At 42.0% G+C, this 144,179-nt stretch overlaps 2 protein-coding genes and 2 long non-coding RNA genes across 10 annotated transcripts; 2 read left to right on the top strand and 2 right to left on the bottom strand.

Moving 5' to 3' along the window:
• The first annotated feature begins 15,979 nt into the window (after positions 1-15,979).
• On the top strand, positions 15,980-19,103 carry LOC109884372 (dickkopf-related protein 1-like). Its single transcript, XM_020476338.2, has 4 exons — positions 15,980-16,188; positions 16,326-16,445; positions 18,547-18,628; positions 18,701-19,103. The coding sequence occupies exons 1-4, from the start codon at positions 16,078-16,080 to the stop codon at positions 18,985-18,987; spliced, it is 600 nt and encodes a 199-aa protein (XP_020331927.1). The 5' UTR covers positions 15,980-16,077; the 3' UTR covers positions 18,988-19,103.
• Positions 19,104-30,288: 11,185 nt separating this feature from the next.
• LOC109884341 (zinc finger MIZ domain-containing protein 2) lies at positions 30,289-102,049 on the bottom strand. Of its 2 annotated transcripts, none has more exons than XM_020476310.2 (19): positions 101,482-102,049; positions 63,471-63,557; positions 58,614-58,728; positions 58,150-58,343; positions 57,306-57,486; positions 56,547-56,771; positions 55,875-56,084; positions 55,589-55,687; positions 55,161-55,335; positions 53,106-53,247; positions 52,441-52,651; positions 52,120-52,225; positions 49,770-49,927; positions 49,383-49,450; positions 49,198-49,266; positions 48,659-48,903; positions 38,237-38,403; positions 36,074-36,280; positions 30,289-31,147 (listed from the first exon to the last, which is right to left on the bottom strand). In XM_020476310.2, exons 2-19 carry the CDS (start codon positions 63,518-63,520, stop codon positions 31,040-31,042), a joined length of 2,730 nt encoding a protein of 909 aa, XP_020331899.1. In that variant the 5' UTR covers positions 63,521-63,557; positions 101,482-102,049; the 3' UTR covers positions 30,289-31,039. The 2 variants fall into 2 exon arrangements, with proteins under 2 accessions (XP_020331899.1, XP_020331905.1); XM_020476316.2 differs by lacking the exon at positions 101,482-102,049 and adding an exon at positions 100,008-100,212.
• A 10,068-nt stretch (positions 102,050-112,117) lies between these two features.
• LOC109884330 (uncharacterized) lies at positions 112,118-117,196 on the top strand. Of its 2 annotated transcripts, none has more exons than XR_002254343.2 (3): positions 112,118-112,206; positions 113,119-113,238; positions 116,968-117,196. It is a non-coding gene; the product is annotated as an uncharacterized LOC109884330 (long non-coding RNA). The 2 variants fall into 2 exon arrangements; XR_002254344.2 differs by lacking the exon at positions 116,968-117,196 and adding an exon at positions 113,468-114,773.
• On the bottom strand, positions 115,359-119,611 carry LOC109884307 (uncharacterized). 5 transcript variants are annotated; one of them, XR_004205946.1, is made up of 6 exons: positions 118,712-119,611; positions 118,360-118,546; positions 117,343-117,460; positions 116,309-117,134; positions 115,678-116,125; positions 115,359-115,475 (listed from the first exon to the last, which is right to left on the bottom strand). It is a non-coding gene; the product is annotated as an uncharacterized LOC109884307 (long non-coding RNA). The 5 variants fall into 5 exon arrangements; XR_004205945.1 differs by having other exon boundaries at positions 115,678-116,457; positions 116,607-117,134; XR_004205943.1 differs by having other exon boundaries at positions 115,678-116,732; positions 116,979-117,134.
• Between the last annotated feature and the right edge of the window lie 24,568 nt (positions 119,612-144,179).

Genomic DNA, 144,179 nt, shown 5'->3' with positions numbered 1-144,179 from the left:
TTCTTCCGGCCACTCTACCATAAAGGCCTGATTGGTGTGTTGCAGAGATAATTGTCATTCGGGAAGGTTATCCCATCTCCACAGAGAAACCTTTGAGCTTTATCAGAGTGACCATAGGGTTCTTGTTCGCCTCCCTGATCATGGTCCTTCTCGCTCGATTGCTCAGTTTGGTCGGGCAGCCAGCTCTTGGTGGTTCCAAACTTCATCCAATTAAGAATGGAGGTCACTGTGTCCTTGGGGACCTTCAATGCTGCAGACATTTTTTAGTACCCTTCCCCAGGTCATTGCCTCGACACAATCCTTTCTCTGAGCTCTATGGAAAATTCTTGGTTTTTGCTCTGACATGCACTGTCTACTGTGGGACCTTATATAGACAGGTGTGGGCCTTTCTAAATCATGTCCAATCAATTGAATGTACCACAGGTGGACTCCAATCCAGTTGTAGAAACATCGCAAGGATGATCAATGGAAACAGGATGCACTTGAGCTCAATTTTGAATCTCATAGCAAACACTCATAGCAAATACTTATGTAAATACGTTAAAACATTTTTTTTTTTAACTACATCTGCAAACATTCTAACAACCTGTTTTCGCTTTGTCATTATGGGTTATTGTGTCTAGATTGAAGAAAAATATAATTTCATCCATTTTAAAATAAGGTTGTAACGTCACGAAATGTGGAAAAGGTCAAGGGGACTGAACACTTCCCGAATGCACTGCATAGTGTATATATAGTCTTGTGAGTGTGCATAAAGTCAGTGCAAAATAGGGTCAATGCAGATAGTCCAGGTAACCATTTTAATTAACTATTTTGCATGTCACGTTCTTTCAAAATCGAACCCAGAAGCAGACCAGGACAAGGAGAGTAGGAAGAAGGTGAGTATTTATTTACAAGTGAATGAGAATGGGTAGATATATCTAGGTGGCATAGCGGGCAGCGGTGGTGAGTTGATGGGAGTAAATAGGTGGATCCAATGGGGTAGCGGAATCCTCCTCCGACCAGGCGGGAATGGGGTAAATGATCCGGGTGAGTAACTGAAGACAGAACAAACGGAGGTAAGATTAAGGCAAGCAATACGTAAAAAAACGGCAGGGAATGGATGTCAGGTCCGGGCTTATGAAGAGGAGAGATGATGATCAGGACCAGGTGTGCAGATAGCTGATGGGATACAGGTGCGGGTAATCAGAACTCCCAACTGGCTACATTGCCCGGCAACCAGACAGGACGCGGGAAAAAAAACACTCCAGGACAGAACACAGGCAAAAAAACTGACTCAGGAAACGGGATTCGTGACATTGCAGTCTTATTGCTTGGAGGTAGAAGCTGTCTAGAGCCGATGCTCCAGTACTGCTTGCCGGACAGTAGCAGAGTGAACAGTCTGTCTTGGGTGGCTGAAGTTGTTGATCATTTTTCAGGCCTTCCTCCGACATGGCCTGATATAGAGGTCCATGATGGCATGGAACTCGGCCCAAGTGATGTACTGGGCTGTCTGCATCACCCTCTGTAGTGCTTTGAGGTGAAGGGCGGTGCATTTGCCATACCAAGCGGTGATGCAGTGAAGATGCTCTTGATGGTGCAGCTGTATACATTTTTGAGGATCCAAGGGCCCATGCCAAATCTTTTCAGACTCCTGAGGTGGAAGAGGCGCTATTGTGCCCTCTTTACAACTGTTCGGGTACGTGTGGACCATGTTAAGTCCTTAGTGATGTGGACACCAAGGAACTTCAATCTCTCGACCCACTCCACTCCAGCTCTGTTGATGTGGAAGGGGGCGTGCTCTTCTTTCTTTTTCCTACAGTTCAAAATTAGCTCTTTGGTCTTACTGATTGTTACGAATCCCTTTTGGCCCAACAGTCTAGGGGGGATGGTAATGAGACCCGTAACATAACTCATGCAAATTATTATTGTGACAAAGTAAAAGTGTGAACGAAATAACCACGACAAAAGAAATCTACCGTCAAACTCCAGGTTTATTTATAAACACACGGTAATGGGAGGAGCAGGAAAAGGGGCTGAGCTGGACCCAAGGAAAGAAACAATAAATATACAAAAACACCCCTAAGCTAGACTAGCCTACTTTAACAACAGCTAACTAACTAACCAAAAATACAGTGGGTGGTCCGCCCAGTTCTAACTAGTGTATTTAACAAAGTTCACCTACGGGTAGTGTATGCCCATGGGCGACTTGCCTTGGTTTCCCCCTTTTCCCACCAGCAACAAACAAACACCATAACCAAAACAATACTCACAGGTCATGACAAAGTGATTTGGAGGTGCTCAAACAAAAGAGAGGTTAAGACACAAAGCGAGAGTGAAACACAGAGAGACCTACAGACATGGCATTTACAGAGAGATATTGAGCTAGCTCTAGAGCAAACAAATGATGGGGTTTTTAAACCATGGGGAAGGAACTGTGATAGGGTAGGAAATAGAAGGAGGTGTGTCTTCTGATTGATGATTGATTGTTGACTGATTGGGGAGTGATGATTCTCACCTGTGAGGGGAGAAGGAGAGAAAAGAAACACACACAAGATACACACACACACACAGGATAACTGTATCCGTAACACTGATATTGAGCGAGAGGCTGTTGTCCTGGCACCACACTGACAAGTTGAATCGATTCATCAGAAAAGTATGTGGTTGAACGCAGAGGAGTACGAACATCATTCTTAAACAGTTATATCCCCTCTTTTCCAGGTGGGAGAAAGCAGGGTGAAGTGCAATTGAGATTGCATCATCTGTGGATCTCTTGGTGCGGTATGCGAATTGGAGTGGGTCCAGGGTTTCTGGCATGATGGTGTTGATGTGTTTTATGACCAGTCTTTCAAAGCACTTCATAATTACAGATGTGATTGCTATGGGACGATAGTCATTTAGGCAGGTTACCTTGGAGTTCCTGTGAACCGGGACAATGGTGATCAGCATGAAACATGTTGGGATTATAGACTGGGAGAGATTGAAAATGTCCATGAAGTCGCTTGCCAGCTGGTCTGCGCATGTTCTGAGAACGGGCCCTGGTATTCCATCTGCAGCCTTGCAAGTGTTAAAAGTTTTACTCACATCAGCCACGGAGAGCGAAAGCACACAATCGTCCAGAACAAAAGAGGCTTTCATGCAAGACTCAGTGTTGTTTTTCCTCAAATCGAGAATGAAAGGCATTTAGCTTGTTTGTGAGTTCTGCATCATTGGGCATCTCACAGCTGGGTCTTGCACATCCAACTAGCATTGGAGCCTACGTAATTGTATTCCACCTTCCATCTATATTGAGAGAGAGCATGTTTGGAATGGTACAATCAGGGTAATGGTCTTATGATATGGAAAGCCAGCACAGAAGAAAAATCAATCCTTGCAGAGAAGCACAGGAACTTGAACTTAACTTAAAGTTTTCCCAATTAGCTACCTGGCCCGCCACAGGGGTCGCTATCAACGTTTTCCTTTACAGTGGGAATTGTCATCGAATTAGCTCAATATTAGCCACATTCAATGAAACATACCAAAACTAACTTTGCAAGGCTTGGTATGCAAAACTAACTATGCAAGAGATTTTGTTGCAGGCAGAGCGCATACCCATACTCTACACAGACAAGTGCGCCATAACCAATCAGAGCTGCAGTAGGCCTATATGCAAATTGGCCATTGCCATATATGGATTTGTCACACTGGACTGTTTTACAGCATGAGCAGTTGTGAATATTATGCGCTTGATTTGAGATCAAAGGGAGAGCTGCATGTAGCCATGTGTGCACATTTGTTCATATTCCTAGTTAATGAGTTATTAGCCCAGTGGTAGATAATTTATAGTCAGCAATGGGGGAGTGGTTGCTTCCTATGCACAAAAGTGTACATTTCTAGCCATCTTTGACAAGCAAGTTAGGAAAATAGCTTTTTTTAAGTCTTAAAAGGGCAATGTTGTATCTTTATACAAGCTTGAATAAGCTAAGCAGCCAATAGGCAGACGGTCGCATACTTTGTCTGATTCGCTGTAATAATAGCAGGGAATACTAATTCCTTTCATTTTGTAAAGTGGTTTCTTGCATCAAACAACATAACAAAATGTCCAGTCACCTCCTTGTCTGAAGGACAAGTGGATAAATAAGGTTCATGTGAAGGTCTGCATGTTTTTTTCAAAAGTCTCATGGAATTTCGGCCTACATTGAGCTCTAAATTGGCTGTTACTGTAGGCTGAATGATAGAACCGCTATTTCCATGTTAACATGTTATGAAATTATTTTGTCCCGTAGTTTTTTAACTGTAAACCACTCTGGTAGGCCTACATTATGATCAAATAGCAACAGTAGCCTACCTAGTCACTGTTAAAACAATAAATGAAAGTGGGTGCAGCCTCAGTGTTCTCAGTAAACTCATGCTAGAAGGTGCACAGAAATTTAACAAGGTTTAAGTTTGCTCTCAGCAGATCTGACATTTTCTCAGTGCCAAAAGATATTAGAGGGAACATGGCTCCCGTATCCCATTATATTAGGCTACATGTATTCCTGGGCTATATCAGCCGATAGGCTAGACGAAGTTGGAGATACTTGCACTTTAGCTACGCTTAATAGCATACCCTTTAGGAGTGGGACGATAACTGCTTTTCCGGCCATGCATAGGTTATCGCCTACTCTATTTAGCTGAGACCACATGAGCACCTGATCTCTCACTTATGGCTACTGAACATAAATCAGCAAGAATGATAAGAGCGGACACTTGCACTTTCTCTTGAGCTATGTTTTGTATATAGGATCAGGGGCGGAGCCAGAGGGGTGCCCGGGGTGGCACTGGACCCCCCTGACATCTGATTGGCCACACCGGGTGTCACCTCAAAATTAAATTTGCTACTGGAAGTTTGATGCTGATTTACATCTAGTTTCACCTCTTGTTGAAAGAAGCATTTATTTTGATGTTTTCAAATCGAGGACAAGGAAGAGAGAATATTAACATTGTTTGCAAGATACAGAAGAATAAGAATAAAAAGAACATAAATAAGAAGATAGAATATTTACACAAGCTCTTTTCGCGATTGGCGAAAGCATCATATTTGAAAGTACGTTTTAAGGTTTAGCATCGGATTTAGGTTTCCTTAACAACTTTTACGAGTCTTTGTGTAAGTTAACGTTATACCTTTGATAAGAGAGATCGGCTCCCAATTTAGCCTAACATTATGTTTACATCTGTGCTAGCAATACACGCATATACAGTGCAGTGTCGTAAATTACAATATATGAATGTTTAGCTAATGTGGGGTAACTAGTAGGCTACAGCTGTCAGTGTTCAGCAAGTTAACATTCAGCTATTTAAATGCCATGAACTCAGTTAGATTTTGGTGCTTGAACTCAAAATGAACAATTGTTATTATCAATCTGTTAATGTTACTCAAAAGATTACCACAATTTGCAGATAGCCTGTTTGCTATCGTAAAGGTGTAAGAAATTATAGCTAGCTAAGTTACTTACTGCAGAGTAGGGCTAGCCATGATCTAACTAGTAACTTAGGCTGGTAGCTGATTTTAAGGTACAGTTGTGATAATGGGGATTTGTAATTAAGATTGAGATTGGACTAAAATGTGGGTAATTGGATGCTTAGATGTAACCATAGACTGTCTTGTTTTTGCATAGGGTCAATTAAACATGAAAAGGAAGGGATAGATATCAGACTTCTTTTTAAAGAAGCACAAACAGGCAGATCAGGTGCAAAAGGACCCCAGCCCATGCATCACCACCGGACCCCAGAGCAGCTCTCTAACTGAGGCTAGTCAGAGTCAGTGTGGTCAGACTTCACAAGGACCCAGTCTACCACCACTAATGGTTGGATTCATGTGTGCTCTTGCTTTGATGGCTGTGGCATTTTTATTTTGATTATACACTAATGGTTCTTGTGTTATTTTAATGTAATATACATATCAAGGGATGACACAGAGACCTCTGGCTCTGAGCAAGATAGTGAGCCAGAGCTGCCAGGAGATGTCATCGAGCCCATCCCTCTAAATTACACATTTTATAGTATCTAATCTTGTGGATCCCTTAATTAGACATTTCCATGGACGTAAGACACATTATTTAACGTGTATTTCAGACATTTCAAGATCCAGAGAAGAGGGTCCTGTACAGCCGTGTTTGAAAACATTTCCCAGAACTCAGCATGGTACTAGGTAAAGGGCTTTCAACAGCTCCTGTTATAAGGACAATTCAGGGCTTGAATATTCTGTAAATCAAGATTCGACTTATTGTTTCGCCTGTAGGCATTTTTCTCTACACAATACACCTAAATCTGCCTTCACATCACAGTTTTGTAACTGGAAAAAGGCGCTGTTTAACGATTCTGGGTTTAAGCTCCATTCGAAGGCAGAGCATCATATCAGTGCTATGTATGCTTGGAATCAGCATAAAAGGGCTATTGACAGCAACTCATCAATGTAAGATGTCATAAATGACGACCGGAAAAAGAAAGTGGAAGAAAACTCTACTTACAATAAAACAATTGCAGATGTGCTCCTATTAACTGCCACTCAAAATATAGGACAGAGAGTTCATCGAGAGTCTGATGACTCTCACAACAAGGGTAATTTTTTGACAATATAGAAGAAATAGCAAAGCATGACCCCCTCAGAAGAGAAAAGGATGAATGCATGTGGCAATTCTAAGTACACAAGCCACCAAATCCAGAACGAAGTTCTTGAGGGCTTAGCTGAGGTGGTACAAAGTCAAAAGAAAGTGATGTTTTTAATGCAATTGCAGATGAAACCAAATATTTAAAGAAAAAATAACAAATGTCTTTAGTTGTGAGGTACTATTACAACAAGGGCCATCCACAAAAGCTTTTTACACTTTCAGTCAGCTGAAAGCTTAGATGCAGCAGGTCTCACAAAAATGATAATTGATTGCCTTGAAAAACATGGTCTGGACTACAGAAATAATCTTGTGGGGCTAGGCTATGAGCGGAAAGCATTATGGTGTGTCTGCACAGATTAAAAACAGTGCAAGATTTACATTGGTGGGCATGCAGATACATGGCATGCCGTAATCTGAGGGACAGGCTTCCAGCAATTCTGAGAGTGCTACAGGATATTACACTTGAAAATAGTGGTGATAGATCAGTGGGGCCTTCTTTCTCATATAGATTTACATTTCATAGGGCTTTTGGTTACCTTTTGTAAAGTGCTTTGTGATGCCAAATGTCTTTCTGACATGATCCAATCAAGCTCTCTTGACCTAGCAAGGGCTGTGGATCTAGTAGGTGTCCTACAGACACATTACAGGACTACAGAAGTGAGGGTTACTTTGGAGAACTATGGAAAGAGATTGAAGAGATTGCAGAGCACTGTAAAATTAGTGTACAAACAGTGTGTAAAAGACAGCCTAAAACAAGGACAACTCATGGATGATGAGCACTGTAGGACGGAAAAATAGCAACCAAAGGGATGGTGAGAGCTTCCAAAGAGCTTTCTGCTTGACAGTCTCACAGCTGAGCTGCCGAGGCATTTTTCAAAGAAGAATTGCGAGATAATGCAAGGGGTCCAGTCTCTCAACCCAAAGAGTAGAACATTCTTGAATGAGGAGCCTCTGTTTGCCTTTGCTCAGACCTAAGAGACAGATTTAGAGGACCTCAAACATGAGGTTCATCAAACCAAGGGGCTTTTTGATAGGAGAGAGAAAAGTGGAAGGGACAGACCGTCTACTCTCCTTAACTTTGTTGTGTTTCTAGAACCTTATAAAGATGTCTTCCATGAGCTATTTTGACTTTGTAAGATTTCTGTTGTTACACCAGTCAGCAGTGCTTCTTGCAAGAGAAGCTTCTCAGCTTTAAAACGGATTAAAACCTGTTTTAGGACAACAATGGTTGATGACAGGTTAAGTCACCTCGGAATTCTCAGTGTTGAGTCAAGGAGGGCACTCAACATGGATGAGTTTGTGAAACATTTGCCAGTTCTCACCAGAACCGCAGAATTATGCTGTTTTAAATCTACCTAGAATAATTTGGCACTTAGGCGGTCCCTCTGGTCATGATTAAAACCTGCACTGTGTACTAACTAGTACACTGACATTCTAAAACGATAAATCCAAAGGGTATCATGTCACACAGATTTAATTTCGTCTTGATTAGTCCAATTCCAAAATGTTTCTTTGCTATTAGTTAACACAATATATATGAGCATAAATATGATACTGTACGTTTGAAAGTTTGATGGGAACCAAAATTATTTGTATTTTTCAGGTCTGTTTCTGCTTGATACCTGGTATGTCAAGTGTGTTTTTTGTAAATACATTTTTTTCTAAATAACTATGCAATTTATGTAACACACAAATGCTATCTTGTCTCCTTGGTGCTAGAGCTTTATTTTGAGAATTAATTTTGGATGTTCAATACTTATAGACCCAGATTATATATTCATGAAAACAGAGGGACCCAAGTCTCGTGTGTGTGTGTGTGTGTGTGTGTGTGTGTGTGTGTGTGTGTGTGTGTGTGTGTGTGTGTGTGTGTGTGTGTGTGTGTGTGTGTGTGTGTGTGTGTGTGTGTGTGTGTGTGTGTGTGTGTGTGTGTGTGTGTGAGAAGAAATTGAGCTGCAGTTCCGAGGTAGAGACGCTGACTATTTATAGTATGTAAAAAAATTCTAGTGAAGTAATCCTTTTGGGCCACACTATCTGTCACATTGAAGAACTCCGGTTATGTGAATTATCACTTCTACCTCTAATCAGCAATCATAGGATTCATTCCTGCTCCTTAGATGCCAGGTTAGGGTTACACACACATTTTCTGTCATGGCCCTGAAGTACAATACAATAGGTAGGATAAGGCATACAAAGCAGAAAGATATCCGTTTCCAAATACTCTGCGGGACAACAAGACTATTTTGATTTCTCAATTCTCTGTCTGACCGCCCACTCCCAACAGCAGCATGAAAAATGACGGCCGCGCCGCAATTACTTCTGTCGGGCCCTGCAGGTCCCAATGCAGCCCTCCAGCTCGAGCCATTGAAATATGCTATTTTGGGTGGTGAGAAGATTCCCAATGGGTGCAGTCACAATGACTGTTCATAGGTGATTCAATATATTCATTCAACATCACAAAAAGTAGACTCATAATATCAAAATGGACAGAATCAACCCCTCATATCAGTCCTCTGATCTAGTTGTTATTATTACAGGAGTGATGGATAATGAGCTCTGACCATCAAACAGTTGACAATTCTTAAATTTACTACATTTCCCCCTATTGCCCACACTAGTCTAGTTCTAAAGAGAGCCGCGTACCATATGTTCCGATTGGCCAGAATGTAGCTCTAATCCATGTCAATTGATGCGTTTTGTTCATATGTTTCAAAGGGCCTCTGTGTGTTGGGAGGAGGAATTTGTGTGGATTTTGGTGTGCAATGAAAGAAGTAGAAGCTTTATGCTGTGCGGGTGGGCCGGTGTTTTCTTATTTCTTGTGTTTTTTTGTTCTACCTTAAGTTATTTTCATTGTTTTTGATTCTTGTATTGTTGGGTTTTGAGTTTGCAATAAAGGCATTTCCCTGTACTTGTGCATGTGACATAAAAAAATGTAAGCTTGAAACTTGAAACTTGAAACTTGTAGGGTTATAAGTACCAGGATACACCTGCACTGTCTCTGTGGGGACCAGAGCTATCGCTCAATGCAAGCCATTTCGGTCCCCAGATCTAATTATAAGAAAAAATGTTGGTCTGAACCGGTACCGGAACCATGCAGTTCTCTTAAACAGGGGACTTTACATCTAAGAGGTTTTTAAGGTTAAAATGTTGAAGGGTAAATGCAAGGTAGGCTTCTGCAAATGTATATTTCATGCCATTTAATCTTTTGTTTTTAAGTCTACCTTGTTATTTTCTATTATTGCATTGTTATTGATTAATGCATTTTGGGGGTTTTGAGATAGCAAGAAAGGCATTTCACTGTGCTTGTGCATGTGACATTTAAACTTGAAACTTGTAGTGTCATAACTGCTCTGCTCACAAAAAAGTGGGTTCGTCTTCTGTATTGGAGATTTTGCAACTTATAACTGGTGGATATTATGTGTAATTTTCTTTGGTCAATAATGTGGACACCTACAATCGCTTTGCTGTTCATGTGTTCTCATTGCTGTGTGCACAGCCTCGACTTGAATATAATCCTATCCTCTAAAGAAGAGATGGATATGTTGGAACAAGTGAGAGCACCTGCAGTGGAGTGACCAGTGATGACTAGGCTACGTGTTACAGCTGTGTGGATTCAAGTGTTCAAGTGTCATTCAAGTATCTCTTTTTTTTCAGATTGAAATATGCAAGTTATGTTGTTTTTAATGCAGGTGCACCTGTACAGTGGAACAGTGAGGGTACATAATAATGTGAATTATTAAAAACTGAAAGGTTAAACTGCAGTTGAAGGGTTGGGGAGGGAGAAATGTAACCACTCTCAAATTCATAGACAAAGCTATATGCAACTACTGACATGAGATCAAAATTATAATTTGAACCATGTTTTGAGGCTACACAGTGTTTGTTTACAATTACATTGTTTACAAACAATTTAGTAAAACAAGCTTAGCCCCTACATGTTGGGTTCTGATGGGAATAACAGTTGCTCAGGAGGCATTTATTTTATATTTTCAAGAATAAATGGTTATATCACGAATTCAAAAGTCCAAAATGTACCAATCACAGATTGCCCTTTTAAACAGAACTGCTAACATTACATAATTTAATTCTGCTGCTCTATCATGTGTAAGTGGTAATGTCATTCCTATATCTACACAGAGAAATACCTGCAATGGATCTCAGAAAAATAACCAGAATAAGGAAATACTTGCTCCTGTTGATGACAAAAACATAGAGAAAAGTAAGAAAGCTTGGAAAAGGATAGCCTGGTCCCAAACTGTGTGTGCTGCCTGCAACTCTTGCAGTTCTACATATCTGAGTGTGGTACTAACTGTCCTGTTCCCTCTTCAGTGGCAGAGATGGCCACATGCGTGCGCTCTGGAGACTGTGAGGCAAGGCTGTGCTGCGTCCGCTATTTAACAGGGAAACGACGCATCCCAAAGGAGGGAGAGGCCTGCGTACTGCGAGGAGGACGCTCTAAACTGCGTAGAAATCTTGAGTACTGTGACTGTGCACATGGGCTAACCTGTTGTGCCCAGGCTGAACACCCCAAGAACCAAGGAGTTTGAGGGGTATTCCCTTTTGAGGACACAAGCTCAAGTAAACAGTATATGATAAAATATGATAAAGATGATATGACATATTTTCTATTCAACAAAAAGGCTGGAAAGGATTTATATGCTTTCTACATATAGTATAATCAAATTATAAAACCACATACTATAAGATTTCACCTTCTTTATAACTGTAAATTACATATTTGTATGTTTAGTGTTAAAGAAAATGTGCATATTTTCTAAAGGTCTCACTTGATCAAAATATCTTCCCCCACCACTTTAAACATCACAAAAAGCTGTGGCTTGGTTTCCTGAACTCGTTAGGAACTCACCTTTCATCTCATATTAATAATGAAGTTTTTTTTGTAAAATTCTGAAATCCACAGCACTCTCCCCTCTAAAAGTAACATGTGAATCTAAGAGAGATAATTCCTCTATTGCTTGAATTATTAGTTTTGCATAAATGATAGTCATGTACTGTTACTATATTTCTGTCAGCTTTAAATGTACCTACTACTAGTAGAATTAGTGTTGTGCAAGGTTTTTTAGTGGGGTATGGAGTAGGCTTTTCCACTGTGTTTTGATAACTGAAATTCACCTGGAACTGAGCAGGTGCCATCGCCTACTAGCTCGAGGGTAGGTTTTTAAAAAGGCAGACCTGAATAAAACAGCCCTAGGTGAGCTGCCTGGACCAATGCATGTTCACTCTCCCTGTGTACACATATATGATGTACACATCATATATGTGTTTATGAAAGAGAGAGAGAGAAACATTTGATCAAAATCCCATTTTATTTGTCAGATGCACCAAATACAGCGTGTGTAGACTTGACCATGACCAAAGTGACCAAAGTGACTAAGGCATCAGGATAGATAATAATAAAAAGTTATTTTAGGTAGATATGTACATGAAGGCAGGGTAAAGTGACTAGGCATCAGGATAGATAATAATAAGGTATTTGAGGTGGATATGTACATGAAGACAAGGTAAAATAACTAGGCATCAAGATAGATAACAATAAGGGTAAAATAAAGAACAGACTAGCAGTAGCATATGATGATTGTGAAAGTATGTGTGTGTGTGTGTGTGTGTGTGTGTGTGTGTGTGTGTGTGTGTGTGTGTGTGTGTGTGTGTGTGTGTGTGTGTGTGTGTGTGTGTGTGTGTGTGTGTGTGTGTGTGTGTGTGTGTGTGTGTGTGTGTGTGTGTGTGTGAGTGTGTGTGTGTGGCATGTGTGTGCTATCTGCGTGTGCTTATGTAGTGTAAGTGAATGTGTGGGTTTGTGTGAGAGTGTCAGTGTAATGTTTAAGAGTGAGTGTATATATAGTGCATATATAGTCTTGTGAGTGTGCATAAAGCCAGTGCAAGATAGGGTCAATGCAGGTCGTCCGGGAAACCATTTAATTAACTATTTAGCAGTCTTATGGCTATTTTCGCAGTCTCATGGCTTGCGGAAATAAACTGTCTCGGAGCCTATTAGTCAGAGAGAGTCGATGCTCCAGTACTGCTTGCCGGACAGTAGCAGATTGAACAGTCTATGTCTTGGGTGGCTAAAGTTTTTGGCAATTTTTCAGACATTCCTCCGACACCGCCTATTATAGAGGTCCTTGATGGCAGGGAGCTTGGACCCAGTGATGTACCACCCGCTGTCCGCACCACCCTCTGTAGTGCTTTGAGGTTGAGGGCAGTGAATTTGCCATACCAAGCGGTGATGCAGCCAGTCAAGATGCTCTTGATGAAATGCAATTGAGATTGTGTTATCTGTGGATCTGTTGGTGCGGTATGCTAATTGGAGTGGGTCCAGGGTGTCTGGGATGACGGTGTTGATGTGTGTCATGGCAGGTTACCTTGGAGTTCTTGGGAACAGGGACAATGGTGGTCAGCATGAAACATGTTGGGATTACAGACTGGAAGAGATTGAAAATGTCAGTGAAATTTGTCTGAGAAATAGCCCTGGTATTCCATCTGCAGCCTTGCGAGTGTTAACGTGTTTAAAAGTTTTGCTCACATTAGCCACAGAGAGTGAGATCGCACAGTCATCCGGAACAACAGGGGCTTTCATGCAAGACTCAGTGTTGTTTTTCCTGAAAGCGAGAATTATAGGCATTTAGCTTGTTTGGTAGTTCTGCATCACTGGGCATCTCACAGCTGGGGAGCGCTTTGTAGTCTGTTATCGACTGCAAGCCCTGCCACATCCTACAAGCGTCAAAGGCCTGTGTAATTGGATTCCACCTTCCTCCTATATTGAGAGAGAGCATGTTTGGAATGGTAGAATCAGGGTAATGGTAAGCATATAGTTGGGTAATCTCATATTTTCCATTGATGCACAACATATCTTAGGGTATGGAAAGCCAACCCTGTCATATAGAATGCAGGGGCTCTAGCTAGAGGTCTACGCGGGAACTGCAGCTTTTCATACCGCACCCGCCGACACCCTGGCTTTCTGTCCAACTACCACTAGCTACCTGAAAAGCTTTATCCGAACCCAACCACAGTCCCACAATGTTATTTTAGGCATATGTGATGCAGCTCACTTGCGAGCCATCTTCGCAGCAATTTTGCGTCCTATAGGCAATATCAAAATGCCCAAAATAACCTAAGGCATCGGTTAAATTACCAGAGATTCTCACGTGAAATTTTCCCTCTAAATTGCGCGTGCACGGGTGCGCAGCTCTCCAGGGACTGCTGCGCAAAAGAAAAATCTGCCCTTGCAGAGAATCATGAGAACTTGAACTTCCCACAACTTTCTAGTTTTCCCCATTAGTTAACACAATTAACGTTTCCCTTTACTGTGGGAATTGTGATCGAATCAACGTAATATTAGCCATAACCAATCAGAGCTGTAGTAAGCCTATATGCAAATATACCATTGCCCTATATGAAGTTGTGCCATTCATTTTGAACTGGGCTGTTTTACAACATGAGTGGTTGAGATTATTATGTGCTTGTTTTGAGATCAAAGTTAGAGCTGCATGTAGCCACGTGTGCACATTTGTTCATATTATTTTCTAGTTAGTGAGTTATTAGCTCAGTTATAGCTATTTTGTAGTCAGCAATGGGGGAGTGGTTGCTTCCTACAAGAGCACAAAAGTATACATTTCTAGCCATCTTTGAAAAGCAGTCAGGTCTTAAAGGGGCAGTGCCGAATAATATTAGAGGGAACATTGCTCACGTGGCCCATTATTAGGCTATAACTATTACTGAGTTTTATCAGCCAATAGGCTAGAGGTATTTGTAGATACTTGCACTTTAGCTACTTTGTATACTTTTTAGGAATGGGGTGGTTTTAAGAAGGAAACACATATGGGTGATCAATATTTACTTCTAGGCAATGTAGTAAACTATAGCCTAATCATATTCATGAAGAACATTTCCTTGGAAGGATAACTGCCGTGATTTTCGGCCCATGCATAAGCTATCGCCTACTCTATTCAGCTGAGACCACATGAGCACCTGATCTCTCGCTTGTGGCTACTGAATATAAAGCAGCAAGAATGATGAGAGCGGACACTTGCACTTGCTCTATGTTATGTTTTGCATATAGAATAGAATATAGGCTACCTTTTAGGAGGACAATTTGCAGACGGAGACAAATGAATAGGTAATCAATATTTATTGAAAATGAAAAGGCGCTCACTCACTATGTGCGCATTGCGCCTTTTCCATTTCAATGATGATTGTAAAAAATAATTACAACTCGATGCAAGTTGGTTGGGCGCCCTCCACTTCTTTCCATTATCAATACTTATTTACAAACATTGTAGTAAACTATAGTCTAATCATATTTAATGTAATTTCCTAGGCAAGATAACTGCCAAGTGAATATCCGCCCATGCATGGGCAGCCTACTTTATTTCATTAGGACCAAACATACAAGGCGCGCTGGTTCTTGCAAGCCCATCTAGGACAGAAGAGGTTAGCTACTTCACTTGAAGCAGCGAATTCTGAGAGTTTGTGAATAATAATGTGCTTTGAATACAGTAAAAGGCTAACATGCAAATGAGAAAGATGTCAGTTTCCAAATAACAAAAATATTCCAATTCCTAAATTCGATGTCTGACCACCCGCTCCCAAACGCACATTGATAAAATGACGACAGTGCCACAATGATCTCTGTCGGTACCTGCAGGTCTCAATGCAACTCCATGCAGCCTGAAATAAGCCAATTTGGGTGGGGAGAAGATTGCCAATGGGTGCACAGTGACTGTTCATATATGATTCAATATATCGCCTGATGATATGGATGATTCAATATATTAATTTTACATCATAAAAAGTAGACTCATAATATCATGTATTTACTGTAAGCATTTATAGACAAAATGGACAGAATCAACCCCTCATATCAGTCCTCTGATCTAGTTATTATTATTACATAAGTGATATACAGTATAATGATTTCTCACCATCAAACAGTTGACAATTTACTACATTTCCCCCTATAGCCTACACTAGTCTAGTTCTAAAGAGAGACGCTTACCATATGTTCCGGTTGGCCAGAATGTAGCTCTAATCCATGTCAATTGATGCGTTTTGTTCAAAGAATATTTCTCATTCATTAAACATATTTTTCAAAGGGCCTCTGTGTGTTGGGAGAAGGAATTTGTGTGGATTTTGGTGTGCAATGAAAGAAGTAGAAGCTTTATGCTGTGCGGGTGGGCCGGTGTTTTCTTATTTCTTTTGTGGTTTTGTTCTATCTTAAGTTATTTTCTAGTATTACATTTTGATTGATTATTGCATTGTAGGGTTTTGATTTGGCAAGAAAGGCATTTCACTGTACTTGTGCATGTGACATAAATAATTTACATGTGAAACTTGTAGGGTTATAAATACTAGGATACACCTGCTCTGCTGAAAGGAAAGCGGGTTCGTCTTCTGTATTAGAGATTTTGCTATTTACAACAGCTGGATATTGTGTCGTTTTGTTTGGTCTACAATGTGGATACCTACGATCGCTTTGCTTTTCATGTGTTCTCACTGTTTTGTGCACAGCCTCGAATCAGATGTAATCCGAACCTCTAAAGAAGTGATGGATCTATTGGAACAGGTGAGAGCACCTGCAGTGGAGTGACCAGTGATGCTTAGGCTACGTTTTGCAGCTGTGTGGATTCAAGTGTTTCAAGTGTCATTCAAGTGTCTCTTTTTTCAGATTGAATTAGGCCAATGCTTTTCTTCGTAATACAGGTCCCGCACAGTGGAACGGTGGGTGTACAGAATAATATGAACACACGTCGCATCAGGCGATCTTCTCCTCGCCATCACATCAGGCCATCTTGTGCTGATCAAGAACGCAGTCCGTCAACGGTGAGTGTTGTAGTGTGTGTGTGAGAGAGAGATAAGAAAGAAGGCATCTGAGAATGTTATCACTGGGTAGTCCAATTAATTCCAAAATAAATAATAGAATATGTTTCTAAATACTTCTACATAAATGTGGATACTACCATGATTACGGGTAGTCCTGAATTAATTGTGACAATGATAAGTGAGAAAGTTAGAGGCATAAATGTCATACCACCCCAAAATAGGATAACTCACAAGCTTGATGTAATAGTTGCAAGCTAGTAATATGGGACCAAATAATAACTTTTGACTACTGCAATACACAATATACTTCTGTTCCTCTAAAATGGGTGGACTATATACAAAAAGTGCTGTAATTTCTAAATGGTTCACCCGATATGGATGAAAATACCCTCAAATGAAATCTGACAGTCTGCACTGTGACCTCATAACTATTGTATCATTTCAAATCCAAAGTGCTGGAGTACAGAGCCACAAAATACATGTAATTAACCATTTTTCCATCCAACCTTTTTGTGCGAGAAAGTAGCTACATGTTCCGATACAAAATGTGATGACAGGCCTGATGGAAACAGAACATTTTTCGGTAAACTTTCCAAATGTGGACAAAACAAAATACGCTAGACAATGGGTCCTTTTTGTGTCAGCAAAATTTATGATTCCAGAAATGTTGGTGGAAATGATTTTATGCGCAAATATCGATATAATAACCATCATATCGAAGTAAACTTGGACTCACGTGATGACGTGTGGTTCTCCATCTGCGTACACAGTTTATTAGGCTACAGATGAAAAGTTAAGATGAACTTCACAGGGTGGTGAAAGTGCAAGGTGATGAGCTTGATGCTCCTTTCCAAGAAATAACGAGGGTCTTATTCTGGTGACATGATCATCGATGCTTGGCTGCCATTTGACAAATACAAATAACCAGGCTCTTTTTTATATAACAATCTCATCAAGTGGGCTATAAGTGTATCTGCGTGCTGTTGGCAAGAGCACACGTGCCAATACCAGAGTTAGCACACTCGCTATGTAATGGGAAAAAATTGTGAGAAAACCAACCGTTTTCATTTGGTACATTTTTAACCGCAAATGTATTATTATGTCACCACGTCATCACTCACATACTTTTATCTGGAATAAGTCAATTTTATGGAAGTGAAGTGAAAATACAGATATTGTTTTTCTGAGGGATTAAAGGAAAGTACATACATCTCTCATGTCCATTTTTGTATGTTCATTTTGAGATCGTTTCCTTTGAAGAGTATCACTCTTCCTCGCTCTTGTTTCCCGGTTCCATGTCGGGATCACCGTTAGCTTTGGATTCCGACCTCAAGCTCAGGTTGGCAGAACTGATAGGTGGTGTTACACTTAATTTGGTCTTTCCTAGGGGTTTTAAGGTGGTGTTTCTGTAAAGCTGCATTGTAAGCAGCCTTTTACAGTTAAGAAATGAGTGAGTATTGTTAAAATATTGATGTTAGAATATTCACATTAAAATGTGTCACCAATTGAATGGAAACCTAGCGACTGTCCCAATACCTTTGGAGCTTACTGTTTATGGTGTGACCTTATGTGCCACATGACCTCTTAATTAAAACTGAAAGCAGCAATCTGCAGATGAAGGGATGGGGCTGGAGAAATGTAACCACTCTCAAATTCATGGACAAAGTAGTGACTTCCATGAGATCAAAATGACAGTTTTAACAATGTTGAGGCTACACAGTGTCTGTTTAGAGTTACACCGTTACAAACAATAGAGTAAATAAAACAAGCTTACATGTTGGGTTCTGGTGGGGTATGACAGTTTAACTAAATTCAGGACGCATTTATATCATATTCTTCAAGCACAGGAGGTTGGTGGCACCTTGATTAGGGAGGACAGGCTTGTGGTAATGGCTGGAGCGGATGAGTAGAATGGTATCAAACACATTTCTATGTGTTTGATGCCATTCCATTAGCTCCATTCCAGCTATTATTATGAGCTGCCCTCTCCTCAGCAGCCTCCACTGTTTCAAGAATAAATGACTATATCATGAATTCAATCCTTTAATTGTGCTGCTGAGTGGTAATGTGTTAAGTGGTAATGTCGTTCCTATATCTACAGAGAAATACCTGCAATGGATACCAGAAAAAGAACCAGAGTAAAGAAATACTTGCTCATGATGATGACGGCAACATAAGGAAAGGTGTGTGCTGCCTCCAACTCTTGCAGCTCTGCATATCTGAGTGTGGTATTAACTGTCCTGTTCCCTCTCCAGTTGCAGAGATGGCCACATGCATGCGCTCTGGAGACTGTGAGGCAGGACTGTGCTGCGTCCGCTATTTAAAAGTGAAAAGATGTCAACCAATCCCAAAGGAGGGAGAAACCTGCCTCCTGCGAGGAGGACGCTCTAAACAGCGGAGGAATCTTGACCGCTGCAACTGTGCACCCGGGCTAATCTGTCATGCCCAGGCTGAAAGACCCAAAAACCAAGGAGTTTGTCAACCTAAACTGAGAGAGAACGGGAGGAGTGCTAGAGACACTCAGGCAAGAGAGAAGATGTAGATGACTCAAGCCTTTCTTTTACTCAAAACATTTCACTCAATAAACTACTGTTGTAACATTCTTTGTTTAAAATGTTAAAAGCAATGTAGGCTTTTGTAAATGTATATTTCATTCCATACAAGCTCCGGTGGTCTACTCTTTGTTTTGATGAGCCCCTCACCTAATCTTATTCATCTTTATAAGACAAATCTGCACATTTCATACCTTCCTTGAATTTAATGGCATCTGGTGCCACCTCTCAAATGGTCCAGACCTCATCATCACAATGTCCACTAGTGCCATCTATTGGGTGAAGATTATAAGCAACAAATTGACAATATCTGAAAAGGGCCCGAGGCTAGGGTTTTGTAGCCTGGAATCCACAATGATCATCACCGCTTCAATATTGTTTCATGTTATTGATTCAGTCTGGACCTGCACCAAGAGGGATACTCTGCCCTAAATATAAAATAGCCAGTCCAGTCAGTGACCGATCAGAATCTAAAAGTGGGTTTAACACAATACCACGTGGCAAAATGCTGCACTTTAAAGGCCAGTGTCGTGTCTTTGGTATCATTTAAAGTGAAGACTGTTATTTTATCAAATCAATTCTCTGTAATTATTATTACATGACTAAACTAATCACGTAAATGTAATAACTAGGAAGCAGGGGCACCACATAAAATCTTTATATCACAAAATTATAATTTTCCAAATATAACTAAGATATATTCATATCTGAAAAATTAGTCTTCTATTAATGAATTATTCTTTACCTCACGTCAGTCTCATTCCAAACAGCGTAAATTGTTGGGTACCTGCCCATACACCAATTGGCTTAATCATTTATTTACTAACTAACTAATTAAATAATCACAGAAATGCACAAACAAACAGTAGATATGTTACTAACAAATGGTAGGGATGATTCCCTAGTGGGCTAAGTCGATATGACGGCTTGGTGGACAAAGGGAAGTGGGTGTGGACTGAGAAAGAGCAGGAAAGACAAAAAGGATCACTGCACACAGTTGACAACTATATTAATTGAAATGCTAATCCTTTGCACACAAACGCTCACTCATTCGGGAATAATTGCAATCAATAACTGTTTACGCCCATGTGTCATGATCTTTTCGGTTGGAATCCGGTCCGTCTGCTGGAGAGTTCATCCAAGTCTCTCTCTCTTTCTGTTTCCCTGAATATCAGTATTTTGAAGTATTTTGTGGTTAGAATGGATACTTCAGAGTACCATTCAGAAATGTTCTCATAGAATCGATGTTTCGGCGGTAGTCTGTATTCGCATCCCAGGTTTACATAATTTCTAGCTGCAGACTAGTAATTAGTATCTAAGATATGCTCTTACTCTGTAGGGATCGATAGTCTCAGAGTTGAACCATTTCTAGCCGTGTAGCCAATGCTCCATGTGGTATGGTTAGGAATTCAATAACCATTCGCAATCACAGCTCACGCTGTGGGTTTGCTCAGTCTTGGTACTCAAACCTGTGCCACCTCAGCTTGCCCAAAGTATGCATGGTCTGAAGAGGATTTCCTCAGGGGGGGGGGGGGGGGGGGGGTTATTCATAACAATAGAAAAGGTGGTTCTATGACACCTGATCATGTCTGTGCTGGCGGGGGCGGGCCAATGACTTAAACTTTAAACGGAATACAATTCTCTCACATTAAAGGTTTATCATCACATGATTTCACAAATTGTTTCATCTTTACTCATTCATTTTATACAATACTTTGATGCAAACCTCATAATGGAGGCACCTGTAGAAACAGAGTTATGTTAATGTGGCTGTATTGTCTTTCATGAGGTCCCAAACATGAAACAAAACAGACGTTGGCTTCTCCACCGACCGTTTACACATTCTCCAAAACATGGATATTGTTCAGTTCTCAAATTCTGTGATGTACTAGAAGTTCCTTTGTTCTACTGTGAAACTCTCTCGCTCAATACTGCATGCCCAGGGGGAGAGTCTCCGGCAGGAATTTATGACCTGAGATAACAGAACCTAGGTGTAGGAGAGAGCAAGAGAGAGGGAGAAGCCACGATCTATACCCAGAAAGGGCCACGTCATGACAGTCCCCCCTGGGGGTTTGGATCTTGTGATTATCCTGCAAGTTACAAATCAACATAAAAATAATGACCATGTGATGTCTTGTTTGTAGATCGTTGCAGTCCCCCTCTGGTGGTTGAACTTGGTAGGCTCTCTGAAAGCGGAGCAGTCCACCACAAGGATGGTCAGTGGATGTCCGGTTTGGGATCGCCGTTCTAGACCCGTCGTCTGGTCGTCCAGACTGGAAGATCTGGGCAGTAACGTAGGCAGATGTTAACAACGCATAAACACTCACGAAATATATAATTCCATGAATTCCCCAATGAGCGGTGTTGTGGCACGAAGTGATGGTTGTATGGGGACATTGTTTATGGCTCTATCACTTCCTAAGTGTCTCAGGAACTGAACTGAAAAGGAATGAAAGCATAAACAAACAAAAGATATACAAAAGATAGTTCTCACACCAAAATCATCTAAATGGACTGAATTCTATCTACGTCCAATGTCCTGACAAAATGATCCTATCATGGCATTGTCTCTAATGTCATGTCTAGGGTTTTCCTACGTGGTGTGTTGCTTAGGCACTATCCTAAGTTGATAACAGTTGAAATTGGAAGTTTACATACACTTAGGTTGGAGTCATTAAAACTTGTTTTTCAACCACTCCACAAATGTCTTGTTAAGAAACTATAGGTTTTGGCAAGTTGGTTAGGGCATCTACTTTGTGCATGACACAAGTCATTTTTCCAACAATTGTTAACAGACAGATTATTTCACTTATAATTCACTGTATCAAAGATCCAGTGGGTCAGAAGTTTACAAATCAAATCAAATTTTATTTGTCACATACATATGGTTAGCAGATGTTAATGCGAGTGTAGCGAAATGCTTGTGCTTCTAGTTCCGACAATGCAGTAATAACCAACAAGTAATCTAACTAACAATTCCAAAACTACTGTCTTATACACAGTGTAAGGGGATAAAGAATATGTACATAAGGATATATGAATGAGTGATGGTACAGAGCAGCATAGGCAAGATACAGTAGATGATATCGAGTACAGTATATACATATGAGATGAGTATGTAAACAAAGTGGCATAGTTAGTGGCTAGTGATACATGTATTACATAAGGATGCAGTCGATGATATAGAGTACAGTATATACGTATGCATATGAGATGAATAATGTAGGGTAAGTAACATTATGTAAGGTAGCATTGTTTAAAGTGGCTAGTGATATATTTACATCATTTCCCATCAATTCCCATTATTAAAGTGGCTGGAGTTGAGTCAGTGTCATTGTCAGTGTGTTGGCAGCAGCCACTCAATGTTAGTGGTGGCTGTTTAACAGTCTGATGGCCTTGAGATAGAAGCTGTTTTTCAGTCTCTCGGTCCCAGCTTTGCTGCACCTGTACTGACCTCGCCTTCTGGATGATAGCGGGGTGAACAGGCAGTGGCTCGGGTGGTTGATGTCCTTGATGATCTTTATGGCCTTCCTGTAACATCGGGTGGTGTAGGTGTCCTGGAGGGCAGGTAGTTTGCCCCCGGTGATGCGTTGTGCAGACCTCACTACCCTCTGGAGAGCCTTACGGTTGAGGGCGGAGCAGTTGCCGTACCAGGCGGTGATACAGCCCGCCAGGATGCTCTCGATTGTGCATCTGTAGAAGTTTGTGAGTGCTTTTGGTGACAAGCCAAATTTCTTCAGCCTCCTGAGGTTGAAGAGGCGCTGCTGCGCCTTCTTCACGATGCTGTCTGTGTGAGTGGACCAATTCAGTTTGTCTGTGATGTGTATGCCGAGGAACTTAAAACTTGCTACCCTCTCCACTACTGTTCCATCGATGTGGATAGGGGGGTGTTCCCTCTGCTGTTTCCTGAAGTCCACAATCATCTCCTTAGTTTTGTTGACGTTGAGTGTGAGGTTATTTTCCTGACACCACACTCCGAGGGCCCTCACCTCCTCCCTGTAGGCCGTCTCGTCGTTGTTGGTAATCAAGCCTACCACTGTTGTGTCGTCCGCAAACTTGATGATTGAGTTGGAGGCGTGCGTGGCCACGCAGTCGTGGGTGAACAGGGAGTACAGGAGAGGGCTCAGAACGCACCCTTGTGGGGCCCCAGTGTTGAGGATCAGCGGGGAGGAGATGTTGTTGCCTACCCTTACCACCTGGGGGCGGCCCGTCAGGAAGTCCAGTACCCAGTTGCACAGGGTGGGGTCGAGACCCAGGGTCTCGAGCTTGATGACGAGCTTGGAGGGTACTATGGTGTTGAATGCCGAGCTGTAGTCGCTGAACAGCATTCTCACACAGGTATTCCTCTTGTCCAGATGGGTTAGGGCAGTGTGCAGTGTGGTTGAGATTGCATCGTCTGTGGACCTATTTGGGCGGTAAGCAAATTGGAGTGGGTCTAGGGTGTCAGGTAGGGAGGAGGTGATATGGTCCTTGACTAGTCTCTCAAAGCACTTCATGATGACGGATGTGAGTGCTACGGGGCGGTAGTCGTTTAGCTCAGTTACCTTAGCTTTCTTGGGAACAGGAACAATGGTGGCCCTCTTGAAGCATGTGGGAACAGCAGACTGGTATAGGGATTGATTGAATATGTCCGTAAACACACCGGCCAGCTGGTCTGCGCATGCTCTGAGGGCGCGGCTGGGGATGCCGTCTGGGCCTGCAGCCTTGCGAGGGTTATCACGTTTAAATGTCTTACTCACCTCGGCTGCAGTGAAGGAGAGACCGCATGTTTTCGTTGCAGGCCGTGTCAGTGGCACTGTATTGTCCTCAAAGCGGGCAAAAAAGTTATTTAGTCTGCCTGGGAGCAAGACATCCTGGTCCGTGACTGGGCTGGATTTCTTCCTGTAGTCCGTGATTGACTGTAGACCCTGCCACATGCCTCTTGTGTCTGAGCCGTTGAATTGAGATTCTACTTTGTCTCTGTACTGACGCTTAGCTTGTTTGATAGCCTTGCGGAGGGAATAGCTGCACTGTTTGTATTCGGTCATGTTACCAGACACCTTGCCCTGATTAAAAGCAGTGGTTCGCGCTTTCAGTTCCACACGAATGCTGCCATCAATCCACGGTTTCTGGTTAGGGAATGTTTTAATCGTTGCTATGGGAACGATTATCTTCAACGCACGTTCTAATGAACTCGCACACCGAATCAGCGTATTCGTCAATATTGTTATCTGACGCAATACGAAACATGTCCCAGTCCACGTGATGGAAGCAGTCTTGGAGTGTGGAGTCAGCTTGGTCGGACCAGCGTTGGACAGACCTCAGCGTGGGAGCCTCTTGTTTTAGTTTCTGTCTGTAGGCAGGGATCAACAAAATGGAGTCGTGGTCAGCTTTTCCGAAAGGGGGGTGGGGCAGGGCCTTATATGCGTCGCGGAAGTTAGAGTAACAATGATCCAAGGTCTACATACACCAAGTTGACTGTGCCTTTAAACAGCTTGGAAAATTGCAGAAGATTTTGTCATTGTAGACCTCCACAAGTCTGGTTCATCCTTAGGAGCAATTTCCAAATGCCTGAAGGTACCACGTTCATCTGTACAAACAATAGCACGCAGGTATAAATACCATGAGACTACGCAGCCGTCATACCGCTCAGGAAGGAGACGCGTTCTGTCCCCTAGAGATTAACATACTTTGGTGCGAAAAGTGCAAATCAATCACAGAACAACAGCAAAGGACCTTGTGAAGATGCTTGAGGAAACAGGTACAGAAGTATATATATCCACAGTAAAATGAGTTTGATATCGACATAACCTGAAAGGCCGCTCAGCAAGGAAGAAGCCACTGCTCCAAAGCAGCCATAAAAAAACAGACTATGGTTTGCAACTGCATATGGGGACAAAGATCAAACTTTTTGGAGAAATGTCCTCTTGTCTGATGAAACAAAAATAGAACTGTTTGGCCATAATGACCATTATGTTTGGAAGAAAAAGGGGAGGTTTGCAAGCCAAAGAACACCATCAAGCACAGGGGTGGCAGCATCATGTTGTGGGGGTGCACTTCACAAAATAGATGGCATCACGAGGAAAGAAAATTATGTGGATATACTGAAGCAACATCTCAAGACATCAGAAATGAAGATAATGCTTGGGTCTTCCAACTGAACAATGACCCCAAGCATACTGTGGCAAAATGGCTTAAGGACAACAAAGTCAAGGTACTGGAGTGGCCATCAAAGCCCTGACCTCAATCCCATAGAAAATTTGTGGGCAGAACTGAACAAGCGTGTGCGAATAAGGAGGCCTACAAACCTGACTCAGTTACACCAGCTCTGTCAGGAGGAATGGCCCAAATTCACCCAACTTATTGTGGGAAGCTTGTGGAAGGCTACCCAAAACATTTGACCCAAGTTAAACAATTTAAAGGCAATGGTACCAAATTCTACTTGAGTGCATGTAAACTTCTGACCCACTGGGAATGTGATGAAATAAATAAATAAAAGCTAAAATATATAATTCTCTCTACTATTATTCTGATGTTTCACATTCTCATAAAGTGGTGATCCTAACTGACCTAAGACAGGGAATTTTTACTAGGATTACATGTCAGGAATTGTGAAAATCTGAGTTTAAATGGATTTGGCTAAGGTGTATGTAAACTTCTGACTACAACTGCACATCCACATAACCTTCCATCTGTGGTGTGACTGTTAGCTAGCAAGCTACTTACCAGCATGCCAGCAAAAGCACACTGTGTTGTTACTGGATGCTATAAGGTAAACCCCCCCACATTCTGAAATTGCATATTTGTCTCCCCCAGTTTTATATCATTGCACTGTGATACAAAACGCGGTGCCGGTGTGCGTTAGGACCATGCGGATGTCTCAGAGCAGTTGGGTAGGCTGTTTTCCGGTTTCAGCTGGCTGGATTTAGGACTGCATGGACATCACAGAGCGTGCCGACAGGCTGTGTGAAGGCAAAGTTTCTGACAAGCTGGCATATAGGACCAGCATGGGAGAGATGGACAAAAGACAGCTGCTGTCTGTGTTGCGCTTTTTCTCCAAGTTGTAAAAGCAAGCATAGCAGAAACTGGCTACTCATTAGTTGACTGATCTAACTGGCAAGGTAACTGCTGTTTGACAGAAAAAATGGTGTATTCCCAGTGCTGAGCTAGTAGTAACTGACATATTACGTGAGCCAATGTTTCATCACCTCTCGACTGAAGTGAATGAACTACTAGCAGATCTTTAGCTATCTAGTAGCTACCACAGCCAGTTCAGCTCTAGCTAGCCTCTCACCATCTCACCATCTCAGGTAGCAGTATCTAACAGGTGTTGTGTGTATGGAAATGTTTTGTAGCCATTGTTTTTTCCCATTTCAACAGAAGTCATTTGATAATGTATCATTAGCTAGAGCTTGCCAAAAGTTGGCTAACATTAGCTAGCTAGCACAATAACTTTAGCTATTATTTTTGTTCAATCACACTATACCGGAATCAAACGATGAAACCAGTTACCAAACGATTAAAGACCAATCTTCTGTTTTTTCAGCGCAATGTTAGTTTTTATTAGTCAGTATAGCAATGTAATGTTATTGATCTGACAGCTACCATAGATAATTTCCTACTTTTCTCACTGACATGGTATAAACAGCTCCACAGGCTTCACTGTCATGATGCACATTCAGTACGCTATGCTCATTATGTTTTAGCAGGATAAGATGGTGACAGGTGTCCATGTAGGGTCAGAGAGCCAGGGAAGACCAGTCTGCGGATGTCAGGTGAAATTTGCAGAATACAATACAAATTAGTGAATGGATACAAAGTTCCACCTTGAGTTGATGGGTAGGCTACATTCTGGGATCTGGAAATAATGGTAATTTCAATTATTGAACCATTGATTCTATTCATGGATAATATCATGTATAAATGTACAGCAAAGGAAATTATTTGCCATACCTCATCTGATCAGGATCAGATGGTGACAGGGGTCTCATCAGAGTCAGGCAGCCAGGGATGGCCAGTCTGTAACAGCACAGAGGTGAACTTTTGCCGATACAACACTATTCTCCCTGTGCGTCAAACACTGGACAAGCAAGAAGCTTGAAAGATTGAAACTATTTTAAGGCAGTCGATTTCATTTCCAAACTGTATCAAGGGTTGATGGAGGCGAGTCCCGATGACATAAAACATGTAAAACAAAAATGTGAGGAAGACCTGGGAGACGTTATTGATGATGATGAATGGATACAGATATGTTAGAATGCTCAGTTATGTTCATATACTCTCAGACATAAATTAATGCAGTTTAAAACTTGTTTGGGATAGGGGGCAGTATTTTGACATCCGGATGAAAGCGTTCCCAAAGTAAACTGCCTGTTACTCAGGCCCAGAAGCTAGCATGTGCATATATTGGTAGATTTGCATAGAAAACACTCTAAAGTTTCTAAAACTGTTCAAATTATGTCTGCGAGTATAACAGAGCTGATATGGCATGCGAAACCCCGAGGACAAACCACCCCCACCCCCAAAATAATTCAGCCTACTACTATTTTCAATGGCTATCACTTTTATTATAAGGCAAAGTCCTCCCAGATTGCAGTTCCTAGGGCTTCCACTAGATGTCAGTCTTTAGAAAGAGTTTCAGGCTGGCTTTTGGAAAAATGAGCCAGAAATTTACATTTTTCTAGGTGGCTCCCATTTTGGCTGTAGTGTTTCCAAGCGCGTGAATGAGAGCGCGCTCTTTGGTATTTTTCTCAGGTAAAGACAATAACGATTCTCAGTCTTAAATTGTATAGGTTATTTACGTATTAGGGTACCTAAGGTTTGATTATGAACGTTGTTTGACTTGTTTGGAAAAGTTTATTAGTAACGTTTGCGATTCATTTTGTATGCATTTTGATGGAGGGAAACTGGGTGGATTATTGACTGAAGCGCGCCAGCTAAACTGAGTTATGGATATAAAGAAGGACATTATCGTACATAAAGGACCATTTGTGATGTTACTGTGACCTTTTGGAGTGCCAACAGAAGGTCAAAAGGTAAGGTATTTATTAAATATTGAAATATGTTTTTCATGTGTTTGTATGTGGGGCGCTGTCCTCAGATAATCGCATGGTTTGCTTTCACCGTAAAGCCTTTTTGAAATCTGACACAGCGGCTGGAAGGCTATGGCAGAATACTGCCCCCGTTGGAGGAATGCGTGCCCATAGTAAACTGACAACAAATCTGTCAAAAATTGCTAATATATGCATATAATAAATATTATTGAATAGAAAACACTCTAAAGCTTCTAAAACCGTTCAAATTATGTCTCTATGTAAAGCAGAACTCACAGGGCAGCCATTCTTCCAAACTCTTTCTGTCAGCAGAAAAGTTGGCCCAACTTTGACGTCATCGCCCCCACCCTTCCCAACCAGCTACAGATCTGGGAACAGTTCCGATCTCTTCAGTGCGATGTCCTCTTTCAATGGGGTGCTTCATTGTGAAGATCGCGCGCTCCCTCACCCTTTGGCGGGAAGAAACCCTCGGGTCACGCAATAATACGTGCGCGCCTCTGTGTTTTTCTCTCTCCGTTCCAAGATCCACCAAACGATATAGGCTTGTCCTTTCGGGCTAAGGATTTTTATGTATGTTTATAACATGTTTTAGCTCGAATCTGAACTTAGTTTGACCAGTTTAGTCGACATATAATATGTAATTTTGAAGTTTTGCTGCGCAACCCATAGAATTTTGGGTGCATTTCAGCCGAAATTAGTCACGTTTGATAACCCAAAGACAAACACATTTGAAAGGCAAACGCTGGTTTTGGTAAGTATGACTTCTTCCACGACTTCTGATCGAACAACGGCAAAGGTAAGGGAATATTTATGTGGTTATTATGTGTTTCTGTGGACTCCGAAATAGCGGAGCCATATTGCTAATCTATGAGCGCCGTCTCATATTATTGACAAGTGAACGAATTCTGTAACGTTAAAAATAAATGTAACACAGCTGTTTTATTAAGAAGAAGTGTATCTTTCTAACTATATGTAGAACATGTATATTTAGTCAACGTTTATGATGTGTATTTCTGTTATCTGGCAGAGTTAAAATAATTTCTCCGGACATTGTAGTAGCATTTTTTGAACATGACGTTCAATGTAAACAGTGATTTATGGATATAAATTGCATATTATTGAAAAAAACATAAATGTACTGTATAACATGTCCTATTCCTGTCATCTGATGAAGATTTTCAAAAGGTTAGTGAATTATTTTTCTTTTAATCCTGCTTTTGTGATTGCATCTATTGTTCCACAAATATGGCTATGTAAATTAGCCTATCTTTTGGTGGTGGTTTGACATAAATATGTGCTATGTTTTCGTCGTAAAACATTTTAGAAATCTGACTTGCTGGCTAGATGAACAAGGTGTTTATCTTTCATTTGAGCTATTGGACTTGTTAATGTGTGGAGGTTAAATATTTCTAAGAATATTTTTGCGTTCTGTGCGCCACTGTGTCAGTTGAGCAGGGGGGGATGGTACCCCTAGAGGTACGTGTGGCGTGATGTCGTTAACAAGTTAAGCTTTAATTTGATGTATTACACTTGTGATTTTATGAAAGTTAAATATTTATAATACTGTAGTTTGAATTACGCTTTCTGCAATTTCACCGGATTTTGTTGAGGTGTCCCGCTAACGGCACACCTTTCTCAAAGAGGTAACTTCATACAATTCTACTCATTTTGCGATGGGGTGAAGAGAAATGTTTGCAGTTTTTAAAACGTTATCGGAGTGAGAGTGGCAAACAAAATTAATGGAGGCTCTCTGATCTGTAATTGGACCATGATTACTACAAGTTTTGATATCTAAACAATTTTAGCTGACATGGACTTATTGAGTGTCTGTCAGTGACTTACAAAACAAGAGAAAATCTGCTGATGCACAACCAAATGACGAAATTGCACCTAGTATATTCTACTATTCTAACTCTCAACGGTAATGGGACCCCAAATTTGTTATTTAATAATAAATGATCCGGGGGCCTACGAAAGGGAAGCTAGTTGCCCATACCTGTGTATTTCATTTTTCTGTCATTCTGCAAAGAGCAGGCGTTACAAAGTGTTAGTGTAGGAAGAATATAATATCTGGATATATATCTGGATCAGTAAGAACCAGACATTTGCAAATGAATTCACATTTTAAAAAAATAACAGGGGACTACATCTGGTTGGTGTGGTCATCTTTGATTTAGATGGAGCCATATATTTACATGTAGCCATAAAGGTATGGCTTTGGCTCCATAGCTGCTCCAAAGAATTGAGTCTCACAAAGCCTTACAGATTGCCATTTATTCAATTTGCCTACAAGGTTGTTAACCATTGTAATGAATATAATGTCAAACATTTCTGCATAAAAATCTGTTAATTTAGAATATAAAAAGACTGAGTAATTGTTTGTGTGCCGGGGTGCTAAATGATTATAGCTTGGAATGGTTATGTAAATGTGGAAATTACATTGCTGTTTTGTCACTGTTGTGCATTGATAAATCACAGTAAAAGGCAGTGAAAATACATATTTATCTTTGAAACACATAGGGCATCCCCTCAATGTATTCATCTTCCATTTATTATTGTAAATTAAAAAAGGTTATTTAATCATACTTTTATGGACATTTCAAACTCACCAAATTCAGTTGGACATAAACTTGCATCACAACTGCATTGAATAAGAAAATGTACATACATTGATAATCCCTTCTAAATGTGAATCTAGTAAGGAAGCATTTAAATACAATTGGATCCTTGGACAAGAAAGGTAGTAACAAGGGAATGGATGCGGGAATAGTTTACAGATATAAAACAAAATATTACCATAGTTTATAGTCAGACAAGGGACATCAAAGATTTTCCTCATATTCAAGTGTCTCCTCGACACGCCTACTACCACTGACGGCCATTTTCGGCTCAAGGGGAGCTCTTATATTACAGGAAGTATTTTTTATACCCACATTGTAGGTGGGATACTTCTTGTATGTAGTTTATGTGTTGCAGGGAACCATGGGAGACTGGAGAGGAGAACCGGGACTCAGTTGTTCTCAAAGAGGGAGAGTAGGTCATCATTGCTGTTGTTCGGTAAATCGGGGGGACCAAGGTAAGACAGTAGCTCATCTGGATTTGTCAATTCAGGAAGTAACTGTAGAGGAGAGAGAGAAAACAGAATCCCTAAAGATGTATGTACAACAACAACAACAACAACAACAGGTACTGCGCTCATTAACACATTGTGCCTCGCTCATCAATCAATCATTCACAGTTCAAAATAGTCATCAACATTAGCATATGAGCACTGTCTTGCACATTTTCTTTGTAGCTCAGATTTTTTTTCTTTGGCATAAATGTACATCTGTATATAAATGTATGCACTCACTACTGTAAGTCGCTCTGGATATTGTAAATGTAAAACGGTCCGAGACCACTTGTATGCAAATTTCCTTGCAGACAGGGCTCTAAATTAACTTTTTTCATTGGTAGCACATATATTTGTTTTAATTGATTGAGATATAGCATACTGGGCGAATATGAATTCTAGCTACTTTTGAAGCATGTTGTGCACAAAGAAACTAATATTTAACTCTGTAAAGACATATGTTTGTTATGAAAATTGATACAAAAACCTGTCATTGAAATTACAAAGTCATTTGTGGAATATTAGGTTTCTACATTGTGTAAAAACTCTACCTATTGAGATGCATTACATTGAAAGTATTTCAAGTTTGTGAGTGAGGACATGCAAGAGATCAGTCCTTCATTCATTGATTTTCTAAAGAAGCCATGTCTTTTCCTTTCTTTCTGTGCCCCCAGATGTTTAGAAGTACTGGTAAAGTTACCAGGTTGTTAACTAGCGGAGGTAACATGACTGATTGTTTGTCCTTTAAGAGCAAATTCTTATTTACAAGGAGCTGTCCTTGTAAATAAGCCTACTCCTTCCTCCCCGTCTGGGAATTGAACCCCAGTCTCCCTTGAGCACGACACAGGGATTCTTTAGCTAAATAGCCCAGTACTGTAGCCTGCTCCAGACGGTCACATTGTACAGCTTCATATTTTCATTTCCATCCTAGCGGAAACTGGGAGTCTCGTGAGTGAAAACATCCGAAGATCATCAAAGGTAAACGATTAATTTGATTGCTTTTCTGATTTTCGGGACCAAGCTTCCTGCTGCTAGCTGGACATAATGCAATGCTAGGCTATCGATAAACTTACAAAAACGCTTGTCTTGCTATCGCTGTAAAGCATAATTTCAAAATCTGAAAGGACAGGGTGATTAACAAAAGGCTAAGCTGTGTTTCGCTATATTTCACTTGTGATTTCATGAATATGAATATTTTCTAGTAAGATTATTTGACCGTTGCGCTATGCTAATTAGTGTAGTTGCTGACAATTCTCCTGGATCCGGGATGGGTAGTTATACGGATACTATTGCCCGATTGTTTATTTTGATATTAGAGTAGCTGAGGATTAATTAGAAACATCGTTTGACTTGTTTGGACAAACTTTACCGGTAACTTTTTGAATTAGTTTGTATGCACGTTGAACGAGTAGGCTACTAAAATTGATGGCGCCTACTAAACAGACTTTTTGGGATATAAAGAAGGACTTTATCGAACAAAACAACCATTCATTGTGTAGCTGGGACCCTTGGGATTGCAAACAGAGGACGATCTTCAATGGTAAGTGATGTATTCTATCGCTATTTGGGATTTTGTGCCGCCTGTGCTGGTTTGAAAAAGTATTTTGATGTGGGGTGCTGTCCTCAGATAATCGCATGGTATGCTTTCGCCGTAAAGCCTTTTAAAAATCTGATAACACGGTTCGATTAACAAGAAGTTAAGCTTTTAAACAATGTAAGACACTTGTATTTTCATGAATGTTTAATAGTATTTTGAATTTCGCGCTCTGCAATTTCACTGGATCTCTGCAATGGATGTTGCCGTAGTGGAACGCTAGCGGGACACCGATCCCACTAAGAGCATAACATTTCTACACCCTAATTGTAGACGAACCAATACCCAAACTGAAATTCTGTGAAAATGAAAATCTCATTGCCTTATCAAGACCAGTCCCCCTGCTTCTCAGAGCAGCACAAAAACGGTGCTCAAATAGTCGTAGGCTATTGCTTCAAATCCTATTGCTTCTAACTTCAATATGCTCTTTAAAACAGTATAAGATACATGTTTGGGGAATTTTAATTATGAGAATTCTGTTTTGAATTTGGCGCCCTGCACTTTCACTGGCTGTTGTCATACAGTATATCGAAAAATATGATATGACTCTCCGCCAATAATTATATATATATATATAGAGGATTGGAGGATTCTAAATTAAAACCAAAAGCCGCCTCATGGGTCTCACGGTGGCAGGCGGTACGTGTATAGAACCTGCAACTGTTTGCACTATGGGAGGCCCCATTCACAAAGATTCAAAATACAGAGAGGTGATGGTAAAGGTATATTGTACTGCTAATATCCCATAATGGGCTATTATAATACGGTACATGATGTCCAGGTGAGGATAACCAAAACATTTCTTTATAAAAGACTATCAAAAATAACCTTATTTAATTTCATCCAAAGCCATGAATGAGTGAGTCACTCAGCTTTATGTAGGTGCCGGCTATATGACTGTGCCATCAACTTGACAATACATAATGATATTTTGGAGGTTATTTAGTAAAAAAAAAAAAATGTAATCTGTAATCTGAATAAAAGGCCAAAATAATATTTGTAAAGGCCAAAACATTTATTTCTGTTTTTAGAGGGAGAAAAAACGCTGGGCCAATTGTGTGATGCCCTATGGGACTCCCAATTCACGGTCAGATGTGATACATAATAATACTTTTTGTGGTATTATTTGTTTTGTCTTTTCTGGTGGATTAAACTGAAATTGCAACCAATCACGGCCGGTTGAGATACAGCCAACCTGAAATACATTTAACGATAGAATTCTCCCCTTACCCTCCTAGGCAAGTCTATTGTCCAGCTACCTGCTAATAGCCATAATGGCACTGTACAACATGACCGTGTGTGTTCGAAATAGTATTTTCCAGTAAGCAACAATTTGTTAACCTTCAGTAGACAACTTTGTTCCAATATTTCTGTAATTCAGTGATATTTATTCCCATTGTAATTCATTAGGGATCCATAGCCAAATAAACATCTGTATTTTTATCATTAATTTTATTAACGAAAGCACAAAGATTCCATTATTAGTTACATTGTTTTAGTTTGAACGTGCAGACTGGCAATAAGAACAGCGGGAATGTTTCCCTAATCAGCGCCATTATTAGTGCAATGCGCTTAAAGTGTTACTCTGTGCTACCCAGTGTGGTGGGGATCCACCTCCCTCCCCCACGCTTTCAATGATTTTACGGAGTGATTTGTTATTCGTCCTTATCTCTGGGACACTAAAAGCCATCCAGGCTGCGCATGTCTGTTGAAGCTCTAAAGATCTTATCACTCTCCTATCTTAGACACATAGGCTGTGAGAACTGGTTAGAACCTGCTTTTGTTTGTTTTAATGCTTTATGAAAGCCAAGTACCCCTTATCTCTCATGTAAGATTGCCTCCCCCTAGCATGGTTAAGCAGCTTTTTGTGTAGATTAAGTATTTAAAGACTGTAATTGTAAAATCTTTGAGATCCTTTCCGGTATATCCTGAGAATTTCTTTCCGGTATATCCTGGAGGTTACTTTCTGGGTTCATCCTGAGAGTGATCTTCCTTCCAATTGCTTGAATAAACCTCTTATTGCTGATAAATGAGTTCTGCCTGATACCTCTGAGTTTTCCTCAACAACATAATACAATATAATGTGTATTACACATTACGCAGTGGAAAAGTATTATGAATAGTGCAAAACTTAACATACTACGAAATTGTTGCCCTATTTATGAACAAGTTGATGAATGAGGGCCATTGTGTAGCAGCTTTGCATAAGTTGGAACCAAGACTGTTCTCAGGGCAGGACTAGTTGATATGTACGAGTCGCCTCCCGAGTGGTGCAGCAGTCTAAAACAATGCATCGTAGTGCTAGAGGTGTCACTACAAACTTGGGTTCGATCCCAGGCTGTATCACAAATCGTCTGTGATCGGTAGTCCCAAAGGGCAGCACACAATTTGTCCAGCATCGTCCGGGTTAGGTCAGGGGGGGCTTTACTTGGCTTATCACTCTCAAGCAACTCCTTGTGGTAGGCCGTGCGCCTGCAGGCTGACCTCAGTCGTCAGTTGAACTGTGTTTCCTCCGACACATTGCTACGGTTAGCTTTCGGGTTAAGCGGGTGGGTGTTGAGAAGAGCGGTTTGGCGGGTCATGTTTTAGAGGACGCATGACTCCACCTTCGCCTCCCCAGCCCGTTGGAGAGTTGCAGCGATCAGACAAGATGGAAATTGGGGAGAAAGGGGGTAAAATACCCCTTTTTCTCCCCAATTTCGTGACATTTAATTGGTAGTTACAGTCTTGTTCTATCGCTGCAACTCCCTTACGGATTCGGGAGAGGCAAAGGTCGAGAGCCATGCATCCTGCCAAGACACACTGTTTCTTGACACACTGCTCGCTTAACCCGGAAGTCAGTCACCAATGTGTCAGAGGAAACAATGTACAACTGGCGACTGTGTCAGCATGCATGCGCCTGGCCAGCCATAGGAGTCGCTAGAGCGCATTGGGACAAGGACATCCTGGCCGGCCAAACCCTCCCCTAATCCAGATGACGCTGGGCCAATTGTGCGTCGCCTTATGGGTCTCCTGGTCTCGGCCATCTGAGACACAGCCTGGCATCGAACCCGGATCTGTAGTGATGACTCAAGCACTGCAGTGCCTTAGACTGCTGCGCCACTCGGAAGGCTCCACGTCTGGAACAATATTTACATTTTACCTAGCCCGTTTCCTAACCTTAACCTAATACCGAAAAATCACTTCTGCTAGTCCAAACCGGCAGACCTGCCCTGAAAACAGTCTTGGTTTCCACTGATGCGATACACAAATTGTGTACAGTGTGAATGTAAATGTAGTGTAGCAATGCACTGCGTAGCTAGGTCATGAAGTCAGTGAATTAAAATGTTGCTACTCACATCCAAGGAAGGCTCTGGCACCTCTGAGCAAGCGGGGCCCCCTAACCCAAAGGAGCTTTCTGTGTGTAGTCTGGTGTTTTGGGAGGGATTGCGAGGCTGCATCATGGGTGCCCCTGGTCCCCCGAGGTGTGAGATGCTATGGAGGCCTTGATGCTGCTGATGCTGGAGAGAACTGTGGGAAGAGTCCATGCGGCCAGAATGGGGAATCTGAGGTGAAAAGAATTATAAGTATTATAAGCTCCTGCATAACACGTCTGTGCCACATCAACGTATAATATGCTTTGGTGTGTTAGAAGTAAAATAAAGTTTTATAACAAGCCAATTCAACTCAAATCCAACTACCCTTCCAAAGTGTCATGCTCCTTTCAATTAGAACTCATCATCAATTCTTTACATACTTTATGACTTTGATGGCACCTTTGATTTGTAGAGGGGCCAAGACAACAAAGCAATACATGAAACCATCTTAACCCACACTTAACCTATTCTTTATAGTTGAACAATTACAACAATACTGAATGAACACTTATTTTAACTTAATATAATACAGAAATAATATCAATTTAGTCTCAAATAAATAATGAAACATGTTAAATTTGGTTTTAATAATGCAAAAATAGTGTTGGAGAAGTAAAATTGCAATATGTGCCATGTAAAAAAAGCTAATGTTTAAGTTCCTTGCTCAGAACATGAGAACATATGAAAGCTGGTGGTTCCTTTTAACACGAGCCTTGAATATTCCCAGTTAAGAGGTTTTAGGTTGTAGTTATTATAGGACTATTTCTCTCTATACCATTTCTATTTCACATACCTTTGACTATTGGATGTTCTTATAGGCACTATAGTATTGCCAGCCTAATCTTGGGAGTTGATAGGCTTGAAGTCATAAACAGCGCTGCGCTTCAAGCATTACGAAGAGCTGCTGGCAAATGCAGGAAAGTGCTATTTGAATGAATACTTACGAGCCTGCTGGTTTCTACCATCGCTCAGTCAGACTGCTCTATCAAATCATAGACTTAATTATAATATAATAACACACAGAAATACGCGGCTTCGGTCATAAAGATGGTCAAATCCGGAAACGATCATTTCGAAAACAAAACGTCTATTCTTTCAGTGAAATATGGAACCGTTCCATATTTTATCGAATGGGTGGCAACCCTAAGTCTAAATATTGCTGTTACATTGCACAACCTTCAATGTTATGTCATAATTATGTAAAATTCTGGCTAATTAATTACGGTCTTTGTTAGGAAGAAATGGTCAATACACAGTTCGCAACGAGCCAGGCGGCCCAAACTGCTGCACATACCCTGACTCTGCTTGCACTGAACGCAAGACAAGGCACACAATTTCCCTAGTTAAAATTGCCTGCTAAGATGAAATTATTTTAATTAAATATGCAGGTTTAAAAAAAGATACTTGTGTATTGATTTTAAGAAAGGCATTGATGTTTATGGTTAGGTACATTGGTGCAACGATGGTGCTTTTTTCACGAATGCGCTTTTGTTAAATCATCACCCGTTTGGCGAATTAGGCTGTGATTCGATGATAAATTAACAGGCACCGCATTGATTATATGCAATACAGGACAAGCTAGTTAAACTATTAATATCATCAACCATGTGTAGTTAACTAGTGATTATGTTAAGATGTATTGTTCTTTATAAAGATAAGTTTAATGCTAGCTATCAACTTACCATGGCTCCTTGCTGCACTCGCGTAACCGGTGGTCAAGCCTGCCACGCAGTCTCCTCATGGATTGCAATGTAATCAGCCATAATCGGCGTCCAAAAATGCGGATTAACGACTGTTATGAAAACTTGAAATCGGCCCTGCCGATTAATCGGTCGACCTCTAATTCAGATTACATTATGAATTTTATGGATAACTTATCATAATGACATGCACCATCAACACTGATTAGTAAACCAGGACCCACATACAAAAGAAAGACCAGGTCTACAACACTACCCCACAGTTTAGACTCTAAACGAACAAGGGAACTTCAACTTTGTCACCTAGCTGATTGGATGAAAAGTGAATGATAATACGTAAAAGCACAAACATGATTATTTTGGGGGTGGGGTGGATTTCTTTGTCAAGACTCCAGACCATTGAGAACAGGAAGAACAAAGCACTCAGCAGGGTTGAGGTTAGTACCTGGGATGACATGGGATGTCCCATGGGTTTGTCTGAAGTGAGGAGTCCACTTGGCAGGTCAGCCTGGTAGGAGAGGGGGGGTGGTCCCGAGGAGAACTCCCCAACATTAGGGGTGCCAGGGGCATTTGGGAAGTCTGAGAACCCAGGCTGGTTAGGGTATCCCAATCCTGGGCAGAAACAGACATACACTCGTTACTTAGACATTCTCCACCCTTTTAACCATACATTTACACGAGAAGAACATTTATTTGTTATTTTTTTCACAGAGAGCATTTGCTAATTAATCCATTTCAAAATGTATTTCGGCAAATACTTTTGTAAAAAATAAGAGTAATGTTTTAGCAGGGAATGGCTATGAGAGGTGATTTTGAAAATTTGGCTAAAACAGTCCAAAACCTTTGTATTTGTACACTAAAGGAAAAAAGTCAGAACCATTCTTTACTGAATGAACTATTGGCTGTGTTCATTGGGGTACTCCATAGGAAACTGTGCAAATATTTTGACACAGAAAAGAAAACAATAATAAGTACAGACAATATCCTATCGTATCTCAGTCCCTCCGGGATTTTCATTTTTTTTTGATGGTGATAGATTCAGAGGGGTTGGATTAAATGCGGAAGACACATTTTGGTTGAATGCATTCAGTTGTGCAATGATTTTGTACACTTTGTCACGAAAATGCACTAACGGGGAAAAGTTTATTGACGTGTGGCTTGATTGAATGATTTTATGCTTTAAAAAAGTGCTGCAATTGGTTAAAATTGTTAGCACTCGTTTTGTATTGCGGTAATATTGCAGTGATTTGACTGGTTTATGAGGTAATAGTGCGGAGATGGGTAAAATTTGAAACCATAATAACCGCAGAATCACAAAGGGACTGGTATATGTATTAGTGTTTTCTTTTCTTCCATTACATGCCACCTGGACACGACCGTAGTTTGTTATCCACTGGGAAAGTCATGTCTACTTCCAGCTCCACTTCCGTATAAAGTCCCATACTGTTTTTGACTGTACTTCAAGAATACATAATGGAATTCATGAAAATGCAGTCATTTAAGATACAGTGCATTCGTAAAGTATTCAGACCCCTTGACTTTTTCCACATTTTGTTACATTACAGCCTTTTTCTAAAATGGATTAAATAGTTTTTCCCCTTTATCAATCTACACACAATACCCCATAATGACAAAGTAAAAATTAGTTTGATATTTTTGCAAATGTACTAAAAGTAAACTGAAACATCATATTTACATTAGTATTCAGGCCCTTTACTAAGTACTTTATTGAAGCACCTTTGGCAGCGAATACAGCCGAGTCTTCTGTAGCAGGTTATCATCAAGGATCTCTGTACTTTGCTCCGTTCACCTTTGCCTTGATCCTCACTAGTCTCCCAGTCCCTGCTACTGAAAAACATCCCCACAGCATGATGCTGCCACCTCCATGCTTCTGTAGGGATGATACCAGGGGGCCTCGCGAGTGGATCAGTGGTCTAAGGTACTGCATCGCTCTGTCGCAGCCGGCTGTGATCGGGAGCCCCATGTGGCGGCAAACAATTGGACCAGCGTTGTCCGGTTTATGGGAGGTTATGTCCTTGTCCCATCGCACACTAGCGACTCCCATGGCGGGCCGAGTGCAGTGCACGCTAACGCGGTCGCCAGGTGCTTCCTCCGACACATTGGTGCGGCTGGCAGCCGGGTTAAGTGAGCATTGTGTCAAGAAGCAGTGCGGCTTGGTTGGGTGTCAGAAGATGCAAGGCTCTCCACTTTCTCCTCTCCAGAGTCCGTACGGGAGTTGCAGAGGTGAGACAACATTAACTCCAATTAGATACCATGAAATTGGGGAGAAAAAGGGGTAAACAGTTTTTTTTAAAGGGATAATGCCAGGTTTCTTCGCTTGGCATTCGGGCCAAAGAGTTCAATCTTGGTTTCATCAGATCAGAGAATCTTGTTTCTCATTGTCTGAGAGTCTTTAGGTGCCTTTTGGCAAACTCCTAGTGGGCTGCCATGTGCATTTTACTGAGGAGTTGCTTCTGACTGGCCACTCTACCATAAAGGCCTGATTGGTGCTGCAGAGATGATTGTCAATTTCTTGCCTTCATTTCTCAGAACAAGAATAGACTAATGAGTTTCATAAGAACGTTCTTTGTTTCTAGCCTGTAATCGAACCCACAAATGCTGATGCTCCAGATTCTCAACTAGTCTAAAGAAGGACAGTTTTATTGCTTCTTTAAAATCTGCGCAACAGTTTTCAGCTGTGCTAACATAAATTGCAAAAGTGTTTTCTAATGATCAAGTATCCTTTTAAAATGATAAAACATGGATTAGCTAACATCGTGCCATTGGAACACAGGAGTGAAGGTTTGATGATGATGGGCCTCTCTACGCCTATGTAGATATATATGACCATTTAAAAAATATATATAATAATCAGCCACTCCCAAGCTACAATAGTCATTTACAACGTCTACACTGTATTTCTGATCAGTTTGATGTTATTTTAAAATGGACAAAAAATTGCTTTACTTTCAAAAACAATTAAATTTCTAACTGCCCCCAAACTTTTGAACGGTAGTGAATATATAATTTTTGCCTGTTTTGCTTGTTATTTTGGCATTAATACATGTCACATATCAGTTTTAAAAAAATGTATTGAGTTAACAAAGCAGCATACAAACATTGTCTCTTTCTTGCTTTCTTGAGAAAGGCAGCTCCAAAATGCAGGTGTTTCAGCCAAGCTCAGTGCTTTCTGTGGTGGAAAATACAGAGCGTCATCCCTGATTGGCTCAGTTTTCTGTCATACTTAGGCTCAGTTTTATATCACTCATGGACAGTAAGTCATCCCCAATTCTAACCTTAGAGTAAAAAATGTTTGCCCCTTGGGTTCTGTCATAGAGTTATATTAAAAGTGCCCATCCATGAAGGCTCAAGGTCATTGGCCTCAGATATAATGTGATTTGATGTCATTCTATCTACAGTAGCTTTACTTTCAAAGTCTTAGCTAGCAGTCATCGTCAAGTCGACAATCTACTGGCAAATCCTTTTTAATCCTTGTCATATTTAGATAAATAATGGAGAAATTATGGATAGAACGTATCGGCTTTGCTGGCATGCATCCCACTTGTTTTTTTTCCCCCCACCAAGATTTACATGCTAAATTCACCAATGCTACCACTACAACTCGGGAAAGCATACAGTTTATAAGGCAACAGATAAAATAATTGATGATTAACTTAGAGGGTCTTATTTTGGTGACATGATGACCGATGCTTGGCTACCATTTGACAAATAAAAAGAAACTTGCTCTTTTGTCCATAATAACCTCATTATGTAGGTACATCTGCAAGATGTTGGCTAGAGTAGCAACGTTCCACAACCAGAGGGGTACATTCGCTATATAAAGCAACGATTTGTGACAAAACCATCAGTAGAGTTGAAAATGCTATGGAAACCCATTTAACCTGTATTATTTATTCAGTACATGGTAATTTAACCGCAAAAGTTATTTCTATGTGCAGTATGTAATCACGCACAGCATTTTATCCGCACCAAGTCAAACATCTTTGGAGGGAAAATGAAAATGTTTTTATGCAGATTTAAATCTGTCACCAATTGGATGGAAACCTAGAAAATGTCCATATTTCCTCCCCAAACAATCCCTTTTATTTTAATACAGGTTTAACTCCTAACAAACACTAACTTTTTATTTTATTTTTTCAATTTTAACACAGGCCAGGCCCTTGTGTTACTGCATATCCCAGCAACAATGCCTTGCCTTACGCCTGAGAAGAAAACATTTTGCAACAATTTGCTCAACTTGCCATTGGATCATCCATTGGCTCAACTACCACCTGGCCAAATGGCTCAATTTACCCCACAGCAACCATTTGACTGTATTAGCCTACACACAGCTACAGTGGTTCCTTTAAAAAATGCAAGCTTACACTGCGGTACATAAAGGTAATTTGTGGTTAAGTACAGTACCCTGCGTCACCACTTCATTGCGCCAGGACAGCACAAGGGGGTGTTAGAGCACTGATTATGCTTTTGGGTTCTACTGTGTCTCTAACTGACAAAGCATGGGCGACATAAACCTAAATAGAAACTGATAATTGTGCACGACTTCAGCATTACTTACTAAAACTGTTGTTACAGTAAGGTTTTTATTATTTATTTTGTTAGGATTATTTTTGCTCTTACTGTAGAAGTCTAGCCAACTCCCGACCGGTCACGTTGTACAGCGCCTGAGTAGCGCAATGGTCTAAGACACTGCATAGCAATGCAAGCTGTGTTGCTACAGATAACGGTTCAATACCCGTGCCGGCCTCAACTGGAAGACCCATGAGATTATTGTAGGATTTTGGTTTCTCTCCCTCTATAAACAGAAATAAATCATTCTAAATAACAAACTGGTCTTATTTACAAAGTCTCACCCAATGTTCAAGAATGGCCTTTTTCCTCGCTCATTTACGTTACTTGAAAATCTCCAAAATACTGTTATTTTTTAAACTTAAGGTAATAATAATAATAATAAATTATTATTATTATAGAATTATATAAAAGCCCATTGTATATTCTGTTTACATACACTTAGGTTGGAGTCATTAAAACTCATTTTTCAACCACTCCACAAAATTCTTGTGCATGATACAGGTCATTTTTCCAACAGTTGTTTACAGACAGATTATTTCACTTATAATTCACTGTACATACACTAAGTTGACTGTGCATTTAAACAGATTGGAAAGTTCCAGAAAATTATGTCATGGCTTTAGAAGCTTCTCATAGGTTAATTGACATCATTTGGAGGTGTACCTGTGGATGTATTTTAAGGCCTACCTTCAAACTCAGTGCATCTTTGCGTGACATCATGGGAAAAAATCAAAAGAAATCAGCCGAGACCTCAGAAAAAAACATTGTAGATCTCCACAAGTCTGGTTCATCCTTGGGAGCAATTTCCAAACGCCTGAAGGTACCACGTTCATCTGTACAAACAATAGTACGCAAGTATACACACACCATAGGACCACGCAGCCGTCATACCGCTCAGGAAGGAGACGCGTTCTGTCCCCTAGAGATGAACATACTTTGGTTCGAAAAGTGCAAATCAATCCCAGAACAACAGCAAAGGACCTTGTGAAGATGCTGGAGGAAACCAGTACAAAAGTATCTATATCGACAGTAAAACCAGTCCTATATCGACATAACCTGAAAGGCCGTTCAGCAAGGATGATGCCACTGCTCCAAAATCGCCATAAATTAAGCCAGACTACGTGTTGCAACTGCACATGGGGACAAAGATCGTACTTCAAATGTCCTCTGCTCTGATGAAACAAAAATAGAACTGTGTGGCCATAATGACCATCGTTATGTTTGGGGGAAAAGTGGGATGCTTGCAAGCCGAAGAACACCATCCCAACCGTGAAGCATGGGGGCGGCAGCATCATGTTGTGGGGGTGCTTTGCTGCAGGAGGGACTGGTGCACTTCACAAAATAGATGGCAGCATGAGAAAGGAAAATGATGTGGATATATTGAAGCAACATCTCAAGACATCAGTCAGGAAAGCTTGGTTGCAAATGGGTCTTCCAAATGGACAATGACCCCAAGCTTCCAAAGTTGTGGCAAAATGGCTTAAGGACAACAAAGTCAAGGTATTGGAGTGGCCATCACAAAGCCCTGACCTCAATCCCATAGAACATTTGTGGGCAGAACTGAAACAGCATGTGCGAGCAAGGAGGCCTACAAACCTGACTCAGTTACACCAGCTCTGTCAGGAGGAATGGGCCAGAATTCACTCAACTTATTGCGGGAAGCTTGTGGAAGGCTACCCAAAATGTTTGACCCAAGTTATACACTTTAAAGGCAATGCTACCAAATACTAATTGAGTGTATGTAAACTTCTGACCCACTGGGAATGTGATGAAATAAATAAAAGCTTAAATAAATAATTCTCTCTACTATTATTCTGACATTTCACATTCTTAAAATAAAGTGGTGATATTAACTGTCCTAAAACAGGACATTTTTACTTTGATTCAATGTCAGGAATTGTGAAAACGGAGTTTAAATCTATTTTGCTACGGTGTAACTTCCGACTTCAACTATATATATTGGTCATATTGTTCATGGCTCCCGAGTGGCGCACAATGGGATTGTCTTGCAGTTTTCCAGCTGTTTCCACTGAAAGAGCATGAGGTTCAAGACACGAGGGCAGGGGCACGGGATGGGCCGCTGACAGGAGACCAACCTAGCCCATGTTGGCGGAGAGTCACAGCATATTTTTCAATATACTGTAGGCCTACCATATGTGACATGAGTCTCACTAGTATTGAGTAACGTGCTGTTAAAAAGTGGTGTAGGTCTTATTTAAAGAGCGTATTGAAGTTACAAGCAATAGCCTACAACTATTTTAGCACTCTTTGCTCTGGAACAAGCATAGGGAATGGTCTCGATAAATCAATGAGATTTTTATTTTCACTGAATCTCCATTTGTGTATTGGTTAGACTAGATTTAGAAAAGCAGGGTGTAAAATGTAGGGCGACAGCTGATGCATTGGTCCAGAGCCAGACGCCATTGGCGGAGAGTCAGGGGGGAATGACACGTTGAAGTGGGCGAGGAACGAGATGGAGTCACAATCCATGCCAGGCACAAGTGAGCTCTGGAACTCCCCCTCCGACAGGCAGAGTCAACAAACCTGGCGGGTTCGTCGGGTCGTCAGTTCCATTCCTCTTCTGACAACAGAACTTGACCAACTGTTCACCAGCCATAGCAAGGGCCGTCCAGACCATTGTGCTGTTCTGCTATTCCAAGGAAGTGTAACCGAAGAGAGAGATATCACGAGTGGGCACAGAATACCAACTGGGATAGATCCAGAGGCAAATGTGGCTTACCAGTGAACCTCTGTGTGTTCATCATTAATACTGTGTCTCAGAAGTTTCTGGCCACAACTGATGCAACCAGAAAAGGCATTAAAGACAGAGTTAACGAGTACTTGAGGTAAAAGAAAAGGTCTGGACATGGCCTGCTCTCCCTTATGTAAGGAATTAGGCACTTTCCTATTTTATTACAGTATGTACTGTAGGCTATTTTTACTTGTCAGACTGCACAGTAGCCTAATAAACAAATGCAGGTGGCTTATATCTTCAACATGCTTTAAATGCTTTACTATCTTTAATGTAAAAGCATATACTGTACAGTAGTTTATTTCTTCATCACCATCGTTATGCTTTCGTTAATAAAATAATGATGAAAATACCCTCAAAACACACACGATCACATTGTACAGCTCCATTATATGGCTATTAAGCAGGGCTATATTTTGACCTTTATGGGCGGCGCACAATTGGCCAAGCGTTTCCCTCCCTCTAAAAACAGAAATAAATGTTTTGGCCTTTATTCAGATTACAATAGCTCACTATCGTTTTTTTTTAAACGAAAACCTCAAATGTCGTTATATATTATCATCAAGTTGATGGCAGTCATATAGCAGCACCTACAAAAAGCTGAGTGACTCACTCATTCATGGCTTTGGATCAAAAAATAAAAATTATTTCTAATAGTCTTTAACTTCTTGGTGACAGGGGGCAGTTTTTTTCATGTCCGGATGAAATGCATGCCCAAATTCTACTGCCTGCTACTCATCCCCAGAAGATAAGATATGCATAGTATTAGTAGATTTGGATAGAAAACACTGAAGTTTCGAAAACTGTTTGAATCATGCCTGCGAGTATAACAGAACTTATTTAGCAGGCGAAACCCCGAGGACAAACCATTCAGATTTTTGTTTTGTTTTGAGGTCACTCTTTTCAATGGGCTTTCATTGGGAATCCAGATTTCTAAGGGACCTTCTTGCAGTTCCTACCGCTTCCACTGGATGTCACCAGTCTTTAGAAATTGGTTGAGGTTTTTCCTTTGTGTATTGAAGAAGTACGGCCATCTTGAACGAGGGTCACTTGTAGTTTACTGTTAGATAGAGGCGCGTGACCAGAAAGCTAGCTACAGTTGATTTTCCTCCTGTATTGAACACAGATCATCCAGTCTTCAATTTTATCGATTATTTACGTTAAAAAAATACCTAAAGTTGTATTACAAAAGTAGTTTGAAATGTTTTGGCAAAGTTTACAGGTAACTTTTGAGATATTTTGTAGTCACTTTGCGCAAGTTGGAACCAGTGTTTTTCTGAATCAAACGCGCCAAATAAATGGACATTTTGGATATATATCGACGGAATTAATCAAACAAAAAGGACCATTTGTGATGTTTATGGGACATATTGGAGTGCCAACAAAAGAATCTCAAAGGTAAGGCATGAATTATATTTTTATTAATTTTCGTTTTGTGTCGCGCCTGCAGGGTTTGTTTTGGGTTTGTCTTTGTTTACGGAGGTGCTACCCTCAGATAAAAGCATCGTTTGCTTTCGCCGAAAATACTTTTTGAATTCTGACATGTTGGCTGGATTCACAACAAGTGTAGCTTTAATTTGGTATCTTACATGTGTGATTTCATGAACGTTTGATTTTTATAGTAATTTATTTAAATTTGGAGTCACGTCATATATTGTAGGCCTACTGTAGGCGACATGAGTCTCAAAAGCATATTGAAGTAAGAAGCAATAGCCTACAACTATGTAAGCACCGTTTCGCACTGCTCTGAGACAAGCATGGGGACGGTCATGGTCTTGATGAATCAATTAGATTTTTTATTTTTCACTGAATCTCCGTTTGAGTATTGGTTAGATTAGAATTAGAAAATTAGGGTGTAGAAATGTTATGCTCTTAGTGTAACCTTTATTTAACTAGGCAAGTCAGTTAAGAAAAAAAATCTTATTTACAAGGACAGCCTACTCCTTCCTCCCCGACGGGGAATTGAACCCCGGTCTCCCGCGTGCCCGCACGACACAGGTCATCTTTAGCTCAATAGCCCAGTACTGTAATCCTGACCATCACGTTGTACAGCACCATATTTTCTGTTCCATCCTAACGGAAACCCAGAGCGTTTTTCGTTTTTCTTGGAATAGAACCACCATAATATTAATCAAATTAATTAAGCAAGTACCAGTGAAAAGTATGGTAACACCTACTCATTCCAGGGTTGTTCTTTATTTTTACTATGTTCTACATTGTAGAATAATAGTGAAGACATCACAACTATGAAATAACACATATGGAATCAGTTAAGAACAAATTCTTATTTACAAGGACAGCCTACTCCTTCCTCCCCATCGGGGAAGTGAACCCCGGTCTCCCGCTTGCCCGCATTTTCTAGTATAGCCATTATTGAAGGCTATCAAATGCTTCTCAAAGATGCACTCTGGTGGTCAAACTAGCACTAACAATGGTACCAGTGGTTCACACTTAAATGTGCCATAGAATTCTGCAATTTATGCATATATATTATAGAATTTATGCAAGCAGTGCTGCAATACGCTGCTACTTTTAAAGGAGGAACCACTGTACAAGGATGCACTTTCTAGATAGGTTTAGGATCTCATACTGAAGCTTATAGAGACCCCCAACTGGTGTTAAATAAAACAATATAGATGCAAGCATCATGAAACCGACCAGTTTTTTGGACCTAACTTGCTTACCACTTTTTCCATGTGATTTCTTTCTTCACAGATTCCACGAAATTATCACTTTTACTCTTACCTACACGCACATATTGCCTGAATTACATCATACCCCTGCACAATGACTTGGTACCGAGTCAACTCCTTGTATATAGCCTCGCTATTGTCATTTTATTGTGTTACCATTTCTATTATTTAGCAAACTTGTAATTACTTTTAATTCTGCATCGGTGGGAAAGGACTCTAACTTCTTAGAGCTGCGATCCCGTTAACGGGGATAAACATCCAGGGAAATTTCAGAGCGACAAACAAAAAATACATCATTGTAACATTAGATTACAATCAATAAATTACAACATTCAAATGATACCAAGAATATGCATATCCTTGCTTCTGGGCCAGAGCTAAAGACAGTTAGATTAGGGTTGATTGAGAAGAAGGGATGCAGCCATAAGAAGCGAAGTAAGAATTTGACAGTAAAGTGTACACACCTATTGTATTCGGCGCATGTGACAAATAGATTTTGATTTGATGCATTGATGATATTTGGTCACAGAATACATTTATGTATAGTTTCCTAGAAACAACAGGTGGCTCAACTAACACTTTGGCTCGACTTAGCCAACTCTCCCCTATACCATTCTGTTTGTGCTGACTTTCCACGCTTTTCCAGTCCTTTTAATGCCATACACGTTTGGCAGTGACAGATTCCAAGGAGTGGAATGCTAGCAGAAATCAGGTTCTGGATTTCAGGCTACTCTGGAAGCCCATAAAAAAAATGCTTTAAAAAAGTGGATATGGAAGTGAAAATGGCACCACACTTCCCTACCACATGAGAGGAGTTAGGTCAGTCTACCTTGGCTGGGGTAGTCCGGAGTACTGCCGTTTCCCCCTGCTGGCATGGAGGGGTAGGGCGATGAGGCTGGGCCCAGGGAGGCGATCATCTCCATGACACTGGGCAGGATCATGTGACTGGGGCTCAGGGTGCGGCAGCGCTTCAGTGCCGGACCATCCGGCTCTTCTTTGATGTGAAGGTCGGGTTTGATGGGAACGGGCTTCCAGCTGCACACCGGGTCAATGGTAATCTCCTCATACTCTGAGCTGCGTGCGTGTAAAATTCAGAGATGAACGTTTTAGATACGTGGCTGCAGATGAAATAGCACCGTATTCTTTATATGGTGCACCACTTTTGACCAGATAGGGCTCTGGTCAGAAGTAGTGCACCAAATAGGGAATAGGCTGCCATTCAGGACGCAACTGTGTTTTGGGTTTTGTGAGAGACATATTGTTGAGGGGATTGGGGGGGATAATAGAGAATGGGAGACGAATATGGGGGAAAGAATATAAAGCACAATCAGGTACAAGTCAGAATGACATTGGGGAGTTGGTTCTTACTTCTGAATGTAGATGAGAATCCCCAGCATGTACTGGTCCACCTCTAGACCCTCCAGTAGAGCAGTCTTACTGCAAGGGGGAAAGGACGTAGTAGTGAGCTACAATCTATTTAGGACATAGTAGTGAGCTTCAATCGATTTGAATCCTGCAAGGAAGTTATGTAGTAGTCTACTATTCTAACGTACTTGCACACAGGACAGCGCCAGGTCCCCCTCTCACAGTTCAGCTGCAGGTAGGACTCCAGGTCAAAACACTGAAACCAGGTTGAGAGAGAGAGTAGGATTAGCCGAAAATTCATCCAGAAACAGAAACATAATATTGATCCGTCACTCACAAACCCTCACATGTGACTTCCTTGGCACTCAAGAGTTGTGTAGCCTATCTCTAGGGAACAGGTGAAGGATCAACACTGGTTGCGTCTGAAGTGACACCCTATTCCCTATATAGTACCCTACAAGTAGAGCACTATTTAGGGAATAGGGAGCCATTTCAGATGCAGCACTGTTTTTTTCCACTCTGAGGGAGCAGTGTTAGTGGAGCCGATCGGTGTGGTACTGGCAAGGAGTACTGACCTGTATGTGTCTGCAGTCATGGCCTCGCGCTGGCAGCTGGATGCGGCGGAAGGTGATGGGGCACTTGAGGGACACCCTGATAGCAGTCTGCTCCACCCCGTCCTCCCCATTCAGCCCCGGTGTCCCTGGGATGGTGCCGCTGCTGAAGTTCCTCTTGACTGCAGTGGGGAACGGGGGAGACAGTGAATTTAAGGCCTTTTCACACTGCATTTGTCTTAGCCTTGGGCTATCCTTAGCCCCATGCCAAGACTGTCCCTGTGTTAACTTAGCCTGTGTTCACTGAAACAAACTGTTCACTGAAACAAACTGTAACTTTTCTGGAGTAGAATATTGAACTTAGGTAACAATGGAACTCTGCTAGGCTAGCCCCAAAAAGTTGGCGCCAACCCTGCTCCAGAGCAGAGACAGCTAGCCCTGGGCTAAGGCTGGTGCTAACTCACTTGAGAATATGCAAGAGTGAACACTATCTTTGCCCCAGGCTAAAAGCTCCCATAGCTAAGTGCAGTGTGAACAGGGCTTTAGAGATCCATAGGCCATGCGGTGAGTGAAGTCCCTATTGTAGAGATACAGGATGTATTGCTATACTATGATGCCGTAGTGGTCAGTGCCTTATCGTGGGACAGTAGCGTAAAAGGGATGGAGAAATGAATGCACAGGTTTCAAAGGCTGTGTCGCTCATTTGGTAAAGCATGGCGCTTGCAATGTCAGGATTACGGGTTTGATTCCCGCTGGGGCCCCCAATATGAATAGTTATGCATGCGCTACAGTTAGTAGCTTTTGATAAAATCATCTGCTAAATAGCAGAGTATTTAATATTTTCTAAAATTGATTAAATACATGTTTTCCTCATCAATCTACACACAATACTCCAAAATGACAAAGTGAAAGCAGATTTTTTTTTAAATTATTTCTAAATTTATTACAAATAAATAATTATTTACATAGGTATTCAGAACCTTTGCTATGTGACTCAATTGAGCTCAGGTGCATCCTGTTTCCATTGATCATCCTTGAGATTTTGCTACAACTTGATTGGAGTCCACCTGTGGTAAATTGATTGGACACGATTCAGAAAGGCACACACTTGTCTATATAAGGTCCCACAGTTGACAGTGCATGTCAGAGCAAAAACCAAGCCATGAGGTTGACGGAATTGTCCGTAGAGCTCCAACACAGCATTGTGTTGAGGCATAGATCTGGGGAAGGGTACCAAAAGACACAGCATTGAAGGTCCCCAAGAACACAGGTGGACTCCATCAATCTTAAATGAAAGAAATGTGGAACCACTAAAACCCTTCCTAGAGCTGGCCGCCCGGCCAAACTGAACAATCGGGGGAGAAGGGCCTTGGTCAGGGAGGTGACCAAGAAGCCGATGGTCACTCTGACAGAGCTCTAGGGTTCTTCTGTGGAGATGGGAGAACCTTCCAGAAGGACAAACATCTCTGCAGCACCACTAAATCAGGCCTATATGATAGAGTGGCCAGACAGAAGCCACTCCTTAGTAAATGGCGCATAAGTGTCTCATTGGAGTTTGCCAAAAGGCACCTAGGAATCTCAAACCATGAGATACAAGATTATCTGGTCTGATGAAACCAAGATTGAACTCTTTGGCCTGAATGCCAAGAGTCACATCTGAAGGAAACCTGGCACAATTCCTACGGTGAAGCATGGTGGTGGCAGCATCATGCTGTAGGGGTGTTTTTAGCAGCAGGTCTGGGAGAGTCAGGATTGTGGGAAAGTGCAGAGATCCTTGATGAAAATGCTCCAGAGCGCTCAGGACCTCAGACTGGGGCAAAGGTTCACCTTCCAACAGGAAAACTACCCTAAGTACACAGCCAAGACAGCGCTGAATATCCTTGAGCGGCCCAGAACACGATCGAACATAGAGAAATAGCTGTGCAGCGAGGATCCCCATCCAACCTGACAGAGCTAGAGAGGATTTGCCGAGAAGAATGGAAGAAACCCCCCAAATACAGGTTTGCCAAGCTTCTAGCGTCATACCCAAGAATACCTTTTTTATACCATTTTCTAAACACATGCTTTTGCTTTGTCATTATTGGGTAGTGTGTGTAGATTGAGGAAAAATATAATTTAATCAATTTTAGATTAAGGCTGTAACGGAACAAACTATGGAAAAAGTCAAGGGGTCTGAATACTTTCCGATGGCGATGTATACTACTAAAAGCTTATTCAGACTTTGCAATAGTTTTGAGACAACTGAGAATGGCAAATGGTGGTACCAGAGGTAGTCCGAGTTCAAATGCAAGGTTTCCCTTGTAAAATAGATTTTATATCTCAATGGGAGTTTCCTGATAAATTAAAGGTTCAATAAATAAAATGCCCCACTCACTCTTAGTGACACAGTGCTCTGCTGGCAAAAGCCGTTTCTTCATCAAGCCCTGCAGCACCGAGCGTACTGACGGCCTGTGGACCAGCTGGAGCACAAACAGGTGAGACTGCAGGTAGCAAGAGCGAGGGGTAGAGAGGAGAGAGACAGCGAAATAGATGTTTGGGATTAGAGATTATCAGTGCAATAGTGAACACTCTACATAGAGGGCAACAGGTTTGACTGTGCCTCAATTTGAACTGTGACGTGAAACTTGCAGAAGAGTTGATTACAATGGTGAAACTCCATTCAACAGAGTGTAGGTGTGTGCTGCAGGACACTTACACAACAGCAGGCTGTGACCGTGATCTGGATGGTGTTCCTCCCGGGCTGACACACTTGCTTCAGGTACAGGGGCTTGTGGGAAGTCTTGTTGTCGCCACGCTGGATGGTGAGGGGCGTGGCGTTAACGCTCACCTGCACCGACGCCGGCCAGTTGGTGTTCATCTGACGGTCCTCGTGGTGGTAACACTTAAACTGGAGCTCCAAGTCCGGCCTGCGTACGGTACACACACACGCACCCACACACGCCAAATCATCTACAACAGTAATATAGTAGTATAGTATAGTATGGTTTAGTTAAGCAATAAGACCCGAGGAGGTGTGGTACTGCATATGGCCAATATACTACGACTAAGGGCTGTTCTTGCACGACACAAAGCGGAGTGCTAGGACACAGCCCGTAGCCGTGGTATATTGGCCATATATCACAAAACCCTGAGGTCCTTATTGTTATTATAAACTGGTTACCAACATAATTAGAGCAGTAAAAATAAATGTTCTGTCATACCCATGGTATATGGCCTGATATACCACGGCTTTCAGCCAAATCAGCATTCAGGGCTCGAACCACCCAGTTTATAATATAACACAGTACATTGCAGAATAGCAGGGTATAGTATAGCACAGTACAATCCAATATATAAAATGAAGAGCAGCAGAGCTCGAACCTCATCATGAGGGTTTTGTAGACGGAGTCGCGCAGCTGGAAGACGTGGTTGCTGACGGCCAGGTTGTGCTCCAGGCGGAAGGGTTCCAGCACCACGCCATCTCGTACGGGGAAGGTCAACCGCAGGTCATCGCTGGGGTTACCTGTTGAGCAAAGCCAGGCGCAATCAATCAGCCACCATGTCTCATTGTTAGACCGTCTAAACACACACAACACTAGTTTCTCTGTTTTCTGGAGGCACCGAGCCTTACTTGCGTAAATGCAGAGAAATTATGAAAACAAAGACTTCATTAACCACGTTTCCATCCACAGTTTTTATGCGAGTAATGTCATACCATATAAAAATGAATCACGACAGTTGTGATGGAAACAGGAATTTTCGGTACAAATGTATAAATCCCGATAGATAATTTGTTCATTCGACATGGTGGGATCTTTTTGTGTCGGTAAAATGGCGGTGGAAACGCATCGATGCGCAAATAACAAATATTGATATAATAACCATGATATTGAAGTAAACTTGAAATCACACGTTGACATGGTGTGTGGTCCTCCCACTACGACTCTGGAAAACATGCAGTTTAAATTAGGCTACAGATGAAAAATTATGATGAACTTCCCAGGGTGCTGAAAGTGCATGGTATGAGCGTGATGCTCCTTTCCAATAAATGCTGAGGGTCTTATTCTGGTGACATGATGATCAATGCTTGACTGCCGTTTAAATAAATATCCATAATCTTATCCATAATCTCATAATGTAGACTAGCCTACCCGCACGGTATCTGAGTCATGGCTAGATGGGATCCTGTTTTTTTGCCAAATTAACGTCAAAAGCAGATTTTGTTTTTAGCATTTTAACGTGACGTTAATTAGTCAAAAGCTAGATCACTTCTAGCCATTACCCTGTATCTGCGAGCTGCTGGCTAAAGCACATGTGCCAAGACCAGAGTAGGCACTTTTTCTATTTAACGCAACAGTTTTTGTGACACATAGAACATTAGGGGGGAAAAAACGTAAGCCAAAAATGCACATTGTGTGCACTAAGTCAGCACGCACAGTCAGTTTGGTGGAAACACACCACTGGTGGGGAAAATTGACTTATTTTCTTTATGTAGATTTTTGAATATTTGCATGAAAATCTGTCGCCAATTGGATGGAAGCCTAGCTGATCGTGGACTTCAGGAAACAACAGAGGGAGCACCCCCCATCCACATCAACGGGACCTCAGTGGAGAAGGTGGAAAGAGTTCCTCGGCGTACACATCACTGGAATGGTCCACCCACAGACAGTGTGGTGAAGGTGCAACAGCACCTCAGGAGGCTGAAGAAATTTGGCCTGTCACCTAAAACCCTCACAAACTTTTACAGATGCACAATCGAGAGCATCTTGTCAGGCTGTATCACCGCCTGGTACGGCAACTGCACCACCGCGACCGCAGGGCTCTCCGGAGGGTGGTGCAGTATGCCCAACACATCACCAGGGGCAAACTACCTGCCTCAAGGACACCTACAGCACCCGATGTCACAGGAAGGCCAAAAAGCTCATCAAGGACAACAACCACAAGAGCCACTGCCTGTTCATCCTGTAATCATCCAGAAGGCGAGCTCAGTACAGGTACATCAATGCTGGGACCGAGAGACTGAAAAACAGCGTCTATCTCAAGGCCATCAGACTGGCCACTTTAATAAATGGAACACTAGTCACTTTAATAATGTTAACATATTTTGCATTACCCATCTCATTTGTATATACTGTATCCAATACTATTCTACTGTATCTTATCCTATGCCGCTCTGACATTGCTCGTCCATACATTTTAAAATTCTTAATTCCATTCCTTTACTAGATTTGTGTATATTGGGTATATATTGTGTATATAGTGTTTTTTTTTTTTTATTACTGCACTGTCGGAGCTAGAAGCGCAAGCAATTTGCTATACCCACAATAACATCTGCTAAACACGTGTATGTGACCAATAAATTATAATTTAGCTACTGAGAGACGAGGGATTTCCAAAGCAAATTCTGTGTACGAGTGTGTCATGTTTGAGGGTTACCTGTGGGGAGTGGTGGGGGTAGGGAGTTCGTGTTTGACTTGATGTCAGGCAGGAAAGAGGGCTTGACATCATGGCCAGGAGACATGTAGGGGGGCACCGCACTGCCTGGGGTTATGGGAGGGGTGGGGTTTCCAAGAAGGGGAGAGCTTGGATAACCAGGCATCACCCTGCCCGGCTAGGACACAAAGAGAATGAGAGTAGGGTTAGGTTGCTGTACTTGGAGGACTAAAAATAGCAGTAATGTGCTGTGCTTTGAGATTTTGGCATTCAGAGGCAACATAGGTCTACATCTCTACACACAAAGACAAGCCCGGTCCCAAATCTGTTTGTGCCGTCTTTCCAACTCTTACGGCCATTGGCAAGACAGAACAAACAGATCTAAGGACCATGTTACACAAAAACATAATGAAGGTGGAATGAGATCTCACCCCATTGACTACAGTCTGGTTGAAGGTGTTGTAAACTCCACCGACTCCCCCGGCCGCTAGTGCATTTAGTGTGTTGCCCTGTCCATTGAACTGCTCCGACTGAAAGGCAAATCGCACAGCACTGGTTTGTACTCTGGACTCTAGTTTTGGTATTATTACAGTAGCCAGCCAGGGCATACACACACACATAGGAGGAGGGGTGTGAAAACAGTATAGCCCAGCAGGCTGTGTAACAGACAGACAGGAATAGGGGTTTGACAGATCCTGACACTGGTGTAGGTGTTACCTTGTAGTACTGTCCTGGGTGGGCTGGTCCCGAGGGGTACTGGCCCATGTTGCCCTGCTGCATGGGCATCTTGTGGCCTTGGTAGGAGGGGGAGGTGGCTGAGCGCTGGGGTCCCAGGCCCCCATGGTACTGCATGGGCTGCCCAGGGTAGGGCCCCTGACCAGGAGCAGGGCCAGCCATGCCTGGACCATACTGCTGCCCAGTAAAGCCCTGAGGGAGACACACAGAGGGGGCAAAATGGAAACGAGATATGTGTTCTCAAAACAAAACTGGGCACACAATTATATTTCTGGTATGATGAGGATACAAACAAATGAAAGCTATAATGTTACTGAGATAAACCTTACCAAATAAGGAAGTTGAGTTTACTTGAATTTTAAGCTCGAGAAATTACACTTTGATACCCAGCATTAATTGGAGGCTTTTACTTGCTAAAATGTGAAGTGACACCTGGCTCTTATAAGAGAATGGCCCATTTTTGTCCAAGTTGGACAGTGTAACCAAAAACAACTACATTAACGGCAAACTCTATATCAAGCTTAATAAAATGGATGGACATAGGTGTTAACATAGTATTATAATTCACACGGTATATTTTTTTACTTATGGCTGTCAGTCTACAAATGGTTTGCATTAGAAAGTATGTGAAGTAATTCGCCGGGAGAGACTCACCTCAGCATTGTATGGGCGTTTGAGTCCCTGCTGTGGCCTGGGTGGTCCATGCTGAGCCCCGGGGTAGCCTGGGTGCTGGGGCATCCTCTGACCTTGAGGGGCACCGTACATGGGCCCCATGGACGGGGGACGAGCAGGACCCATCCCTGCCGGGGACATGCCAGGGGGACCTCGGGGGCCCGGGTGTTGCATGAACTGTGTGTTGTAGCCCGCACCGCCACCCATCTGAAAAGTCCTCTAGGTTAGTGTGGGCATGTTATGGCGGGTGAGATAAAGGAAACAGAAGTCACTTTGATGTGATGTTTTCACTGGGTTACATGGTTATAATAACGTATAAATAAGGTCCACATTGAGCAGTGTTGCAAAGTCAAAGAACTTCCCTCTGTTAATTAAACATGAAATAAGCCACACACTCCTATAGCCAGCAGGGGGTGCAGTATCCACTCAGACCAACAGAGGCCACCATTTTGGTTGGATGTTTCTGCACAATACAGTCTGACAGGCAACTCCCATAAGGTGTTTGTGTCGCAACCCTTGGCTTGTGGTTATCCGAGACAATAGTAATACTATAGCAGACAGTATGCACTACAGAGTAGGATTAAGTTGTCCCTAGACTCTGATCTTGGGTCAGTTTAGCATTTTCCCCTGTAATGGTTACGGTTAGGATTTGGGGGAAGGCAAGCTGATCCTAGATCTGTACCCATGGAAAAATTCACTCTAGAGCATGTAATACATTGCCCTCCCTACCTCCTTCCTTACCTGGCCGTAGTTCATCTCCTGGTTCTGCTTCTCCTGGATAGCAGCAACCGTTGCCGTGGCTGTGGCTGTTGCTGTGGCAGCCGCTGCAGCCACCGCCGCCGCCGCCGCCTGGGTGAAGTCGGTTTGAGGGCGGATGCCGTGAGGGGGCATGCCCATAGACCCCCCTCCGTTATTGGGGTAACTGAGGGGACAGAGAAATGGTTGTTTCAAAATAAACCAACCTGGAAATAGTGTGACTCCAGTATTTCACACACAGGTACATGTTCCCCCAGTAAAACAGTAACTGTTCCGTATTACCAGAAACCATCATACTCTTGGCTACTATACAAAGACTACAGGAGGACTACTATACAACATGTATGTCTGGCAGCTAATTCATTCTGTTTTGGTTTGGACACTTGTCCCTTGTGCTCGGAGGGAACAGTTCCAGCTATTCAAAAATGAATGGTGTATTGAGAATAGTGTCACCATGAATATAAATCGATTTAGTTTTGCAGTGCACCACTCAGGATTAAATAGCCTACTAGTCGACTGAATCCACAATGGTATGAGAGGGGATGGCAAAAGGAAACTGCTGTTAATGGGTGAGTCAGAGACAGGTCTCACTAAAAGGAAACGGTTGCAGCCAAGAAGATGGACGAGGAGCTCTGACACTATCCAGCCTTCACATACTGGAGTGGGCAGAGGCATATTGCCAACACGGGTATGTGTGTGGGAGATGTAGACTCCCTTAATCTTTGCCTCCAAATCTCTCCTCTCCTTCTCCTCGAGGTAATTCCACATGAATGAGCGGAGATAAAAACACGTGGCCTGGGCTATATCGGTCGGTCTGTCTGTCGCTTACCTGCCCACGTACCCAGGCCCGGCGGGGTATCCCCCATTGCCCCTGCCGTACATGCCCTGCTGCATGTAGCCTTTGTTGGGCTCCGGGTAGCCCTGTTGACCCATAAACTGCTGTCCCATCCCAGGGCTATGGCCGGGCATCATGTTGCCCCCGCCAGAGTTCCCACCTGGACCCATCGGGTTCCCACCCAGGACCTGAGAGGGGGAGGAGAAACAAACAGGAGTGTTTACGAGGTGAATCACTATCAACCTAGTTCTAATATGATTCACCGCAATGATTCTTGTACTTTGGAATGTTGATGTATCGCCTGTGGAGGAAGGGAAGGGAGGGTGACATTATATTGCAGCTGTATGTAGCGTCCCAAATGGGTCCTGGTCAAAAGTAGTGCACTACATAGGGAATAGGGTGCCATTTGGGACACAACCTTAATGTTTGCTTTCGTGAGGTCACGGGTCTATCCATACCTGGCTGGGTGAAGGATTGGTTACCCCCCACACTGTGGTTACCACAGACAGGGAGCCTGCCGGCTGATTGCTGCCTTGCTGCCAGGACACAGGGTCATAAGGGTAGGAGCCGTCACTGAGGAGGAGGAGAGACAGAGAGATTACTGACTGGAGAATTGGGTCGTGGCCAACACTTCCTCTGTGGCCCTTCGGGGACCTCAACTATGGGTTAAGGCGGATAAGTCCTTGGAGCTTTGAGCGGATGTTGGCGGTTTGCTGAGTCAGGAGAAAAATATGGACATGCATTTATACATGTAAGCAACATGCATGCCTGAAGATTCTGGCTTTGCTATAGCCTGTGCATATTTAAAAATCTGTGCTGGGCATGTGTACCGCCTGTGCTTTACTCAGTGGATTTGCCTGTGCATGTCAATCACATTATCACACGACACTGCACCATGTCTCCATGGAGACAAAGCCATCACCTAGATACGGGTAAAAGTAGCAGTGCCAAGAGAGAAGTTACGTGTGTGACTCATACTGGATAAAACAGGACTGCTCTAGTTATTCCTGTTTGCTTTCCATAATCAGCCTTGCAGCACACATCTTGTTGAGTCTGCCACAGTGGCCACACATGCACAGCATGGTTTCTGTTATTTTGGCCTATAATTTTTTTTTTAATTCCATAAATAAAACTGTTGTTGGCCAAAATGACTAGGAGATAAAAAAAAATTTTTTTTAAATCAATCTCATTGCAAAATAATGCTTATATTCATTGATGGAAATACCAGTCGGTGGAAATACATTTGACCATCATGCTCATCAGTCTATAGGTTAATTTGCATAATAATGTGGAATTAAATTGTCCTGTGTGTATTTTCATTAGTCATCATGCATCTTATTTATCCAACACAACTGTCACACACGCACAGCATGCAGAGCTCATCAGCTGGTTGCTGCTGGAGTAAACATGCTTTTATAAGCCCATTCATTGTGCAACAATTCTAAATGCATGTGTTATACACAGTTTTGGTGATCAGTTAAAAAAAAGCTACCTTTTTAAATGTATTTATTTCTCGAACAGGCTATTGAAGCGCGCCCCCATTCACAATTCAAGTGCAGGCAACAGGCTATCATCGCGTCATCCACCACTTTACAATGTGAGCTGGAGGCAGTATCCATTTTAAAAACATTGTTTGAAACCTGAATGTTTTATTTAATTTAAATGAGGCATGTCTTACCTTCATTCAAAGTAGCCTATAGGCAAAACCCGACCATTAAAACGTGGAGGCAATTATTTTATAAAGACTTTATAGGCGGCGCGTGAGTTTCAAGTTTGGAGGAGCTTACAATTTATCCTGCCATTTCTTCCGTTTTTCGTGCCAGTTATGATTTTCATATGCGCGTTTTAATTAATGGAACAATTATAATTGCAATAATAATGTTGTCGTTTCTCAAAATCATTGTCACATGGTTAATAATAAAAATCTGAATTAAAATGATAAAGATCTAAAAGTCAGCTAATGCGAAGTCACCAACATATTGATGATACACCTTGATCCATTGGCGCATAAAGAAATGAGCGCATGGAACTAGGCCAATAAGTTCCATTGCTCTTTCACACCGAGGATTGGTGACTATCGAGGGAGATTGTTGGAAATATTTTTCAAATAGCTTACAGTGAAAAACTATAGTTTTAATATATTATCATTCGCAATGGATATAAAAAACAACACTTTCCTACATATCTACGCAGCAGGCCAGGTACTTCTATGCATGCTCAAGCGCGCACGCTCCCTTAGGAGAGAGAAACCAGACATGCTCATTGTTCACATTGAGCACTCCAAACAAAAACGAATGAAAGAAAATGCCAAATCTGGTCAATTATGGTTATGAAATAAACCACCAAAAAAATAAAAAAATATAAAAAACTTTTTCTCACAAGTGTAGCAGGTTGTGAACTCCGCACTCCAAGACCTCTCCACTCCAAGAATGAGATCGGTAAATGACAGTAATTAATGCATGCATTTACAGAAATTAATGTAACCAAATGACAAGGATTAACGGTACTATTTACTACTGGTGACATATGTAATAGGGAATTGATCAAATAAAATAAAAAGGGCAAACATTTCACACAATGAATGTCCAAGAATTGGCGGGAGACCGATGAGCCATTCTGAAGAGACTGGCCTTCACCATACCACTCCGCTTCTTCTCATCTCAAAATGTTTAAATTATACTCAAGACATTATCTTCACACATATTGTTTATGCTTTTCACTGACAGCTAGGCCTATTGCCACGCGCTGCTCAAATTGAGGGTTTCCCAAATAGGCATAAGCCTATGAGAGCTTCTGATTTGAAACAATACAAAGCAAAATGTGACATTTTTTGTTACTAATGATCATTGTTCCTCTGTGGCTAAGTTATGCTTTCTGGTGAAGTATTTTTAATGATTTCATTTATTTCTGTATAGACAGGACTAATTACATAATTTTGTCAAATGTATTTCCATCGCTCTTGCTCTTTTGGTTTTCATATCAACTTTCATTTTTTTCCAGAAGCCAAACGGTACGTCTTGTTTTGCACACTTTGTACAAAATTAAATGCAGTACGACAGGATATTTCTAAACATAGCTCTTAATTAGCAGGCTATACCTGGCATGTTCGCGTGTCTCATACCATGATCAACCGAATATGACCTCACCACCTGGGTGGTCTTAACCAATCATAGGGCAGTATGATATGGCGGTAAAATGCATCCAATTACAATTCAGTATGTTTACACATATGAATATATGAATTTATTTTAAAAGAAAAAATGTACAACATATTTTAAGAGTTTCTTTTGAATACATGCTCTGTAGTTTGAACGGTACACTGCTCTTTCTGCGGTGTGGATGTGATATGAATGTTCAGTGTCAGCTGGCTGGATGACGACTGCTGGCTTCCAGTGGCCATGCTCCTGGATTCTAAACTGACTCTCCGTCATTCAGTGGTGGCAGTGGTCTCGTGGTCTCCTGACCTGTCGTAGTTGTCTCTGTGCACGTTTTTCATGCATTTCTTTGTAGCGGACGACCTCAGGTTGCAGCTGCTGGTTAGTGCTGGGAATGTTTGAGCAAAGTCTGCGGCTCATCAACAACTGGGCTGGTGATTTGAAGTTGTCAACTGGAGTGTTGAGGTATTCAAGGAGACTGAGGTAGGGGTCTATCATCTGCTTTAGCTTTGTCCATGAGTGATTTAGCAATCTGCACAGATTTTTCAGCAAGGCCATTCATTTGAGGGTAATGTGGGCTTGTGGTGACATGTGTGAACTCCCATGCTTTTGTGAAGGATTCAAACTCATTTTATTTGTAATAGGGGCCATTGTCAGATATTAAAGTCTCTACAATGCCATGCCTGGCACGGATTGCTTTCAGCTTGTGTATCACAGCTGCAGATGTGGTGCTGTGAAGCTTGTCGAGTTTGAAGTATCTGCTGTAGTAGTCCACTGTTAAGATGTAGTCCTCGTTGTTCCAGGTGAACAGATTGGTTGCCACGACCTGCCAGGGTTGGTCTGGGATACAGCGAGGTAACATTGGCTCTGGTGTTTAAGGGGCATCGTTCAAGACATGTGGGGCATTTACTAACAATGTCCTCTGTTTGCACATTCCGTGCCAAAACAAAATGTTCTGTGCTCTCGGTTTGCACTTTTCCATGCCCATGTGTCCAGTATGTATCTTTGTCAAAATCTCTTCTGAGAATGGTAGGAATGATGATTTTCTCTCCTTTGAAGATGATTCCGTTCATCTGTGATAGTTCATCACGATGGTTCCAGAACTCAGAGGGGATTTTCTCCTCTCCTCGGGCCATCCATCCTGCATGACTTTCCTCAGGTGTAGGAGTTGTCCTTTTCTGTTTCTGCTCAGCTCTCCTCCAGTTGTGTGTCACTAACTGGTAAGTTGCTGTACACAGTGTGCACTTGCATGTCCATGCCTTCACTGAGGCTGCTGTCCTTGTAGGTAAGAAACATGGGAATGTGTGTCTGTGACAGGGATGTCTTTGCCTGGACGGTGAGTGATTGTGAATGCATATTTTTGGATCATTCTCTGTAGCCTTGGCGGGGCTACGGCTAGTGGTTTCCTCATGATTGACTCGAGGGGCTTGTGGTCAGATTTCAATGACTTGGCATCCATATACGTACTGATGGAAACGCTTACACCCGAACAGAATGGCGTACAGCCCTTTTTCGATTTGAGCGTAGTTCATTTCACAGTCAGAGATTTGAAGTAGCACTACACCTAGTCCATACTTCGACGCGTCCACTTGGAGTCTGAGCTCTATTTTGAGGTCGTAGTAGGTGATGTTGGTAGGCTAGACCCTGGCCTCTATCCAAGCAAACCAGACTGAAGTGAGGATTATATCAGCACAAAACTGTGTTGAGTAAGGTACGTTGGAGTGAGAGGTGGTGACATTTTTGCCTTGTGTGGGTGTACTTTCTCATTAAAATAAAAACTTTACTGTCACACTCTTTTCTGAACTCCCACGTTTAACCAGCCATCCTCAAAAGAAGCTCACTTTATAGGTCAGTTCATCTCGACTCTCCCTTGCCGCGTCCGACAGATATTCACAGAAAGGATGCATTTCGGGGCCCATATTCACAAAGCATCTCGGAGTATGACCAAGGATCGGTTTTGTGTTTTAAATCATAATGAAGAGGGGGGGGGACCTGATCCTAGATCAGCACTCCTACTCTGAGACATGTGAATACAGACCCTGAAAGTAACAGCCATTCTTCTCATCTACAAAACCACAAAGCTTAGAATCATCCTTATCGAATGGAGAGGGAGGAGAGATGGGGGCTGGCTGTCTGGCTGGGTGGGTAGTTGGTACACACCTGTGTGGATTAGGAGGCAGGCCAGGTTTCATGGAGTTCATGGGGTTCATCGGAAGGACGTTGGCAACTCCTCAACCAGCAGACTGCCTGAAAAACACGTGTTTAGACATGAGGCCAACTATTAAGATAGCAGTCTACTGTACCACATTGGAGAATAGACATGACAAATGTTCCTGCAATGTTCCTGTCATTTGCATATTCAGAAAGTCTATAATTATAAGAGAAACTACCGAAACAATGATTGGCAGTGCATGGACTCACTCTGTGTGCAATAACATTGTTTAACATGATTTTTGAAAGAGTTCCTCATCTCTGTACCCCACACATACAACTATCTGTAAGATCACTCAGTAGAGCAGTGGCTGTCAAACACAGATTTAACCACAAAGACCAGGGATGTTTTAGAATGCCTTGCAAAAAGGGCAACCTACAGTGGCAAGAAAAAGTATGTGAACCCTTTGGAATTACCTGGATTTCTGCATAAATAAGTCATACATTTATCTGATCTTCATCTTAGTCACAACAATAGACAAACAGTGTGCTTAAACTAATAACACACCAAGTATTGTATTTTTCTTGTCTATATTGAATATATCATTTAAATATTCACAGTGTAAGTTGGAAAAAGTATGTGAACCCCTAAACTAATGAGTTTTCCAAAAGCTAAATTGGAGTCAGCTAACTTGGAGTCCAATCAATGAAACAAAATGAGATTTTTTCGTTAGATTTGCCCTGCCCTATAAAAAACTCAAAATTTAGAGTTTGCTATTCACATGAAGCATTGCCAGATGTGAACCATGCCTCTAACAAAAGAGAGCTCAGAAGACCTAAGATTATGGGCAATGGGACCTCAGATGCTCAAAAGGTTCTACAGCTGCACCAGAGAGCACTGGTTGCATCACTGCCTGGCCTCCGACCGCAAGGCACCACAAAGGGTAGCACGAACGGCCCAGTACATCACTGGGGCCAAGCTTCCTGCCATCTAGGACCTCTATACCAGGCAGCATCTGAGGAAGGCCCTAAAAATTGTCAAAGACTCCAGCCAACCTGGTCATAGACTGTTCTCTCTGCTACCACACGGCAAGTGGTAACCGGAGCACCAAGTCTAGGTCCAAGAGGCTTCTAAACAGCTTCTACCCTGAAGCCATAAGACTCCTGAACATCTAGCCAAATTGCTACCCAGACTATTTGCATTGCTCCCCTCCCCTCTCTTTACACCACTGCTACGCTCAGTTGTCATCTATGCATAGTCACTTTAATAAATCTACCTACATGTACATGCTACCTCAACTATCCGGTGGCCCCACACATTGACTCTAATCGGTACCTCCCTCTATATAGTCTCGCTACTGTTATTTTACTGCTGCTCTTTAATTACTTGTTACTTTTCTCTCTTATTCTTATCCATATTTCTTTGAAAGTGCATTGTTGGTTAAGGGCTCGTAAGTAAGCATTTCACTGCAAGGTCTATCTATACCTGTTGTATTCGGCGCATGTGACTAACAGAATTTGATTTGATTAAGAATTGTTGACTTGCATAAACCTAGAAAGGGTTACAAAAGTATATCTAAAAGCCTTGATGTTCATCAGTCTATGGTAAGACAAATTGTCTTTAAATAGAGAAAGTTCAGCCCTGTTGCTACTCTCCCTAGGAGTGGCCATCCTGCAAAGATGACTGCAAGAGCACAGTACAGAATGCTCATTGAGGTTAAGAAGAATCCTAGAGTGTCAGCTAAAGACTTACAGAACTCTGGAACATGTTAACATTTGTTGACGGGTCTACGATACGTAAAACACTAAACAAGAATGGTGTGCATGGGAGGACACCACAGAAGAAGCCACTGCTGTCCAAAAAAAACATTGCTGCACGTCTGAAATTCGCAAAAGAGCACCTGGATGTTCCACAGCGCTTCTGGCAAAATATTCTGTGGACAGATGAAACAGTTGAGTTGTTTGGAAGGAACACACAACACTATGTGGGTTATGCCGTGGGGGAGATCTTTGTTTGCTATACTCGGCCTTGTCTCAGGATGGTAAGTTGGTGGTTGAAGTTATCCCTCTAGTGGTGTGGGGACTGTGTTTTGGCAAAGTGGGTGGGGTTATATCCTGTCTGTTTGGCCCTGTCCGGGGGTATCATCGGATGGGGCCACAGTGTCTCCTGACCCCTCGTCTCAGCCTCCAGTATTTATGCTGCAGTAGTTTGTGTGTCGGGGGGCTAGGGTCAGTCTGTTATATCTGGAGTACTTCTCCTGTCATATCCGGTGTCTTGTGTGAATTTAAGTTTGCTCCCTCTTTCTTTCTCTCTCTCACTCTCTCTCGGAGGACCTGAGCCCTAGGACCATGGCTCAGGACTACCTGGCATGAAGACTCCTTGCTGTCCCCAGTCCACCTGGCCGTGCTGCTGCTAAATTTTCAACTGTTCTGCCTGCGGCTATGGAACCCTGACCTGTTCACCGGGCGTGCTACCTGTCCCAGACCTGTGGTTTTAAACTCTATCTCTACCGCTCCTGCTGTCTCTAGACTCTCAATGATCGGCTATGAAAAGCCAACTGACATTTACTCCTGAGGTGCTGACTTGCTACACCCTTGACAACTACTGTGATTATTATTATTTGACCATTTATAAACATTTGAACATCTTGGCCATGTTCTGTTATAATCTCCACCTGGCACAGCCAGAAGAGGACTGGCCACCCCTCATAGCCTGGTTCCGCTCTAGGTTTCTTTCTAGATTTTGGCCTTTCTAGGGAGTTTTTCCTAGCCACCGAGTTTTTTCTCTACACCTGCATTGCTTGCTGTTTGGGGTTTTAGGCTGGGTTTCTGTACAGCACTTTGAGATATCAGAATTGTAAGAATGTAAGAATTTATAAAACACATTTGATTCGACTATGTGTGGAGGGAAAAAAGGCACAGCATACCAACATCAAAACCTCATCCCAACTGTAAAGTATGGTGGATGGAACATCATGGTTTGGGGCTGCTTTGCCGTTTCAGGGCCTGGACAGCTTGCTATCATTGACGGCAGGGTAGCCTAGTGGTTAGACTGTTGGACTAGTAACCGGAAGGTTGCAAGTTCAAACCCCCGACCTGTCAAGGTAGAAATCTGTCGTTCTGCCCCTGAACAGGCAGTTCACCCACTGTTCCTAGGCCGTCATTGAAAATAAGAATTTGTTCTTAACGGACTTGACTAGTTAAATAAATATTATTATTTTTTACGGAAAAATTAATTCCCAAGTTAATCAAGACATTTTGCAGGAGAATGTAAGGCTATCTGTCCGCCAATTGAAGCTCAACAGAAGAAGATGGGTGATGCAACATGACAACGACCCAAAACACAGAAGTAAAATCAACAATAGAATAGCGTCAACAGACAAAAATACGCCTTCTGGAGTGGCCCAGTCAAAGTCCTGACCTCAACCTGATTTAAAATGCTGTGGAATGACCTCAAGAGCTGTTCACACCAGACATCCTAAGAATATTGCTGAACTGAAACAGTTTTGCAAAGATGAATGGTCCAAAATTCCTCCTGACCATTGTGCAGGTCTGATCCGCAACTACAGAAAACATTGAGTTTATTGCTGCCAAATGTTCATACTTTTCCACCTTACACTGTGAATTTTTACAGTGTGTTCAATAAAGACATGAAAATGTATAATTGCTTGTGTTATTAGTTTAAGCAGACTGTGTTTGTCTATTGTTGTGACTTCGATGAAGATCAGATCAAATTTTATGATCAATTTATGCAGAAATCCAGGTAATTCCAAAGGGTTCACATACTTTTTCTTGCCACTGTATTTGTGGATATTTTTTTTTGTAAAAAGCAGACATTGTATATCCTTTTGAGCATGGCGAAGTTATTAATTACACTTTGGATGGTGTATCAACACATCCCAGTCACCACAAAGATACAGGAGTCCTTCCTAACTCAGCTGCCAGAGAGGAAGGAAACTGCTCAGGGATTTCACCATTAGGCCAATGGTGACTTAAAAACAGTTACAATTTAATGATAGGAGAAAACTGAGGATGGAGCAACAACATTGTAGTTACTCCACAATACTAACCTAATTGACAGAGTGAAAAGAAGGAAGCCTCTACAGAATACAAATATTCCAAAACATGCATCCTGTTTGCAACAAGGCACAAAACTAATACTGCAAAAAATGTGGCAAAGCAATACTTGTTTTGTCCTGAATACAAAAGTGTTATGTTTGGGGCAAATCCAATACAACATTAGTGGTCAACCAGCTCGAATTTCTTTCATACTGGAAAAACTCCCCAGTCCATAACGATTACAAGCATACCTATAACATGATGCAGCCATCCCTATGCTTGAAATATGGCAAGTGGTACTCATTAATATTATTAGGCAAAATCATAGAAGAAAACCTAGCTCAGTCTGCCTTCCACCAGAAACAATAACCTAAAACACAAGGCTAAACCTACACTGGAGTTGCTTACCAAGACGACAGTCAATGCTCCTGAGTAGCCTAGTTACATTTCTGATTTAAAAAATCTATATATAAAATCTATTGCAAAACCTGAAAATTGTTGTTTAGCAATGATCAACAACCAATTTGACAGAGCTTGAAGATTAAAAAAAAAGAATAATGGGAAAATGTTGCACAATCCAGGTGAGGAAAGCACTGGGAGACTTACCCAGAAAGACTCACAGCTGTAATCGCTGCCAACGGTGCTTCTACAGATGTAGAATACTTATATACATTTGCAAACATTTGTAAAAACATGATTTCACATTATAATTATGGGGTATTGTGTGTAGATGGGTGAAAAAGAAAATATTTGACCCATTTTGAATTCAGGCTGTAACAAAATGTGTCATAAATGAAGGGGTATGAATACTTTCTAAAGGCACTGTAGCAGGACAGATGGTCACTAGTTCAGCCTCGGGCAGGTCAGATGGAGAGAAAACGTGGTACATGATCAAAGTCGTGATGTCCATTGTCATGATGTACATCATAATAACATCATAATAACATCAGGCCAAACCAAAACATCCTTAGGGAAACGGGAGAGAGGTTTGGGATGGTCCTAGATGTTGAAGAACCGGTTCTCCACTGAATTTATGATCAGCCAGGAAGTGAGACTGTGTGGGACTGAATGTAATGTTGTTGTTACGTATACCATGCCTATGTAGCTGAATCTGTGTTTGAAATTCACTGCTCGACTGAGGGACCTTACAGACAATGTGCGGGGTACAAAGATGAGGTAGTGTTATGACCGGCCTGCTCAGGTCAGGTTACCGGGGACCACAATCCAACAGAGAGATCTTTCACACCCACCAGAGGAGAAGAGATCAAGTGGTATGAAGATGTAAATCTAAGGCAGCAGACACAATTCCTTTTCCCCCTCATTATGGAGAACCGGCCTCAGAACATTAACATGCGATAAATGGACTTTGTGACAATGGGTTTAGTCAGCCACAAGGGTGATAATGACGATAGATGGAATATGAAAATGAATGTAATTTTGGTTATGTTATTAAAAGTTAAAATGCAACGTTATAACAAAAACATTGTAACTAAGAGTTTTCCTAGTATATGCTTGATGTTTATACATTGTATGTTGGGTGGAAAATGTCCAAATCAAAGAGAATGTTTTGGTAAAGATAAAATGTGAAGTTAGTCTTCTAAATTGGATCTGAGTAAAATCCAGACCTTGCCTCGTAACTTGGTACGCCCAGAGAATTGCGCCAAAGGCGGAAACACCCACTTCCGAGCCGAGGCTATGACATGTGAGTTAAGAATTAACATATCAGACTAAGTGACCCGAGCTGCAGCCAAGGTCTGAGTAGTCAACAAACCCAAAACGCAACACGAGGTTGAAGATAAAGGAACCTTCTTCTATCCATGCTACGGATGAGTACTTGCGTCTAAGAGGGTGAATTCAAGCAGGACCACCCGGTCACCATTCTCCATCGAATATCTACACTATACACTGCTTTCGTTCCTACGCTGTGAGCCCTGGGCTACAGGGCTGGCTGTACTCAGAAGACCCCTTTCAGAGCAAGGGAGAGGAAATGGACCACTAAGACAAAGGACACTGACATGGTGAGGACAACCAGAGTTACACCAGAGAAGTGCGTCATCCGAGAAGCCGAAACGGTTCACGCAGAGACCCCCATCGTAGACCTTCAACACGAAATTACATCATTATATTCTGACCCATAAGAGCGGCAGTTCGGGCTAGGTTAGGGTTAAAATAAGCATAGCTTACAAATGCACCCAAATGTATATTTCTCTCGTGTACCTTCTCTCTCTCTTGAATCCCCATTTTGGGTAAAACGTGTCATAGTGTGTTGGCCCGTTGTACTAATCAATAGCCTAGACTGTGTTTTTGTGTATGAGTATCTTATATTATCATTTTAACTTGCTAGTAAATAAATAATCAACTAAATTGGTGTGGTACGGACTCATTGGTGGGACTCAGGTTTGTGCAGATTCACGGATTATGCAAAGTTCAGAATGAGACTGCAGAGGAAATTGATTAATTAGTGACTGTTGTAAAATCAATATTCTGATGTTCTTTGAATTTGGGAAATAGAAACTCAATAAAAAGCAAACTTTCCCATTGTACCCCAGGTTAATGTCTTAATAATTGCCTGATTCATTTTATCACATAATTATAAACCATTAATCAATTCAATGAGCAGCAGTCGCTACGTTAACCAATACAACGTCACGATAGTAGTCATTCAAAAATCATGTTAAACCCTATTATTGCACACAGAGTGAGTCCATGCAGCTTATTATGTGACTTGTTAACCACATTTTTACTCCTTAACTTATTTAGGTTGGCCATAACAAAGGGGTTGAATACTTATTGACATTTCAGCTTTTCATGTGTAAATCATTTGCAAACATTTAAATAACATAATTCCACTGACATTGAGGCATTGTGTGTAGGCCAGTGACACCAGTAAAAAAATATATAAAAAAATGGAATGAGTAGATGTCCAAACATTTGACTGGTACTGTACATACATACATACATACACACACACATACATACATATACACTCAGTGGACAGTTTATTAGGTTCACGAAAATGGTTTGTTCCTACAGAGTGAGTCATGTGGCCGTAGCTTGCTATATAAAGCAGGAAGACAGGCATTGAGGCAGTCAGTTACTGTTCGATTGAACATTCAAATGGACAAAAAGTGTGACCTAAGCGACTTTGAGCGTGGTATGATCGTCGGTGCCAGGTAAGCCGGTTGCAGTCTCTCAGAAATGGCTTCCTGGGCTTTTAATGCACGACAGTGTCTAGGGTTTACAGAGAATTGTCCGACAAACAAAAATATCCAGTCGAAAGAGAATGGCAAAAATCATACAAGCTAACAGGCGGGCCACAAACAGGTAAATAACGGAGCAGTACAACAGTGGTGTGCAGAATGGCATCTCGAAACGCACAACTCGTCGGTCCTTGTCACGGATGGGCTATTGTAGCAGACGACCAAACCTGGTTCCACTCCTATCAGCTGAAAACAAGAAGCAGCAGCTCCAGTGGGCAAGCAATCACCAACACTGGACAATTGAGTGGTTCCTGTTGCATCAAGCTGATGGCTGACTCGGGATTTGGCGTAAGCAGCATGAGTCCATGGCCCCATCCTGCCTGGTGTCAACTGTACAGGCTGCACTGTGTGTAGCCTGACACAAAATTATTTTAAAATCTTACCCAAATCCCAATTCAAGCAAATGTAATTTTCCCCATGCAGGCCAAACGTAAGTATCAAAGAAGTATGGTCTAAAGGCCTCGGCATGGTTCCCAACTGAAACCGTTTGTACATATATGATGACTACATTTCGTGACAGTTTTGTCTTTGGCAGGAGTTTTTTCGGCTGTTCGTGTGCACTTTTGGTAGGAAAACCTAAGTTCGGAAGCCAAAGTCTACGCCCCTTCATCGGTGACTGGTCAACTGTAGGGGTGACGCAAATTTATTCTTCTCGATTCAGCCCCGTAACTCAGTGTGGATTCAACATGGCAAATTACAACTTCGAGCATTGCTTGGCCGGAGGTACAGAAAGTAAATAAGACAGAAAGCAACATAACGTCTTCAGAGGATGAGCTATGTTCTTCTATTTTCTATTTTTTAACAACAGCTAGCGCTAGCTGACATAAAATCAAAGGAGGAGGGAAGAGGAGGCAGCAGAGTATGAGAGAGTTAAGGACACCTACAAGGATAATAAGGAAAATTGCAGGGAGAGTGGGCTGGCAAAAGTAGAGATGTATGGGAGGAGAGAGCAATAACTGGAGAGCGGGAGGGGGAGAGAGAGTTGGAGCATTAATTAGATATAAAAATCACCCAGTCGAGGGTCTCCTGCAGCAGTTTCACCCAAAATAACTCTTGAAACCCTCCACCATCGCTCTCTGGGCCATAATGCCCATATATCAGTCTCTCCCATATTATATGTCTTGCAAATCTAGTAGGTTCCGGGCAATTCCCGAGTCTCTCTGTGTATGCAATTTTATCAGTCCTTGATTTTATCTCTTCCTTGTTTGGCCGTAGATGGCTTATTACCAGTTTATCGCCCTCTACTGTCCTGGGGTAATATTGCCACTTTCCCCATTTTTAAGCAAACGTCTTGTTTTTTATTTTATATAACTAGGCAAGTCAGTTAAGGGAGTATGCGAGCGCACTCGTTCGCTTTGCCCAGCCGAATTCAAACCAAAGCATGCTGACGCCTTAATCCTGCTTCAGAGCGCAGTGAAGTGGTATGCTCAGGCATCAGACATCAGAACTAATTGTTAGGCTGAGGCAACACGTGAGGAGGTTGTGCACCTGTGTCCTGTGCAACAGCATGATGCCATGCAGTGCTTGTGTTGTTGCTTTTGGACAATATCACAGCCTCTGTGGCTACTGCTGCACGCCACAGAATCCTCACAGTTGAGAAGAGTTTAGGACTAAAAATAGCAGAAAATGTGATATTGAGAGTGGAAACAGTGTGAATGTCTCTCGCTCTCCGTGGACAAATGGCACACATGCAGCAGAGTACAAGAGCCGAGCAGTAGCACGGGTGAAGATGTTTCAGAATGAGGAGTTTAATTTCCCTTGAGGGGCCTTTGTACAAATGGTTGTCATCCCCCCTCCAACCCCTCACTATCCCCCATCCCCTCACTCTGGGCCATACCACATAGCCAGGATGAGCACCATTAACTGGCATGCTAATTTGTTAGAATCATTGCCTTTTGTCCCTCCCTCCCTCCACCCCTTTGTGTCCCTCCCTCCCCACCGCAACACCCTTAATTCCTGCCACTGCCTGCTTGCTAGATTTAGGTCAGACAGCCTCCAGCTTGAAAAATACATGTGGAAAGAGGGGGGTGAGGGGAGGGGGGGCAGCGGAGTATGAGAGAGAGAAGGACGCCTACCAGGATAATAAGGGAAAATTGCAGGGAGAGTGGGCCGGCAAAGGTAGAGAGGGAGGGGAGGAGAGAGCAATAACTGGAGAGCGGAAGAGGGAAAGAGATTGTTGGAGCATTCATTTGATATCGCCCAGTTAGATATTTCGCTTTAAAATTTATACCAAACAAAAACCATTGATTTCTAAGTTTAATAAACCATATAACTCTATGCACAAGGACTACTTTTAACAATTTCCCCAGGAAACTTTACAAAAACACATTTACAGGAAGAACTGTGTAGAAACAAAGAATAAAACGGAAGGACATTACTGAAATTCTGTTACCAAATTTTTAATCTGCAGTTTTGTTCCAGTAAATGTTTTACATTTTATGTGTACATTTTCCCAGTAGTCATTGTGCATAGAGTTGTATGGTTTGTTAAACTTTGAAATCAATGTTTTTTGTTTTGCATACATTCCAAAGTGAAAAAATTGAGTCTGTGTAATTCCGTTTCCGTGGAAATGCCCTTAACAAATATACTGTGCCGAAGTTTACGCATACCTTTTCAGATGCAAGACAAAGCGGAGGTTAGATCTAAATGAGAAGGACTGTATGGGAGCATTGCTGCTAAGATGAGAACTGTTAATGTGTAGCGCGGCAGACAGAGTGCGGTGGGTCGCTGCGCACACAGCATTAACACATGGTCCTTTAATCCTCTCAGAGTTTGGCTGAGGACCGACGGCAAGTTAATGTAGACGCCAATCAAGACAAATTACATTCTCCTCAACTGATCGTCATGGCGTCTGGTCTGATGGAGCGAGGTACTGGTTATATGACTAGGAGGATCTGGCTGCATTACACACACATACACACGTAGCTGAGTGAACGGTGGAGGATCTGTCTCAGATCAATATTCCTGACACGCACACTGTGAATGACTGACTTACACCCCCCCCACACACACACACACCACTTAGCTGCCCTGAAACACACTCAGACGCTCTACCCCACACAGATCCAGGTCACACAGAGCCCTGCTCCAACCTCCCCAGTATTAGGGACCGGCACAGAACTGTAAAACACACACACACACTCACTGTACACACACACTCACTGTACACACACACTCACTGTACACACTCATATAAACCTTTGGGCCCACTTCTTATTCCAACACCCTGGGATTCACAGGATTATCAGCAAAGCATTCCCTAGATCAGCACTCATACTTAGATGCTTTATGACCATGGGCCCTGCCACTGAAGACCTATTGGTTCCCAAATAAACATTCTTGGGGTGAGGACAAGACAGAGCTTTATTCTGGTGGTTGCACCTCCAAAACAAACTCAATCACTTCCTCCTGCATTCATGCCATTGTAAAGGTGCCCTCCCTGCGGTGTCATCCTCTCTACAGCACCACTTCAAATGGCCAGTTCACCTGAACCTCCAGCTCCAGTCAAAGGCACAACTGTTGAAAAGGTCGGAATAGCTTTGAGCACATATGTACCAAGCGTCTCATAGTTGGAATGCTGATCTATGATCAGGTCCCCCTATCCATTCATTATAATAAATAAAAAAATAAAAAAAACACTGACCCTAAATCAGCACTTCATGAATACAGGCCTGGTGTCCAATGTCTTCTGGTTAGCTAGATGACATCTGTCAATTCAACCCACAATCTCAAGTCAAGGCAACATATTCAACAACATCCTTATTATCCAGCCAACCTCAGACAGTCCATCCTGTGTGGCTGTCTCCTGAAACACAAAGACATGGGTGGAACAGCCAGCAGCAGCCCCATTAATTTAGCCTTGCGCCGACGTGATGTGCTCTACAGTGAAAGGAATCAGAAGACCCATTCCAGTATGAGTAGCTAGGACAACAGCACAGAGAGCAAGGCTTACCTCTTCACACAAGCTTGAGAGGCGGTTGCTACCTTTCCAAAAGCACCTAGTTGCAACACTTTCCCATCAGTGGGTGCCTATCAAGCGGTGTCCACTGTCCAGCACAAGAGCTCCAGCAAACAGGACATTAGTGCTTATCCCCACCACTGCTCAAGCCATTCACCAACACCAAATGGACAGAGGCTGAAGTCAACTAACTGGTCGGTGTGGGGCCCCTCCCCCAACACGGGCCCTTTGAGGAATGGTTTGTGAAGAGTGCTGGGAATGAGGGAGCTGAGTGAACAGAGGGGGGCCGGCCCAAGATTAGACATTCCTGAACATCACTACAGTGTCAGACAACACACTTTTACACTCCCCAAAATCCAACGCAGATGTGCTCACTCATTCGTGGAGACCCGGTTGCGCACACAGACATACTTGTCATCCCTGATGACATAGGCCTTACACATAGAATTGTAATGAATCATCATAGTGATGGCATCTGATAAAGTAATTGAGCATTCCCCAGCCTCAACCACTAATCTGGGAAACTCAGAGTGCAGCTAGAGAAAAAAAATCCCAGAAATATCAGACACGGTGATGACAGTTAGGAGGCAACACAGAATGCAGTCTCAGAACCACCTGGGTTTCCAAAATGCACCACCTCTAGCTGCCTCTACTGGAACAAGCTAGAGAAGGGACTGAAACCAAAAACTGTTTCAGCCTCTTTGAATAGCAGGGGTGAAAGGTCCCCAAAGGGACAATAGCAATGGATCCCTCACAGAAACAGGATTTTGAGATCCCCTCCCCCGATACCCTTACTGCAGACAGTATTCCATCTCCTGAAGAACAGGTAAGGTCAAGTCAATTATTTGGAAGCACAGACAGAAGCAAAAGGGACAAAACCCAAAATTGTACAATAAGGAAGGCTCATTTCAGCTGCAAAACTGCTTGGTGTTCTCCGAAGGGTTGCCAACTGTCTCAGACTTTGAAAATTCATTCACTTGAGGTGAACTTAGCAGCAGCATTAAAATAACCCTGAAAGAATCTCTTGATGTGATAAGCCTAACTGCCCTTTTCCCTCTACAATTGCTCAAACCGTTTGTCACTGAACCAAATCAAGGCAACAAGACGCAACAACAGTCAAAATAACTGCATTTAAGTTAACCTCAATGCCACCCTTATTTGTTTAGAGACATAGGTGACACGGATACTGCTTAGAATCCTATTCCCACGACAAGAGATGAAGGAGAGTCTGAGGAGCGGAGTGGCGAAAGAGATTTCAATTCACATTACATCCTTACCTTTCATTTCATTGTGACTGGCAACGTGACATTCTTGGTCCAAAGCTCAAATTGACCATAAATTTCACAGTAGCCACTAAGAACCAACTACTTAACAATCCGAGAAACTTTTCATCTAAAAAAATATTACCGTATAGATTAATGCAACCAAACCATATTACACACACAGTAATGCAACAATTCACAAGTATGCGAATACGATTAAATGGTTTCATTTTCCTGTCGGTACACATTAAATTAGCTGACAATACACCGCTAACTCCTGCTAGCTAACAACATCCTTTAGATCAGTGATTCCCAAACTTTTTATAGTCCCATACCCCTTCAATCATTCAACCTCCAGCTACGTACCCCCTCTAGCACCAGGGTCAGCGCGCTCTCAAATGTAGTTTTTTTGCCATCATTGTAAACCTGCCACACACAAACTATACAATACATTTATTAAACATAAGAATGAGTGAGAGTTGTCACAACCCAGCTCGTGTAAAGTGACAAAGAGCACTTATAAGATCAGGACGCAAATAATAATAATCAATAATTTTGCTCTTTATTTAACCATCTTACATATAAAACCTTATTTGTTCATCGAAAATGGTGAACTCACCACAGGTTAATGAGATGGGTGTGCTTGAAAGGATGCACATAACTCTGAAATGTTGGGTTGTATTGGAGAGACTCAGTCTTAAATAATTTCCCACACACAGTCTGTGCCTGTATTTAGTTTTCATGCTAGTGAGGGCCAAGAATCCACTCTCACATAGGTGCGTGGTTGCAAAGGGCATCAGTGTCTTAACACTCTGAGCACTCTGAGATACTCTGAGCGCAGCCCAATCAAAAGATCTGGCAGTGGCTTCTGATAAAATTGAATTTTCACAGAACCGCTTGTTGCAATTTCAATGAGGCTCTCCTGTTCAGATATTGGTAAGTGGACTGGAGGCAGGGAATGAAAGGGATAACGAATCCAGTTGTTTGCATACCCAACTCACTCAGGTGCGTTTGCATACCCAACTCACATTTGACATTGTCCGTAAGCTTGAGTTCATTTGCACACAAAAGATCATACAATGATGGAAAGACCTGTGTGTTGTCCTTGTTAATACAGACAGAAAATAACTACAACTTCTTAATCATAGCCTCAATATTGGCCCGCACACTGAATATAAACTCAGCAAAAAAGAAACGTCCCTTTTTCAGGACCCTGTCTTTCAAAGAGAATTCTTTAAAAAATCCAAATAACTTCATATATCTTCATTGTAAAGGGTTTAAACACTGTTTCCCATGCTTGATCAATGAATCATAAACAATTAATGAACATGCACCTGTGGAATGGTCGTTAACCTTTTTGGGATAGGGGGCAGCATTTTCACTTTTGGATGAATAGCGTGCCCAGAGTGAACTGCCTCCTACTCTGTCCCAGATGCTAATATATGCATATTATTATTAGTATTGGATAGAAAACACTCTGAAGTTTCTAAAACTGTTTGAATTATGTCTGAGTATAACAGAACTCATATGGCAGGCAAAAACCTGAGAAATCTAACCAGGAAGTGTGACATCTGAGGTTTGTAGTTTTTTAAAGCTTGGCCTACCGAATACACATTGAGATATGGATTAGGTTGCACTTCCTAGGGCTTCCACTAGATGTCAACCATCTTTAGAAACTGGTTTGAGGATTCTACTATAAAGGAGGGGCTCATGAGACCTCTGAGTCAGTGGTCTGGCAGAGAGCCGCGGTTTCATGACTTGTGCCCCCGACAGAGTTACCTCTAGTTCCAATGCTTTTCTGAAGATAAGGTAACTCTCCGTTTGGAACATTGATGTTTTATGTTAAAAACATCCTAACGATTGATTCCATACATCGTTTGACATGTTTCTAAAGGACTGTAGCGGAACTTTGAGTTTGTCTGGACAAAATGCTCGCGCCTCATGAAGATGGATTTCTGCGTTGAACACGCTAACAACAACTGGCTATTTGGACATAAATGATGGACTTTATGGAACAAATCAGTAATTTATTGTCGAACTGGGATTACTGGGAGTGACTTCTGATGAAGATCAAAGGTAAGTGAATATTTATGGTGTTGTTTCTAACTTTGTTGATTCCAAAATGGCGGATATTCCTCTGGCTGTTTTGGGCTCTGAGCGCCGTTCTCAGATTATGCTTTTTCCGTAAAGTTTTTTTTAAATCTGACACAGCGGTTGCATTAAGGAGAAGTCTCTTTCATTATGTGAATAACACTTGTATCAATGTTTATTATGAGTATTTCTGCAAAATCACCAGATGTTTTGGAATCAAAACATTACTGCACGTAAGGCTCCAATGTAAACAGATTTTTGGATATAAATATGCACATTATCGGGCAAAACATACATGTATTGTGTAACATGATGTCCTATGAGTGTCATCTGATGAAGATCATCAAAGGATAGTGATTCATTTTATCTATATTTCTGCTTTTTGTGACTCCTATCTTTGGCTGGGAAAAAAGTGTTTTTTCAACTTGGCTATGACCTAACATCATCATATGTTGTGATTTAGCTGTAAAGCATTTTTTTTTTTAATCAGACACGATGGGTAGATTAACTTCTTGGATATAGGGGGAGCTCTTTTAATTTATGGATAAAAAAACGTGCCCGTTTTAAGCGCAATATTTTGTCGCGAAAAGATGCTCGACTATGCATATAATTGGCAGCTTTGGAAAGAAAACTCTAAGGTTTCCAAAACTGCAGAGATATTATCTGTGAGTGCCACAGAACTCATGCTAACAGCTTACAGACGGTAGGCAATTAAAGTCAACTTAGGACACTAAAGAGGCATCCATCAGTGCTCAGACTGTCCACAATAGGCTGAGAGAGGCTGGACTGAGGGCTTATAGGCCTGTTGTAAGGCAGGTCCTCACCAGACATCACCGGCAACAACGTCACCTATGGGCACAAACCCACCGTCGCTTGACCAGACAGAACTGGCAAAAAGTGCTCTTCACTGACAAGTCACGGGTTTGGTCTCACCAGGGGTGATGGTCAGATTCGCGATTATTGTCAAAGGAATGAGCTTTACACCGAGGCATGTACTATGGAGTGAAATCAATTTGGAGTTGGAGGGTCCGTCATGATCTGGGGCGATGTGTCACAGCATCATCGGACTGAGCTTGTTGTCATTGCAGGCAATCTCAACTCTGTGCGTTACAGGGAAGACATCCTCCTCCCTCATGTGGGACCCTTCCTGCAGGCTCATCCTGACATGACCCTCCAGCATGACAATGCTACCAGCCATACTGCTTGTTCTGTGCGAGATTTCCTGCAAGACACGAATGTATGTGTTCTGCCATGGCCAGCAAAGAGCCCGGATCTCAATCCCATTGAGCACGTCTGGGACCTGTTGGATCGAGGGTGAGGGCTTGTGCCATTCCCCCCATAAATGTCTGGGAACATGTAGGTGCCTTGGTGGAAGAGTGGGGTAACATCTCACAGCAAGAACTGGCAAATCTGGTGCAGTCCACGAGGAGGAGATGCACTGCAGTACTTAATGCAGCTGGTGGCCACACCAGATACTGACGGTTACTGTTACTTTTGATTTTGACCCCCCCTTTGTTCAGGGACACATTATTCAATTTCTGTTAGTTACATGTCTGTGGAACTTGTTCAGTTCATGTCTCAGTTGTTGAATCTTATGTTCATACAAATATTTACACGTTAAGTTTGCTGAAAATAAACGCAGTTGACCGTGAGAGGACGTTTCTTTTTTTGCTGAGTTTAGTTGCGGAGAGTCCCTGTAATCCTAGATTCAGATCATTCAGGCGAGAAAAAACATCATCCAGATAGGCCTGTCGTGTGAGAAACTCGTCATCATGCAGGTGGTCAGACAAGTGAAAATGGTCAGTAAAGAAAACTAAGACCGTCTCTCAATTTTTTAAAAACGTGTCAATACCATTAGTGGAATTCCTGCGAGAGTGTAACTGTTAATGTGATTGGATGCTAATTATTTGACTAGGCTACCGGTATTTGACGTTGTATTTTTACTTCGCTGAACACTAGAAGGCTTAATTTTATTTTTGGCAGTGAAATGAGGCTACTCAGACGAGAAAAAACCCTCACCCAAATGTATAGCCTGTTGGAAAATATATTTAAAAAAAATTATTGGTGTACCGCCGACGGCATTGCGCGTACCCCAGTTTGGGAATACCTGCTTTAGATCAAGTAACAATCGCATATCAATAATGAACGTTTACCCCTCCCATACGAAAATAAAAGTACAATAATGTTATCATAAAGTGTCATTCATATAATATAGGCTACACAGCTAGGTAACATTAGCTAGCTAAACAAAATAATTTCTGCATCCTCCTCACAACAACGTGTTGGCTGTTAGCTGCATGTTGAGGTTTAGCTAACCCATAGATAGATAGTAGCTCTTAGGCTTACACTAGCGTATTAAAAGGTATCTTTAGTATTGGGGGGGGGGGGGTGGGGGAAAAAAAATCAAAGTTATGTCTCAATATTATTTTGCGCCGATATTATATTGACATTTGACTCCTAGCAAGTGCTAGTTGGCTGTACCTGCGCCAACACTCATTCTATAGCTTGTTTTCCATCACCTTTTTAAATAATGAGCCTACATCTTTTCAGCACTTTTATTTTCCTGACTGATCAAAACTTGTTTCACCTGGATTCACTTTGTCAGTCTGTCATGCAAAGAGCAGGTGTACATAATGTTTGTAAACTCGTGTATTATGCTAATAATAATAATAATAATAATAATAATAATAATAATAATAATAGTAAGCCGTATGGCAGCAGCATACGGGGTGGGTGGGTGTATGCATGGTGATGAGTGTCTGTATTAGAGGTCGACCGATTAATCGGAATGGCCGATTAATTAGGGACGAGTTTTCATAACAATCGGAAATCGGTATTTGGCCAATTTTTTAAATATATTTTTACACCTTTATTTAACTAGGCAAGTCAGTTAAGAACACATTCTTACGTTCAATGATGGCCTAGGAAGGGTGGGTTAACTGCCTTGTTCAGGGGCAGAATGACAGATTTTTACCTTGTCAGCTTGGGGAATCAATCTTGCAACCTTACAGTTAACTAGCCCATCGCTCTAACCACCTGCCTCTCTTTGCACTCCACAAGAAGCCCGCCTGTTACGCGAATGCAGTAAACCAAGGTAAGTTGCTAGCTAGCATTAAACTTATTAAAAAAAACAATAAATCAATCATAATCACTAGTTAACTACACATGGTTGATGATATTACTAGTTTATCTAGCGTGTCCTGCGTTGCATATAATCGATGCGGTGCGTATTTGCGAAAAAGGACTGTCCTTGCTCCAATGTGTACCTAACCATAAACATTAATGCCTTTCTTAAAATCAATACACAGAAGTATATATACACTGCTCAAAAAAATAAAGGGAACACAATGTAACTCCAAGTCAATCACACTTCTGTGAAATTAAACTGTCCACTTAGGAAGCAACACTGATTGACAATAAATTTCCCATGCTGTTGTGCAAATGGCATAGACAACAGGTGGAAATTATAGGCAATTAGCAAGACAGCCCCAGTAAAGGAGTGGTTCTGCAGGTGGTGACCACAGACCACTTCTCAGTTCCTATGCTTCCTGGCTGATGTTTTGGTCACTTTTGAATGCTGGCGGTGCTTTCACTCTAGTGGTGGCATGAGACGGAGTCTACAACCCACACAAGTGGCTCAGGTAGTGCAGCTCATCCAGGATGGCACATCAATGCGAGATGTGGTAAGAAGGTTTGCTGTGTCTGTCAGCGTAGTGTCCAGAGCATGGAGGTGCTACCAGGAGACAGGCCAGTACATCAGGAGACGTGGAGGAAGCCGTAGGAGGGCAACAACCCAGCAGCAGGACCACTACCTCCGCCTTTGTGCAAGGAGGAGCACTGCCAGAGCCCTGCAAAATGACCTCCAGCAGGCCACAAATGTGCATGTGTCTGCTCAAACGGTCAGAAACAGACTACATGAGGGTGGTATGAGGGCCCGACGTCCACAGGTGGGGGTTGTGCTTACGGCCCAACACCGTGCAGGACATTTGGCATTTGCCAGAGAACACCAAGATTGGTAAATTCGCCACTCGCGCCCTGTGCTCGTCACAGATGAAAGCAGGTTCACACTGAGCACGTGACAGCCGTGGAGAACGTTCTGATGCCTGCAACATCCTCCAGCATGACCGGTATGGCGGTGGGTCAGTCATGGTGTGGGGTGGTATTTCTTTGGGGGGCCGCACAGCCCTCCATGTGCTTGCCAGAAGTAGCCTGACTGCCATTAGGTACCGAGATGAGATTCTCAGACCCCTTGTGAGACCATATGCTGGTGCGGTTGGCCCTGGGTTCCTCCTAATGCAAGACGATGCTAGACCTCATTTGGCTGGAGTGTGTCAGCAGTTCCTGCAAGAGGAAGGCATTGATGCTATGGACTGGCCCGCCTGTTCCCCAGATCTGAATCCAATTGAGCACATCTGGGACATCATGTCTCGCTCCATCCACCAACGCCACGTTGCACCACAGACTGTCCAGGAGTTGGCGGATGCTTTAGTACAGGTATGGGAGGAGATCCCTCAGGAGACCATCTGCCACCTCATCAGGAGCATGCCCAGGCGTTGTAGGGAGGTCATACAGGCACGTGGAGGCCACACACACACACACACACTACTGAGCCTCATTTTGACTTGTTTTAAGGACATTACATCAAAGTAGGATCAGCCTGTAGTGTGGTTTTCCACTTTAATTTTTAGTGTTTCCATTGATGATTTTTGTGTGATTTTGTTGTCAGCACATTCAACTATGTAAAGAAAAAAGTATTTAATAAGAATATTTCATTCATTCAGATCTAGGATGTGTTATTTTAGTGTTCCCTTATTTTTTTGAGCAGTGTATTTAAACCTGCTAAAAGGCAGGTCAAATTTAGCTAAAAGAAATCCAGGTTAGCAGGCAATATTAACCAGGTGAAATTGTGTCACTTCATTGCACGCAGAGTCAGGGTATATGCAACAGTTTGGGCTGCCTAATTTGCCAGAATTTGTACCTAATTATGACATAACATTGAAGGTTGTGCAATGTAACAGGAATATTTAGACTTATGGATGCCACCTGTTAGATAAAATACGGAACGGTTCCGTATTTCACTGAAAGAATAAACGTCTCGTTTTCGAGATGATAGTTTCCGGATTCGACCATATTAATGACCTAAGGCTCGTATTTCTGTGTGTTATTATGTTATAATTAAGTCTGTGATTTGATAGAGCAGTCTGAGCGATGGTAGGCACCAGCAGGCTCGTAAGCAATCATTCAAACAGCACTTTCCTGCATTTGCCAGCAGCTCTTTGCTGTGCTTCAAGCATTGCGCTGTTTATGACTTCAAGCCCCATCAACTCCCGAGATTAGGCTGGTGTAACCGATGTGAAATGGCTAGCTAGTTAGCGAGGTGCGCACTAATAGCGTTTCAAACGTCACTCGCTCTGAGACTTGGAGTAGTTATTCCCCTTGCTCTGCATGGGTAACGCTGCTTCGAGGGTGGCTGTTGTCGATGTGTTCCTGGTTCGAAAGCTATACTGTTACACTGGCAATACTAAAGTGCCTATAAGAACATCCAATAGTCAAAGGTATATGAAATACAAATGGTATGGAGAGAAATAGTCCTATAATAACTACAACCTAAAACCTATTACCAGGGAATATTGAAGACTCATGCTAAAAGGAACCACCAGCTTCATATGTTCTCATGTTCTGAGCAAGGAACGTAAACGTTAGCTTTTTTACATGGCACATATTGCACTTTTACTTTCATCTCCAACACTTTGTTTTTGCATTATTTAAACCAAATTGAACATGTTTCATTATTATTAAGTTAAAATAAGTGTTCATTCAGTATTGTTTTAATTGTCATTATTACAAATTTGAAAAAAGTATAAAAAATTCATAGGTATCGGCTTTTTTTGGTCCTCCGATAATTGGTATCAACGTTGAAAAATCATAATCGGTCGACCTCTACTAGTAATATCATCAACCATGTGTAGTTATAACTAGTGATTATGATCGATTGTTTTTTGTAAGATAAGTTCAATGCTATCTAGCAATTTACCTTGGCTTACTGCATTCGTGTAACAGGCAGTCTTCTTGTGGAGTGCAACGAGAGAGAGGAAGGTCATTATTGCGTTGGACTAGTCAACTGTAAGGTTGCAATATTGGATCCCCCGAGCTGACAAGGTGAAAATCTGTCATTCTGCCCCTGAACGAGGCAGTTAACCCACCTAGGGTTAGGGTTAACCCACCTAGGGTTAACTAGGTTCCTAGGTTGTCATTGAAAATAAGAATGTGTTCTTAACTGACTTGCCTAGTTAAATAAAAAAAAAGTATAAAAATTATTATTAAAAAAAATAAAAATAGGCAAAAATACCGATTTCCGATTGTTATGAAAACTTGAAATAGGCTCTAATTAAAATCGGCCATTCCGATTAAATCGGTCGACCTCTAATCTAAATATCTATACATATAGACACACACAGTTGAAAGTGCATGTCAGAGCAAAAACCAATCCATGAGGTTGAAAGAATTGTGCATAGAACTCCGAGACAGGATTGTGTTGAGGCACAGAACTGGGGAAGGGTACAAAAACATTTCTGCAGCATTGAAGGTCCCCAAGAACACAGTGGCCTCCATTTTTAAATGGAAGAAGTTTGGAACCACCAAGACTCTTCTTAGAGTTGGCCGCCCGGCCAAACTGAGAAATCGGTAGAGAAGCCCTTAGTCAGGGAGGTGACCAAGAACCCAATGGGCACTCTGACAGAGCTCCAGAGTTCCTCTGGAGATGGGAGAACCTTCCAGAAGGATAATCATCTCTGCAGCACTCCAACAATTAGGCCTATATGGTGGAGTTGCCAGGCGGAAGCCATTTCTCAGTAAAAAAGCATGACAGCCCCCTTGGAGTTTGCCAAAAGGCACCTAAAAGGACTCTTACCATGTGAAACAAGATTCTCTAGTCTGATGAAACCAAGATTGAACTCTTTGGCCTGAATGCCAAGCGTCACGTCTGTAAGAACCCTAGCACACTCCCTACGGTGAAGCATGGTGGTGGCAGCATCATGCTGTGGGGATATCTTTCAGCGGCAGGGACTGGGAGACTAGTCAAGATCGAGGGTAAGATGAACAGAGCCAAGTACAGAGAGATCCTTGATGAAAACCTACTCTAGAGTGCTCAGGACCTCAGACTGGGGCAAAGGTTCACCTTCCAACAGGACAACGACCCTAAGCACACAGCCAAGACAACGCAGGAGTCTCTGAATGTACTTGAGTGGCCCAGCCAGAGCCCGGACTTGAACCCGATCTAAAATCTCTGGAGACCTGAAAATAGCTGTGCACTGACACTTCTTATCCAACCTGACAGAGCTTGAGAGGATCTGCAGAGAATGGGAGAAACTCCCCAATTTGGGTGTACCAAGCATGTAGTGTCATACCCAAGAAGACTCAATGCTGTAATCGCTGCAAAAATGTCTTAAAACCTGTTTTTGCTTCGTCATTATGGGGTATTGTGTGTAGATTGATGAGGATTTTTTCAAATCAATTTTAGAATAAGGCAGTAACGTAACAAAATTTGGTACAATTCAAGGGTTCTGAATACTTTCCTAATGCACTGAATATTCTTTAAGAATCAATGGATACATTTAATGAATTTATAAGTCCAAAAATGGATGTAGCAACTGCTGATTGCCCATTTAAGATTTGAATGTCTATTTCAGACTCGAGTGGCGCAGTGGTCTAAGGCACTGCATCTCAGTGCAAGAGAAGTCACTATAGTCGCTGTTTATTTTATTTCTTAACTGACTTGCCTAACTGTAGTTTTTTCCCTCTCTAAAGTAATAATAATTCAAAATTATTGTTTTTGTATTCAGCAAAGACTTTCCTTTGAAATGGCTAAATGTTTTGACCTAAGACTTACAAACTGAGACTTTTAATAATATGTTGTCTCTCAAAAATCAAATTTCATGTAGCATCCATAACGCGTCTTGCATGCTTTATTTCTCCAACATGCCAATATTTTAAAAGGTCTGCTTTTTGGGGTAAACACTACTATAGACACACGCATCAAAAGTTGTATTTATATTTTGTTTGTCAATTCTGTGAGACATGAAAGTTGTGATTTTGTGTGCAAATGTAATGTCCATAACACTGGAATCTCCCATAATCAACAGGGGCAATTGGTTTTCGCCGCCGGCCTACCCCTCCCTCTCCAAATGAGTGTGAGTGAATGTGAAAATTTTGGCTCTGGCTCCGACTGTGGGTCAATCCCAAATGGCACTCTAGTGGGCTCTGGTCAAAAGGAGTGTATTATTTAGGGTATAGGGTTCCATTTGGGGCGCATCCACTCTGCTGAGCACATCTGCAAGGCTGACTGACTCGCTCTACCCAGCTAAGGGACCAGGGGAGTGCAGATGCTTTTACACAAACTACAGAATCAACAAAATTACTGGTGCAGCATACATAAAAATACCCCCCTCCTCTCGTTCTCACTAACTAGTACTGTATCTGGCTGGCTGCCTGGTAGTGAGCTCTTGAAGACACTGTCATTACAGGCCACCTTCACAGGTAGAGAAGAGGTAGAGAGGATGGCATCTAGCAAACAACCAGCGCACTACTTTGACAACAAAACTAAAATGTACATACCGATAAACCAAACTCACATGCATAAAGCTTAGGCTAAAACATTATTTTTAAACAAATTCAATGTTTGAGGTAAAAATATAGGTGTATGGCATAATGTCACAATGATAAGCATGCAATTGTCTCTACATCACATGAGATGTTTAACAAGGAAATTAGTTAGCTGGAGAGACTAAATGTCCCCCAGCACCCCCAAATACCAGGTCAAAGGTTGAGTGATGTCAGCAGAACATGCAGTGTGTGTGTGTGTGTGTGGGGGGGGGGGGGGGGGGGGGGCAGGCAAAGAAAATATTATACCTTCATATAAATGAAGAAAAACTCTGGTCATTAGTTTACAGTTGAGTGTATTTGAACTGGTATGCCCAGTCATCACAGGTGTGTTCACTTTTAATCCATTCCAAAGTGCACATGTTCCTCTCTGTATAAACTTGGGCAGAGAGCGGTTGTGCTGTGCCGGCCCTGCGCTCTTTCTCTTCCCTGCTGCACTGTGACTACCCTTGCACACAGTCACTGGCCCCTTCCTGCTTCAAAGTTTTTTAAAAACAGCTTGACTGCTGACTGATCGGCCGGCTGATCGGCACCGACAGGAGCAACTCATTGGGAGTCGGCTGAACACACGCACACACAGACACTGGCTGCCTGCTGCACGGGACCTTGTCAAAGTGTGTGTGTGTGTGTGTGTGTGTGTGGAGGGGGGGGCTCGGCAACAAAGCGAGCGGTCCCTCATTCAGAATACATACAAAGACACTTCTCTAGTGAGAAATGGGAACATGCATCACTTCAGAGTTAATACTGTTAACAGCCTTTGTGTTATGACTTGGGAGGTACGGACCCATCAATAGAGGTGGCTCTCTTCAGTGTCTGTTAATCAGTCCTGATGGACCATCCACTCCATTGCAGGCCAACTGGAATTTACAGTGCCTTGCGAAAGTATTCGGCCCCCTTGAACTTTGTGACCTTTTGCCACATTTCAGGCTTCAAACATAAAGATATAAAACTGTATTTTTTTTGTGAAGAATCAACAACAAGTGGGACACAATCATGAAGTGGAACGACATTTATTGGATATTTCAAACTTTTTTAACAAATCAAAAACTGAAAAATTGGGCGTGCAAAATTATTCAGCCCCTTTACTTTCAGTGCAGCAAACTCTCTCCAGAAGTTCAGTGAGGATCTCTGAATGATCCAATGTTGACCTAAATGACTAATGATGATTACACACAGGTGGATTGTATTTATCAAGTCTCCGTATAAATGCACCTGCACTGTGATAGTCTCAGAGGTCCGTTAAAAGCGCAGAGAGCATCATGAAGAACAAGGAACACACCAGGCAGGTCCGAGATACTGTTGTGAAGAAGTTTAAAGCCGGATTTGGATACAAAAAGATTTCCCAAGCTTTAAACATCCCAAGGAGCACTGTGCAAGCGATAATATTGAAATGGAAGGAGTATCAGACCACTGCAAATCTACCAAGACCTGGCCGTCCATCTAAACTTTCAGCTCATACAAGGAGAAGACTGATCAGAGATGCAGCCAAGAGGCCCATGATCACTCTAGATGAACTGCAGAGATCTACAGCTGAGGTGGGAGACTCTGTCCATAGGACAACAATCAGTCGTATATTGCACAAATCTGGCCTTTATGGAAGAGTGGCAAGAAGAAAGCCATTTCTTAAAGATATCCATAAAAAGTGTTGTTTAAAGTTTGCCACAAGCCACCTGGGAGACACACCAAACATGTGGAAGAAGGTGCTCTGGTCAGATGAAACCAAAATTGAACTTTTTGGCAACAATGCAAAACGTTATGTTTGGCGTAAAAGCAACACAGCGCATCACCCTGAACACACCATCCCCACTGTCAAACATGGTGGTGGCAGCATCATGGTTTGGGCCTGCTTTTCTTCAGCAGGGACAGGGAAGATGGTTAAAATTGATGGGAAGATGGATGGAGCCAAATACAGGACCATTCTGGAAGAAAACCTGATGGAGTCTGCAAAAGACCTGAGACTGGGACGGAGATTTGTCTTCCAACAAGACAATGATCCAAAACATAAAGCAAAATCTACAATGGAATGGTTCAAAAATAAACATATCCAGGTGTTAGAATGGCCAAGTCAAAGTCCAGACCTGAATCCAATCGAGAATCTGTGGAAAGAACTGAAAACTGCTGTTCACAAATGCTCTCCATCCAACCTCACTGAGCTCGAGCTGTTTTGCAAGGAGGAATGGGAAAAAAATGTCAGTCTCTCGATGTGCAAAACAGATAGAGACATACCCCAAGCGACTTACAGCTGTAATCACAGCAAAAGGTGGCGCTACAAAGTATTAACTTAAGGGGGCTGAATAATTTTGCACGCCCAATTTTTCAGATTTTGATTTGTTAAAAGCGTTTGAAATATCCAATAAATGTCGTTCCACTTCATGATTGTGTCCCACTTGTTGTTGATTCTTCACAAAAAAATACAGTTTTATATCTTTATGTTTGAAGCCTGAAATGTGGCAAAAGGTCGCAAAGTTCAAGGGGGCCGAATACTTTCGCAAGGCACTGTATGTCATCCAACCTGTAGCTGCACACATGCTCTGAGGGAGGGAGGTATTTGCAGACGCCTTAAGTGCAAATGTTTAACACCCACAGCAAGGTCTTGGACTGGGACTTGATACAAAGTTCAAATAACAACATTGGTGTATCAGACACCTACGTGAGCGAGTGTGTTCATAGTAATAGTATAAAATGTAGCTACTCCTTGGCTTGGCCACGATTCTTGGTCAACAAGGCATCAGCTGGAAAACACTTGTAGTTCCTAGGGGAAACCTAGGAGAAACCTCAAACCCCCTACCCATTTTAATACACACACTGCACACACAGGCACACAGCAGAGAACCCTCCCAATTCCCAACCCGCAGATCAGTCATATCAACTGCTGCTTACAAGCTTTATTTTTAGTTAAGCCCTCAGTCACTCACCACCGCCAATGTTTCTGAACATAGAGGATGTACAGTCGTGGCCAAAAGTTGAGAATGACACAAATATAAAATTTCACCAAGTCTGCTGCCTCAGTTTGTATGATGGCAATTTGCATATACTCCAGAATGTTATGAAGAGTGATCAAGTGAATTACAATTAATTGCAAAGTCCCTCTTTACCATGCAAATTAACTGAATCCCCCAAAAAACATTTCCACTGCATTTCAGCCCTGTCCCAAAAGGACCAGCTGACATGTCAGTGATTCTCTCGTTAACACAGGTGTGAGTGTTGACGAGGACAAGGCTGGAGATCACTCTGTCATGATGATTGAGTTTGAATAACAGACTGGAAGCTTCAAAAAGGAGGGTGGTGCTTGGAATCATTATTCTTCCTCTGTCAACTATGGTTACCTGCAAGGAAACACGTGCCGTCATCATTGCTTTTCACAAAAAGGGCTTCACAGGCAAGGATACTAATGCTAGTGAGATTGCACCTAAATCAACCAATTATCAGATCATCAAGAACTTCAAGGAGAGCGGTTGAATTGTTGTGAAGAAGGCTTTAGAGCACCCAAGAAAGTTCAGCAAGCGCCAGGATCATCTCCTAAAGTTGATTTAGCTGCGGGATCGGGGCACCACCAGTACAGAGCTTGCTTAGGAATGGCAGCAGGCAGGTGTGAGTGCATCTGCACGCACAGTGAGGCGAAGACTTTTGGAGGGTGGCCTGGTGTCAAGAAGGGCAGCAAAGAAGACATTTCTCTCCTGGAAAAACCCCATGGACAGACTGATATTCTGCAAAAGGTAAAGGGATTGGACTGCTGAGGATGGGGGTAAAGTCATTTTCTCTGATGAATCCCCTTTCCGATTGTTTGGGGCATCCGGAAAAAAGCTTGTCCGGAGAAGACAAGGTGAGCGCTACCATCAGTCCTGTGTCATGCCAACAGTAAATCATCCTGAGACCATTCATCTGTGGGGTTGCTTCTTAGCCAAGGGAGTGGGCTCACTCACAATTTTGCCTAAGAACACAGCCATGAATAAAGAATGGTACCAACACATCCTCCGAGAGCAACTCTTCCCAACCATCCAGGAACAGTTTGGTGACGAACAAAACATTGATATTTTGGGTCCATGGCCAAGAAACTCCCCAGACCTTAATCCCATTGAGAACTTGTGGTCAATCCTCAAGAGGCGGGTGACAAACAAAAACCCACAAATTCTGAAAAACTCCAAGCATTGATTATGCAAGAATGGGCTGCCTGTGTGCATCACTTGAGTGGGTTGAGTCACTGACGTGATCTTCCTGTCTGGGTTGGCGCCCCCCCCTTGGGTTGTGCCGTGGCGGAGATCTTTGTGGGCTATACTGGGCCTTGTCTCAGGATGGTAAATTGTTGGTTGAAGATATCCCTCTAGTGGTGTGGGGGATGTGCTTTGGCAAAGTGGGTGGGGTTATATCCTGCCTGTTTGGCCCTGTCCGGGGGTATCGTCGGATGGGTCCACAGTGTCTCCCGAACCCTTCTGTCTCAGCCTCCAGTATTTATGCTGATGTGTCAGGGGCCTAGAGTCAGTCTGTTATATCTGGAGTATTTCCCCGGTGCCCTGTGTGAATTTAAGTATGCTCTCTCTCCCTCTCTTTCTTTCTCTCTCTCGGAGGACCTGAGCCCTAGGACCATGCCTCAGGACTACCTGGCCTGATGACTCCTTGCTGTCCCCAGTCCACCTGGCCGTGCTGCTACTCCAGTTTCAACTGTTCTGCCTCCGGCTATGGAACCCTGACCTGTTCACCGGACGTGCTACCTGTCCCAGACCTGCTGTTTTCAACTCTCTAGAGACAGCAGGAGTGGTAGAGATACTCTGAATGATCGGCTATGAAAAGCCAACTGACATTTACTCCTGAGGTGCTGACCTGTTGCACCCTCTACAACCACTGATTATTATTATTACTTGACCCTGCTGGTCATCTATGAACATTTGAACATCTTGGCCATGTTCTGTTATAAACTCCACCCGGCACAGCCAGAAGAGGACTGGCCACCCATCGTAGCCTGGTTCCTCTCTAGGTTTCTTCCTAGGTTCTGGCCGTTCTGGCCTTTCTGGCCTTTTTCTTAGCCACCGTGCTTCTACACCTGCGTTGCTTGTTGTTTGGGGTACAGCACTTTTGAGATATCAGCTGATGTAAGAAGGGCTTCATAAATAAATGTGAGATGAAGTGCGCCTAGTATACACTACACGACCAAGAGTATGTGGACACCCCTTCAAATTAATGGATTCGGCTAGTTCAGCCACAGCCGTTGCCGGTGTATAAAATCGTGAACACCGCCATGCAATCTCCATAGACAAACATTGGCAGTAGAATGGCCTTACTGAAGAGCTCAGTGGCTTTAAACCTGGCACCGTCATAGGATGCCACCTTTCCAACTAGTCAATTCATCAAATGTCTGCCTTGCTAGAGGTGCCCCTGTCAACTGTAAGTGCTGTTATTGTAAAGTGGAAATGTCTAGGAGCAACAACAGCTCAGCCACGAAGTGGTAGGCCACACAAGCTCACAGAACGGGACCGCCGAGTGCTGAAGCGTGTAAGCACATAAAAATCTGTCCTCAGTTGCAACTCACTACCGAGTTCCAAACTGCCTCAAAGCAACGACGGCAGAATAACTGTTCGTCGGGAGCTTCATGAAATGAGTTTCCATGGCCGAGCAGCTGCACACAAGCCTAATCAGTGGAAACAGTGGATCAGTGGAAACGCGTTCGCTGGAGTGATGAATCACTCTTCACCATCTAGCAGTCAGACAGACTAATCTGGGTTTAGCAGATACCAGGAGAACGCTACCTGCCCCAATGCATAGTGCCAACTGTCAAATTTGGTGGAGGATGAATAATGGTCCAGAGCTGTTTTTCATGGTTCGGGCTAGGCCCCTTAGTTCTAGTGAGGGAAATCTTAACGCTACAATATACAATGACATTCTAGACAATTCTGTGCTTCCAACATTGTGGCAACAGTTTGGGGAAGGCCCTTTCCTGTTTCATCATGACAATGCCCCCTGTGCACAAATTGAGGTCTGTACAGAAATGGTTTATCGAGATCGGTGTGGAAGAACTTGACTGGCCTGCACAGAGCCCTGACCTCAACCCCATTGAACACCTTTGGGATGAATTGGGACGCCGACTATAATCCAGGCCCAATTGTCCAACATCGGAGCCCGACCTCAATAATGCTTGTGGCTGAATGGAAGCAAGTACACGCAGCGATGTTCCAACATCTAGTGGAAAGCCTTACCAGAAGAGTGGAGGCTGTTAGAGCTGCAAAGGGGGGGGGGGTCGACAAGCAGGTGTTCACATACATTTGTTTATGTAGTGTATATATTTTCCTGAAGGGGCGCCAATCAATTTTCATTTCAGAGGTCAGATTTTCTCCATGTAACCCTTATTATGAATAAAGCTCACTCCCTTACAAGCAAAAACTCAAACAGGCAGTACCAGTGACCCGCTCAATACGGAATTGGTCTGATGATGATGCTAAGCTAAAGGACTGTTGCTAGAACAGACTGGAATATGTTCTGGGATTCATCCGATAATATTGACAAGTTCACCACATCAGTCACCGGCTTCATTAATAAGTGCATCGAGAACAATCCCAACCAGAAGCCATAAATTACAGGCACCATCCACACTGAGCTAAAGGCTAGAGCTGCAGCTTTCAAGGTAGCGGGAGCCACGCTCATTGAAATCCGCTACGACATCTGACGAGCCATCAAACAGTCAAAAGTCAATACAGGATTAAGATTGAATCTTACTACGCTGGCTCTGACGCTCGTCAGATGTGTCAGGGCTTGAGAGCAACAGCTGTTCCGGGTGACTGTGTGAACTTGCATTCTGTAGCTGATGTGAGTATGACCATCAAACAGGTTAACATTCACAAGGCCGTGGGGCCAGACGGATTAACCAGATGCGGATTGCCAGCAGCTGTTTATGACTTCAAGCCTATCAACTCCCGAGATTAGGCTTGTGTAACCGATGTGAAATGGCTAGCTAGTTAGCAGGGTGCGCACTAATAGCGTTTCTAACGTCACTCGCTCTGAGACTTGGAGTGGTTGTTCCCCTTGCTCAGCAAGGGCCGCGGCTTTTGTGGAGCGATGGGTAACGCTGTTTCGAGGGTGGCTGTTGTCATTGTGTTCCTGGTTTGAGCCCAGGGAGGAGCGAGGAGAGGGACGGAAGCAATACTGTTACACTGGCATAAGTGCCTATAAGAACTTCCAATAGTCAAAGGTTAATGAAATACAAATGGTATAGAGAGAAATAGTCCTATAATTGCTATAATAACTACAACCTAAAACGTCTTACCTGGGAATATTGAAGACCCGTGTTAAAAGGAGCCACCAGCTTCCATATGTTCTCATGTTCAGAGCAAGGAACATAAATGTTAGCTTTTTTACATGGCACATATTGCACATTTACTTTCTTCTCCAACACTTTGTTTTTGCATTATTTAAACCAAATTGAACATGTTTCATTATTTATTTGAGGCTAAATTGATTTTATTGATGTATTATATTAAAATAATTGTTCACTCAGGATTGTTGTAATTGTCATTATTACAAATAAATAAAAAAATTACTAATAAAACATTTTTTTCGTCCAATTAATCGGTATTGGCTTTTTTTTGGTCCTCCAATAAATCGGTATCGGTGTTGAAAAATCATAATCGGTCGACCTCTATTGTGCACCGATGAAATTGGGTATCCACAGAACACAGCCATGTAGAGTTTTCACAAATATTAGTGTATCTGCTCTTACTGCAGGACTCTGAAACCACTGAAATTAGCCACACTAGCTCGCAATGTTCAATACACATAGTAGTTTAGTTTATTAATTTGACCATTTTAAAAACAAGCACACATAAAATTTGAAAGACACATGTACTTGAGTAAAACCATTGAGGATAGTGGATAATCATTATTGAGGCTAGCTTCACATAGGTAGGGACAAGCGATTACCAGGGCCAAGTCCAGCAGGAGGAGAGACAACGTTTGCCAACGTTCAGACAGAGATGTATTATGTATAATAAACATGCCCCTGATTCTAAGGAATCGTGTCAGTTATATTCCTGGCATTTCTATCTGCAACATGCCAAAGCGTTTTTGTACTGAACACAGCAGTGGTACATGGATAAAATCACCGGGGAAGCCAATCCAGAATGATTTGCCATATTACAGCTAGAGGTCGACTGATTAATATTAGGTTCGATTTCAAGTTTTCATAATAGGTAATCGGCCGTTTTGGACACCAATTACATTGCAATCCATGAGGAAACTGTGTGGCAGGCTGACCACCTGTTACGCGAGTGCAGCGTCAAAAAGACCTTGTGGCTGCAATGAGCCAAGGTAAGTTGCTAGCTAGAATTAAACTTATCTTATAAAAAAACAATCTTCACATAATCACTAGTTAACTACACATGGTTGATGATATTGCTACGTTAACTAGCTTGTCCTGCGTTGCATATAATCAATGCGGTGCCTGTTAATTTATCATCGAATCACAGCCTAATTAAACTTCGCCAAACGGGTGATTTAACAAAAGCGTAATTTGCGAAAAAAGCACATTCGTTCCACAAATGTACCTAATCATAAACATCAATGCCTTTCTTAAAATCAATACACAGAAGTATATTTTTTTAAACCTGCATATTTAGTTAAAAGAAATGCATGTTAGCAGGCAATATTAACTAGGGAAATTGTGTCAGTTCTCCTGCGTTCAGTGCAAGCAGGGTCAGGGTATATGCAACAGTTTGGGTTGCCTTGCTCGATGCGAACTGTGTTTCTTCCTAACAAAGACCGTAATTAATTTGTTAATTATGACATAACATTGAAGGTTGTGCAATGTAACAGCACCCGTTCGACAAAATACGTGATGGTTCCGTATTTCACTGAAAGAAAAAACATTTTGTTTCCTAAATTATAATTTCCGTATTCTACCATATAATGACCAATGGCTCGTATTTCTGTGTGTTTATCATAATTAAGTCATGATTTTATATTTCATAGAGCAGTCTGACAGAGCGGTGGTAGGCAGCAGCAGGCTCATAATCATTCATTCAAACAGCACTTTACTGCGTTTGCGAGTAGCTCTTAGCAATGTTTGATGCACAGCATTGTTTATGACTTCAAGCCTATCAACTCCCGAGATTAGGCTGGCAATACTAAAGTGCCTATAAGTCAAAGGTATATGAAATACAAATGGTATAGACAGAAATAGTCGACGTGTTATAATTCCTATAATAACTACAACCTAAAACTTCTTAACTGGGAATATTGAACCACCAGCTTTCATATGTTCTAATGTTCTCAGCAAGGAACTTAAAACGTTAGCTTTTGTACACAGCACATACTGCACTTTAACTTTCTTCTCCAACACTGTGTTTTTTAATTATTTAAACCAAATTGAACATGTTTCATTATTTATTTGAGACTAAATAGATTTTATTAAGTTAAAATAAAAGCGTTCATTGTTCATTCAGCATTTTTGTAATTGTCATTATTACAAACATATGGGGGAAAATAAATTTAAAATCGTCCGATTAATCGGTATCAGCATTGAAAAATCATAATCGGTCGACCTCTAATTGTAACCCGTGTGTTCTGATAATTGTGTTGTTTTCTCTAAGACTGTTAGTTCATATGCCTTGCGACCTAAGGCTGAGACAATAAGAAGACACAGTGGCAGAATAAATTCAACCACACATTTGTTTCATTACAACACCGGAGAACAACATCTGTCCTGTGAAGTCCACAAAACATAATTGCATTAACTAACAGTGACATGATCTTCAGCATGGGGCGGCAGGGTAGCCTAGTGGTTGGAGCGTTGGACTAGTACCCGAAAGGTTGGAAGTTCAAATCCCCAAGCTGACAAGGTACAAATCTGTCGTTCTGCCCCTGAACAGGCAGTTAACCCACTGTTTCTAGGCAGTCATTGAAAATAAGAATTTGTTCTTAATTGACTTGCCTAGTTAAAGGTAAAAAATAATAAAAAATGGTCGCAAAGAAAACAGGAGCTGCCGCCACTATTCCAGCACCATTTCAATATCATCGAGTCACCTATGCTTAGTCTAATACAGTGGTAACTAAAAGATACCAACATTTTGTCCAATCAATGTCAGCTAAATATGATGTGGCTGTCCATGGTACTGATGTGAATGTGTGTGCGCGCAAGTGGAAAAAACATGTTGACTCACCCTATGTAGAGAAACGCCAATGCCATCCTCCTCTTTCATGTTGGCTAAACGGTCTATGACTCTGTCATACAGTACATGCTTTTAGTTTTTGTTGTCCTAGGCTACCTGGCTGAAATACTTGCTGGCTAGCCTAACTTCCTTTCATGGGCAACGATACTCCACGGCAGCTAGTTAACATTAGTATACTACCTCTAGCTACATGTTGAACTTCCATGCTCTCAGGCCAGGGGCAAAATGTATGAAATGTATGGTTGGATCAGAATTGGCATTATAATCAGTGGATAGTACGGAGAATTAAGTAAAACCACAAGTCCAAATCCCAATCCATGTCTAATTTAGGAATGGGACGATTTTAGCTAGCTAGCCAGCCACCGGAGGACAACAACAATTCAAAAAAAAAATCTGGAAATAATGTAATTTGGCTTGTTATATGATTGGTCTGAAGCCAGGGAGGCGACACCGTTGCTGGCTTCCCTTGCATTCAATGCTACGGGCTGCAACAATGTCATACTCTTTCTGACTGGACAGCATCAGACAGATACGCTACACATAGTGAGACAGAGGGGCACTGTTCCGTTCGCTCGGATGCTTTCTCCGGTGAAATACATTCAGCCTCTTGCGAATTAGAGAAAATTTATGAAACAGAGGCTAAAGAATAAAGTATTTGGTGTTTTTTTCCAGGAAGTCTGGCTTCCCTTGGCATCCATGAATAGGTAGCAGGTAGCCTAGTGGTTAGAGCGTTGGACTAGTAACCGAAAGGTTGCAAGATTGAATCCCCAAGCTGACAAGGTAAAAATCTGTAGTTCTGCCCATGAACAAGGCAGTTAACCCACTGTTCATAGACCGTCATTGAAAATAAGAATTTGTTCTTAACTGACTTGCCTAGTTAAATAAAGGTAAAATATTTTAAAAAAAATACACTTTCCCGAAATGGATCCTTTGTTTCCATTCTGCTCCTCCCTTCCTATAGGCAGAAACTCAAACAGGGACTACCTGTGCTAAGGTCTATTCAACCCTGGTGTGGCCTATCCGAATCCATGCTTCAAGATTGTTTTGATCACGCGAACTGGAATGTGTTCCAGGTTGCCTCTGAGAATAACATTGAGGTATACACTGAAACGGTGACTGAGTTCAACAGGAAGTGTATAGGGAATGTTGTTACCATTGTGATTATTAAAACCTTCCCAAACCCAAAACCACAGATAGATGGCAGCATTCGCGCAAAACTGAAAGTGTGAACCAGTGCATTTAACCACAGCAAGGTGGGACTCCAGAGAATGACATATTAGAAAGGGAAAACCAGCGGAAACCAACGCTTTGCTCCCGGACAAGCTAAACACCTTCTTCACCCTCCTTAAAGATAACACAGTGCCACCGATGCAGCCCGCTTCTGAGGACTGTGGGTGGTGCTCGTTCTCCGTGGCCGGCATGGGTAAGTCTGCTGTCCTCACTTGCTCCAACATGTCCACCATTGTTCCTATACCCAAGAAAGCAAAGGTAACTGAACTAAATCACTATCGCCCTGTAGTATTCACTCCTGTCATTATGAAGTGCTTTGAGAGTCTGATTAAGGGTCATATCACCACCACCTTACCTAACACCCTAGACCCACTTCAATTTGCATACCACCCCAATAGATCCACAGACGATGCAATCACTGCATCTGGACAAGAGGAATACCTATGTAAGATCACTGTTCATTGACTACAGCTCAGCCTTCAACACCATAGTACCCTCCTAGCCCAGGCCCTTGGTCTGAACCCTAACCTGTGCAACTGGGTCCTGGACTTCCTGACAGGCCACCCCCAACAACACCTCTACTGCACTGATCCTCAACACCAGGGGCCCCATATGTGTGTATGCTCAGTCCCCTCCTGTACTCCCTGTTCACCCACGACTGGGTGGCCACGCACAACTCCAACTCGATCATCAAGTTTGCAGACGACACAACAATAGTAGGCCTTATTACCAACAATGACATGACAGCCTACAGGGAGGAGGTGAAGGCCCTGGCAGAGTGGTGCCTCACCGTCAACAAAATGAAGAAGCTGATCAGGGACTTCAGGAGACAGCAGAGGGAGCATGCCCCCATCCACATCGATGGGGCCGCAGTTGAGAAGCTGAAAAGCTTCAAGTTCCTTGGCACTGGCAATCTGATATGGTCCACCCACACAGACAGTGTGGTGTAGGCAGCGCAATAGCACCTCTTCAATCTCAGGTGGCTGAAGAAATTCAGCTTGGCCCCTAAGACACTCACAAACTTTTACAGATGCACCATTGAGAGCATCACCACCTGGTATGGCAACTGCACCGCCCACAACAGCAGGGCTCTCCAGAGGGGGGTCTCCCCAACGCATTACAGGGGCACACTGTCCACCCTCCAGGACACTTTACAGCACCCATCAACCACCCGAGTCACAGTCTGTTCACCCCGCTATCATCCAGAAGTCACGGTCAGTACAGATACAGATGCATCAAAGCTGGGACAGAGAGACTGAAACAGAGCTTCTGTCGCAAGGACATAAGACTTAAATAGCCACTAGTCGGCCTCAACCCAGTACCCTGCCCTAAAATTAGTCACCATCACTAGCCGGATACCACCCGGTTACTCAACCCTGCACCTTAGAGGCTGCAGCCGTATGTACATAGACATGGAATCACTGGTCACTTTAATAATGTTAACATACTGCATACATATGAAATGAGTAAAATACTGTATTCTAGTCAATGCCACTCCGACATTGATCATCCTAATAATGATATATTTCTTAAATTATTTTACTTTGAGATGCGTGTATTGTTAGATACTATTTCACTTTTAGAGCTAGGAACACAATCAATTCGCTACATCCGCTAAATATGGTGTAGGTGACCAATAAAATGTTATTTAATTAAATATATAGCCTATAGCAGGGAGTCTGCAACCTTTGTCCTATGAGTGACAATTTAAAAAAAATCTGAGTGCCAGTTATGATGTTCAAATAAGCATTGTGGGCTATTCAACTCTGCCCAGAAAATGTCTAACTGCCCACAAACTACATAACCTAATTCTAGCTGGCTACAAGACAGAGACGCTGTCTATTCAGCCACACCCCACAGTGCTCCACTATGCCTACCTGTATCAAGGCACTTTCCATTTAGTGGTGCTGAATCACAGGTGCGGCCTTAATGTGTAGATTTTTCTTAATTCCTTGGTCGAGTTTGTTTGTCTTTATGCGTCCTTGGTCGATTGTAGGCCTAAGTAATTCCTTTGATGTATGCCTTTTATTTCAATGCATGTGTAGGGTTTATCTGGCATAGTTTGAATTCGCAGTCAGCTGTTTTATGCTCAGGTTACTTTCATATTGATGTCGGTATTTGATAGTGTGTAATATACATCTATTTCATGTTGCGCTGTTCCACAAGTAGGCTAAATTAGTCAATGTAGCCTATGTATGATGAGGTTGAGTAGTACATTGTACACACCATTCCACAGACCTTTAAACCTAATATAGTGGTGATAATGTATTGGGAGGAACATTTGATTTTTTTGCAGTTCTCCAAATAGCATTTTAGAGTTAAAAATGTGTGTGGAAGTACAGTAAATGAGCTTCAACTGGTGGGTGTATTTCTACACCCTAGGTGTAGTGAGTGAGTGATTCGCACAATAGCCTATCGTTCGCGAACTGCAGCACCCAAACGATTCGTTCTCGAGTTCGTTGACCAGAGGCTGTGTGTATGTTTTGGTTCTACAAAGCGGTGTCCATCACACCATTCAATAAATTAATTGCATTCAATGTTGCACCATGCGATCACTGATCCGTTCTAAACATGCAAATAGACAGTTGATGTTCGGGAATACGTCTCCAGCAGGTCAAACGAACGACAAAAATTAACCGAGTCACTCGGAATTATGACAACAACAAAAAACGAATCGTGCGCGAACTGCACATCACTAGCTACTTCTCATTTGAACGTACGATGAAGACAACACAAATTCGCTAACGTTAGCAAAGCTGACCAATGTCGCCCCCCATTCGTAAACAAACACTACTGACGTTATCGTATTCATATTGTAGTGGTACAGTTACGTTATATTTAAACCACAATGATTGGAAAAAATATCAATTGAAGACATTTTGAATGCGGTATAAATAAAGGCAACTGTCAGTGTGACTGTTTACGAAATGGTTGCTAGCCAGCAAACGTTAGCCAACACTTGAGACGAATTTGGATATTTTACGAGACAGTAGTTCAATTCCAAGACAAAATCGTAACTACGTAGCCTACTTACGTTAACGTTACTTTTCTAAATCTATGACGAGACGATTGACTAACATGCGAATAATGGCTTGGGCCATTTGTGGCTAACAAGCTAACTCTGTGCCCTGCTAGTTAGTAAACAACTCTGATGTAACAAATATCCTGTACCAAAATGTAGCTCGTTAGTTGGCAAAAGTCAATGATGTGGTAGTACAGTGCTACCACTAGCTATAGGTTTTATAGCTAACTAGTTAGATGATGGTTTAGCCTGCTCGCTGTTTAGCTACATGCTAGCTAACGTTAGCTTTAAGTGACAATGGAGTGAAGCGGCTGCTGGTGCGGACTTACCTTGCAACTTCAACTGGCCGGGGTTGGTCTGCGTGGCTGCAGTCTGAGCTCCGCGGCAGTAATGCGCAAACCCGTTTTCTGGATGATTGGGACTCAGTTTCATTAAGATAAATTGTACTGACAAAATAACGTAGCCAGCTATCTAACGTTAGCTTTTAGGACAAGTTGCTACTGTAGCTAACTAACGTTAAATGTCGAAAGGTTGTCCAGGCTCGTCTACCTAGGAAACTTGTTTAGGCTAACGTTACTTAACCAGCTAACGTTACCTAGCTACCCTTCGCAGCGCTCGGCACCATCAGTGCTATTTCAATAAAGTACAGCTTTAATTCAATTAATTTCAAAACAGTGTAGCGTTGTCCGTCACCCAAGCGTTCTGCTTTGATGGATAACCCTGCCCTACCCTCTAAATAATGTCGCTAACTGGCCTGATAACTGAGGGCAGCCTGGTCTGCTTGCCTGCTGTATTGAAGGGCTGCACTTTCCTTGGCTCTGTTCTCCACTAACGTTACAGTGCGAATTCTAGCCAGCTAGCTAACAAGCTGCTTCCTTCTGTTGCACAATGGGCTGGTGTAATTTATGCATGAGATCAAGGACTTCTATGACCACACTGTAATATAGTCTGATTAATCAGGCTGTAGTACACAGGTCATTCATTTGTATATAAAGCCTGAAACGAATGCTTCCAAAATCGTGTAAATGTAAACAATGTACTTTTACAAGCCAGAATGTATAATGAAATTACATTTAAACTCTGTTGCTTCAACTGCTCGATTTTTTTGGGACAAAATATCCATAGGAAAGTATTGTTTTTTCTGATTTTTAAAACATATTTTAGTCTAATGTTGGATATTCAGTTCTCTCATCAATAGCTATTGAACCAAGCATGGCATGACAATGAAAATTGTATATTCTGAATGAAGAACAATCAACACTGTTTTTGTGGGAATTTGAGATTTTTCAGAAAATTGAAATCCGAATAAAACATTTTAGATAATTAAAAATTCACCAAAGAAAACGTGTTGATTTTTCCCCATCCTCCCCTGATTCAGAATATACAATTATCATGGCATCCTTGGTTCAATAGCTATTCATGAGACAAAACTGGATATCCAATATATATATTTTTTTACCTAGGTGCAGAACTGACTCTGAGAAGTCAGGTAAACAATACTTTCCTCAACATACTTTGTCTTAAATTTCGAGCAGATGAAGGACAAACGGGTATAGTAAGTTTAAATGTAATTGTATTCAATATTCTTGCTTGTAAGGAACATTTACAAGATTTTGCAGGCATTCGTTTCAGGCTGTGTGTATTACAGCCTAAATAATCAGACTAGTTGTAATTGCTAAGTATGTATAACAATATTAATAACAATAATACATGATCTAATTAATTAATAATAATTCACAAAATAATAGTTGTCTACCTGAATTGTAATTTTACAGATGGAAATGGAGAGCAGTCAATTAATTATTTTAGAACTGTAAAAAAAAAGTATTTAGTCAGCCACCAATTGTGCAAGTTCTCCCACTTAAAAAGATGAGAGGCCTGTAATTTTCATCATAGGTACACTTCAACTATGACAGACAAAATGAGAAAAGAAAATCACATTGTAGGACTTTTAATGAATTTATTTGCAAATTATGGTGGAAAATAAGTATTTGGTCAATAACAAAAGTTTATCTCAATACTTTGTTATATACCCTTTGGCAATGACAGAGGTCAAACGTTTTCTGTGGCCCATTCCTCCATGCAGATCTCCTCTAGAGCAGTGATGTTTTGGGGCTGTTGCTGGGCAACCACAGACTTTCAACTCCCTCCAAAGATTTTCTATGGGGTTGAGATCTTAAGACTGACTAGGCCACTCCAGGACCTTGAAATGCTTCTTACGAAGCCACTCCTTCGTTGCCCGGGCGGTGTGTTTGGGATCATTGCCATGCTGAAAGACCCAGCCACGTTTAATCTTCAATGCCCTTGCTGATGGAAGGAGGTTTTCACTCAAAATCTCACGATACATGGCCCCATTCATTCTTTCCTTTACACGGATCAGTCGTCAAACAGCCCCAAAGCATGATGTTTCCACCCCCATGCTTCACAGTAGGTATGGTGTTCTTTGGATGCAACTCAGCATTCTTTGTCCTCCAAACATGACGAGTTGCGTTTTTTACCAAAAAGTTATATTTTGGTTTCATCTGACCATATGACATTCTTCCAATCTTCTTCTGGATCATCCAAATGCTCTCTAGCAAACTTCAGACGGGCCTGGACATGTACTGGATTAAGCAGGGGGACACGTCTGGCACTGCAGGATTTGAGTCCCTGGCAGCGTAGTGTGTTACTGATTGTAGGCTTTGTTACTTTGGTCCCAGCTCTCTGCGGGTCATTCACTAGGTCCCCCCCGTGTGGTTCTGGGATTTTTGCTCACCGTTCTTGTGGTAATTTTGACCCCATGGGGTGAGATCTTGCGTGGAGCCCCAGATCGAGGGAGATTATCAGTGGTCTTGTGTGTCTTCCATTTCCTAATAATTGCTCCCACAGTTGATTTCTTCAAACCAAGCTGCTTACCTATTGCAGATTCAGTCTTCCCAGCCTGGTACAGGTCTACAATTTTTTTTCTGGTGTCCTTTGACAGCTCTTTGGTCTTGGCCATAGTGGAGTTTGGAGTGTGACTGTTTGAGGTTGTGGACAGGTGTCTTTTATACTGATAACATGTGGGAGAACTTGCACAATTGGTGGCTGACTAAATACTTTTTTGCCCCACTGTATTTGCCATATGGGCTGAAATATAAGTGGTAGTCGGTCAAAGAGAATCAACTTCTTCCAACTTTAGATTATAGTGTCATACCCTGTTTTTGTACTGTAGTATAAATGTGATGTACCCAGAACACATGTTGCAATGACTCCTGTTGACATGAGCTGACAGCAAGTTGTCTGCTTATCAGTCTATTTACAAAAAAGGATCTAAAGCAGACCACAGGAGTCCCTCTGCATAGAGATATTTTGCACATGATTAGTCATAGTATAGGATTTGTTTTGTCATAGCTGCTATCCCCATACGTTCATTCAAGGTCTATATGACTGAGAAATGTGTGTTGTCCTGCTCTGTAAATCCCTATCTTTACAGTAGTCCCTCTTGAGATTTGGAGGACTCATTATTTCAGCAAAGTCTGGAGCAACACTAGGTGTAATTACTGTATGATTCACTGCTACCACTGTAAACAATGTAAGCCCGTGAGGTAATAATGTGGTGCTCTTCTCATCATGAATCAGCATGCAAGTGAGCTTATGGAAATAGTTTTTTCTGTTTTTAGAGGAACATACCGGCACATGGAGATAAGTTCATAATAATATGCTGCCAAACAATAGTTTTCTTGAAAGGGAGTATTAAAGAAACAATACATAATAAGGTCCTTATCAATTGTTTATGACTATGAAAATGTTAATTACATTATAATGAATCTGTTTGCAGCTAATTCTAACACTGTTAAAAGATTAAAGAAACTAAATGTGGGAAGTCATGCAAACATTTTTGGGACAACTTGTAGTCTTTTACAATTGATAACAACAAGTAGACCCATATTCCAGTCTGTGGAATGTAACCTTTTTGTAGTTCTCCCCTCGAGGGCTTCTAGGTCTCCTCGCCTGTGACTGTCACAGCATACCATGAGAATTAACCCGTAGCTGTGCTGAGCCTTGGGGATAGGCTGAAGAGAGATGAACAATTGATCTGGCCTTGATGAGCCCTCACGGTTTAGTGCCAAGTGTAGCATTCTTTAGCCAAAGTGCATGAGGGCATCTATTCAGCATGTTCCCTCTCTCTCACACCGGGAAAACCGGTCAGCTGATCACACTGGATACAAGAAGCTCAAGAGGATGGCTTATAGATGATCACCCAGAGTACGAAAAATACATGTTTAAGAAAACATCATTATTTCAAAATAAATAAACCTAAATGGACACCTTGCTCCAATAGACCAAATATGTCTCTAGGAAACTAATCTGTCCACATTATGTTTTTCCGAGTTAAATGCTTACCTAATTGAAGGTCCAGCCTTTACATTCCTGATATTTTTTGTGGCATCATTCAGTACATGCAGTCTATTTTCCACAGATGAAGGCCATCTTAGTTCAAATGGAGTCTACTGATAAAATATGACTTGTACATAATGATAATGAAAGGAATACAGTGTATAAAGGACCAAAGCTCCAAAACGGAGTGATCCTGTCGTAATTGTTCCTAGAGCGGAGTGAAACCTGAATGCCGTTTCATGTTAGTGGTGCACTACTAGACATATTTCTGGGTTCTGTCTGCCCAAGTGACGAGCCTACAGAACTGTGATCTGCAAATCCTTGTTGCCCTGGAAACAGAAGCTTACATTTTTTTGGCATATTCTCCCTGTTCCTTCCAAGTGCCCCCTCCCCTCCCACCTAATTCATCCTGCCGCACAGCCTCCACCCCAACCTGCTGCAGTCATTTACCACTGTCAGAACAACAGGCACACACACTCACAGAGTGTGTTTGGTATCCTGTTAAATGGTCAGAGATACACTGCTATTGAATGTATGCTGTGTGACTAAGATATGGGCCATGCTGTGCTATGGTGCAACAATTTCACCCATTGCTGCAGAGGGTAACAAAGAAGCCAATCCAGTAATCCCAAAGGATGTTCTTGCGAAAGATGCACCAAGCCTGGAATGAAAATGGGATCTTATTGAATATTATGATATCAATGTGTGTATATTAGTCAGATAATACTTGCAAGCTATTATAATTTGATCATGCATGCCCAGATTAAGTACTGTATGTCCCATGGTAGCTAACAATAAGATCCCACAGAAATGTCAAGAATGCACTGTATTCTTCCACCTAATAGAGATATGACAAAACACGACATGCCCCTTAGGAGGACTTGAAAACCAAATCCAATTACCACACACTACTGTACTGTGAAATGTCATTACTTTACGTGGGTGAGTGTGCATGGGATTCTTTTTAACCTCTTGGATTCACTCTGCATTCCATCGAGTGACTTTGCTTTTCTGTCCAGAACAGGAACATTTCTTTAAAGTTGCTGACTGTCAATAACAGTTGGTCTACGTCCCAAATGGCACCCGATACCCTACATGGTGCTCTACTTTTGACTAGAGCCCTATAGAACCTGGTCAAAAGTAGTGCGCTATGTGGGGAATAGGGTGTCATTTTGAATGCACACTTTGTCCCAGGATAGTGGAGGGTGGAGGAGGGCGGGGGAAAGTCCACAGAGAGGGCTGCATCCTGCTGTGAGTCCCCTCCAGGAGTATGTTAGTGTAAATATGATTATAATGACACACATAGCTATGGGATTAAAACACTACAAGACCTCAGTTATAGTCATATAGTGATGTGAGGTATGTTAACGTTATTCTAAGTACATTGTTATGATTTATAATAATATGTATCTCAAAGGTAATACTTAAATATATACCTAAATATAATCAATCCCACAATGAGTCAACTACATTATAGGCATGGCTGTCGGTTTCTATTATTATGGGTGGTACGATATTGTTGGAGCTGGGTCAAGGTTGGAGCAACGGGTTTTATTATATGGCATTGGTATGGCAATGAGTTTTTTGAGCCAATGGAGGTGAGATGTGGCATACAAGATAATATAGATTGAGCACCCAGCTTCAGCCAATGATGATCGTGTGCGGGGACAGGCTTAAACCATGTGACGTGCCAAAGAGCAGAGGACTTTGCCCTGGGGAAGAGCCATCTGACACAATGAGGGAGCCTTTCTCATTTAAAACACGCTGTTGTTCCTCTCACCAGAGGTGATGACCGCCCGTTGTGGAGGGGCACAGACAGGCACCACGCTGGAGTCTCAGGGGACATAGCGGGGTTGTCATAAATTAAATCTGGGGTTGAAAAACCTGCTCACTAGCAAGCAATAAGGAGCTGCATGTATGGCCAACACCTATCCTGAACATATCTGCCAGTCAACACATAACAGTTAGGTTTTCTCTGTAGAACATATTGGTAACCTCACCAGAAGCTGAATCTGACCAGTACATGTTCTGAATCGCTATTATCTTACACTGGAGACTGATAGCATCCCTGGTCTTATCTTACAATAAGGGAAAATATCCTCTCTGCTAAATCTTAAGGCTCAGACACACCGGTTGGATTGTCAAAACGTTTGCCTGCCAGTGTGTCGGCTATTGGATCAATATCATGCTAAATGTATTCACAAATGTAAATCAGCAACCCACAAACGTAAATCATTTTCCACAAATGTAAATCACTATCCACAATTGCAATTCACTATCCACAAACAAACACCTTATGATTTGTATTTGTAAATCAATATATTGCATTAGAATTGTTTTATAACTGCAGATATGTAGGTCATTTCCAAGGGCCTTAAGTAAAATGACTGCCATAAAGGTTTGAACATAGGAGAGATATGTGCAAACATGATAGATATGGCAAACCTGCTACTCCATATTTGGAAGCGCTTAGATCACCTGACTTTTGGCAGGGATTTGACTCCAAGAAAAATACAAAAAAATTCTCACACTTAGAAAAAAATTCTCACTGTATAAAAAAACGTTATCACGCATAGAAAGCGATTTGTAGTCATACAAAAAGTTCTCAAGCGTAGAAAAATTGTTCTCACGCGATTTGGAATCATAGAAAAAAGGTTTGTACCCATATCAATCAAATCACTGGCAGCCTCTCGTTCGGCCATGTTGATGCCAGCCTTTCAAGGCTGTAGAAATTATAGTATGGTAACCATAATATGTTAACGTAAATAATCGAAACCATTGCCCTAGATTACTCTATATTTGCAACACTATTGCAGTGTACACCGTTCATCACCCAAATAGTTGAATTAGCTGGCCAGTGTGATAGCACCACTAAATGTGAAGGATATGTCAAAGTGATTATAATCCATCCGCTGTCTCATGTTGCACAGACAATGAGCAGTAAGGAGACAAGTATTCCAGAGGCCTCTAACCGTTTCCCCAGGATAGGCATACAAAAGGTAGCGTGGAGGTTTAGGATATGGGATCAGACTTTGTCACAGTATTACTTCCGTCCCTCTCCTCGCCCCAACCTGGGTTTAGAACCAGGGACCCTCTGCACACATCGACGACAGTCACCCTCGAAGCATTGTTACCCATCCCTCCGCAAAAGCCACAGCCATTGCAGAGCCAGGGAAACTACTTCAAGGTCTCAGAGCGAGTGAAATCACGATTGAAGCGCTACTAGCACGCACTGCTTACTAGCTATCCCCCTATTTGTTTGAAGTGTATTAGTCTATAAATACATCTCTTTGCCAAAATTCGTCATCTCTCCCATGTCTTATTCTCCCATGTAGTTGTTCTGAAATGTTTATTGCTTGCCTACATTTTACTCCCTCTTTTTAATATAACACACATGAATTATTCATTTCGGTTGCCTATCCTGACTTTAAGTTTGCTATATAGAAGGTATTTGACTCTGATGTGTGCCACAGAATGTATTTGACTCTGGCCACGAAATTAAGGACATTAGAGGGGGGGTTGGCAAGGCCATCTTCTTGCCTGCCGAGATCCCCCCCCCCCCCCCCCCCCCCCCACCTTCTATCTTGAGACTGCAAGTGTAATGAATTGTCACGTTCTGACCTTAGTTCCTTTGTTTTTTCTTTTGTTTTAGTATGGTCAGGGCGTGAGTTGGGTGGGTTGTCTATGTTAGTTTGTCTATGATTTTCTATTTCTGTGTTTGGTCTGGTATGGTTCTCAATCAGAGGCAGCTGTCAATCGTTGTCCCTGATCGAGAACCATATTTAGGTAGCCTGTTTTCCATTGTGTTTTGTGGGTGGTTGTTTCCTGTTTAGTGTTTTTATTTCACCTTTCAGGACTGTTTGTTTGGCGTGTTGGTTGTTTTGTCTAGTGTTGCATATTTAATTAAATAATATGAACACTTACCAAAAAAGGACCAAGCAGCGTGGTATCGGGCAGCAGCGATCTCAGGACTCCTGGACATGGGAGGACGTTTTGGACGGCAAGGGTTGCTACACATGGGAGGAGATCCTGGCTGGAAGGGATCGCCTCCCATGGGAACAGGTGGAGGCAGCCAGGAGAGCGGAGGTAGCAGGTAATGGGAGCCAGCGCTTCGAGGGAACACGGCTGGCAAGGAAGCCTGAGAGGCAGCCCCAAAAATGTATTGGGGGGGGACACACAGGGTGTGTGGCTAAGTCAGGTAGGAGACCTGAGCCAACTCCCTGTGCTTACCGGAGAGTGAGAGGGACCGAGCAGGCACCGTGTTATGCCGTGAGGCACACGTGTCCCCGGTGCGTGTGCATAGCCCGGTGCGGTACATTGCCGTGCCTCGTATCGGCCGGGCTAGAGTGGGCATTGAGCCAGGTGCCATGAAGCCGGCTCAGCGCATCTGGTCGCCAGTGCGTCTCCTCGGGCCGGTGTACATGGCACCAGCCTTACGCATGGTGTCCCCGGTTTGCCAGCACAGCCCAGTGCGGGCTATTCCACCTCGCCGCACTGGCCTGGCTATGGGGAGCATTCAACCAGGTAAGGTTGGACAGGCTCGGTGCTTGAGAGCTCCAGTGCGCCTTCACGGTCCGGTCTATCCGGTGCCACCTCCACGCACCAGCCCTCCGGTGGCAGCCCACCGCACCAGGCTGTCTCTCCATCTTCTCCCTACAGGTGCTCCCGCCTGTCCAGCGCTGCCAGAGCCTTCCTCCTGCCCAGCGCTGCCAGAGTCTCCCGTCTGTCCTGGGCCGCCAGAGTCTCCCGTCTGTCCTGGGCCGCCAGAGTCTCCCGTCTGTCCTGGGCCGCCAGAGTCTCCCGTCTGTCCTGGGCCGCCAGAGTCTCCCGTCTGTCCTGGGCCGCCAGAGTCTCCCGTCTGTCTGTCCTGGGCCGCCAGAGTCTCCCGTCTGTCTGTCCTGGGCCGCCAGAGTCTCCCGTCTGTCTGTCCTGGGCCGCCAGAGTCTCCCGTCTGTCTGTCCTGGGCCGCCAGAGTCTCCCGTCTGTCTGTCCTGGGCCGCCAGAGTCTCCCGTCTGTCTGTCCTGGGCCGCCAGAGTCTCCCGTCTGTCTGTCCTGGGCCGCCAGAGTCTCCCGTCTGTCTGTCCTGGGCCGCCAGAGTCTCCCGTCTGTCTGTCCTGGGCCGCCAGAGTCTCCCATCTGTCCTGAGCCGCCAGAGTCTCCCATCTGTCCTGAGCCGCCAGAGACTCCTGTTTTTCCTGGGTTGCCAGAGTCTCCCGTCTGTCCTGAGCCGCCAGAGTCTCCCGTCTGTCCTGAGCCGCCAGAGTCTCCCGTCTGTCCTGAGCAGCCAGAGTCTCCCGTCTGTCCTGAGCCGCCAGATCCGCCAGTCAGCCAGGAGCTGCCAAAGCCGTCAGTCAGCCAGGAGCTGCCAGAGCCATCAGTCAGCCAGGAGCTGCCAGAGCCGCCTGTCACGTCGGCGATGCCAGAATCGCGCTTCACTCCCGCCTGTCCGGCGCTGCCAGTCTCCCTTCTGTCCTGAGCCGCCAGAGTCTCCCGTCTGTCCTGAGCCGCCAGATCCGCCAGGAGCTGCCAGAGCCGTCAGTCAGCCAGGAGCTGCCAAAGCCGTCAGTCAGCCAGGAGCTGCCAGAGCCATCAGTCAGCCAGGAGCTGCCAAAGCCGTCAGTCAGCCAGGAGCTGCCAGAGCCATCAGTCAGCCAGGAGCTGCCAGAGCCGCCTGTCACGTCGGCGATGCCGGAATCGCGCTTCACTCCCGCCTGTCCGGCGCTGCCGGAGTCTCCCGCCTGTCAGGCGCTGGCGGAGTCGTCCTTCACTCCGGAATCTCCCGTCCATTCGGGACCCGTGGCTAGGGTCCCCAGTCCGAGGTCGGCGGCGAGGGTCGCCGCTCTTAAGAGGCCATGGAGGCGGTTAAGGAGGCGGAGAAAGACTATGGTGGAGTGGGGTCCACGTCCCGCGCTAGAGCTGCCCCCGCGGACAGACACCCACCCAGACCCTCCCCTATAGGTTCAGGTTTTGCGGCTGGAGTCCGCACCTTTGGAGGGGGGGTACTGTCAAGTTCTGACCTTAGTTCCTTTGTTTTGTCTTTTGTTTTAGTCAGGGCGTGAGTTGGGTGGGTTGTCTATGTTAGTTTGTCTATGATTTTCTATTTCTGTGTTTGGCCTGGTATGGTTCTCAGAGGCAGCTGTCAATCGTTGTCCCTGATTGAGAACCATATTTAGGTAGCCTGTTTTCCATTGTGTTTTGTGGGTGGTTGTTTCCTGTTTAGTGTTTTTGCTTCACCTTTCAGGACTGTTTGTTTGTCGTGTTGGTTGTTTTGTCTAGTGTTGCATATTTAATTAAATAATATGAACTTACCACGCTGCACCTTGGTCCTCCTCTCCTTCCCCAGACGACAACCGCTACAAGGTGTAGATTCATGCTCCGTTTGGGTCTTAAAGCACGTCGTCAATACGCAATCTTTTTACTGCTAAGTGTGAAAGTAAACAAGTGCAGGCATAAATTAAGCCATGCAAATGTGCTTGCAGGCAGTCCAACGTGCTAAACGGCTGCAAGCAGTCCTGCACACATCAAATTAACGCCTACAGCTGCTAAATATACACCTACACAAACTAATTTAATTCATTCTTTAATATGCTAATTTGACTAGCCAATTTCCCTAGCTCCTCCTTTCAACCAGATTTCACAGTTGAATGAACTTCCTTTTCCACTGCATTGCAAACAGAGTTAGAACCTTTACAAGGTAACAGTTTTGTCTTTTAAAATTGTTGTTACTGAATCATAAAGTTTATCTGCTAGTTTACAGTGGAAGGATCTGTTTCTCATCACTAGCTATAAAATTCAGCAAACATTAATCCAGCACCAGGATCAGCAGTGCTTGGCATAAACTAAATCAGATATTTGCTAGCTAATTTAGCTAATGTCGGTAGTCTCGAACCCCGGACATATTATATCATATAGTTAGCCTCAAACTGCCCGGTCATACTGCTAGCCGCAGTGAACGGTGCCATCGTGTGTTTTTATTAAAAGCCCTGCTGAAAAAAAAACATGTCAACTATAACAGCCACGGAAACACATTGGACTATGTTAATACGACCAAGGCAAATTACATACTAGCAAGATTGTTGCTTGAATACAGGGCCAGGCATACATAGATTAGAAAACGGAGATGCTCAACATCCTGGTAGTTCTCGATTTTTGGAGTATTGTGTTTATTTTGCTTTATCATTGACTAAAGGAAGACAAGCTACCTAAATGTGACTTATTGGCTAGTACTGAAGCAAGACATGTTTTTGAGTTACGTTTTTAGCCCAAAACCTTGCATTTAAGCAAAACAACAGCTAAAGGTAGGCAACTTCTTCAGCCTGACTGGCTGTCATTTCTAGTGGTAGCCACGCTAGCTCACGATTAGCATGAAGACACTGTAAAGCTCACATAAAGCAAATTTGGCTAGTGACAACCTTTTAAAACCCTTGCTAAGATCTACATGTCAGCTTTCGAACAGAGTAGACTTTCTTGTGCCCGTTCACTTGATTATTTATATTCCATAGAAGCTTATTAGGGTAAAATAACTTCAGGCATATACCCAGTACTGCTTCAAAGGAATAGGGTTCCTATTCCTTCTGCTTTATTTCCACACAATTGTGTCTTGCAGAAGGGAACCATGAAGAAGAGCTTGGAGTGGGCAAGGCTGCTTTATCAGCCTTGAAGACCTGATTCTTCAAGTATCAATTCATTCTGGTTATTCTCACCTGGTTGGCATGCACAAAACAAGGTATGCAACATTAAGCCCAATCAAATATCCAATGTTATTAAAACATGTATCCCAATTTACAGTCAATCAACATTTGTCAGTTGTGCTAATGTTATGAACTACAAACAATCTATGGTTCTTGAAGTCAATTCATCAATTGAAAGTGACTACAATTAGACATTTTAAAACTGCCAGTAAAGATGACAATAAAAAGTAATCTGTTCTTATGGTTCTGTTTAAATTTTTTCAGACACTTCAATCCGACACTCTTGCTGTCAGAGTCGTGTGTATCGGTGGCAGGGAAGTCAGGCGCAGGAGAGTCAAACGGAGTGTAAAATGGAGTCTTTTAATGAATGTCCACATAACATGCTCCATAACACTAATAAGAAATTAATATAAACAAACATGGGGTACGAGGACCCGTCGTGCACCTATACAATAAACACAACACTGACAATAATCAAACTCTGACAAAGACATGAGGGGAAACAGAGGGTTAAATACACAACAGGTAATGAATGGGATTGAAAACAGGTGTGTGGGAAGACAAGACAAAACCAATGGAAAATGGATCAATGATGGCTAGAAGACCGGTGACGTCGACCGCCGAGCACCGCCCGAACAAGGAGAGGCAACGACTTCGGCAGAAGTCATGACACTTGTTAATGTTTAACGTCAGGCAAAACGTCTTCAGCCACCGTAGGACTGAGAGCCGCTGGTTGGCATTTTTGACTGCAGTGTCTGTGTGGGTGTACCAGGAAAGGACATTAGAAGTTAGGTCCCAATGATATCGAAGCTTCTTACCATCTCCACTGCAGCCCAGTCAATATCAAAAACTGTAACAATAGATATTGTGTAGCACAGAGTAGCAAAAATGTAACTGGAACAACTCCAGATTGCCTATTGTTCCAACAAATGTCAATTTAAATGTTTACATATGTCAGAGTGCATTTTCTTTTATAGCTCTGCTTTCAGCGCCATCCTGACCCACAAACTGGTTAGCAGACTCAGGGCTCTGGGTGTAAATCCTGTAGTAACAAATTAGATTTTTTACATTATCACAAGAATGTGTATCTCCAGAATGGACCCGACACTACCATGGTACACCTGATCACCAGTGATCATGAGTAAATGAAGGAGCTGTGGGACCTGACATAATGGTGATAGGACAACAGTCTTAGCGTAAGCAAAACAAAGTAGATGGTGATACTTGACCATTCTCCCATCTACTGTACATTGACATGAAGATGATCAGCAGCTTCAAGTTCCTGGGCACCCTGATATCCTTTTCTGCCCTCAGTTACTTCACTCAAAGTCCCACTTGTGCTTCTCCACTACCCTCAAACTTGCTGCACCACATCCTATGTACCAACTACAGTGTCTGTTTTTATTTCCATAACACATGTAAATGAAATGTCCATATCTACTGTAAGATTTATTTATGGTAACATTGCACATAGTCCCTTGACATACATGACTTAACTACTTTGCATAATGCTCAGTTTACCTACTCTAAGAAATCATACATTTTTTAAATATTAAAGCTGCATTATGTATTACTGTGTCCAATTGATTCTGGAAGGCTGTAATGTTTTTTTAAACTTCCACTACACAACTTTTTTTTGCTGATGGACAATCCTGTCTGAAACTTTCATAATATCAATTATTTTGGGACACATCAATTAACATTGGCTGCAGTATTCCTGACTTACTAGGTAGTCATGCAATAAACATTTTGGATTATTCCCCTTAAATTAATTATCTTTAAATCAAATCGTATTTATCACATGTGCCGAACACAACAGGTGTTACAGTGAAATGCTTACTTACACGCCATTAACCAACAATGTAGTTTAAAAATACTACAGAAAAGAAAAGTACATAATTAAAGAGCATCAGTAAAATAACAATAGCGAGGCTATATACAGGGGATACCGGTACAGAGAATGTGCAGGGGCACCAGTTAGTCGAGTTAATATATACATGTAGGTAGAGATATCAAAGTGACTATGCATAGATAGAGTAGCAGCAAATAGTCTGGGTAGCCATTTGATTAGATGTTCAGTAGTCTTATGGCTTGGGGATAGAATCTGTTTAGAAGCCTCTTGGACCTAGACTTGGCGCTACGGTAACGCTTGCCGTGCGGTAGCAGAGAGAACTGTAGCTGTGGCTCCACTGGCAATACCAGCCTAGGAATGCTGAAGCCCCCAAAGTGAAAATGAAAACCTTCCCCATGGTTAAAGGGTATGTGTTCCCCCCTGAAAAAACAGAAGGGGGGGGGGCATTAAAGTCCATAAGTAACACTTATTGGAGAACACAATACTCTAAGTGAAAGTAGTTTGGGATTTAATTGATCTATTAAATTCGTAGGGAGCCCATGGAAGGAAAAGGCTATAAAATGCGTGATGATTTTATTGATGTGGGCTGTGTTACTTCAATGATCATGGTTTTGCATCTAACCTTCCACCTCCAGAAGCCAGTCCCTCCAGAAACATATGACTCGTTTCTCTATTGCTCTTTGATTGGTGCCAGGTGGGGAGTGCTCTTCTTTGAAGAGAGAAGCTATGTCTTTGGCCAAAAGAGGTTTCTCAGCGTAGACGAAGAGGCTTGAGTGTCTATTCATATAAGGCAGGAGACCTAGACACTTCAGACCCTCTTTGAATCTATAAAGTTAAAAAAAGTACATTAATTTGCCCTGAAGAATTTAACTAAACTTGAGATTAATTAGACATATGGAAACTCACTGCTCAAGAGCATCCCGTATCCTGCTTTCTAAGTAAAACTGTGTGGTTGACTCCACCAGGGCATCCCTCTCCAATGTACGAATGTATTGCACTGGACCCAACATGACCGCTTCCGGTGCCTCATCAACAGTTTATGCTAACTGGATTTTAGATTGTTTATTGAACTGTGTTTTAGGACAAATTAGCAAAACAATAAACTGATTATCACTGATTATAAAAAAGATTGACTGCCAACAAAAGGAAACCAAATCCATGTGGAAAAGTATTCATGAACCAATACCATTTTTTTTTCAAACTTAGTGCAAATGAACAGTATCATAACATTCATCACAGTATAAAGTACTTACCTTCTCCAACTTCTCTCTGAAGTCATATTCCGCAATTTCTTTCAGTTCTGGCACAGGAGGTTGTTGGCCACACACTTGCCTGTATAGCCTCTGAAAAAATGTGTCTCTACACCCCCATGTACCAGACAGACAGCAATCAAGCGGCCAACCTGCTTGTATACGCCATCATAGAGTGCCATCACACAGAAGACAAACAGTAAATAAAGGACACATTACATACAAAAATCAAATGTCTTACTCAAGTCATATATATTGCCATAAACAAATGTGTCTTTGTTGGTGTTAAAGTGTAACTCACCGTGAGAGTTGCAAGAAAGGCATTTTTGCCAATCAGGTCCCTCAAATATTGCAGAGGAATGGATGGCACTCATTAGCAGCAGGAGAGGACCACCCTCTCGAGGGACCACCCTCAGCTGCCCCTTTTCTGTCAGCATCCCAAAAAACCATGTCTATTTTTGCCTCTGGACTAAAGCTGGCTCTCTTAAAGCCTCTCATTGCACAATCATAAATGTTGTCAATCACCACATTAACTTGGTTGGCATCTCATTAACTTCAGCAGTGTTTGGAGGTCAACACAACAACAAAAAACATTCAGAATAGCAAAGCTCAGATACTTCCCACATTTCATCTGTAATAACAAGACATTGAATTATTTACAGGGAGGACTTACTCATTGTCCTCAACATCAACAGAAGAGTGTGGCGAAGGTGGACAATAAGCCTCAGGGAATGGTGGAGGGGAGGCCGCAGGAAGTGGTGCAGAAGATGGGGGGGGGGGGCACAGGAATAGGTGCTGCCACAAGTGTAGCCTTGTTTGTAGAAGTAGTCTGTTAAATGTCATTTAAACATTTCAAAAACATGGAGAAAGCAATAAAGCTGTCAAACATAATGTGATTGCATTCTAAAAATGATTTACAGAAAATGTAGCCGCATACATCCCTCACTATAGAATGTAATCAATGTGTAGGTCAAGAAGACATTTTAAGGATGCATGTAGCTCTATTATAGATATATAATATTTTCACTATGTATTACATTCAACAAGCAGACAGTGTTGTTTTCTCCTCCATGGTCCGTCCTAACTCTGGAGGGAACGCCATATCTGGAAACAGCATTCACGAAGCAATCCATTACTGTACTGCTGCGATTGTTGCTGGAAGCACGGAGAAACAACAAGACCCATCAATTTATTATTTTACCTTTATTTAACTAGGCAAGTCAGTTAAGAACAAATTCTTATTTTCAATGATGGCTTAACTGCCTGGGTTAACTGCCTGTTCAGGGGCAGAACGACAGATTTGTACCTTGTCAGCTCGGGGATATGAACTTGCAACCTTGCGGTTACTAGTCCAATGCTCTAACCACTAGGCTACCCTGTCACCCCCCAATGCCACCATGTATGACTATCCTCCACCTAAATCAGAAAATACAGCACTGGTTGATAGAAAAGCTGAAGACACATTAAATATACAAACATCACCATCCTCCTGTACCGCTTAAATGCTGCATCAGGTTCCTCCAGTATATAACAAAGCAGCAGACCAAATATTACATTCACATCCAAAATGTGGAACAATGTTATTAATGAACAGTCTACCGCGGATCACAACTATAAGTACTTCCGTTAGCCTTTTAAAGGCTACAACAAGGGTTTGTTCCAGACTGTTTCCTGCAGCGGAAGATGTGTGATTACAATATCTACTTCAATTAGGAAAAATAACCACGTTTATATTGATGAGCCAAGAGGACAGACTCTCCTGTTGTTCACACTTAGGCACAAATACTTTGCTCCAACTGTTTTTGCCTCCGTATGTCCTCAATATAAGCATGTTTGTTAATTTCATGATGCAGATATTCTATCAATCACAGAAGTAGCAGAAACACAATAAAACAATTATTATCCACATGAGTGACATATGGTATCAAGGGCCATTGCTTACTGAACTGTTAGTAGTTGATGAACAAGTTGTGGATGAACAATTTGAGATGTTACAATGTACAACTTCTCACCAGTGATATAGATAATTGTTTCTATCACCAAGATATATCTACCTTATCAGTTTGTGGTTTCCATCAAGGTGCCATAACGAGTTTGCGTCTCTGCACCCAGAGCTCTTAATTGTGATCGAACAGCCTCCGCTCCACGTTTGTCGTTCCCAGCCACCAGTCCTTAATCTTTTCATCCAGAGCCAAGTCTGACATGTCAGAATATAATGGTGCATGTGACAGATTGAAGTGTCTGGGAAACAAAGTAACAATGGACAGGGATGAGGTAATACATAACATCAGTCATTTTAAAGTCCTGTCTTGATTGTAGTCATTCTAAATTGTTTGATTGGTAAGAAACTGGAAACCATGCATCTAAAGTCTGTAGTTTATAGCATTACTCCCAAGCACAACTGACCTTAGACAACGTTTGACTGTCGATCAGGACACATGTAGAATATCTGCCATCTGAGACACACTGAAAGCACAGGATATCAGAAACCTCAGTTGCTCTTGAGTGATGGCATAACAAGGTGCACCTCTAGCTCCTCTCCAAGTCCGAGAAGCCCAGTAACTGGAACTGGCTGTAAGAATAATACATTGTGTTTAGGGTACCTAATGTATTGTGACACAGCCCACCCCTCTCATTCCAAAAACACTTTTACATTATAGTAACTGTCACAAATTGTGGCCAATTAACATTTTTATAATATTGGATTTTAAAGCCAAGACATAAAAAGAACGAATAGAATGGGCAGCAGGAGAGCAAAGAGTGAAAAAATGAAAACAACCGTAAACCCAACATTTATCAGCCTCCCCCTAGCCCACTCAAGGCTCCTCTGCATAGTTTCCATTTTGCAAGACGACGGTTTTTGAAAATAGAGACCATGGATGGGACTGCGATTCCTGTTCAAACAGTGCCATAGTCCTAACGTTAACGTTCCTGGTTTATATCTGAAGCTGTTCATTTCTACATCATAGGCTTAGATGAAATATTCATATTTCAAAGGGTATTCAAAAGTAATATCTGTGCTGTTGGAAAGCTGATATGTTGTAGATATTAGCAAAGTTTTTACAGGGTTGTCCTAGGACAAATGAGCTTTGTGAGCTTTGCAAATATGTTCATGCGATTCGCGAGCTAGCGCAGCTAAGGCTTAGGTAGCATTGAAATTATAGCTAGCCAGCCAGCCTGCCTGAAGTTTTAGACATTCAGTTGTTGTTGCAAAAACATGTTTTTTTCCCCCCCTTTTCTCCCCAATTTTGTGGTATCCAATTATTAGTAGTTACTGTCATGTCTCATCGCTACATCTCCCGTACGGGCTCGGGAGAGACGAAGGTCGAGAGCCATGCGTCCTCCGAAAACACAACCCAACCAAGCCGCACTGCTTCTTAACACAGCGCGCATCCAACCCGGAAGCCAGCCGTACCAATGTGTCGGAGGAAACACCATACACCTATTGACCTGGTCAGTGTGCACTGCGCCCGGCCCGCCACAGGAGTCGCTAGTGCACGATGAGACCAGGATATACCTACCGGCCAAACCCTTCCTAACCCGGACAACGCTCAGCAACTAGCTACAGGCAGCTGCTTCATGGAAACAAATCCATTGTGATTTAATTATAATAGCTACAGTGGCCAGATAGCTAGGCTTGGAGGAGGCATTTACGGACCGGTCGAAATGTAAGCAATTATTACCCAGAGGAAAATGGGGGCCGGTCATGGTTTTAAAATGTCACTTAGGGGGAAGGTTTAATATTTTAAAATATTAATCCAGAGGAGGCTCATTTTTTTAAATGTATTTTTCTAGGCAAGTCGGTTAAGAACAAATTCTTATTTACAATGATGGGCTACCCCAGCCAACCCCTAACAACGTTGGGCCAATTGTGCACCTCCTATGGGACTCAAACCGGATCTGTAGTGACACCTCTAGCACTGAGATGCAGTCCCTTAGACCACTGAGCCACTCCGGAGCCCGAGTGTAATTTGTTATCGATGAAATGTCAGCATTTGGGAATTTACATACTGCATTTGTGTAACTTTCGTGTAGACCCGTTTTCTCTCGCTCTCTCTTATTCTCCTCGCTTAGCCCGGCTGGGTGGGCATTGCGCTTTTTACTTTATATTTGCTGTTCGATCAGTCCCTCTTTGTGCTTGGCGTATCCAGAACATGGTGTGTATCTGGTGAATAAAATAGGGCTTGTGGTGATGATGTAGGGAGCTAGCAGAAATGCTGCATTCAGAACAACTGGGAACTCTGAAATCTCTGAGTTCCGAGCGTTCAAGACAGCTAAGAACTCGAGAAACAAACGAATTCCGATTGTGAAAAACATTTTGAACGTTCATCCAACTCTGAATTCATAGTCGGAAACTTTAGCATATTTCTAAAGCCGTCAGCTGCCACGGTAGAGGAGACTGGTCACCATAGTTAATAAGATATTAGCATTTGTTGCATTTGCCGTGGGACGCAAAACCCGTCATACTAGTCGGCATAGCCGGCCAAGAAAGCAAGAAAGACAGTGAGGCAAATGCAAGCCAGTGAGAGGTGTGGGAAGGTTACTATGGTGATTTCAGTAAACAAATAGTGTAAAACAACATCCTGTAGAAAACATTGCTACAGCAGACGGCCACATTTGAAATATTTTAACTTGGCGCCAAGTCCTGTCTATTTGTAGCGCTGAATGTAATTTGCCGTCGTTCTCTCACTGAAAACAACGAAATTCGGTTTTATCGTTTACTTCGTGGCATTTGAAAGCAGTAGTCATGTGGTCACCATAGCAACGTATACCATCGTGCTGGCTTGCTTTTGCTGTCAAAATACTTTTGCTTTCTTGTTCCGCTATGCTGACTGATATGACGGTTTTTGCGTCCCTCGTCTAAATGCAGTATGAAATACAGAAACCAAAAGAACTGGGGCGTATTCATTACGCCGACTCTTCTGCAAAACATTTCTTAAACGGAAGAAAATGGGGCGGGACCTACCTGAATTTGTCCAATATAAACTATCGTTTTGTTCTGTTTGCTTCCGGTTGGTTGGGAACGGTAAACGGTAAATTCCCTAATGAATACGCCCCTGGCTAGTAGGAGAGAGAGAGCGCGTGCTATGGTGTGATCAAAATACGATATGAGTAGCCTGCTTATGTACATTTCTGGACCTTGTAAACTCTCGAGAATTAGACCAATAACTAATCTAAATGGTTGGATAATCAGGCATAGGATGGTATCTACTCCCTGTGTAAGGCTCCATTCTTGTGTATTTTATTTTATTCCTCGTGTTACTATTTTATTTTCTATTCTTATTTTAAACTGCATTGTAGAGAATGGCTCATAAGCAAGCATTTCATGGTAAAGTCTACAGTTGTATTAGGCGCATATGACAAATACAATTTAATTTGATTTTATGCAATTATTTCAGCATTCAAAAAGGATGCTTGAGCGGTTATTGTCTTGCTCTTCACTGAATCAGAGGGCTAATATCAGTACTATGCATGCCAGTCTCTCTTGGCAAAAAGTAAAGGTGACTGACTGCAGCACTTTTTGTTTTAATATAAGAAGCAAATGTGTTAAATTCAAAATTGTTTCCATAGTCACAGTACACACACACACTTACCCCACCAGCTATGTGTGACATTTTACATATATGTAGTTCTGTCCTTAATCTGTTCTTGTCTATTAATTATGTAATGTTTCATGTTTTGTTTGGACCCAAGGAAGAGTAGCTGCTGCTATCGTCACAGCTAACAGTGATCGTAATAATACATTTAAAAAAAAATAGCTGATCTTTGCGTGCCCAACTGCTGCAGAGCAGAGGAATGCACAGATCTGCCATTTCATATTCAAACTTTTTTTCTTGTACTTTATCAGGTAAATATTTATAGCCCATAATATTTAGCTAATGAGTGGCCTAATATTTAGCTTGATTTCCTGAAATCCCAGGAAAAACTATAGGCTACAAAATCTATAGGAGATACATTTTTTATAAGAGGCCTAATAGGTTTGCTCTTACTAATTGCTGAATGTAAAATAGGCCTTTAAGCCAAATTAACTGTCAGGGAAAGTTATGGAGAGAGTGCATCATTGGCTGCCAGTGACGATAGCATTGTTGCACTGATGTATTAAATTGTTGCACAGGACAGACAGTGATGAGCACAGTGGAAAAAAATATCCAAACTAATTGACATCTATTAGAAAAATGGAAATAACTTGCAAGCCACTTCAGCAATGAGGCAAGCAATGACATGATGTAAAAGGTGCGCAGGCTAAACAGCGTTTGTTGTTGAATAGCCTATCGACATTTAATTTAAATACAAGTTTCTATATTATATTTATGATTAGGCTACATGTAGCCTATATTGAAGTATGATTTGCAGTTGTCACTATGACAATGAACACACCCTGAAGAACTGAATGGTCTGTGTTACCACCTTAATAATAGGCATATTGGCGTGCAGTAGGACGCTTTGATTAGTTGATTGACAGGTGTAGGCTACTGTTGAACGATAAGCTTTTCTCTAGTGTGGATGCTCGCCAATGTTTTATAGTTATGTATAATGCAGAAACTTGGTAATTAATTACAATGACCATAGTCCATTGCGCCTTATCTACTTTGAAGAACTAGTCAAATGATTTCGTCAGACAACTCTGCAGCATGCTTAGGCATGCTAGCCTAGCTAAATAGGATGCCAAAAGATGGTACAGTACGGGGAGCACAGATATTTATAATGAGAGATATCTGGAGAAAATCGGATCTCTGAAATTAAAATGTATGGCCAGTCAATTATATTTTTAGCCAACCCTCCCTAAACGCTTGAAAAAAAACAAGTGACTCTGTAACGGTTTTCGTTGGTGGAAGGAGAAGAGCGTGGTAAGTGTCCATGTTAAATTGATTCAATAACTGAACACTGAAACACACCGTAAACAAAAGCACAACAGAAACAGTCCTGTCTGTTAGAGAGACAGAAAACAACTACCCACAACCCATAGTGGAAAAACAGGCTGCCTAAGTATGGTTCTCAATCAGAGACAACGATTGCCAAGCTGCCTCTGATTGGGAACCATACCAGGCCAAACACATAGAAATAGAAAACATAGAATGCCCACTCCAACTCACGCCCTGACCAAACTAAAATAGAGACATAAAAAAGGAACTAAGGTCAGGACGTGACAGACTCTCCCCTATACCCAAATGAATAATTAAAACATAAAGTGGATAGCAGAGAACATGCCTACAGTTTAACCTAACTCCTAGGACATTCCAGAGCTTTAGATATGCAGTTTTATAAATTATTTTTGTTTTGAAAGCATTACATACAGTGGCGACCCGTCATTCAGGGTGGGTCTGTTCACCTGTTTTGAGCCCCACATGTTTAGCAAAAAATATATACAATACCAGTTTGGACACACCTACTCATTCAAGGGTTTTTCTTTATTTTTATGATTTTCTACATTGTAAAATAATAGTGAAGACATCAAAACTATGAAATAACACATGTGGAATCATGTAGTAACCAAAAAAGTGTTAATCAAAATATATTTTATATTTGAGATTCTTCAAAGTAGCCACCCTTTGCCTTGATGACAGCTTTGCACACTCTGTATTCTCTCAACCATCTTCATGAGGTAGTCACCTTGAATGCGTTTGAATTAACAGGTGTGCCTTGTTAAAAGTTAATTGTGGGATTTCTTTCCTCCTTATTGCGTTTGAGCCAATCAGTTGTGTTGTGACAAGGTAGGGTTGACATACAGAGGATAGCCCTATTTGGTAAAAACAGCTCAAATAAGCAAAGAGAAATGACAGTCCATCACTACTTTAAGACATGAAGGTCAGTCAACCCAGAAAATTTCAAGAACTTTGAAGGTTTCTTCAAGTGCAGTCGCAAAAACCATCAAGCGCTATGATGGTACTGGCTCTCATGAGGACTGCCACAGGAATGGAAGTCCCAGAGTTACCTCTGCTGCAGAGGATAAGTTCATTAGAGTTACCAGCCTCAGAAATGGCAGCCCAAATAAATGCTTCACAGAGTTCAAGTAGGCGTATGCCGCGATGCACTACTTCACAGGAGAGCCAATTAGATGTAAACTTTTATTTTATTTTATTCTAAATACGTCTTTTGGCAGATATGCCTTCTAGAACATGTAAACTTTCATGTGCCTTAATAGCAAACTTTTATGACATCTGTAAATATGATTAAAATTGTTCAATCATGAGACTAGTTGGTTTAGCCACAGAAAAAACAGCAACCTTCCATGATTGATCTGAGTTAATGAGTGGGCTGGATATGACAAGCGATGAGTTCGGATTGGTTTGCCATATAGCACACTTCTGTCTATTTTAGCTGGTCACTATGTGTAGGTAATCCTGCCGAATGCAGCTTTTAAAAATATATACTGCATATATAGTGTTGCTCTCCACTTTCTGGAGGACAGAGTTTTGAAATCAGTGGAATTATGAGTATTATGAATTATGAATTTTTAGTATGATAGCTAAGAGGATGGAGAAAACACCTGTCTCCGGATTACATCTTCAAACTAAGGGCAACAATGGCATCTGTGACAGGGATAAGCTATCAGAACTCAGGATAAGACCCAGATGCAGACAGCTAGAGTCACCGATGTTTATTGAACCAAACAGGGGGCAGGCAAAAGACGGGTCAAGGGCAGGCAGAGGTCCGTAATCCAGGGCAGAGTCAGTAAGGTACAGAACGGCAGGCAGAGGTTCGTGATCGGATCAGAGTCAGGCAGGTACAGAATGGCAGGCAGGCTCAGGGTCAGGGCAGGCAGAATGGTCAGAACCGGGGAAAATAGAAAACAGAAACTTAAGAAAACAGGAAGACGGGAAAGCACACTGGTAAGACCTGACAAGACAAGACAAACTGGCAACAGACAAACAGAGAACACAGGTATAATGCACAGGGGATAATAGGGAAGATGGGTGACACCTGGAGGGGGGTGGAGACAAGTACAAAGACTGGTGAAACTGATCAGGGTGTGACAGAAGCGTCCAAATAGTCTACATAGATACATTTTCAGATATTACACGTTTCTAATTTCGACAGAAAGTCTTTTTCATTTCAAGTTAAAGTGTATTAATAGGTAGCAGGCTAACGTTAGCTGGCTGGCTCGCTAGCTAACATTACGTGTATGATCTTATTATTTGTATCTCAGAGCAATTTGCTTTGCTAGTTATAACCTAATGTTAGTTAGCTAACATCGAACCTGGTTGGTCAGCTACCTGCGGATTCATGCAGGGTAGTAACATCATGAGTTGGGATTATGGTTCATTGTTTAGCTAGCTAGCTAGCTATATGTCTTCACAAAAGACTCCACTATGCAAGTATCCATTTCGATAGAATGTAGCTGTGACAAATGTATCTGGTAAATTCGCTATGGCTATCTACTCTGATTTCAGAGCACGGGAAAGATAGTCTAGCTAGTTACATTTTCAAATATTACACGTTTCTAATTTTGACAGAAAGTCATTTTCATTTCAAGTTAAAATCGACTGTTAGCTAGCCAGCTAACGTTACGTGTATGATCTTATTATTAGTATCTCAGAGCCTTTTGCTTTGCTATTTATAGCCTAATATTAGCTAGCTAACATTGAACCTGGTTGGTTAGCTACCTGCAGATTCATGCAGGGTAGTAACGTCATGAGTTGGGAGGATGGTTCATTCTTTACATAGCTAGCTAGCTATATGTCTTAACAAAAGACTCCACTATGCAAGTAACCATTTCAATAGAATGTCACTGCCACAAATGTTGATATAAGTAGCTGGTAAATTCACTCTGGCTATCAACTCCTATTTCAGAGAACTCAAATCTGAGTGTGCCAGACTAACTGAAAAAGTTACAAACACCCGGTGAATATGGCCGGTGTCAGTAAACGACAAAAAAGTGTAAATTGTTGCCAGCAGCCCAGTTGCAGTAATCAACCCTCTGGATAACATAAAAACAGCCTAACCAGCTCTGCTAGGGTGAGTAAAATGGTCAGTGAGCTGTTCTCTAATTTGTGGCTGGAAGTAGCTAGCAAGCTAGCCAGTTAGCTTGGATGCTTGACTGCTGTTGTTAGGATAGAACACTTCAAGAGATTGGTGGGGCTAAAGCTTAAGAGGGTGTGAACAATGCTGAATGGGTGTAGACAAAGAAGAGCTCTCCAGTAGGTACCAAAATATTCAAAAGATATTTTCTCAAATCTGAGGTTGAATGTTTATCAACTTTCAAAGCACAATAGCTTTCCCATTGTTCCGCAAATGCAGTGTATGATATACTATTTTGTAGCTCTGTGCCTCTGCTTTTATCCAATGTAAAAAACACAATTTCAAATGTTGTTACATAAGGCTGAATCAAGGCGGCCGAGCACATATGTGGAAAATCAAGACTGTTGGAAAAGCATTCCAGGTGAAGCTGGTTGAGAGAAGGCCAAGTGTGTACAAAGCTGTCATCAAGGCAAAGGCTGACTGCTTTGAAGAATATCAAATATAAACTATATTTTGATTTGTTTAACAGTTTTTTGGTTACTACATGATTCCATATGTGTTGCTTCATAGTTTTGATGTCTTCGCTATTAGTCTACAATGTAGAAAATAGTAAAGATAAAGAACAATTTGAATGGTGTGTCCAAACTTTTGACTGGTACTGTAGGTATTCATACCCCTGAGTCAATACTTTGTAGAAGCACCTGTGGCGGGTGATTACAGCTCTGAGTCTTTCTTGGTAAGTCTCTAAGAGCTTTGCACACCTGGATTGCACAATTCTGTTGCGGTCTGAAATACAGTACCGGTTAAAAGTGTTAAACAAATCTAAATGTATTTTATATTCTTGAAAGTAGCCACCCTTTGCCTTGATGACAGCTTTGCACACTCTTGGCATTCTCTCAACCAGCTTCATGAGGAATGCTTTTCCAACAGTCTTGAAGGAGTTCCCACATATGCTGAGCACATGTTGGCTGCTTTTCCTTCACTTTGCGGTCCAACTCATCCCAAACCATCTCAATTGGGTTGAGGTTCAGTGATTGTGGAGGCCAGGTTATCTGATGCAGCACTCCGTCACTCTCCTTCTTGGTCAAATAACTGTTACACAGCCTGTAGGTGTGTTTTGGGTCATTGTCCTTTTGAAAAACAAATAATATACCTACTAAGTGCAAACCAGATGGGATGGCGTATCGCTAAAGAATGCTGTGGTAGCCATGCTGGTTAAGTGTGACTTGAATTCTAAATAAATCACTGACTGTGTCACGAGCAAAGCACCCCCACACCATCACACCTCCTCCTCCATGCTTCACGGTGGGAACCACACATGCGGAGATCATCCGTTCACCAACTCTGCGTCTTACAAATACGCGGCGGTTGGAACCAAAAATCTCAAATTTGAACTCATCAGACCAAAGTACAGATTTTCACCGGTCTAATGTCCATTGCTCGTGTTTCTTGGCCCAAGCAAGTCTCTTTTTATTATTGTTGTCCTTTAGTAGTGGTTTCTTTGCAGCAATTCGACCATGAAGGCCTGATTCATGCAGTCTCCTCTGAACAGGTGATGTTGAGATGCATCTGTTACTTGAACTCTGTGAAGCATTTATTTTGGCTGCAATCTGAGGTGCAGTTAACTCTAATGAACTTGTCCTCTTAAGCAGTGGTTACTCTGGGTCTTCCTTTCCTGTGGCACTCCTCATGAGAGCCAGTTTTATCACAGCGCTTGATGGTTTTTGCAACTGCACTTGAAGAAACTTTCAGTTCTTGAAATTTTACAAATTGACAGACCTAATTGTCTTAAAGTAATTATGGACTGTCGTTTCTCTTTGCATATTTGAGCTGTTCTTGCCATAATATGATCCAAGATGGCGTAGCAGTCTTGTCTTGTCCCGTGTAAATATCGTTTTTTTTCCCTCGTCTTTTTTTGTATATATTTTGTATATATTTCAATCTCACTTTCCATATACGGACTGAATATACTCTCTTGCACCCCGTCTCACCCAATGTGGTGTGGATCTGCTATGTTTATACTTTTGAACCGTAACCCCCATGAGAAGCTAGCCAGCTAACTAGCTACTAGCTAGTAGTCAGTTAGCCACTGCTAGCAGTCTTCCGCGGTTAACTCTGACACCAGCCAGCGTCAGCTCGGTCAATACCTGCCAGTCTGCACAGCGCGATATCAACTCAGAGCAATATCGGACTGCTTTTTCTCTACCACGTCTCCGGATTCCTACCACAAGCTCTGAACCTTTACACCGGATCATCGCAGCTAGCTAGCTGCAATCCGAGTGGCTACTCCTAGATAACGTCTATGTCCCGAAGCAAGTACCAGTTAGCCTTGAGCTAGCCTCGAGCTGGGCCCATCTCCCGGTTAGCCGAAGAGTTCCACCAGCCAATTCTTGGGCTACAATACCTCTTTTGCCAATTGGCCTAGACCCTTTACTGCCAACACGGAGCCTCGCCGATCCATCATGACTGGTCTGCCGACGTAATTGTCCGAAGTGGTTTCAAAAGGCTCTTCTGTTGCAACGTCGACGGAGGCCCACCTGCTAGCCCGCTAATTGTCTGAATCGCAGTGTCTCCAGCTCGCCTAGAGTAGTAGCGACTACTCAATCGGCTCCCTGACTCATCTATTACTACTCATTTGGACCCTATGATCAGTCGGCTACACATGCCTCTCCCTAATGTGCCTTGTCTATTGCTGTTTTGGTTAGTGATTATTGTCTTATTTCACTGTAGAGCTTCCCAGCCCTGCCCAATATGCCTTAGATAGCCCTTTTGTTCCACCCCACACACATGCGGCGACCTCAGCTGGCTTAACTGGTGCCTCTAAAGGCAAAACCTCTCTCATCATCACTCAATGCCTAGGTTTACCTCCACTGTACTCACATCCTACCATACCCTTGTCTGTACATTATGCCTTGAATCTATTCTTCCACACCCAGAAATCTGCCCCATTTACTCTCTGGTTCCGAACGCACTAGACGACCAGTTCTTATAGCCTTTTGCCGTACCCTTATCCTACTCCTCCTCTGTTCCTCTGGTGATGTAGAGGTTAACCCAATTACAACATTTTCCATCAAGACAGAACTGCCAAAGGGTGCGGAATTGCAATCTACTGTAGAGATAGCCTGCATAGTTCTGTCATACTATCCAGGTCTATGCCCAAACAGTTCGAGCATCTACTTTTAAAGATCCATCTCTCCAGATATAAGTCCCTCACTGTTGCCACTTGTTATAGACCCCCCTCAGCTACCAGCTGTGCCTTGGACATATTATGTGAGTTGATTGACCCCCATCTATCGTCAGAGTTCGTACTGCTAGGTGACCTAAATTGGGATATGCTTAACACCCCGGCCATCCTACAATCTAAGGTAGATGCCCTCAATGCCCTCAATCTCACACAAATGATCAAGGAACCTACCAGGTACAACCCCAAATCTGTAAACATGGGCACCCTCATAGTTATCATCCTGACCAACTTGCCCTCTAAATACACCTCTGCAGTTTTCAAACAGGATCTCAGCGATCACTGCCTCATTGCCTGTGTCCATTATGGGTCTGCGATCAAACGACCAACCCTCATCACTGTCAAACGTTCCCTGAAACACTTTGACCTCATCCCGTCAGTAGAGGATGTCTGGTTGCGCTTTAAAAGTGCTTTCCTCCTCTTTCCTCCTTAAATAAGCATGCCCCATTCACAAAATGTAAAACTAAGAACAGTTATAGCCCTTGGTTCACCCCAGACTTGACTGCCCTTGACCAGCACAAAAACATCCTGTGGCATTCTGCTTTAGCATCGAATAGCCCCTGCGATATGCAACTTTTCAGGGAAGTCAGGAACCAATATACACTGTCAGGTAGGAAAGCTAAGGCTAGCTTTTTCAAACAGAAATTTGCATCCTGTAGCACTAACTCCAAAAAGTTTTGGGACACTGTAAAGTTCATGGAGAATAAGAGCACCTCCTCCCAGCTGTCCACTGCACTGAGGCTTGGAAACACTGTCACCTCTGATAAATCTACAATAATCGATCATTTCAATCTGGACCCTCTCTTCCTAAAATTATCAGCCGAACTTGTTGCAACCCCTATTATTAGCCTTTCTCAAAATCTCTTTTGTTTCGTCTGAGATCCCCAAAGATTGGAAAGCAGCCGCGGTCATCCCTCTCTTCAAAGGGGGAGACACTCTAGACCCAAACGGTTATAGACCTATATCCAGCCTGCCTTTCTAAAATCTTCGAAAGCCAAGTTAACAAATAGATCACCCACCATTTCGAATCCCACCGTACCTTCTCCGCTATGCAATCTGGTTTCCGAGCTGGTCATGGGTGAACCTTAGCCACGCTCAAGGTCCTAAACGATGTATAAATACACTAGGGATAATGAGGAAGATGGGCGACACCTGGAGGGGGGTGGAGACGAGCACAAAGACAAGTGAAACAGACAAGGTGTGACGATCATCTTATTTGCTGTCTGAGAAAAAATAGCTTTTTATAAACATATTTAATGCAATTCTACATAATTTTACATGACTGGAGATAAGCAGAATCATTTTTAAAACCACAACAGAGCATGACAATAAATGAGCGCATGTTGCAGCACTGGAGACGTGTTGATTTCTATTGTTAAAAAGAGGATAGTCTAAGTTTGGAACAGAGCTAAAGTTGTCTATCAACTTTAAAAATTGAACACAACAGAACCAGTTACAACTGAAGTATCTGATCATCAATGAATTCGAGAAAAAGCCATTCTTTGTTTAATAAAGCAACCACAAATCATCAGGTATGCACTTGTATCTTTGTTTAAGTTGGGAAACTATAATTTTCTAATTTAGTATTTTTTATTCTATGATATTGTTGTTACAAAATAGATTTGAGTTTACTGTGATTAGGGCATGGGAATATAAGAGCATATGCTAAGCTAAATTAACAAACTAGGCATGCATAGCTCACCACATGATCCTCAAAACCTAAGACTGGCCGAACCTGTTTCTAAAAGTGAATTCAAAAGCACTGTATAGCCTAATAAGGCATTTTTTGTTTAATGATTATTTAATTCTAAGTAATAACGTTTTAACATTTTATTTTATACATCCTAAATGCTACATTTATAGGCATGTTGTTGAAGTGCTGTTGTTGATGTGTTGCTGAAATGCTGAGCGTTCCTGCCAGCCTGTAGCGTGTCACAAATGCTTCACAATTGATTTATTAAATGGCAGGCTATAGCCTGGAATAATAATAATGTAGCCAATATAATTAATAATAATAATAATATAGCCAATATAATTGCTTTCATTCCTTAAGCCACCTGTTTTGCTCCTGACTGATTTAGAGTTAGTATGTTGTTTAATAACCTGTTGAAATGTGGAATGTCAATTGACAGTGACAGAATCATTACTTCCCAAGCAAAGTAAATGTTTTGCCTCCTCATCTATATAAGGTTGTAGCTCAGCCTCTGAATGTCATAGAGACAAACCAAATGTATCCCATATGCATCGATTCTTTCCCTGGCATTTCACAGCTTATTTCTAGCATTGCGGACTAAAGAGTTGTTGTAGTTCGCTTTAATTAATCAGGTCCATTAAAATGTTTTCACAATCTTAAGTTAACAAAGGGTAGGCCTATGCCTTTAGCCATTTTCTTTAACAAAAGCCACAATACCCACACATACCCCCTCAATTCGAGCCCTGGTTTTAACTAAACACACCAAGCTCTTCACTGACAGATATTTAAGGAGTGAATGATGACAAAATCTATGGATAGTTGACTATAATTTTGTCTGTAAAACAGTAGGGCTACCTCTTATTTCTTGAATAGGAATAAATAGGCTCCAACACAAAGCCCTCTTGTTGTTAGTAGCCTGAAGTCAAATTAAAATGAAGACTGTTTCAATGAATTAGGTCTTCTCAAATTAGCCTACTTTCAGCACCCATGCGCTGTCCATCTCTGCGACTGTCGCTTCATAGTAATGTATGTAAATTACAGAAATATGGCTGATTGTGAGGTCAATAACTCTGATAAATAGCTTCATTATGGGCAACGAAACAGTTTTTATTCAAATCAATTATAGCAATAGCAAGCTTACCTCCGGTCCTACTTCTTATCTTCACTCTCTCCCTTTCAAGCTGAATAACAAATGTGGTTTTTACTGACAATTGAGATGTACAAACTCTGGCATAAGGGGACGACAAGTGTATAAGAAGCAATCCGTAATTTCGATTAAGACATTAATGAGCAAGCAACGTGGTACGTAATCACTAGAACTATTTGTTCAGCACTTTTGAAATGTACAGCGACATAATTCAGAACATGGGCCATTCTAACAGTGTAAAAGTTAGAACCATAGGATAAATAAATGGGGCATATAAACAGACAATGAAAGCTCTTACAATATTCGACGATGACATTTCTGTAAAACAGGTTATAGGCTAACAGTAGGCGAAATTAAGAGATGAAAATAGATTATTAGGGTGAGGCACATTGAACGCTGCTTAGGTCTTTTGCGTGTCAAAAAAGATACACGTCATATAACATTATTTGACGCGTTAAATAAGGTTTGAATTTGACACGTCAAATAACACAATTCTATTATAGAATGTTGTCTGTGCTGAATTTGCACGTGCAAGCCAAGCGCCACCAATATTATCAGTAGCACTGTCAAAGCTGTACAAAAAAAGCACAAGCACACAACCGGCCACGAACGATGTGTTTACAATACCTCGTTGGTGAAAATAGACCAAATTATTAGGGTGAGGCACATGCGATACTAACAGCTTACTATACAATATACATTTAGTATTACTTTCTTAGCTACAGTATACATGTATCCCTTGCATATTACATAATTTATGCAGCAGCATACAATACATTTTTGGACTCACTTTGTCAAGCCCCTCTCAGTCTATTGCAGACAGTCTTGAGCACTGATGGAGGGATTATGCATTCCTGGTGTAACTCGGGCAGTTGTTGTTGCCATCCTGTACCTGTCCCGCAGGTGTGATGTTCGGATGTACCGATCCTGTGCAGGTGTTGTTACACGTGGTCTGCCACTGCAAGGACAATCTTCTGTCTGTCCTGTTAAGGCACGTTCATGCAGATGAACAGGGACCCTGGCCATCTTTCTTTTGGTGTTTTTCAGAGTCAGTAGAAAGGCCTTTTTAGTGTTCTAGATTTTCGTAACTATGACCTTAATTGTCCACCGTCTGTAAGCTGTTAGTGTCTTAATGCAACCGCTAAGTCAGATTTAAAAATGCTTTATGGCGAAAAAACACTTTGCGATTATGTTAGGTCAGCTCCTAGCCACAGAACCCCATACAGCCCGAACAAGGAGGTGTCACCAAAGTCAGAAATAGCATTAAAATGAATCACTTACCTTTGATGATCTTCATCTGGTGGCACTCCCAGGTCTCCATGTTAGACAATAAATGTTCGTTTTGTTCGATAATGTCCCTCTTTATGACCAAAAACCTCCTTTTTATTTGCGTGTTTTGTCCAGTAATCTGAATGCAAAAGTTAGAGTTAGTAGAAACATGCCAAACGATGTTAAAAATCAATCCTCTGGTTGTTTTTGTCATAAATAATAAATAATATTTCAACCGGACAAAAGCTTCGTCAATAGGAAAGGAGAAACAAGAAAGGCGCATTCACGATCAGATGCATGGCTGATGAATGGAAATTTCCACTGGCCACTGATTGAAAGTGGTGTATCTCCCTTACTTTTCAGAGTGAAAGCCTGAAACAATGCCTAAAACTGGTCACATGTTGAGGAAGCTATAGAACTCGTGAACTGGGTCCTATGTCTTTGTATGGTGGTTAGGCTTTCAATGGAAAAACAGCCTTTCAAAATAATAGTACTTCCTGGTTGGATTTTCCTCTGGTTTTTGCCTGCCATATCAGTTATTTTATACTCACAGACATTATTTTAACAGTTTTGGAAACTTTAGAGTGTTTTCTATCCATATCTACTAATTATATGCATATCCTATCTTCTGGACCTGAGTAGCAGGCAGTTTAATTTGGACACACTTTTCATCCAAAATTCAGAATGCTGCCCCCTACCCTAGTGAAGTTAACATCTCATAAGGTGCCTTGTTAAGGCTGCTGCGCATTTTCATGAGAACAAGGGGCAAGCATTCCACCCAGCAAATTTTTTTGTGGAATGGCAGGCATTTGCAAGCCCCCATTTGATCATTTGATTAGCCCTCTCTGTAATCTTGTTACTCTGCCGGTGATAGAGGGACACAAACTTCTGGTCAACACCCATCAATTTGGCCACTTGGGCAACCACATCTCCTGTGAAATGGGTGCCATTGTCTTCAGACAAAACCAAACCTGGGTAGGATTTCTCTGACTAGCAATTTTTCAACTGTTCGCGTATCACAGGAAATGCTTCCACCCACCTGGTGAATCTGTCAATTATCACCAGGCAGTATCTCTTTCTTTCTTTTCGCTCTACCATGTCTATGAAATCCATAGCAAGGTGGACAAAAAGTCATTTTGGTGTGGGGAACTTCGCTGGTTGCAGTGGAGTTCCCTTGTCAATGTTATATAATAAACATGTCGCACAACGGTAAATTAACAGTTTTTTTGTGGGGGGGGTTTTACCCCTTTTTCTCCCCAATTTCATGGTATCCAATTGTTAGTGGCTACTATCTTGTCTCATCGCTACAACTCCCGTACGGGCTCGGAAGAGACGAAGGTTGAAAGTCATGTGTCCTCCGATACACAACCCAACCAAGCCGCACTGCTTCTTAACACAGCACGCATCCAACCGGGAAGCCAGCCGCACCAGTGTGTCGGAGGAAACACCATGCACCTGGCAACCTTGGTTAGCGCGCACTCCGCCCGGCCCGCCTCAGGAGTCGCTGGTGCGCGATAAGACAAGGATACCCCTACCAGCTAAGCCCTCCCTAACGACGCTAGGCCAATTGTGCGTCGCCTCACGGACCTCCCGGAAGAAGCCAATCGGCAAACAGTAAAGATCATAGTGGAGGGTAAAAATGGTTTACCTGTCAAAACATGTAACCATAATCCAGACTTAGGGCAAAGACCATTCATTGTGTAACAATGAGCATTTGGATTGCAATCAGAGGAAGATCGTCAAAAGTAAACTATTTATTTTATTGCAGTTTGTGATTTTGTTACGCCTGTGCTGGTTGAAATAGTTGTTTTTTAATGGGGCTCTATCCTCAGATTATAGCATCGTATTCTTTCGCAGTAAATGCTTCTTTAAATCTGCTCATTGTTACACAATGAATGGTCTTTGGTTTGATAAAATCCTTTTTTATAGCCTAACGCAAAACATTTTGTGAACCGCTTGTGTCGTGAATTCCGTCTCATTCCATTTTCGGCGACACATTCGATGTAAATACACACACTAAACGTGACTTTTCCAGTCATGTTTGGTTTCATTGCAATCAACTGGTTTGTTTGTAACACAACCAAACCTGATGGGTTATTTCGCAGGACGTATTGACTGAAAGAAACCGATTTGAAGACAACAAGTAATGACATCATTGTGCACCAATGATATGACCGCTGTTTCGTTGATTGACTGTATTTTAACCCAATGACCACTGATCGTCTTGAAATCTAGCTGGGTAGATAGGCAATGAGCTGAGGTAAACGGAAATATGTAATGTTTATGTGTTGGAAGACCAACCCATGTAGTAAACTCCGGCGTAAAGAGGTTCATTCGCCATTGAAGATTCATACCGGAAGGAGCCACGCATGTTACGCATCTTCAGCTGTTTATATATCAATCAGTATGGCGACTAAGTCGGGGAAAGCTAAATCTAAGTCTAGATATACAGATGTACACACAATTTTAGAAGAAATTGATCGGGAAAGTGAGACAGAGATTGTTGGAGGACGATTCATTTAGCAATTCCCAAATGGAGGAATATTTTTTTAACGGAGAGGATATTGTTTTGGACTGGTAAGTTCTTCTCACGCTAATGCCGTTGTTTGAAATTAATAATATAAAATATTATTTGTGAAATGAAATAGCCTATTTGAGGCTGTTGAGGGGAGGGCAGGCCCACAACAATGGCCAAAGTGAAATGGAGACAGTAGATACAGCTGGTCTGTCATAATATAATAGAGACAGTAGATCTAGCTTAAATGTCATAATACAATGATAATGAAGCTGGTTCATCCAGCTCCTGCCACAAGTGGTGTTCATCTGCCCAAATGTATTTCTGCAGGCATGATGTGCCTCAGGGCCAAAAGGGAACAGCATGGAGGCGTCGCTGTGTTCTTTGCAAAATGAAGTCCCCCATCACCTGCACCATATGCTTGGTGACCCTCTGCTTTAAAGCGGAAAGAGACTGCCATCATCAGCACAATATTGTGTAGAGGACTGAGGGTCTTCCAAATATTGAAAGTGTTATTTTGTATGTGTATATATATATGTGTATATATATTTTTTTTGTTGGGGGGGGGGGGGGGGTGTTAGAATACCATTTTGGTATTTTGTATATAGTTATTCCATTCAAAATGCATAACTTCACTTATTTGGCCACTGGGCTCCATTTGGGCTACTTGTGTGGGACACCTGGGTGACTTCATGATAAATGTCATGTAGCACACAAGTACTGTTGCCCTCTTATGTTTTTCACTGAAATTGTCCCCATCATCCTGTTTGTTTTGTCTTGTTCATTTTAAAGATGATGATACAACAATAAAAATGAAAAACATGTTTTTTTCATTGTATTATCTAAACCAGATCTATTGTGTTATATTCTCCTACATTCAATTCACATTTACACAAATTTCAGAGTGTTTTCTTTCAAATGAAACCAAGAATATGCAAATCAGTTAGATTTGGGTATGTCTTCAGGCGGAAATTGAAAAAAGTAGGGGGGTAGCTGTAAGAGGTTAATTAAGGAGAAGTTTATCTATAATTCCATACTTAACACTTGTATCATTTATCAATGTTTATGATGAGTATTTCTGTTATTTGATGTGGCTCTGCACTTTCACCGGATGTTTGTTTGAGACAATGCATTTCTGACCATAACGCGCCAATGTAAACTGAGATTTTTGGATATAAATATGAACTTTATCGAACAAAACATACATGTATTGTGTAACATGAAGTCCTATGAGTGTCATCTGATGAAGATCAGCAAAGGTTAGTGATTAATATTATCTCTATTTCTGCTTTTTGTGACTTCTCTCTTTGGCTGGAAAAATGGCTGTGTTTTTCTGTGACTAGGTGCGGACCTAACATAATCGCATGGTATGCTTTCGCCGTAAAGCCTTTTTGAAATCGGACACTGTGGTGGGATTAACAACAAGCTTATCTATAATATGGTGTATAATACTTGTATGTTTGGGGAATTTTAATTGACGAGTATTTCTGTTCTTTGAATTTGGCGCCCTGCACTTTCACTGGCTGTTGTCAAATCGATCCCGTTAACGAGATTTCAGCGTAAGAAGTTGTTAACAGTGTATGGGAGTTTATTTCGAAATGTATTACCAGTGTGTAGGAAATCTCATAAGCATTTGTAGTTTTACTGGTTAGGAGTAAATCAAGTCCCGTACAATGCTTTAATCTTAAATTTATCAAATGATCCATAAAGGGACCACTCTGAACATTTCTCCGAATACTTTTTACACCACTTACATACTTGTGGGTGTGCAAGTTGAATATTATTATTTTTTCTATTGTTACTTCATCAGATCTCTAGTAAACCATTATACTCAATATTATGCTACTTTATCTCTAGTAATGCATTGTACATTTGCATTACATAACAAATTCCTCCTCTACATCAGTGTTCCATTCATACAGCGGTTTAAATATTCACTCTAGTGTTCTATTTAACAGCATATTCAGGAATAGTACTTTTTTTTCATATCTCCACACAGAATCCCTTTATAATGTTATGAATCTTTAGGTTTTGACATCCACATCACGAGCAACGAATACAGCGCAGCAGCCTGAGAGGTACACAATGGCTTTTCCTGTCAGTGCTCACTACCTGTATATTGACGGGCGGTGGTGGACGTCATATGTATCTTCAACGATTCCAGTGGTTCTCAGACCACATAGATGCTTCTCTTATAAATGCCTACAGACAAATGTCAGTAGGGCCTCTCTGGCCTCACTCCAACCTTCTCCTAAGACTACCCAGTGGTTCTCAGACCACGTAGACACTTCTCGTAGACGCTTCACTTATAAATGCTTACAGACATCCAGGTGAAGCTGGTTGAGATAATGCCAAGAGTGTGCAAAGCTGTCATCAAGGCAAAGGGTGGCTACTTTGAAGAATCTAAAATCTAAATATATTTTTATTTGTTTAACACTTTTTTTGGTTACTACATGATTCCATATGTGTTATTTCATAGTTTTGATGTCTTCACTATTATTGTATAATGTAGAGAATAGTAAAAATAATGAAAAACTTTGGAATGAGTAGGTGTGTCCAAACTTTGGTACATCAAGCACAAGTTTTCCAGGTATTAAATGCCATTCCATTCACTACATTCCGGAGATTATTATGAGCCGTTCTCCCCTTAGCAGCCTTCTGTGGTACCAACTTGGGCGATACTTGGTTTGGTTGGCGCTGAGGGTTTGTCCTAGTTGTTTGTGTCTTGCCTGTCCACCGGAACCATCCCGGTTAGCCTTTGGGCTCAGGGACTGCGCCTAACCCCACAAAGATCGGGACTCTGTGTATGTTTCGCTCCAGCGGACTTGCAGTTCTCCCGGGAGAGTGAGTCATGTGTTGCTAGGTTCACCACACTTATCTCTCACAGTGCGCAGCCATCTTGCCTAGAGTCTTGTGTGTTCCATGGTGAATGAGCTATTCAGTAGCTAGCTTAACGAGAGCAGGCCACTACAGGACTAAGCACACTCCTTACATCTTGCCAACACCCCCACATATAGTAGAATAAACTATAACGTGGAGTGAGTTTTAGCTGACCCACACATATAAGCTAAGATTGAGCTAACGGTGGGGAGGCACCTCTCACTCAGAAACAGGCTGCCTCACTGCCTGAGAGTCTACAGCAGCAGGTCACAGTGAAATAAATATGTGCAATTAATTGTCTGGCGGCCGCAGTGCAATTTAGAAGTATCCCAAAAGCATGCAACCAATACATTTTCACCCACGACATTGTTTTGAAAGTAGCATAATTTTCAGGAAAACCACAGACATGGTAACCCTACGTGGCACCAACTCGCTTAACGAACGTTCTATTCCCAGCCCATTATTCTGCGTCACAATGCCAGCTTCAGTATTGTTATCAATTAAATTTACTCTCGTAAACCTTGAAGGATTACCACAGGTAATTTAATATTAACACGGTTAAGGCTACTTTGCTGAGCGATATCACTGTTCGCCTGGGTACACGTTGTGGTGACCCACGGTGCAAGAGATGGCTGGCGCCCATCCATCAACAAAAAAAACATCCATATTCTTCTCAGAATCTTTTTTAAAACCTAAACAAAACTGGTGTCCCTGTCCTCTTTTTCAAGAGGTTGCGAATTTCAACCACCAGAAGATATTTTATTCTGATGAAATAATATTTTTTATTTTGGTTGTTCCTAAATGGGTGCTGTTCATTCGTGGGCAAAAAATATATCAAAATTATTGTATTGAAACATTGAATTTGGCATTACTGCTATTAGCCAATAGAAACACATTGAATAACAGATAGTCCCAAAACAAATCAAACGGAGGTTTGTTCTGAACTGTCTGTCATTCATTGGAGAGATAAGAAAGATCAAGAAACTCTTGAAAAAAAATGTTTAAAAAAAAAACGGATATATCCCCTTATTTTAGGAACTAAACTATTTTCATATATACTTCCATTCATTTTTTAAACTGGTACCGGGGACCTTCATACGAGTCTTGTGGGGCCGGTGGGCGTCCTAGAACAAAATAAAGAACACCATCGTATTCGTTGATAGGCCAAATTGTTCGGACGCTACAGATGATTTTCGGGATGTCTCATGATCTGACAAACAACGCTCTAGTTCTGCCACCTTTCACCACAGATGTGGAAGGGCTATATTGGCGGATGCGGTGGATCAAGACACAGCCATGCAAAAAAAACATATCTCTAGCTTATTAAGGTAAATACATATTATTTCTCAGCTGCCTCCAATGTCTTTATGGTCTGCTGTTTAATAATAACTTTTAATTGCTAAATATTTCCAATAGATGAAAACATAAGACCATGAATCATAAATTATAGGCTACAAGCAGCAATATGATTGACATAAAATTGCATGCAACCAAATACAAATTTTTGACAATCATGGGACATATAGTATTTTATGTCAATCATATTGCTCCTCCTAGCTTATAATTTATGCTTCGTGGTCTGATGCTGCCATCTATTGGAAATATATACCATATTCGCCCTGTGTTGGTTTTGGGAGAGCAGCTATTGAACAGGTGCCAAATAATTACTAGTGAGATGTGCTAACCTCAACCCTACTATGCATGCATTTAGAAGCATCCTAATATCTCATTTGACAGTGCAAGTGAACAGCCTCAGAATACAAAAAGAGTGCACTGAAAGGTATACAATCAAGACAACAGTAATGACACAACCACCTCATTCTCTCATTACCAGCAAATCTTCTGCAAGAGGTCCAAACAGTTGTTGGTTAAGATCTACGAGCCCTACACCACTTCCGGCAGTCTTATCCAGGTAGCTGTACACCACAGACGGGACTAGACCATTCCCCCTAAGCACTCTGCTTCCACAGTCCACCATGCCAAACAGCACTGCCGTTGTACCGAAGCTGGATAAAGGACCATCAAATATATGGGTATTTTTGATCAATCCTCAAAATGTGTCTGCCTTTATGGATTCACAGAAGATATTTACTGTATATTAAAAGGTATAGGACTCTCTAGCATCAAACAGATGTTAGACATTCAGATATATCCAAATAATGTTTGTCAAAATCTAAAATACAGGGGAGTGTACAATATTTAATGCTAACTAAAAAAGAGAGCTGGGTATTCAACAAGAATGTTATATGGTAAAAATAACATACAAAAAAATACAGTATGAACAGTGTAGCACAGTTCAATGTGTTGCACGTATAGTAAAGTGCAGAGAACTTGTTTGTGGGTGTAAGGGGTTGAGTATGTGTGTGTATGTGTCCCACATCTGTTGCTGGGGGCTAATGATGTTAGGGACAATATAGGATGATTCACAATAACTGTTTGTTGAAACAATAATTACTCGTCAAAAATGACATTTTTGTAATTGCAAAAGGTAACAATCTTTTGCATTAACTGCCTAAATTATTACGCATATTGTTAATTATGGAAATGAAGATATACAGTACCAGTCAAGTTGACAGTACTCATTCAAGGGTTTTTCTTTATTTTCACTATTTTCTATATTGTACAGTAGAATAATAGTGAAGACATCAAAACTATGAAATAACACATATGGAATCATGTAGTAACCAAAAAAGGTGCTAAACAAATCAAAATATATTTTAGATTCTTCAAAGTAGCCACCCGTTGTCTTGATGACAGCTTTGCACACTCTTGGCATTCTCTCAACCAGTTTCAAGAGAAATGCTTTTCCAACAGTCTTGAAGGAGTTCCCACATATGCTGAGCACTTGTTGGCTGGTGTTCCTTCACACTGCGGTCCAACTCATCCCAAACCATATCAACTGGATTGAGGTCGGGTGACTGTGGAGGCCAGGTCATCTGATGCAGCACCGTCACTCTCCTTCTTGGTCATTGTCCTGCTCAAAAACAAATGATAGTCCCACTAAGCGCAAATCAGATGGGATGGCGTATCGCTGCAGAATGCTGTGGTGGCCATGCTGGTTAAGTGTGCCTTGAATTCTAAATAAATCACAGACAGCAAATCACAACCACACCACCTTCTCCATGTTGTCACCAACAAATCACTACCACACCACACCACCTCCTCCATGCTTCACAGTGGAAATCACACATGCAGAGATCATACTCTGCATCTCACAAATACACAGCGGTTGGAACCAGAAATCTCAAATTTGGACTCATTAGACAAAAGGACAGATTTCCACCAGTCTAATTTCCATTGCTTGTGTTTCCTGGCCCAAACAAGTCTCTTATTCTTATTGTTGTCCTTTGGTAATGGTTCCTTTGCAACAATTCGACCATGAAGGCCTGATTCATGCAGTCTCCTCTGAACAGTTGATGTTGAGATGTGTCTGTTACTTGAACTCTGTTAAGCATTAATTTGATCTGCAATTTATGAGGTGCAGTTAACTCTAATTAACCTATTCTTTGCAGCAGAGGTAACTCTGGGCCTTCCTTTCCTGTGGTGGACCTCATGAGAGCCAGTTTCATCATATCGCTTGATGGTTTTTGCAACTGCAATTGAAGAAAGTTTTAAAGTTCTTGGACTTGGTCTTTTACCAAATAGGGCTATCTTCTGTATACCACCAATACCTTGTCACAACACAACTGATTGGCTCAAACGCATTAAGAAGGAAATAAATTCCACAAATTAACTTTTAACATGGCACACCTGTTAATTGAAATGCATTCCAGGTGACTACCTCATGAGGCTGGTTGAGAGAATGCCAAGAGGCTGCAAAGCTGTCACCAAGTCAAAGTGTGTTCTAATTTGAAGAATCTCAATTATAAAATATATTTTGATTTGTTGAACACTCCATGTGTGTTATTTCATAGTTTTGATGTCTTCACTATTATTCTACAATGTAGAAAATTGTGAAAATGACAAAAAAAACTAGAATGAGTAGGTGTTTCTAAACCTTTGATTGGTACTGTATATATATATATATATATAATTTTTTTTTATAGCTATATATAACGCAAATCAAGGTGAGGGCGATGGAAATACTTTTGGCGATTGATCTGCACCTGTTCTGTGTGCTCTTTTCGAATGATGGGTCCTGGTCTATCGGGGGCCCTGGGGTCCCGGAGGATGGGTGTGGTCTGCCGGTCACTGAGATGACAACCCAACTTGGGATGGGGAGGGGTTTTAGCGGGTGGAATAGTGGGGAACAATTGGAGGTTTACTTAGCAGCAATGCAAATGATCATGGTACAGCTATATAGGCAATCACTATGGTACTTTTTAATGGTGAGTTTACAAACATATGTTATCATAAATAGATTTGAAATTTGTATTGCATTACAGTACTGTAAATGGTGAACAAAGCCAGTTATAATTGTAATGGCTTAGCAGATAAGAAAAGAATCAGTATTTACCTGGCTAAACGAGAAGGAATATAATATCTATTGTTTACTGGAAACTCATTCAGCAATTTTAGATGAAGTTGTGTAGAAAAAGGACTGGAGGGTGAAATATATTTCTCCCATGGGGTGATGATATTAAGAAACAGTAATTTTGATCCCAATGTGCAAATTGTCCAAACAGATTCTCAAGGTAGAGGATGATTTTAAATATGTTTTTGGGCCATAAACAGATATGGCTCCATAATCTATAAGGTCCAAATAATGATGATCCACACTTCTTTGAAAATCTATGTAATAATTGATTAAGCAATACAAGACTATTATTATGGTGGGAGATTATAATACAGTTTTAAATATCTCTATGGACCTTAAAGTAAATCACACTACAAACTATTACCCTCATGCACTTAACAAAATCACAAATATAGATATATTGGAACTAGTGGGTATATGGAGGCTTAAATATCCTGACCTAGTGAGATATACATGGCAGAGGCTCAATCAATCTAGTTGTCTTGACTACCTTCTTATGTCATTCTCTCTGGCACCAAAGGTTTTAAAAAAGTGTTGATGAGACAGAATACGGTTGGACCATCAATTTATTTTTATTTTTTACATTTTAGTCACTTAGCAGACGCTATTATTTAGAGCGACTTACAGTTAATGCATTCTAAGGTAGCTAGGTGGGACAACCACATATAACAGGCATAGAAAGTACATTATTC

The sequence above is a fragment of the Oncorhynchus kisutch genome, linkage group LG3, assembly GCF_002021735.2.
Source record: "Oncorhynchus kisutch isolate 150728-3 linkage group LG3, Okis_V2, whole genome shotgun sequence".
NCBI classification, from domain to species: Eukaryota; Metazoa; Chordata; class Actinopteri; order Salmoniformes; family Salmonidae; genus Oncorhynchus; species Oncorhynchus kisutch.
Note: the sequence above shows the minus strand (reverse complement) of the source record. Positions and strands in the feature narration are given on the sequence as shown.

Excerpts from the sequence above, each read along its gene's own strand:
- LOC109884341 (XM_020476310.2), bottom strand. The coding sequence starts at position 63,520 with ATGAACCCCATGAACTCCATGAAACCTGGCCTGCCTCCTAATCCACAC. Across the intron at positions 56,772-57,305 it reads AGGAGATGAACTACGGCCAG|ATGGGTGGCGGTGCGGGCTA; the intron begins GTAAGGAAGGAG and ends AGGACTTTTCAG. Across the intron at positions 48,904-49,197 it reads ATTCTCATCTACATTCAGAA|CTCAGAGTATGAGGAGATTA; the intron begins GTAAGAACCAAC and ends ACACGCACGCAG.
- LOC109884372 (XM_020476338.2), top strand. The coding sequence starts at position 16,078 with ATGTGGATACCTACGATCGCTTTGCTTTTCATGTGTTCTCACTGTTTT. Across the intron at positions 16,189-16,325 it reads TGATGGATCTATTGGAACAG|GTCCCGCACAGTGGAACGGT; the intron begins GTGAGAGCACCT and ends TTCGTAATACAG. Across the intron at positions 16,446-18,546 it reads AAGAACGCAGTCCGTCAACG|AGAAATACCTGCAATGGATA; the intron begins GTGAGTGTTGTA and ends CTATATCTACAG.